At 38.4% G+C, this 144,179-nt stretch overlaps 1 protein-coding gene and 1 long non-coding RNA gene across 2 annotated transcripts; one reads left to right on the top strand and one right to left on the bottom strand.

The window, feature by feature from the left end:
- Window positions 1-41,924: 41,924 nt before the first annotated feature.
- LOC308619712 lies at window positions 41,925-61,074 on the bottom strand. Its single transcript, XR_014016221.1, has 4 exons — window positions 60,647-61,074; window positions 58,399-58,480; window positions 47,132-47,185; window positions 41,925-42,390 (listed from the first exon to the last, which is right to left on the bottom strand). It is a non-coding gene; the product is annotated as an uncharacterized lncRNA (long non-coding RNA).
- On the top strand, window positions 60,093-134,997 carry SESN3 (sestrin 3). The gene is made up of 10 exons (XM_081238786.1): window positions 60,093-60,362; window positions 107,747-107,812; window positions 110,835-111,032; window positions 112,487-112,669; window positions 114,677-114,913; window positions 115,640-115,814; window positions 121,457-121,575; window positions 122,404-122,594; window positions 124,732-124,876; window positions 126,978-134,997. The coding sequence occupies exons 1-10, from the start codon at window positions 60,285-60,287 to the stop codon at window positions 127,062-127,064; spliced, it is 1,479 nt and encodes a 492-aa protein (XP_081094912.1). The 5' UTR covers window positions 60,093-60,284; the 3' UTR covers window positions 127,065-134,997.
- Window positions 134,998-144,179: the final 9,182 nt, after the last annotated feature.

The raw sequence follows: 144,179 nt of genomic DNA, 5'->3' as shown, positions 1-144,179 counted from the left end.
CCAGATTTTTCTGACAAAAAAGCTATTCCTAATCATGATGTCATAATGCCTATCAATAGCACAGGACTGCCTCATTTTCTCAGAATTCTGTTTTAAAGAAGATAATTGTATCATTGCTTTTTCATGGTAACAAGTCCTGAGGGTTACAATGATAATGATAATAACTATAATTGTTGGTACTTTTAGGTATCAGGCCCAACCACTGAAACTTACATATAGTATCTCACTTAATGCTCACACAAACTTACATGTATGTAAATAATAATATATATTATTCCCACTTGACCAATGAGAGAAGGAAAGGTAAGACTTTTTAAGTAAGCATCTTGTCTCAGGTCACACAACAAGCAAATGGCAAACAGGAATTCCAACCTAAATCATCTGGTTCCGAAGTCCTAAAACTTCTCAGAGTCTGTTCCATTTTTTTCTATCTGTTTTCTTAGGAAAAAAGCCCCAGAAGAGCACAGTTGTTTAACGATTTTCTAGTTTGTCCGTGAGTGCCAGGAATCTCATTTCTAATGCATATAGAGATTCATGCATTGAATGTACTGTATAAGTAAATTTGGAGAGATAAATGCTTCATAAAATGAGAAACAAGCATTTACTGAACTTCTACTATATGTCAGGCACAATGCTGGGCTCTAGGAATACTAACATTCAAAGGAACCCTCAGTATACAGATAAGGAGGCTCTTAGACAAACACTCTCAATAAAATGTAGTGAGAACTGTGAGGGGCTATAGAGTGCATGCCCAGATGAGGGGCATTTAATGCAGTGGAGGCTCTGGGAGACTCTGGTGCCATACACTCATTGTTTGCAGATGCCCAAGTCTGCAAGGCTAAAACAATTTTAGAGGGTAACCGTGTTCTTAGCAGTTCATGAAACTGATAAACAAAGTAAAAGGTTTGCCATTGCCTCCTGAAAAATGGAACGACTCAGCCAGACCATCTCACAGCATCCCCCCGACTCCAACCTCCACCCGGCCCCCCAGCCCTGCCCACCCACCCCATCAGGACTCTCTTCCAAGGATGCTGAGTAGCCAGCAACCCTGTGACACCTCCCTTCTAGCCTTAGGTGACTTGACTAGGTGGACACCCTGACTAAAGATGGCCAGTAAGAGTGTCTCCCTCAAAACCTTGTACCACAATCAAATGCACCACTAGTAGTTCATTTCTTAATGTATTTTCTGCTTTCTGCTCTTTGGATCGTTCCTTATTCTCTGTGCCCTGCTCTCAAAAAGACCTTAATTTTTCTTTTTGAAATGACTGCTAATAATATAAAGTCATAGTACCTCTAGGTTTGTATTAAAAAAACAACAAAAAAACAAACTTTCCTGACTAAAAAAAAAAAAAAAAAAAAAAACCCTTGTACCACAAGACCTGGAAATGATTGTCTTTTCTCATCGCCAAATTTGAAAGATGAGTGGCTATATTCGGCTGGGCCATGAGAAAAACAAGTAAAATAGAAAAAATCAGTAAGGGAAAGAGAAGAGCGAAGCAGACAAATAATAAGAAGTAGAGACAAGACTTCACAGCCCCTGGGAGATGGAAAGAGAGCCGTTGAAACTTCCTAATTTCCTACAAGTTTCAGTGGGACTCACTTGTACTTCCCTTGAATGCTGACAATATCTCTGTTTTATTTTAATAAATCCTTTTATGTGTTTTAGCTGGAGTGAGTTTCTGTTTCTTCCTACCAAAAGATCCTTGACAAGAATACCTTCAAATCCTTCTCTGAGTCATAAACTTATCATTTTAATCCACCATTTCGCCTCAGCAATCAGACCCAGCCAGAGCTACTTATTATCCGTCAAATGCATTTAGCCTTTTGCTGCCTCCGTATGTTGCTTGATAGGTTCTCTCTGCTTGGAATGCTCATCACCTACAAGTTTAAGTGTCCATAACCCAGCCAGCCTTTGAACCCCAGCTGGAAACTTCCTCCATATGGCTTCTTGGAACCTTTCTGGTTACAAGTAATTTCTCACTCCTCCGTGGAGCCTTTTATGTAGGTTTCCTGGCTCTGACGCTTTCTTACTTACAATAGAGCTGTCGGTACACCCAGCTTATTTTTCCTAGTAGAGTGTAAGATCCTGGGGGCAGAGATTTTGTCTTGTTCTTTTCAAACATCATCAGTGTTTATTTAGCACACAGTAGACATTCAAATGCTATTTATAGAATTAGCGAATAAATGAATGATTTCAAATTACCAGAAAGCATAATTAACTGAAAAATGTCAATACTCAAATTTTAGAGGGAAAAAAAAAGACAAGTAGAGAACTTAGATCATATCAACTATATAGTCGAAATATAAATTACAATACTTCAGAGATTAGTACAAATTCAATCCGGTCTTGAACTTAATCTCTAACATTTTCTCCACTACCAAAAAATATCCATGCCTATGTGATTCCGTACTTCATCCATCTACAATACTCCACAGGGAGACCTGAGGTTAATATCTGAGCCTTGAGATGCTGTATATTTTTGGTGACTAAAAGAAAATCCTGTTAAAAAAATCATTGGAACTAAACAAAGAGTTAAATTTTACTTGACTAAAAAAAAAGAAAAAAAAAAAGGACAATCCTGTTATCCATTCACTATATAACACTGTATGTAATTATTTCTTATAACTATTTGCTTATTATCTCACTTCCACTTGAATATGAGCTGCATGAGGGAATGATTTTTATTTCACTCACCAATGTATCCCATATGCCTATAAGAGTGCTTGGCAAAGATGTGGCACACAATTCATAATTATTGAATGGAGACTTCCCTGGCAGTCCAGTGGTTAAGACACTGTGCTTCCACTGCAGGGGGCACGGATTCGATCCCTGGTCAGGGAACTAAGATCCTGCATGCAGCGCAGTGCGGCCCATAATAATAATAATCTCAAAAAGTTAAAAAAAATTGCTTAATGGATGATTGAATGATGAATGAATAAGACATATAAAAGCAGGTAAGATGTAGCCTCTGCCCTCAATCAGCATCCAGTTATCTTTAGTATAGAAGACATTTTGGGTACCCTGCCCAGATCCCCCTTACCAACCAGTGCCCCCATTCCTCAGATGTTGTGCCTGCAAACAGCTGGCAGCTGCCCCCTTCCCTTGAGAGCTGCACTTAGTATATGGGAACATCTCTCCCAGAAAGACCTGGGAGGTTGCACACTAACTCCAGAGGTAGCCTGTAACCAATGGCTGACTGATAAGGGGATCTAAAAATTATCCTCCCTTGCTTTAGTGTGGGAAAGTTCTGTGGTGTTTTCACCATCTAGAGTTCCCCATGAGATCAAGCTAAAGCTAGCCTTCAGCTAAATATACATCTTTATCTGGCTCTTCCTAGTCCTGCTTTTCTCACTTCTTCCCTTACAGGCTCACTGGAGAGCACTCCCTCAATAAATCATTGCCATAAAAATCCTTGTCTCAGGCTCTGCGTAAATTCTTGGGGATTATTTATTATCTATTATGTGCCAGGCACTATTTTTAAAATAATATATCTTTTTTTTTTTTTTTGCGATACGCAGGCCTCTCACTATTGTGGCCTCTCCCGTTGTGGAGCACAGGCTTCGGACGCGCAGGCTCAGCGGCCATGGCTCATGGGCCTAGCCGCTCCGCGGCATGTGGGATCTTCCCGGACCGGGGCACGAACCCGTGTCCCCTGCATCGGCAGGTGGACTCTCAACCACTGCGCCACCAGGGAAGCCCCCTAATATATCTATTTTGAAATCTAATTTAACTTAATCTTACTTTCACAACTAATTTTCAAGACAGTTATCATCCCTACATTACTGATATAGGCTAAACATTTGCTTAATATATTCTATGTGGTCCAAGTGGAACTTGAACCCTGATCTACCTAACTCCAGAATCTCTGTGCCTCATACTATACAACATAAGTGCAGGAAGTTATTCATATGTTTTGGGAACATTTTTTTGTTTTTTTAAATTAATTTATTATATTTATTTTTGCTGTGTTGGGTCTTCGTTTCTGTGCGAGGGCTTTCTCTAGTGTGGCAAGCGGGGGCCAATCTTCATCGCAGTGCGCGGGCCTCTCACTACTGCAGCCTCTCCCGCTGCAGAGCACAGGCTCCAGATGCGCAGGCTCAGCAGCCGTGGCTCACAGGCCTAGCCGCTCCGCGGCATGTGGGATCCTCCCAGACCAGGGCTCGAACCCGTGTCCCCTGCATTAGCAGGCAGACTCTCAACCACTGCGCCACCAGGGAAGCCCCTGGGAACATTTTTAATGACAAAAAGAGAACTACATGAGATTTTTGTAGCTGATCCCCAGTTAACCAGAATATGCAATTAATCACAACTTCCTGATCCTTAAAATTCAAAGTAATCAAATAGTCTCTCCTTTCCCTGACTGGCTATCCCTTCACATTCTGATGAGAGTCTGACTTAGGAGTTGATATGTTAAGGAGTCTTTCAGTACTTTTCACTGCAACAGATCTTTAAGTAAATTCTTGGCCCCATGGGAAAGTAGATATCTGTTGACCTATTCTGTTGATTGATGGAGACTTTCAGACATTGAGTGATGTCCACCAAGTCCTCATAACACATCTTCATCAGAACCAAGCATTTCAAATTCTTTACCCATGCCTCAGATTTTCAGATTGTTATCTTGCAAAAATCCACAGCTTTCACCATTACTGAGAGAGAAGAGTCCCTGATAAAAACCTGTTTTAACTCTAGTCTGATTCTACTGGTCAAGAATGGGGGGAAAATATGTATATGTGAAGAATAATCATCTTTCCAGGGCAGAGTTTACAGCCTCATAGACCAGATTAAATGGAATTGGGGAAAGATAATATGTAGAATTAAATTCTTCAAAGTATTTAAAATTAAGAGAAATAGATAATTCGAACATTTCTTTTCTACTGGAGATACTTGGACTGCTTTGCTTCCAGAGCCCATCTCTTGCAGAGGCGTATTATATTATTATAAAGGAGATTTGAACTTCTAAACGCTTAAAAAATTTTTTTTGCTGGTTTGAAAAAGAAGGGATAAATAATAGGTAGAAGTATTACAAGCCAAATGTGGGCTAGAATGATAAAACACAAACATAATACCCATAGAATGGGAAATTATATTGACACTGTGGCTCATGGATGTTTCTGATGCTTTCAGTGGAACTATTAAAAAGGGATATAAGTTAGATTAGGGAGTTCTGTATTCTTCTATCATGGGTATTTTTTGTTTCTATGAAAGCAGTGCTCTAGATCTTCAGACCCTATCTAGATTTGATTTGCACTTGGCAACAAAAGACTTTGTATCAAAGAAGAAAATCCAAAAAAGGGATTTCATATAGTTCTTCTAGTATAAAAAAAGGAGAATTGTAATGTAATCCCCAGTATAAAAAAAACCAAAATTTGTAACTTCATTCTACTAATGAGTATGCATTTTTACGTGTTTTTGAACAACTCCTTTCTCTAAAGCTGAATCTCTCCAAAGATTGGCAGACATACATTTTCATTGTAGTAATGAACACTTGGCTATCAACATCTCAAGGAATGATTATAACGTGAAACACAAAAATAGTGTCATCAAGTGGAGAGACCAGTGCCCTGGGCCTGGGAACCTGGATTCGAGTCCTATACAAACTAACTTTGTGATACTGGGCATTTACTCATTCTTTCTTGGTTTCATTTTCCTCAGTTGCATATTGAGAAGATTGAACTAGACAATCCCTAGGGTTTCTTCCAGCTCTACCTTTATGTGAATTTGCATTTATGAAATTAGTTTAAGTCCTTAGGAGAAAGATCTCAAAACCTCTATAATCATTTTCCCAAATTAAGTGAATTATATTTCTCAGAGCATTTCTTTCTAGGTTACGGTAAAATGATGAAACATAGCTCTCTCCCCAGAAACATATGTCATGTTGAGATCAGCTCCTTTGAAATATATAGGTATTATTATTGAAATCATGTTGAGGTAAGATTCGTGAACAAGGAAAATATGTTGGACATAGGTGAAAGGAAATTATACAAGAGCAAAGATCTGGGTAGTGACTCCAGACTAAAAAGTTTGGACAGACAACATAAATCTAGATAAGTCAGAAGTCAAGTCCAAACAAATCAGCCAATGCAACAAGAGTGGAGCAAATATGGTAGGCCAGAGCAGACAATGTTCAGAGTCTGGGATCAGAGAATGGATAGTAATAGCATTGAAGAACAGAAAACATCAAGGAGAGATCAGATTTTAAGGCATAGCTTATTTCCCCTCTATGCTATTTATATTTATAAGTAGCTGTGTCTATGGGTGCTCACTGTAGTCAGAATAATGTGAAAAGTTGTACTGATAAAGTAAGATACTGGTTCAAGTAGGATATTGACAAAAATTTGGGAAGATTGCTTTCCATCAGAAAGCATCAGAAGATTCAGATGATTTAAGGATACTAGAGAGGAGATGAGATAAGAAAGGAGAAAGCAATATGTCTTTCTTAGACACTTGTTTTGTCCTGGCTCTGTATGGAAGGAAAACAAGCTATTCCCTACTTCCCTTTTGCTCTCATACCAAGATGAACCAGTAGAGCTAGCACCAGGGGACATGATCTGGGTAATGAAGGCAGGGCCATAATCCCCACCCTCACAGAGGACTCCTCACAATAACTGGCATAACCTTCACCTCTTTCAGAACAACCCCTTGGGTTACACACAAGAGAACAATGTAGAAGGCCACTCTGTATAAGGACTCTCTCTCTTATCCATCTCTATCTGGCTGTGTGTGAAAATGCTCTGACTCATTCTTCATTCAAATAGAAAAATTTAAGAGAGCAGTTGTTATAGAAATACATGGCAACATAGAAGGTTCTGTAGACAGAATAAAAGTTCCTTTCCCAAGAGAGAAATCTTCTTCTGTACCAACTGACTAGTTGGAGAGGAATATTCTGATTTATATTTTCAATAAATCTTCTAGGAGCTCTATGGAGAGTGTACTTTCAGGGCCGTAAGAATGGAAGCAGAAAACACAGAAGGCTTTTTAGGAATCCAAGTGAGAGATGGTAGGGACTTAGAATTCCAGCATTTACCTGTTTCCATTTTCCTCACCTTCCATGCACGTGGAAGAATTATACTTCCTTTCCCCCTTGCAGTTGGGTGGTGCCCCATGACTAGCTCTGGCCAATGGATTGGTGTAGAAATGGTACGTATTGCTTCCAGACTGGAGCATTTGATTTCTGGATGAGACCTTCTTGTGTTCTTTTATCCCCTCAAACTGTGGCTAGTAAATTTCCAGATTGTGCAGACACTTAAGTGAGGGACCTGGAGTGAGGAGGAAGTGGAGCAGATCTCCCAGCTGATGTGCAGTGGACATGTAACTGAGTGAGAAGTAGATATTTATTGTTTAAACCACAGACATTTGGGGATTATTTGTTACCACAACATAACTTAGAATATCCTAAACAATATTGATACTAACAGTAGAAATGGTGAAAATTAAGTAGATTTGGGATTCAGTTCAGAGGTTTGATTGACAGGACTTTCTGACAGATTAGAGATAAATGGCAAAAGGAAGAAAAACTAAGGATGACCACAACAATACAATAGGCCCATAGCTGGCGTTGCTAATCAGTTATAGCTCTTGTTCATACTGAGCTCAATTCAGTTTCACAAGCCTTATTAACACAAGCTCTAGAAATGTACTAGAGTAAGAAGGAGAGATGAATGATATGACTGGTCTTACCTGGGAGAGTATGGTCTCTTGCACCTTCTACTTCTTATAGTCTTTGACTCTATTAGGGGCTTAAAGTCAGATGATTAGAATTTTTTATCATTGGGTTGGGATGAAGTGAACACAACCAAATTCATTTCAACCTCCCCCAACAATAAAACTGAGGACATTTCTACAACATTACTAACTTCAGAGAAAGTCAGGAAATAACTAAAGCATTAAAAGACATCTACCTCAATAAATATTTTATGAAAACCAAAAATCAGAAAAAAAGAACTGACTTCTTGAGTAATAACTATTGGTAGATTTAGGTGTTCAAAAAACTTATCCTAAAATACTTCACCCTAAAGCTATATGTGTATATATATATATATATATATATATATATATATATATATATATATATATATATATATGTATATATATATATTTTTTTTTGGGGGGGGGGACCGTACACGGGCCTCTCACTGTTGTGGCCTCTCCCGTTGCGGGGCACAGGCTCAGGACGTGCAGGCTCAGCGGCCATGGCTCACGGGCCCAGCCGCTCCGCAGCATGTGGGATCTTCCTGGACCAGGGCACGAACCCGTGTCCCCTGCATCAGCAAGTGGACTCTCAACCACTGCGCCACCAGAGAAGCCCCTAAAGCTATATTTGATTGAACTAGATTTAAAAGGGAATTGACACAAAAAACTGGTGAATGGAACATAAAAGAAGCAGACTCACAAATATAGAAAACAAACAAGTGGTTACCAGTGCAGGGGAGAGGCAATATAGGGGTGAGGGAGTGGGAGGTACAAACTACTGGGTGTAAAATAGGCTCAAGGATGGATTGTACAATGTGGGGAATATAGCTAATTTTTTGTAATAACTGTAAGTGGAAAGTAACCTTGTCAAGTTGTATAAAATTTTAAAATTAAAACTAAAAAATAAAAGGGAATTTCAAAAGTCCTTTGTTGAAAAACCTTGCCTTCATACAGGACTGTGGCGACACTGATTGTGTGGCTCTGGACAAGTCACTCTAATCTCTCTGAGGTTTAACTTAGTCATTTATAAATCAGGAGTAATCATGAATGTTGTTTTGAGAATTAAATTAAGTAATGTGTATAAAACTCATTGTCAACTACACAGTAGTAGTCTAATAGGTGGAATTATTATTATTTTTAAAGACTGAGCTACAGGGGTTCTCTTTCCCTTATTTTTGAGCCCACCTAAAACCTGATGAAGCTACGAAGGAAACATGAGAAGTTTAAATCACTATAAATTCGAATCATGACACTGTGGCATTTTCAATATATCACTGCCCTCTGACCCTGCATATCAACTCATGTGGGAGAAATTAAATCACTATTCACTGTTAGTTATTAGAACTAATGAAATCAGTAGAGCATGCTCTCACTAATTCAAGCATTTGCTAAGCAGTTTCTTTCTTTCTTTCTTTTTTTAAATTTATTTGTTTATTTGGCGGCATTGGGTCTTTGTTGCTGTGCACAGGCTTTCTCTAGTTGCGGCGAGCGGGGGCTACTCTTCGATGTGGTGCACGGGCTTCTCATTGCGGTGGCTTCTCTTGTTGCAGAGCATGGGCTCTAGGTGCACGGGCTTTAGTAGTTGTGGCTCACGGGCTCTAGAGCTCAGGCTCAGTAGTTGTGGCGCACAAGCTTAGCGGCTCCGCAGCATGTGGGGTCTTCCCGGCCCAGGGCTTGAACCCATGTCCCCTGCATTATCAGGCGGATTCTTAACCACTGCGCCACCAGGGAAGCCCTGTTAAGCAGTTTCTGGTAATAATCACATAGATTAATCTTAGCTTCATTCTCCCCACCCCCAACAAACCCTACTTCTAAGAGGCTGATAGAAGGAACATATCTGAACCTAGCTCCCAAATCACTCCAACACCAATTTCTCAATTCCCTAAATTTTAACAATGGAATTAAAGCATGACAGCTGAACACCAAAGATACAAGGGTATTGATAAAAGAAAGGGAGCCCACCAAAAAGAATCTCTGAGTGACCATTAAGTTTAATGCATGCACATAACAATAGCAATTTGGTCATAAGGTTTGAAGACACCCTGTATCTCTATTACAGTGCTGCCATGAAAAATAAAGCAAACTAGTCTTGGCAATAATTTAGAAATGTGATTAAATCCAATCATGGGTAGGTACAATTTTAAAGAGTTTCTCTAATTAGATTCTGAACAAATTCAACCACATCTTCACTTTTTTCCCTTTGGGATACCAATAACTTAGATAAGACGTGTAACGTCTATTCCCTAAGTCATTAGTTTTAGTTAACAGCTAATTGAGTCCTAGTTTTTGATATCAAATTTCCTCTTTGCATCTATCTCCAGGTCTACACAGCACAAAGCAATTAAAAACTGGAACAATTATACAGTAAATCTAGGGACGTTAACTAATAAGATACATCAGACTCTGGGTCTGTTTAGAGTGTTTCATTCAAAATTACCTGAAGGTCTGTTTGTAGTATGAATCCACATGATAGTTTCTGATTCTCCACTATGACCATAGTTTTAAGACATATTTATTGAACACTTATAATGGGCCAGATACTTGTGTTAGGCACTAGGAGTGCAAAAATGATTTAAACTTTCCTGACCTCAAGGTGCTTAGAGTCTAATAAGAAAGACACACAAACCACACTGACACAATGTCATAAATGCTTAGGAGATGCACAGGTGATGCTGAACTTTCAGCATACCTTGGCTTCCTCGAAGCGATGATACCTGAGCTGAATTTTAAAGATGCACAAGAGTTATTCACACAGATGAATTAAAGCAGGCACCTCGGGCACAGGAAACAGCCTGATCAAAAGAAATGTAGGTGAAAACAACTATACCCCAATTAAACTAAAAATAAAAGTAGGAGCCACCGATTTGGAGACGATGATTTGCAGTTCAGCTTGGGATGTGTTGTAGGAGAATGAAGTAAACCTAGCAGGCATCTTGAGAGAAAAAAAGCAAAGCTGAGAGGAGAGTTAGGGCTGGGAATGGAGATTTGGAAGTCATCAAATGGCGCAGGAGAGGAAGACAGGGAAACACACCAAGGGAAAACATCGTAAGGTGAGCTTGGGATCTTGAGGAGCACCCAGGCTTAAGGGGTGGAAAAAAAGGAAGAATTCATGAAAGGAAAGTAGAGAAATGATCAGAATGGTAGAAGAACCAGGAAAGAAACCCAGAACGTTGAAAGTTTCAAGGAGATGGCCAACAATGTCAAATAAACACCAAAATGCAACTAATACCAGCCTAAAGTAATATGCATTCCATTTAGCCATAGGAAGAACATTTACAACCTCTTAAGAAGCCATTTCAATGATGTTCGAGGAGTAGGAAGGGGAGCACGAGTTTAGATTGTGCTTCTTGACTAAGAAGAGGAGTGAGCTGAAGGAAAGTTAAAGAAATAAGAGGGCATTCTAAACTAAAAGGAAAGAAGTACTAGAAAGAAGAGATTGACTATGTAGAGAAGAGAGAAGATAGTGGAAGGGGTGAGGATGCTGTGGAAATGTGAAGGAGGAGGGAGGACGGCTTTGGATAGGCCAATGTTCTTAATATTTTTTACTGTGGCCCACGATAAGAAATACATCTCGCACAGTACACCCTCAAAGATATACACACAATCATAGATGTAAAGCAAAGTTTATGAGACAATATTTGCCCTTACTACATATTATGTACCCTGAAATTTTCTGTTCATTCTACTTTATTCCATTAAAAAGTGCTAGTCATACCCTGATAGGTGATTTCATGCCCTCCCGACACATCAGGGCCCACAGTTTTAAAGAACGCTCGAATGAATGACTCTTCAATCTCAAACTTCAATCTCTAAACTTTCCAAAGTTAGAAAAAAAATAAAGTAGGATAGAGATGAGGATAAATATATAGTCACACAGAGTAAGTTGAGGTATTTCAGTCCTCACGGTCTCACTTTTCTTTCCTTTTGTTTAGCTGAAGTATAGTTGATTTAAAATGTTGTGTTAGTTTCAGGTGTACAGCAAAGTGATTCAGTTACACATACATATATATCTTTTTTTTCAGATTCTTTTCCCTTATAGGCTATTACAAAATATTGAGTATAGTTCCCTGTGCTATACAGTAGGTCCTTGATGTCTATCTATTTTATATATAGCAGTCCACATCTGTTAATCCCAAATTCCAAATTTATCCCTCCACCCCTTTCCCCTTAGGTAAGCATAAGTTTGTTTTCTGTGTCTATGGGTCTATTTCTATTTTGTATATAAGTTCATTTTTACTTTTTTTAAGATTCCACATATAAGTGATATCATATGGCATTTGTCTTTCTCTGTCTGGCTTACTTCATTTAGTATGATCATCTCTAGGTCCATCCATGTTGCTGCAAATGGCTTATTTCATTCTTTTTAATGGCTGAGTAATATTTCATTGTATATATGTACCACATCTTCCTTATCCATTCATCTGTGGATAGACACTTACGTAGCATCCACGTCTTGGCTCTTGTAAACAGTGTTGCAATGAACACTGGGGTTCATGTATCTTTTCAAATTACGGATTTCTCCAGATACATGACCAGGAGTGGGATTGCAGGATCATATGGCAGCTCTATTTTTAGTTTTTTAGGGAACCTCCATTCTGTTGTCCTTAGTGGCTGTACCAGTTTACATTCCTACCAAGAGTGTAGGAGGGTTCCTCATTGTAGTTTTGATTTGCATTTCTTTAATAATTAGTGATGTTGAGCATCTTTTCCTGTTTCTTTTGGCCATCTATATGTCTTTTTTGGAGAAATGTCTGTTTAGATCTTCTGCCCATTTATTTTTTATTTTTTATTTTTTGCTTTATAAAAAATTTAATCAGTTATACATATACATATGTTCCCATATCCCCTCCCTTTTGCGTCTCCCTCTCACCCTCCCTATCCCACCCCTCCAGGCGGTCACAAAGCACCGAGCTAATCTCCCTGTGCTATGCGGCTGCTTCTCACTAGCTATCTACCTTATGTTTGGTAGTGTATATATCTCCATGCCACTCTTTCACTTTGTCACAGCTTACCCTTCCCCCTCCCCATATCCTCAAGTCCATTCTCTAGTAGGTCTGTGTCTTTATTCCTGTCTTACCCCTATGTTCTTCATGACATTTTTTTTCTTAAATTCCATATATATGTGTCAGCATACAGTATTTGTCTTTCTCTTTCTGACTTACTTCACTCTGTATGACAGACTCTAGGTCCATCCACCTCATTACAAATAGCTCAATTTCGTTTCTTTTTATGGCTGAGTAATATTCCATTGTATATATGTGCCACATCTTCTTTACCCATTCATCCGATGATGGACACTTAGGTTGTTTCCATCTCTGGGCTATTGTAAATAGGGCTGCTATGAACATTTTGGTACATGTCTCTTTTTGAATTATGGTTTTCTCAGGGTATATGCCCAGTAGTGGGATTGCTGGGTCATATGGTAGTTCTATTTGTAGTTTTTTAAGGAACCTCCATACCATTCTCCATAGTGGCTGTACCAATTCACATTCCCACCAGCAGTGCAAGAGTGTTCCCTTTTCTCCACACCCTCTCCAGCATTTATTGTTTCTAGATTTTTGGATGATGGCCATTCTGACTGGTGTGAGATGATATCTCACTGTAGTTTTGATTTGCATTTCTCTAATGAGTAAAGATGTTGAGCATCCTTTCATGTGTTTGTTGGCAGTCTGTATATCTTCTGTGGAGAAATGTCTGTTTAGGTCTTCTGCCCATTTTTGGAGTGGGTTGTTTGTTTTTTTGTTATTGAGCTGCATGAGCTGCTTATAAATTTTGGAGATTAATCCTTTGTCAGTTGCTTCATTTGCAAATATTTTCTCTCATTCTGAGGGTTGTCTTTTGGTCTTGTTTATGGTTTCCTTTGCTGTGCAAAAGCTTTGAAGTTTCATTAGGTCCCATGTGTTTATTTTTGTTTTTATTTCCATTTCTCTAGGAGGTGGGTCCAAAAGGATCTTGCTGTGATTTATGCCATAGAGTGTTCTGCCTCTGTTTTCCTCTAAGAGTTTGATAGTGTCTGGCCTTACATTTAGGTCTTTAATCCATTTTGAGCTTATTTTTGTGTATGGGGTTAGGGAGTGATCTAATCTCATACTTTTACATGTCCCTATCCAGTTTTCCCAGCACCACTTATTGAAGAGACTCTCCTTTCTCCACTGTACATTCCTGCCTCCTTTATCAAAGATAAGGTGACCATATGTCCGTGGGTTTACCTCTGGGCTTTCTATCCTGTTCCATTGATCTATATTTCTGTTTTTGTGCCAGTACCATACTGTCTTGATTACTGTAGCTTTGTAGTATAGTCTGAAGTCTGGGAGCCTGATTCCTCCAGCTCCATTTTTCGTTCTCAAGATTGCTTTGGCTATTCGGGGTCTTTTGTGTTTCCATACAAATTGTGAAATTTTTTGTTCTAGTTCTGTGAACAATGCCAGTGGTAGTTTGATAGGGATTGCATTGAATCTGTAGATTGCTTTGGGTAGTAGAGTCATTTTCACAATGTTGATTCTTCCAATCCAAGAACATGGTACATCTCTCCATCTATTTGTATCATCTTTAATTTCTTTCATCAGTGTCTTATAATTTTCTACATACAGGTCTTTTGTCTCCTTAGGTAGGTTTATTCCTAGATATTTTATTCTTTTTGTTGCAATGGTAAATGGGAGTGTTTCCTTGATTTCACTTTCAGATTTTTCATCATTAGTATATAGGAATGCCAGGGATTTCTGTGCATTAATTTTTTATCCTGCAACTTTACCAAATGCATTGATTAGCTCTAGTAGTTTTCTGGTAGCATCTTTAGGATTCTCTATGTAGAGTATCATGTCATCTGCAAACAGTGACAGCTTTACTTCTTCTTTTCCAATTTGGATTCCTTTTATTTCCTTTTCTTCTCTGATTGCTGTGGCTAAAACTTCCAAAACTAGGTTGAATAAGAGTGGTGAGAGTGGGCAACCTTGTCTTGTTCCTGATCTTAGTGGAAATGGTTTCAGTTTTTCACCATTGAGGACGATGCTGGCTGTGGGTTTGTCATATATGGCCTTTATTATGTTGAGGAAAGTTCCCTCTATGCCTACTTTCCACAGGGTTTTTATCATAAATGGGTGTTGAATTTTGTTGAAAGCTTTCTCTGCATCTATTGAGATGATCATATGGTTTTTCTCCTTCAATTTGTTAATATGGTGTATCACGTTGATTGATTTGCGTATATTGAAGAGTCCTTGCATTCCTGGAATAAACCCCACTTGATCATGGTGTATGATCCTTTTAATGTGCTGTTGGATTCTGTTTGCTAGTATTTTGTTGAGGATTTTTGCATCTATGTTCATCAGTGATATTGGCCTGTAGTTTTCTTTCTCTGTGACATCCTTGTCTGGTTTTGGTATCAAGGTGATGGTGGCCTCATAGAATGAGTTTGGGAGTGTTCCTCCCTCTGCTATATTTTGGAAGAGTTTGAGAAGGATAGGTGTTAGCTCTTCTCTAAATGCTTGATAGAATTCGCCTGTGAAGCCATCTGGTCCTGGGCTTTTGTTTGTTGGAATACTTTTTATCACAGTTTCAATTTCAGTGCTTGTGATTGGTCTGTTCATATTTTCTATTTCTTCCTGATTCAGTCTTGGCAGGTTGTGCATTTCTAAGAATTTGTCCATTTCTTCCAGGTTGTCCATTTTATTGGCATAGAGTTGCTTGTAGTAATCTCTCATGATCTTTTGTATTTCTGCAGTGTCAGTTGTTACTTCTCCTTTTTCATTTCTAATTCTATTGATTTGAGTCTTCTCCCTTTTTTTCTTGATGAGTCTTGCTAATGGTTTATCAATTTTGTTTATCTTCTCAAAGAACCAGCTTTTAGTTTTATTGATCTTTGCTATCGTTTCCTTCATTTCTTTTTCATTTATTTCTGATCTGAGTTTTATGATTTCTTTCCTTCTGCTAACTTTGGGATGTTTTTGTTCTTCTTTCTCTAATTGCTTTAGGTGCAAGGTTAGGTTGTTTATTCAAGATGTTTCCTGTTTCTTAAGGTGGGATTGTATTGCTATAAACTTCCCTCTTAGAACTGCTTTTGCTGCATCCCATAGGTTTTGGGTCGTCGTGTCTCCATTGTCATTTGTTTCTAGGTATTTTTTAATTTCCTCTTTGATTTCTTCAGTGATCACTTCGTTAAGTAGTGTATTGTTTAGCCTCCATGTGTTTGTATTTTTTACAGCTCATTTCCTGTAATTGATATCTAGTCTCATAGCATTGTGGTCGGAAAAGATACTTGATACAATTTCAATTTTCTTAAATTTACCAAGGCTTGATTTGTGACCCAAGATATGATCTATCCTGGAGAATGTTCCATGAGCACTTGAGAAAAATGTGTATTCTGTTGTTTTTGGATGGAATGTCCTATAACTATCAATTAAGTCCATCTTGTTTAATGTATCATTTAAAGCTTGTGTTTCCTTATTGATTTTCATTTTGGATGATCTGTCCATTGGTGAAAGTGGGGTGTTAAAGTCCCCTACTATGATTGTGTTACTGTCGATTTCTCCTTTTATGGCTGTTAGTATTTGCCTTATGTATTGAGGTGCTCCTATGTTGGGTGCATAAATATTTACAATTGTGATATCTTCTTCTTGGATCAATCCCTTGATCATTATGTAGTGTCCTTCTTTGTCTCTTCTAGTAGTCTTTATTTTAAAGCCTATTTTGTCTGATATAAGAATTGCTACTCCAGCTTTCTTTTGGTTTCCATTTGCATGGAATATCTTTTTCCATCCCCTTACTTTCAGTCTGTATGTGTCTCTAGGTCTGAAGTGGGTCTCTTGTAGACAGCATATATATGGGTCTTGTTTTTGTATCCATTCAGCCAATCTGTGTCTTTTGGTGGGAGCATTTAGTCCATTTACATTTAAGGTAATTATCGATATGTATGTTCCTATTCCCATTTCCTTAATTGTTTTGGGTTCGTTATTGTAGGTCTTTTCCTTCTGTTGTGTTTCTTGCCTAGAGAAGTTCCTTTAGCATTTGTTGTAAAGCTGGTTTGGTGGTGCTGAACTCTCTCAGCTTTTGCTTGTCTGTAAACGTTTTAATTTCTCCATCAAATCTGAATGAGATCCTTGCTGGGTAGAGTAATCTTGGTTGCAGGTTTTTCTCCTTCATCACTTTAATTATGTCCTGCCACTCCCTTCTGGCTTGTAGAGTTTCTGCTGAGAGATCAGCTGTTAACCTGATGGGGATTCCCTTGTGTGTTATTTGTTGTTTTTGCCTTGCTGCTTTTAATATGATTTCTTTGTGTTTAATTTTTGACAGTTTGATTAATATGTGTCTTGGCGTATTTCTCCTTGGATTTATTTTGTATGGGACTCACTGTGCCTCCTGGACTTGATTAACTATTTCCTTTCCCATATTAGGGAAGTTTTCAACTATAATCTCTTCAAATATTTTCTCAGTCCCTTTCTTTTTCTCTTCTTCTTCTGGAACCCCTATAATTCGAATGTTGGTGCATTTAATGTTGTCCCAGAGGTCTCTGAGACTGTCCTCTGTTCTTTTCATTCTTTTTTCTTTATTTGGCTCTGCATCAGTTATTTCCACTATTTTATCTTCCACCTCACTTATCCGTTCTTCTGCCTCAGTTATTCTGCTATTGATCCAATCTAGAGTATTTTTTATTTCATTTATTGTGTTTTTAATCGATGCTTGATTCATCTTTAGTTCTTCTAGGTCCTTGTTAACTGTTTCTTGCATTTTGTCTATTCTATTTCCAAGATTTCGGATCTGGGAAATAGAATCTTGGATCATCTTTACCATCATTATTCTGAATTCTTTTTCAGGTAGACTGCCTATTACCTCTTCATTTGTTAGGTCTGGTGGGTTTTTATCTTGCTCCTTCTCCTGCTGTGTGTTTTTCTGTCTTCTCATTTTGCTTATGTTACTGTGTTTGGGGGTCTCCTTTTTGCAGGCTGCAGGTTCGTAGTTCCTGTTGTTATTGGTGTCTGTCCCCAGTGGCTAAGGTTGGTTTAGTGGGTTGTGTAGGCTTCCTGGTGGAGGGGACTAGTGCCTGTGTTCTGGTGGATGAGGCTGGATCTTGTCTTTCTGGTGGGCAGGTCCACGTCTGGTAGTGTGTTTTGGGGTGTCTGCGGACTTTTTATGATTTTAGGCCACCTCTCTGCTAATGGGTGGCGTTGTGTTCCTGTCTTGCTAGTTGTTTGGCATAGGGTGTACAGCACTGTAGCTTGCTGGTCGTTGAGTGGAGCTGGGTGCTGGTGTTGAGATGAAGATCTCTGGAAGATTTTCGCCGTTTGATATTATGTAGAGCTGGGAGGTCTCTTGTGGACCCGTGTCCTGAAGTTGGCTCTCCCACCTCAGAGGCACAGCACTGACTCCTGGCTCCTCAATTTGGGATGATTTGTTGTCTATTCATGTATTCCACAGATGCAGGGTACATCAAGTTTATTGTGGAGCTTTAATCCGCTGCTTCTGAGGCTGCTGGGAGAGGTTTCCCTTGCTCTTCTTTGTTCTCACAGCTCCTGGGTCTCAGCTTTGGATTTGGCCCCGCCTCTGCGTGTAGGTCGCCGGAGGGCATCTGTTCTTTGCTCAGACAGGACAGGGTTAAAGGAGCAGCCTCTTCGGGGACTCTGGCTCACTCAGGCCGGGCGGGAGGGAGGGGCACGGATTGCGGGGCGAGCCTGCAGCGGCAGAGGCCGGCGTGACGTTGCACCAGCCCGAGGTGAGCCGTGCGTTCTCCCAGGGAAGCCGCCCCTGGATCCCGGGACCCCGGCAGTGGCGGGCTGCACAGGCTCTCGGAAGGGCGGTGTGGACAGTGACCTGCGCTCGCACACAGACTTCTTGGCGGCGGCAGCAGCAGTCCCAGCGTCCCACGCCCGTCACTGGCCTCCGCGCTTTCAGTCGCGACTCGCGCCCGTCTGTGGAGCCCCTTTAAGCAGCGCTCTTAATCCCCTCTCCTCGCGCACCAGGAAACCAAGAGGGAAGAAAAAGTGTCTTGCCTCTTCGGCAGCTCCAGAGTTTTCCCGGACTCCCTCCCGGCTAGCTATGGCACATTAGCCCCCTTCAGGCTGAGTTCTCGCCGCCAGCCCCAGTCCTTTCCCTGCGCTCTGACCGAAGCCCGAGCCTCAGCTTCCAGCGCCGCCCGCCGTGGCGGGCGAGCAGACAAGCCTCTCGGGCTGGTGAGTGCCGCTTGGCACCGATCCTCTGTGCGGGAATCTCTCCGCTTTGCCCTACCCAGGTATGTGGGGAGTTTCTTGCCTTTTGGGAGGTCTGGGGTCTTCTGCCAGCATTCAGTAGGTGTTCTGTAGGAGTTGTTCCACGTGTAGCTGTATTTCTGGTGTATCCATGGGGAGGAAGGTGATCTCCGCGTCTTACTCTTCCGCCATCTTACCCGGAAGTCTCTGCCCATTTTTTGATTGGGTTTTTTTTTTTTAAATATATATTGAGTTGTATGAGCTGTTTGTGTATTTTGAAAATTAATCCCTTGTTGGTCACATCATTTGCAAATATTTTTTCCCATCCTGTAGGTTGTCTTTTCATTTTGTTTATGGTTTCTTTTGCTGTGCAAAAGCTTTTAAGTTTAACTAGGTCCCATTTGTTTATTTATGTTTTTATTTCCATTATTCTAGGAGACACAGTCAAAATGGTATTGCTACAATTTATGTCAAAGAGATGGCCTCAGTTTTCTTAAAGTAAAAGTTGAGGTCATCAGTTGAGTCCAGGGAGAATGGAGCAGGGTGGAGGGCATAATGAGAATGATGAAGGTATAGAAAAGTCACTGTGGAAAATGAAACAGGATGCTGAGCAGAGAGAAGGAAAAGGCTGCCCAGTGGTTCTGAGGACCCACTTAAGCCAGAAAGCAAGCATTTGTTGTAACCCCAGCCTTGATGGTTCTATTGATCAGGTTCTCGGTTCCATCAGGTTTGTCAGTTGTATTTGCTACTCTTTCACCAGAGAATCTGGTAAATTCTCAACAAATGGTTACTGAGTGAATGTTACTCTACCTAGGTGAGCTAGTTCACTACCTGAGTTGAAAATGTCACATTGGTCGTTTCAATTCCTGTCTCTTGTGCAGAAAAGATACAAGGCACCCTCCTTAGATCCTCCTCCCTCCCACCACCCCCACTAAGGCTTCCCTTGGGAGCTTCTGCACTCGGAGAAGTGTTGAACTGTCCAGTTGACAGCACTGAGCATGGCACTTGGCACCCTGTAGGTGCAAGTTGCTTATTGATTGGCATCTAGCTTGTGATACGTTGTGGGAATGTGCTGTATAACCAACTTTGTGTTTATGCTGTTTGTCCAACAGGACAATTCTATGCAATGAAACTGTGAAACAGTTCTCTGTGTTTGCAGCAATCTAACTCCATTCATTCATTCAACAAATATTTATTGAACCCCGACTACATGCCAAGCACTAGGGCAAGCATAGGAATTGAGTGTGAACAAGAATGACAGGGTCCCTGTGCTTAAGGAGATAATATCCTCTCTGGGGGAGAAAGAGAGATGTTTTTGTTTTATTTGGTTTGGTTTTTGAGTGATGGGGGAGGGGGATGTGGACCGTACACATGTAGGAAGAGAAACAGCACGTGCAAGCTTAAGGCTGTGATGACGTGGCGCATGGTGCTGACATGTTCCAGGAACTGAGATGAAGCCAACATGACCACAGTCCAGTGATGGAGGGGACAGGCACAGACTGGGGTCTTGCAGTCATGTTAAAAATATCCGTCAATCTCCTAAGAACAAAGGAAAGTCATTTTGGATAGGGGAATGATGAACAGATTGCCATTCCTGGATGTACCTAGGCGTCTGAATACTTATCCAGTTGTTTATCCTAGTGAGGTATCTCTCAGCTGGCAGATTAGTCGCAGATCTGGTTTCTGTTTTGCTTTGTTTTGCTCTTGTAAGTTTTGCCAAGCAGGGTCTGCGTTTTGAGCCACTTCCCTTCCACCCTCACAATTTCACTTTAATTGTCTAGGTTAATCTTCTGCTTCTCCTCCTTCCAACTTTCAGGCCAAATGGTGACAGGAGTCTTTGGAAGAAACTTACATTATTAAGAGCCTGGGGTTTGCAGAGCAGATAGGACTGAGCACTCCGGAAGTTTTAGAGGGGAGCTTAAATTTCAGTATCAAAACAGAAGGCAGTACGGAAATTTCTCTTTGTCAGAGTGGAGGGGTTTGCCTCCACTCCAGTCCACGATGTTGACTTCATTCCAAAGGGGGAATCTGGGAACGGCTAACTCCATTTTGCCGTTTCAGTTCTCTTCTGGATTGCCTGTTGCCCTGGGAGCTTCGGAATTCACAGGAACAAATCCCTTCCCTTCCCTCAGCTCCAGTGGTGACTGCGGTTCTAGGCTGGGGTGCAGAGCTGACTCGGGGAAGTACACCAGGCTGGGTGTGGCAAGGGAAACTAAGCTCCCAGGGCATGCACAAGGTTTATGTCTGGTGCCTGCAAATCCCCAGGCAGAATAATTCATTCAAATGGCAACAGAGTCCTGCTCAAGGTGGGTGCCCAAGATTCAAGCACAGCTGTACCTCAGGGAGGCCTGGCAGTCTTGCTCCTGTGGCCACGGACATGGGGCTGATGCACTGTGTGTATTTTATTCAAAATAACTGCTCCTTGACAAGGAGACCATGACTCCAGTCTTAAGCAACCACCTTCATTAACTGTGAAGGATGGAAGCTATTGTCGCCTTAGGAGAAAAAGCAGGAGCTGTTAGTTTTGTAATTATCTCCACTCCATTTGCTGACCTTTGACTTCTGCCTTTTATGCATTCTGAAACTCACCCTCCCACCCTGCTAAATCAACCCCAATTCTGGGAAGTTTCACATTTTCCCCTCAGCTCTTTGGACCCATCAAAGAAAATTTTCTTTAATTTAAAACAATGTTCTGTGATTGCAATGAAATGCAATTAACTCAACAAACAGATCTGGCTTTGAGGCCGAGCTCTGTGTTTTACTATTTCAGCAATCTAACCCCATAGAACCTTAGTTTCTCAGCTATACAATAGTGGAGATAATAAAAGTCATGTCGATGGGTTGTTGGGGAGACTAAATTCAATGAGATGATGCAGTGATTGGCATATAGCATATGCTCAATAAAGCATACACTATGTCCCCCACTAATCCAGGCAGCAGTGAATTATCTGGGGATTGATTTTATAGAGAAATCTTGGACAAGAAGAAAACCTGAAGTTTGTCCACTGCAGCTCAGTTCTGTGCCTTTTTTTTTTTTTTTTTTTTTCTGCAGTATGCGGGCCTCTCACTATTGTGGCCTCTCCCGTTGCGGAGCACAGGCTCGGGACGCGCAGGCCCAGCGGCCATGGCTTACGGGCCCAGCCGCTCCGCGGCATGTGGGATCTTCCTGGACTGGGGCACGAACCCGTGTCCCCTGCATTGGCAGGCGGACTCTCAACCACTGCGCCACCAGGGAAGCCCCCAAGTTCTGTGTCTTCTTTGGTGGTGCAGAATTTAGACAGGATTTCCAGCAGCTCTAACTGCCTAGGTGAGGCGGTGTGGGTGGGGATGAACCACCTGCTAGACACAGCTCTGCGTTACACAGATGAGCTTCAGGACTGTGTGCCCTTCCAAACAAATGGATTCATGTAATGGAAGTACCAGTATTCTTTATGTAGAGTCCAAATGCAGAGACAGGGTAGTTCCAAGCCAATAAACTCAGGGTTCCAAAGTCTTAATTTCCTAGAATTTGGTGAAATCCTCCTATAAACTGCTGGTGGGTGAGTTTGGAAACAACAGGCTAATCAATCCCATGCTTCATCCCTGTCTGTAGCTAATTCCACAGCATGGAACCTTCTCACTGGGCCTTGGGGATGCTCGCTTTCATAGCCCTCCATTGAGGTGGCTCATAGTTTGTTTACTGAAACTTGGATGGGCTTCTGGGCTCTGTGCAAAGTGTTCCGGAAACAGCCCCTGTCCTTAAGTTCCTTTCCAGTCTTCTGTTTGTGAGTAAAATTGTACTTCTCTTTGGCCCCAAACGTACCTGGTTCTTTGCTACCTCCAGACCTTGGCTTGTGCTGTTTCACTTCCAGAATACCGTCTCTGTTCCCTCCTCTCCTCCCTGTTATCTCTGCTTGTCAACATTCTTCCTATTTGATTTAAGTTCAGTTCAAATACCACTCCCCCTTCCTCCTCTGAATTCTTAGTTTAAAGTCCTCATCTTATTCAAAGAATTACTTGGAGTATCATTTCTCCATGTATACATTTCTCTCCCCTAATTCAGTGTAATACACTAGGGAGAGAAATCATCATTACTAGTCTTGGTGTCTCCCATGACATTTATAGAACTTAACAGCGGACACTAAAGGTTGAGTGATTGAGTGAGTGAATTCATTCATTCCACAAATATTTACTGACAGCCCACTATGGACCAGGCACTGTTCTAGATGTAGAGGATACAGAGGTGATTAGATAGGCAAAGTCCCTGTTCTTGGGAGTTCACATTCTGTATGAATAAATTCCAAAATTGTTTAAAAGTAAAGGCAAGAGATGTTAAAAAAAATAACAAACAACAACAACCAAAAAACCTTGATGTTATCACAAGACAAGAAACTATTGCAAATATCTACTCTCTTTGTTATTCCTATCCTGATTTTCCCATCGACTAATATTTGATTTAAAGTACTACCTTCTATTGTTTAGTATTTGCTGGGAACTCTGCTAAGTGCTTCACAGAAAATATTTCATTTCATCGTCACAACAATGCTAAGAAACAAGAACTAGTAATCCATTTGAGGAAACCATAGCCCCTGAAGGCTAAATAGCCTACCCAAGCACAAGAGCGTAAGGGAATGAAAATGCTGAGATTAGAACCCCACTCTACCTGACTCCACACAGACTATCTCTCAACCACTGTGTTGTACCAACCTTCAAACCTTAGCAACAAGAGTCTCAATGTTATAAACCACATGACCTACAGTTTGCATTTGTTGGTCTTCTACTAAGCAAAGTTTCCCTGAAACCAGCCTTCGTTGCCAAAACTTTGCATGCCCCTTCTGATATACATTATCAACTGGAAACATTTTCTCCATAAATTTCAACCAGCTCAATTGCTACATTTAGAAAAACATGAGTCCAGTGGTTCCTTTCTCCAAAGATCATGTGTTGGGACAGCAGCCATTGTTAACCTGCGGTTCACCGTGTCACATGCAGCAACGGCTTAACCCCTTGGCAGGATTGCCACACCCGTCCACCTAACATGGCAAACTACTCACAATGTGTCCATTCTCCACACATTGTCAATGATTAATTTATAAATCACCTTCTAAAGCTCTCATGATTTCAACATAAGATGCCCCTATTGGGATTTGATACCATTCTATCCAATACCATCCCTGTGGGAAGCAGATCCAAACAGAATCAGTTGACCTTACAGGCAGATTCATGTAGTCCTTAAAATAAGGCGTTGCGGAGCCAGCCCCCAGTGGAGAACGACGGTCTTTCAAATTTATTATCTCCACTGACTATGTCTGGAACACACTCCTCATTCGATAAATGTCTGTTGAATAAATGAATGAGTAAATGATTTTTTGAATCATTCTGAAAATAATTTAAGGTAAGATGTATAGTGTGGCCAAAAGAACATTGAGCTTGCCGGTTTAAAAAAACAAAAAAGAGGGTTTAATTCCTGGCTCTGCTACTTAAGACCTGTGTTGTGTGTGGCATCATGCAAGTAAATGAACTGCTTTACAGTTGCTATAAAGTGAGGATAATATTATTCGGCCCCACTGTTGAGAAGAAGAAATGGAATAACATGGCAGAGCACCCAACAGAGTCTTGGTACACGGTAGGTCCTCACTGTTGTTTCTCTCCTTCAAAAAAGAAAATCCACTTGGCTGGGTTGCACTTTTCGGTAAAACATAAATGGAAAGAGTTAGATTAGATCTGGGGTGCACTCTTCTCTTGAAACTCCTTGTTAGGAGAAGGGGGTATGGGGTAGGGGTTCTATAATTTTAAAAAGTCATTGACAGGCCAGAGGCAAGTGCTGAGTTACTCTACTTGCTGGGAAGTCGGCAGTGGTACATTATCTCACAATGGCCAGGTTGCTGTGCTGCTTGAAATAGCTGCAGAATTCACAGGAAGACTGTAAGTTAGTTGAACTTCATAATGGAGGGAGTTTCAAGTAAGCAGAAGTTCCAATTATTCCACATCAGTGAATGTTACTCTCATCTTCCAGAGGTTTTCAGTCCAGTGATCTGATCTATCTCCAGATATCACCGAGTCCAAATAAGGGAGAATGAAGTGAGCAAGATCTCAAGAAAACACTCAAGAGTGCTTGAAACCCGATAATGTATCATCAGCTCATTTGACTTTTTCACCCATTTCCATAGGCTTTGCCATCAGGTAGCTTCAAGAAGGTAAAGCTCAGGGCGCAGGTTCCGGGTACAGAGCAGACTCTCAAGAAATGTTACTGCCTCTCCTCACTCTTCTCCTATAAGAGATCCTGATATCACAGCCACGGTATTTGGGCAAAAGCTAAAATTTGAACAGAGAAAGAGGAATAAGAGAGTGCAGGGCAGTAGCTTTAGCAGCTACCAAGCTAGTGGCTTTGAGCATGTTTTTCACCTGTGTAACTGAGTGACAACCACTTGCAAGTTAATTGTCTCTTTCTACCCTCTTATTGGTTCTTTGAGATAAGTATGGTTATCCTCCTGGTGACAGATAAGGACAACGGCTATTAGAAAGGTTAGAAAGTTCCCCAAGATCACACAGCTTGTGAGTATTAAAGCCTGATTAGAACCCAAGGTCCCTTTGACTGCAGATTATGGTTCTTATCTCCATACCTCCAGATCTTCAGCTCTAAAATGGCATCTTAATCTTTTCCAAGCTCTAAATATCTAGCAATTTATTATTTAATTCATTCAAAAATATTTGAGGTTCTACTATGCTAGGTAGAGTTGGGTGATATTGGGAAGAATAAAACATGAAATTTAAGATCTATGTGGACACACATAATAATAACACAAGATAGAAGTAGAGACAGTCCCCAAGGGGTTCTAGAAAAAGGGCCCAGGGACTTTAGAAGAGGAAGGAATTTGTTTTGCTGAGCAGGCCAAATGAGACTTCCTGGTGGAGAAAGAACCTGCTCTAGACCTCAAATGTCTACTCAATGTCCAGAGCAAGAGACTCTTCTACTTCCCAGGGACTGAAACTCCTGAGCTTTTTTCTGCTTCTCCATTAAAGTTGAGAGAACCCCTCTGTGAATTGAGAGCTTGATGGTATTTTGGACAATTTAAAAACAAGAGAACTCCGAGTGCCCATAATAAAGTACACTTCAAAATGCTTGCTTTAAAAGGTCATGACATTTAAGGTTCAGTTCACCTAAATTCTTCAATTCATCATCTTTGTCATTTATTCCATAAATCATGGACACATGGACATCCAAATAATACAGGAACCTTACCATAAAGCTTCTCCTCTTGGTTTGGGAGGGTACAGGGTTTGGATTTCAAATCCTTGACACTAAACAGAGCTCTGCTTGGGTAGAAGTCATGCTATGGCAACAGCAAACACAAGGACACTCAGTATTTGCCAGGTGTGGTTCTAAGTGCTTTACATATATTATTCTCATTTAATATACACAGTTACCCTATGAGGCAGATACTATTAATATTCCCATTTCGCAGATGAAACTCCAAGAGGTTAATTAATTTGCCAAATGTCATCCAGCTAGTAAGTGTCAGAGCCCAGGAATAAACTGAAAAAGCCCAATTCTGGAGAATATGCTCATCACCACTGTTCCACATGGCTTCCTTCTATGCTTACACAGATTGATTTACCTGGTTTAAAAGTAATAAAGGAAGAAAAACCAGCACTATTCTAATATTTGGGGAAAGCCAAAAGTGTTTTGTTGTTTGTTCATCTTTTTGTTTTGCTGTAAACTTTTGGTTCAATGCATAGTCATAGCTTAGTGGTCTCAATTTTGTAGGCTTAGATTTGAAAAATTATTGTTAAAATTTTTGTATTACTATTTTCCTAACTATAAATGTAAATCAAGGTCATTGGAGAAAAATGATTAAATACAGAAGAGACAAAAAATAAAACAAGTCACTTATGAAGTAACCCCTGTTTACACTTTGGAGTATTTTGTGGTCAATTATTTTTTCCTATGTAGAGCTTTAGCTTTGCCTTCTAGATATGCCTATTGAGGATCATGGTATACGCAGTTTAGTTTCTTGATCTTTGTCCATTTTGTACCTTGTTACTAAAAATTCTTCTGAAGCCTCATTTTGAGGGCAGAAAAATATTCCACCAATTGGATATTCTATGGCTTATTTAATCAAACCTCTACTTTAAGCATTCAGACTGCTTCCATTTTCCTAATTAAAATAAATGCTTCAGTAAGCATCTTTGTACATTTTAATAACTGATATTACTTTCTTAGGCTTTGTTAAGATTATATCAGATTTGCTTAACTAATTAATTCCACAAATGCTAAATATCTACAATGTGCCAGCTGCAGGGCTTGAGGATACTATGGTGTTACTGGGTCAAAGGGGAGGAATATGGTTAAGAATCTTGACATGTGGCTCAGTGCTTCATTTGAAAGGTTGTTCTAGTCATTTATGCTACATGAGCTGTTGAAGGGTTTGCATTTCACTGAATCCTATATGGATTAAGAAACATATTTTCCAGTTTGAAAGATGACAATTATTTTCATTGTTGCCTTTGTATTTCTTTGATTTTGAGTGAGGTTATACTTTTTGGTATATTTATTATTCATAAATGTTTAATTTTTAAATTCTTGTTCAGGCCTAGTCTAATTGAAGAAATTTCTCATTTCATATTTCTTTATAGCTTGAAAAAACGCAAAAATACTGCCTGAAAGCCTTAATGTTGCCTTTTAGTACCCATAAAATTCAAGGTCAGGCTTTTGATGCATCCAGCTCTCAGAAATCTGGGTTACTGGAGAATATCAAAAATGGGCCCACTGTATGAACTGAGGGCTTAGAATTACCTGGGCAGGGATAGTAAACAAATGTGGGCAGAGGTATAAAATCTGTTGGTCTCCTGGCTGAAGGAAGTTAACTGTATTAATAGTTGGAGATCTTCTTTCTACAAAATAGTTTTTAAATCCTAGTTTTGTCTCTAAGATTAATTGTTACTTAATATAATAGCATAAATTAGCATAGTCATGTCACTTAATGGAACATGTGCATTTCACTGAATCTTAGATGCATAAAGTATTTCAAAGTACTTTAAAAAGATTTTCACAATCTATTGTCAGAAATGATATCCATTTACCTTTGCCATATTCCATCATTTAGAATTAACTAGGTCCAGCTCACACTCAAGTGGTCACACAAGGGCATGAAAATCAGAAGGTGGAGATTGTTGAGGACTGTCTCTGAGGCTGCCACTCACACTCTTTATGCTTTACAGTTTTATTTTTTTCATAGCACTTATCATTAGCTAAAATTCTTTGCTTATGTTTTTATTGTCTATCTCCCTTCTCTAAACCGTAAGCTCCATAAGGGCAGGGGCTTTGCCTTGTTTGCCACATTACTCCCAGAACCTCATCTGTAACTGGCACATAGTAGGTTTTAAATAAACATTGTTTAGTTACTTAATTAATTTATTTATTAATCTGATAGACTACAACGGACTGGGAAAGCAGTATTTTAGTGGTCAAGGGCAAAGTCTGTTAAGTCAAACAGACCTGACTTAAATTCCTGTCTTTGCCACTCACTAACTGTGTAACCTTGGGCACATTGCCTCAATGTCCACGTCTGGAAAATGGGGATAACAATATGTACCTTGTTGAGTTATTGGAATTCACTTTAACCATATATAGAGATATGCAATATCAGATATATTCACTTTATATCATATTGTATATATGTATCTTATTGTATTTATTTTATTTTGTATATATACACATATATATTTTAATACTACATAGATTTTATACCATATATAATATATATTTTATATAGTATATATATTTTATATTTTTATATTTATTTTATATGTAGTATGTATGTATGTATATATATATATATATATATATATTTATATATATAAAGACTGAGAGAGAGAGATAACTTGTTACACAGTAAGTGTCCAGTACATGGTCATTATCACTACAATTATTACAATTCAAAAGATGATTCTCCTGACCTATGGGTAAACTCAGCCCAGCAGCTGATGCTTTGCACTGGGCTCCTCTGCTGTGAACAGCTGCCTGAAGAGGAGGGTGTGTGTCACTTCCTCACACCCACCCAGGGTCTTATTTGGCCAAACTTAGCCATAGAGAAGGAGAAGTTGAGGGCGGGCATCCCAAAGGAGAGATCCACGTTGTGTGGAGCTTGTTTCTAGTTACTCTCCAGCTTCTGGCCACTGCCCTCAGGTTGAGCTGCTGACCCTCACGGTGAGCTTGTGCCAACCCCTCCACACTCTTTCACTCTGGGACCCTAGTAACGGAGGGGGAGGCCCTGCCTTGCAGTTTCCCAGTGCCACCTGGGGTTTGGGAGCTAGCTGTGCCTGACCCCGAAGGAGGGCAGGGCTCTACAGGAAACCAACCCTCAGCACATGTCTTGCCCATCTGAACTAAAGCGCCAGGGTCACAATCTGATGAAACAAGAGAAGTCAATCAAATTGGGGTTAAAATTTTCCACTTACAGCAAATGATTCAGAGTTTCACACTAAACAACAACAATACATACACACATTTATAGTAATAATGTGTCCATGATGTCTTTGTCCACCTACTCCACAAACATTCATTTAGTACCATGTACCAAGTGGATTCACAGATGGGAGAAAGGATATTATAAAATCATGACAGAGTGCCACAGGAGCTTAGAGGGAACACCTAATTCAGATAGTTATAAGGGGAAAAAAAACATTGAAATGGGTTTGGAGGAATAAGAGATTCCTTCCTTCAACTCATACTTATCAAGCTCTTACTCTATGCTCTATGCTCAGGGAAGTGCAAGGTAATGGAGAAAAACAGTGAATAAGATACAGTTCCTGCCCTCAAATTGCTCATGGTGCTGTGGGGAATCAATCGGTAGGTGGGAAGTCTCCTGGGAGTAGATGGGTGCAGGACTTTTGGAAAGGGAAGTCCTTGGCTTGTTTGGGAGACAGTATGGTAGGTTGGCTAGAATACATGAAACGCAGGGTGAGGGGAACTTGGCGGGAGTTGGTGGGAGGCAGCCTGAAGGGAGAGGTTTGGTCTCGATGTGAAGAGCCTCATGCCAAGCTAAGGAGTTTCCACAGTATTCTGTAGGCAACGTCAGGCTGTAGAAGGTGTGTGCAGAGGAATGATGTTACTGGATCCGTGTCTACAAACACCCCTCAGGCACTTGTGTTATGTATAGGTTGGGGAGAACCATTTTCCAATTTTCCAAGCAGGAAATGACTGGGCCCTGACCTAAGACATGGGCAAGTGCAGAGAGAGAGAGATGGGGAGAGATTCAAGAACTAGATCAGAGGAAGAAAAACTATCACATATTGGGAAATAACTGCCTATTCTCAAAGGATGTTAGAGTCCTTTTGAATCACCTACTCCATCTCTGTTTCACGGATCAGAAAACATTCTTCCAGGAAGGTCAATAATTTGCCCAAGCATACAGATGCCAGCTTTATCCAGTCTGAAGTGACATCAGTAATTTTGGTTAATGCCATATGTATTAGCTTCTTAGGACTCCTGTACCTCAAACGGGGTGCCTTAAAACAACAAATTTATCACCTCACTTTTCTGGAGGCTAAAGTCTGACTGAAATCAAGGAGTCAGCAGGGCTGGCCGTGCTCCCTCTGAAGCCTGTAGGAGAATGTGGTTTCCTGGCAATCTTTAGTGTTTCTTGGCTTGTAGATGAAGCACTCCAATCCTCTGTCTTCGAACTGCGTTCTCCCTGTACATGTCTATCTTCACAGTATCATTATCTTGGTAGGACACCAGTTTTATTTGATAAGGGACGACTTCACTTAATTTAACTAATTACATCTGTAATGAACCTATGCCCAAATAAGGTTGCATTCTGAGGTACTGGGGGTTAGGACTTCAACATATCTTGGAAGGGGGACACAATTCAACCTATAGCACCATATCAAGTTGTCCTGACACAAAATGACACTCTCTTGGAATAAATTGGCTTCACCTTGCCTAAATACAGGAAAGGATCTGCTAAGGCCTATATACAGAGGTCCAATCAATCAATCAAAAACAGGCAGGTCTGGACTCTTGGTTAAAGTGCAGTTGCAATTTTACCCATTTCTAACTTCTCTGCTTGGATTTGAAATGATTGTAATAACGGAGGTAGGTCAGGAGATCTCAGATTTCTGTTTCATTGTATCCCTACTCAGTATCTCCATTCTGCTGTCCTAATATGGGCTGATCTTTCACAAATCCCTGAGCTTTGCCCACAAGCTATCAGTTTATCTCTCTGTAAAGTGGGATGAACGTATCTTCTCAATGCCTTCTCTCTGGTGCAATAAGCCTTGAGTGAACAGAGAATCTAAGACACTGTATCTTAGACAGCAAATGCATATTTCAAGAGAAAGGCCCTGTTGAAATAATAGAATGTTACCGTTTCTGTAATCTTCTTGACTGCTGACTAAAGAGGAACCAAGGAGTCTAAAAGAGCTAATTCGGTCTCGCCCAGGAAGTACACCCCCCACCCCAACTTCCTCCTGTCTTCTCCTCCGGGCACCACAGCTGCTCTGACCTCTAACCTGCCCTGGGGCTTTCACATCCTCTCAGACTCCCAGTCTGTCCCGGTCGCAGAACGCTTTTCTAAACTCTGGGCACAAGAAGCATGTCCCCTTCATGGATGTTTAGATGAAGAAGGGGATGAACAGGATGGGTTCAGCTACTTGACAGTTCCATCTTTCTTGTCAAGAGTGCCAGGGCTCTAGAGAAGTATCAGAAAGCCCACCGCATTCATCTCAAGGCTTCCAGAAAAGTGAAACTTAGATCACAATAAAGCCACCTTCCTTTGGAGTTTGGGGTCATTCAAACAGAGCCTGAGCTGAAATTTAATTTCGTCCTAGCAGTAAGGATTTGCTGAGCAAATTAATGCTAGAGTGTAAACAAGGCTTCCCAAGTATGCCTAAGAGCCTATAAAGGACGACCCGCTTTCAAGGCTTGGAAGCAATCCTTTTTCATGCTAATTACAAACCCTTCGGTATTTGTGAAAGCGGGTCCCTCTGGGATTTCTATTTGCCAACAAGTTGTTTATTTCCAGTGTAAAGGGGGCGGTGGGTCTATGAATTATTGAGTAGCTACAATGCGCCTGCCTGTGCTCAGTGAGAGACTGTTCCTCTGTATCTTCACAGCCATCCTTGAAGCTAAGCATTGCCCCAGTCTGCACCTGTGGAATGGAGATTTGACCCCAAGGGGCAGAGCTGGTAAGTAGTGGAACTGGGATTCAAACCTGGGTCAATCTGATCTCCAGAACCCGTATACTTTCCTCCAGCAGAACCACCCTTTGAACATGTTAGGTCTGCTTTTCTCTAAAATAAATTCCCAAAGTCAGTCTTCTCAATATTTCAAAATGGCTTGCCCCCTAATTAGCCTTAATTAGCTAGCTTTTCTCAACCCTGTCTTCATTTCAGTAATGAGGAAAAAAAGAGGCAGTCGTCCAAGAACCAAGCTGTCGAAGGAGAGAGAGGTTACGGCAGGTCTGGGCTTATAAAATCCTAGTCCGCGGTGCTTCCTGAGACCTATGACACTGAAGGAGACAAGGTGGAAAAGCACTCCCTTTTTGTTACATATATTTTGCTTTTGGAAAGATGTCTCCACCACTCGCAGGAGAGATGCCTCTGGCCTTAGCGCCGAGTTAGTGCAAATTGTCCTCCCGCAGTGCAGACTGGGTAGGTGAGGAGCCGGCCTGGGAAGTGTAAGAAAGAGACTGGGATGCTCCGTGAGTAGGTTTAAGCTTTTGAGCCCTTTTCCAAGTCTGCTGTCACTGTATACTAAGGTCAGAAAAACTAACAAAATGCCAGAAGATAACTGCATGTTCTCAGCAGTACCACAAAGCTCTACCCTCACCAGCGTGAGCCGACTTCTGCAAGTCACCTCATAACCTTCCCACTTATTTTTAAAGCATACACAAAACACATTTTAGTGCAATTAGAGAACTGGAGATTTTGACTCAGAAATGAAACAGCTGTTGACTTCCAGTCTGCCCGTCAGTAGAGAGGAGACTTGAAAAATCAGAAGCAAGTTCAAACTCTATAAGGTACAGTATTGAACTTCATATGTAGCTCATGGGCCCAGAGCTGCCCAGCAGCACATAATGCATGAAACGAAACAGGTTTCAAACAATTATAAGGCATGACATATAAATCAAGCCTTTAAAATATTTATTAATGCTGCATTTTTAATTGCCAAAAAGTACTCGACGGAGAGCATAGCTATGACTCTTATTACCCATAGGACTGGCTGTTTGGACGCGAATAATCTTAACTGCTTGCACGCGCATTGGTACCCTTTCAGCTGAGGAGCCATTGAGTCTCAGCTTCAAGAGCAGAGGAAGTGCAAAGAGCCTCTGCACTTCAGAGCTGAGCTTGCTTTGCTAGGAGACCGTTGAGCAGAATCCCAGCACGCTCTGATTTATTCTGCCTGCTGATTGGCGGTTCTCCTGGCCGCTGACGTCATCCTGTTGCTGGGTGGAAAACTTCTGCCGCACCGTCCTCGACACTGACTTCATTCAGATTGTCCTGAAGGGGACGGTGTACCCAGCAGTGAAATCAGATTACAGCTCAAATGGAATTAGAAGATCTTCTTTTTGTGTGATCGTTTCAGTTACCTTACGCCTCTTAAATGATAGCGTTTCCCCCTCCCCCATAATCTAGCAACCCGTTTTGTGTGGCAGTGTCTCCTCCAGGCCACCCAGCCCCCAGCACCCTCTAGAGCACCATTTTCCTTTGAGTGTAGATGGAAGGTGTTTTAAATATCTCCCAGTTGAGGCTGGCTTTCTGACTAGTTTACGTTTCCCTTTATCAACAGATTTGAAGTATGTCCTTACTTGCCATAATGACTGTGAAGTAGAGCTTTGGACTTTATAAGAAACCCTTTCTAGCTTTCATTTATTCTCCCAGTATTCTGTGAGGCACAGAAAACCAGGAGAAGTGAGGGCTCCCTTGTCTAATTGCCTTTTACAGATTGCAAAGCCCTTTTTATGTTCATCATCTATTTGTCCCTCACAGCAATCCCACGAGTGAGGTACTATTACCTCCCCGATTTTGTAGATAAGGAAACAAGCCTCCAAATATTAAATTCTTTGCCAGCCACATAGCTCATAAATGACAAGGTGGGGGACTCAAACTCAGGCTTTCTGACCTTCATTTCTGAGTTCTTCCCACTCGGACATAGCATCTTCTGGTTCTGGGAAATTAAGTGGTTTGCAAGAGCCAGTGCAGAGTAAAGAGCTAAACCAGTGCCAGGTCCCACCAATCCCCCCTCTCCATACAGGGCCTTTTCTTCTAAACCTCTTGCTAGATCTCAAGAGGTTTTCTTTAGAGATGTTCTTAGATACACATTTATTTTAGAAATTTTTAGGCTTTCACAAGCTTTTACTTATTAAGTGCAGCTTTGAGGGGGAAAAAAATAGAAGCCTAATAATTTAGATGCACATTTGCATACATTACATAATGCTTCTATAAGGGGTAAGAGTCTCTAGTTGCAGGCTTATTTTAACTTTTAATAGAATGACTTTGACAGAGCAGAAATAGCAGGCTTAGTACCCAGCTCAGGTGCTTAGATGTCAGAGACATTTTTGCCCTGGCAAGTGGGGCTCCTCCTCATCTCTGAGGAGACACTGGATTTCTCTTGTCGATCTCCAGCTGGGATGATTAACTGCTCTTTGCTTGGCTTTCATCTTGCCTGGCACAGATTTCTCTTTCATCGCATTCATTGCTTCAAACCCTTTCTCTCTTGAACTTTTCATATCCATTTGAAATAGTTCAGCTTCCCTAAGTTCCTTTTACATAAGCAGAGCAAAAAAAACATGGAGCCCCTCCATGGAACCCCTGGTTTGCTCAGGTGAAAACAATTCTCCCCCCACAATCCTTATTTTTCAGTGAGACAGAATCCTTCAACAAAGGCTGAAGAGACAAAAATGTTGGAGGAAGGAACGTGGGAGTGAGGGGCACAGATGACTCAGACACCAAAGTGTAGGTTTTTATTTTCTCTCTCAATCTCTGTGGCTGCAGCCCCCAAACACATAGCACTAGGTCTTATGTTTCACAATTGACATAGCTGAGTTCATGGACTTTACGTGCTTCTATCATTTTCCCAAGAATTGCCTTTTTCCCTCTGGGGACATTGTGGCACCATGTGTCCCCCTCCATCCGCCTGTCTCTCGCTTGCTGTGTGTGACTGATGCACACACGTCACTCTCGATTTCAGCAAAATGCTCTCTCTGAAACTGGCTTCGTTTCACACTGCTCAGATGTTCATGTTTTCACTGCCTGTGAAAGTACAAACTTATTGATTTTTATCTTTCTGGGTTATTTTAAGGTAACAAATAATTTTTCATATTGAAAAATAGGATCGGTCTCACGGACACTTCAGAGTGAACCTAGACAGTTCTGACATCCAGATCTCCCCTCTCTGTTCTGTGAACACAGTGCACCTTCGCTCCTGCTATCCTTTTGCATGAAATGCATGTCTTTAAAAATGCACAGTTAAGGGGGCTTCCCTGGTGGCGCAGTGGTTGAGAGTCCGCCTGCCGATGCAGGCGACACAGGTTCGTGCCCCGGTCTGGAAAGACCCCACATGCCGCTGAGCGGCTAGGTCTGTGAGCCATGGCCACTGAGCCTGCCATGCACAGGCTCCGCAACGGGAGAGGCCACAGCAGTGAGAGGCCCGCGTACCACAAAAAAAAAAAAAAAAAAAAGCCCAGTTAAGACAGTAAGTGTTTGGGAAAAAAATCCTTGGCCACATAGCTTGTTGATGGCAGTCAAAGCTAAAATGAGATTCCAACCTCACTTAATTATTCAACGAATATTTTCTTGCTGAAGTAATACATTAATGTAGGCTTAGAATTTTGTATAATATCCATCCAATTCCAGAGCTTTGGACATGAAAGTCCTCTCGTGGGATCCCAGGAGTTAGAGTCACCCCCCTTCTCCCATTCCTTCCATCCCCCTGCTCAGCCTGTCACTCTCCATTGGGAGGGTCATTTTGTCTAGAAAGTGATAGAGAGAATCAGCTTCATAAGTGTACATCATGTTCTAAGCTAGACAGTCTCAAAGGGCACTTCTAGCATAGCATTCTAAGTCTCTGGGCCCTTTGCAGAATTGTGTGTGCTGGCTTAAGAGTCTGGGTGCTGGAATCAGGCCTCATTCAAACCTCAGGTCTGCAACACACCAGGAGCCTGGGAAGAGGGACAGAAACCAATATAAATGTGTAGGCAATTTAATCTCCCCCATTTATGTCATTTTTTAATAAGTCAAGAATAGTCATATACATACCTCTTATAAATGAGGATTAAATAAGATAATGCCTGTGAAATCCATATTACAGAACTGGGATGTGGGGTGTAGAAAAGTCCCAATAAATGTTACCAAGAATTTTTTAAATTTTTTATACCATTTTTAAATGTTACACTCCATTTACAGTTATTAAAAAATATTGGCTATATTCCCCTGTAGTACAATACATCCTTGTAGCCTATCGTACACCCAGTAGTTTGTATTCAATACCTCCCTCTCCCAACCGGTAACCTCTGGTTTGTTCTCTGTATCTGTGAGTCTGCTTCTTTTTTGTTATATTCACTAGTTTGTTATATTTTTTAGATTCCATGTATAAGTGATATCATATAGTATTTGTCTTTCTCTGATTTATTTCACTTAGCATTATGCCCTCTAAGTCTATCCATGTTGCTGCAAATGTCAAAATTTCATTCTTTTTCATGGCTGAGTAACATTCGTGTGGGGTGTGTGTGTGTGTGTGTGTGTGTGTGTGTGTGTGTATACCACATCTTTATCCATTTATCTGTTGAGAGACACTAGGTTGCTTTCATATCTTGGCAATTGTAAATACTGCTGCTAGGAATACTGGGGTGCATGTAACTTTTCGAATTAGTGTTTTCGTTTTTTGTAGGGGATATATACCCAGGAGACGAAATGCTAGGTCATATGGTAGTTCTATTTGTAGTTTTTTTGAGAAACCTCCATACTGTTACCCACAGTGGCTTTACCAATTTACATTCCCACCAACAGGTTACCAAGTACTTTTGTCAAACTGACAGAATTTCAGATACAATAAGAAAAAATCAAGGTAGCAAGGTATTAATGAAAGCAAATTTCAAAAATGAGTTACCTGTAATATCCCATGGTTAAAAAAACACAAGTGTGGGAATTCCCTGGTGGTCTAATGGTTAGGACTTGGCACTCTCATTGCCAGGCCCTGGGTTCTATCCTTGGTTGGGGAACTAAGATCCCGCAAGCCATGCAATGAGGCCAAAAAATAAATAAAAGAAAATATGAAACATGCAGGGATAATATGAAAAACTATAAATTTGTCTAGATGATTAACATCAAAAAGAAGGATTTTTTTTTTTTTGCCTCACAGCATGTGGGATCCTAGTTCTCCAACCAGGGATGGAACCCGTGCCCCCTGCCTTGGAAGCACAGAGTCTTATCCACTGGACCGCCAGGGAAGTCCCTGATTGCTGTTATTAATGACCTTTGCCAAATTAAACCATGGCTGTTATTATATTTGGTATACCTGTTAACCAAAGTTCTGTTGGCAAAATCCAGCCAATATGTTGGGCACCATACAGTATTTTTTTCCTAGAAAGAGTCTTCCTATCTTGTAGCTAGAGATAAGTGTACTCTTTATAAGAATCCATAGCACCTGTGAATACCCACATCACAGTATGTGTGACATCGCATTTTAATTTTGTTACCTATCTGACTCTCAGTATGGGGCTGACATACCCTGCCCATGAAATTGGGGGATTAGTTATGTGCAGAAGGGGTTACACATCTCTTTTCTCCAGATTTCACTGCATCACTTGCAGAATCTCTAGGATAAACTGAAGACACTAAAAACTTTTATGAAATATCAGGAGATGTTCCAGAAAGCAAAGGGTATGATACTGTGGTGCCAACTCTGGGGAATGAATGTGAGGCCTTATTACTGACCCGTGTAGAGCTAAACTGGCTACAGACCTGGGAAAGATCTGGAGGGCTAAACTCTATATTTCAATCCTTGAAATGTATCAAATAGCCTGGCTGTTTCTGCAAATTCATAAAAAATTATGCAGGCTAAGTCACTGAATAAAGTGTGTATTGAGTGCCCACCATATGCAATACACTGTGCTTGCTGTTGGGAATATGGTGATGAGTAAAACAGCAGCCCCGTAATGATGGTCAGAGAAGTAACAAAATTAAAATGCAATGTTACAAATACTGTGACACAGGTATTCACAGGTGCTGTAGGTTCCCATAAATAGTGCACTTTAGCTACAAGATAGAGAGATTCTTCCCAGGAAAAAATATTATAAGGTGCCCAAGATGTATTGATTAATCAGTCAATAATCACCCAGAAGGGAAACTCTGTTACTACCGTGCTAAGAGGCTTAAGGTCCCTCTGACACCTGTCACCAATTTTTAATGTAGGGTCTTAAGTTTTCTTAAAAAGAGGACATATTCATCAGATTGGCATGTGACATAAAGTTGGGAGAGAGAGCTAGAAAACTGATGACCAAAGCAAGATTCAAAAAGATATCGCAGGTTGGGACGATGGCCTCAAACCAAGAAAAAATGTGAAATTTTGTATAAAAATATACATAAGAACAGAAAGAGGGAAAACTGGCTCAGAAGCAGCCTATGTGGGAAGACTTAGGGAATGGTTAACTGGAAGTTCTTCTTGGTCTGACTGTAAGCTTCTTTAACAAAGGAAAATGTCATTACTAAACTATGGTATCCTTGAGGGCAGGAATCACATCTTAAATATTGAATACCCCTCCCTTGCCTTGCATAGGACCTAATACAGAGTGTGAGCTCTGTAAAACTTTCTTAAATGGAGTCAAAACTAAAGAGCCCAAAGTAGTAGACTCCACGAACGAATGGGCTTTGGTCAGAACCATCAGGGAAGACTATCAGCTCTCCTCCTATGTACCACCTTCCTGATACTGCTCTGGGCTTTCTCCTCCTAGTTTCTTCTTGCAATAAAAATCAGAATCCTCTGCATGATTGACAAGTTGACCCCATCTCCCACCTGACCTCCAGCCCCACCTCACAGGACCTTCCTCTATCCTCACACGCTGCTCCAGCGCTTTTCATTCCTCCAAGGCCCCAATGGCCCTTCCAGCCTGGTCTCTGACGGGAGACTCCACCCCACCCCCTCATACGTATACACATGTGTTCCACTTGCTTCTCCTGGTTCACCCTGGCTTTTCACTGTAACCTATGCAGGGAAACCTCCCCTGAGCCCCCAGCCCTGGGCATGTCCAAGTTCCTGATATGTCCCCTTTTTAGCACTTATCACCATCATCATCCATTGCTGACCATGGAATTCTTGTTTCAGATCCGCCTCCCATGCAAAAGTGTGAACTCCATGAAGGTGCAGACCTCAGCTGTCTTGTGTCTTCACCACTGAATCTCAGGTACCAAGAGCAGTATTTCTCAAGTTTTAATGTGCCTATGAATGAATGAATGACCTGGGGGACCTTGTTAAGCTGCGGATTCTGATCCAGTAGGTCTGGGGTGGGGACCGAGAACCTGCTTTTCTTCCAAGTGATGCTGATGCTACGGGTCCTCTGAATCACTTTGAGTAGCCAAGTCTTACGGCACAGCTTGTTCCCGTGTCCTCACTGCCTTTAATCCATCCCCTTCTTTCCATCCTTACAGCTATTGCCTTAATGGAATCCTTTTGCATCTCTTATCCAGATGATCTTATCTCCCAGCTGTTCTTCCTGACTCAGTTTCCTAGAGGTCCAACCCCTGGGTCTTACACCTTCAAAGTGTCTTTCTAATATGTAAACCTGTCATGTTGTCCCTCTTCTTTCAAAACTTTAGATTCCCTGTCACCTTGTAGGAAAAAAGTCTAAGCTCCTCAGTATGGCATGCAAGGCTCTACCCTGCCTACTTTTCTGATCCTACCTCTTTTGTTCCCCAATCTCATATCCCACACTCCTGACCTATCAAAGCCTTTGCAGTTCCACGGACTCACTAGGCTGTTTCATTCCTCCCTACCTTTGCTCAGCTGCTGACTCTCCCAGAAATACCCTCCCCCAGCTCCATCTGCCTGTCAGAAGTCCACACTCATATTCTGAATTACCTCCCCTTGGTGGGAAGCATTTCCAAGGACTCCCCTCTCCAAGGAGAACTGGCAGCTCCCTCATTTTCTTACCAAGTCCAAGCTCATACTGCTCACCACATGACAGGTCAATAAATTGAGAGACAATTTGTTGGGGCAAGGAGTAGGGACTGTATTTGGAAAGCCAGCAGCCCGAGAAGATGGTGGACTAGTGTCCCAAAGAACCATCTTCCCTGAGTTAAATTCAGGCTTTCTTAATACTAAAAGAAGAGGGGGTAAAGTCCCGGTTCCAGGATGTGTTAATTTCTTCTTTCCTGTAGCCATTTACAGGTGGGCCTGGTCAGGAGGTTTCCTGTGGGCTAAACAAAGGTATTTTAGCTTAACGCTCATTATATAGGAGGCAGGGTTCTCAGAGATGAGCCATTATGTATACCTTAAGCTATAGGCAACACCCCTTTAGTGATTAACTTGTAGCAAAAGCAATAGAATACGAGGGTTAAAGTAATTTGTTCTTCCCTATTACAACTTGGGTTTCACTGTAGCTGTCTATGCTGGACTATCTTATTTACAGCTCAGCCTCCTCCTTCTGGGCAGTGAGTCCTCTGAGCACAAAACTGTCTCATCCATCCGTGTTACCCTTACACCTGGCACATGGGACACTTAAGGCATGTTTAACACGTATGAATGGATGTTATCATGCTTTGCTCCAGATGCCATATTTTAAAGGTGATGCTTTGACACGGTGGAGTCCTTCTAAGGAAGGAACACCAGTACTGGTGCAGAATCCCCATGACATGAGAAACGGTTCAAAGAACAGTCTAAACATAAATCCTGAAGAAAAGATGTGCCTGAACGTTGTAGGTGCTCAATATTTATTGAATGGATGAACAAATGAGTCATAATAGCTCTCTTCATATGGAGCTGTCAGGCGGAAGAGAGCACACACGCATCCTGAGTTACCTGTAGCTCCCAAAGCTCCAACATTATATCTAAGGCAGAGATTTCAGTCCATTAAAATAATGAATTTCCAGGCTTCCCTGGTGGCACAGTGGTTGAGAATCCGCCTGCCGATGCAGGGAACACGGGTTCGTGCCCCGGACTGGGAAGATCTCACATGCCGCGGAGTGACTAGACCTGTGAGCCATGGCCTCTGAGCCTGCGCGTCCGGAGCCTGTGCTCCGCAAAGAGAGAGGCCACAGCAGTGAGAGGCCCGCGTACAGCCAAAAAAAAATAAATAAATAAATAAAAATAAATAAATAAATTTCCTAACAAGACCAAGATGTACCAAACTGCACTTCCTCTAGGAGCCATCTAAATGATTTCTTTCTCTTACAAGGATCAAAACAAAGTAACACAACACATTCTCTGGACCAGTTAGAGTTATTTTTGTGGCAAATGACAGAAAAAAGTTAAGTTGTGGGTGATTTATTGCCTCTAATGATGTATGTCATCAGGACCCTCTCTCTCCCACCCTCTTTCCCTTTATCTCCCCACTCCCCACTTTCTCCTCTGTTGGCTTCAGTGTAGAGACTCCACACACAGCTCCAGCTCACTTCTCCCCAAAGCAAAGAAAGGACACGCTCCTCTGACAGGACCAGCTGGAACTGTGGCTGAACAAAGCCCAGTGGCCCCAGGAAAATGCTTCTCTGGTACACAGAGGATCACCTGCCAGTGTAGGACCCAGTGTACCTGGGGGAGGAGAATAAGATGGGACTGAGGGTGAAGGAGGGGGCAACTTCCTAGATAAACACTGGCTAAGAGTTACCTGAAGGAAAAATAAGAGCTGGAGGACAAAAACAGCACTTAGCCACCACGGCCTGAACACTTGTCCCTATTCCAGAACTTATAACTGCATTCAATATTACATTTGCCCATAATATAAATTCAGCTGACAAACACTGGTTATTAAAAATTCCTGAGCAATTCAACCCACATTTTACTAACCTAAAAAGATTTCACTATTCCTATGACACAGACTAGAAGACTTTTTCTGCATTGACTCTCTTTATTCATTTCTTCAAAAAAAATATTGTTACTGTATTGAGGATACAATGAGAAGGAAAACTGTCCTCATGAAGCCTATAATCTCGCAGAGAAGGCAGCCAAGTAACACAACAATCACAAAGCAGGTGACAAGTACTTTAAGAAAATAACTCGTATCCATATTGTTGTATTGAGATAGAAAACGATAAAGCGAAAGTTTCATCACACTCCTTTATGACCAAACGTCGTTTTCTTTGTTAACACGACTAGCTGCCTCTCTGAGTTAGGATGTCAACTGGCAGAAATGTTATTTTGGCTGAAGTAATCTCAATGTTTCCCTGGCATAGCAGCAGAAGAAAAGGGATCTTCTTGCTTGGAGCGCTCAGTTTCAAAGCTGGAAGAACTCATGGATGTAACATCACAGATATTGGAAATCTTCACCTTCAGAGCACAAAAAGCAACAGATCACTTCACGTGAGATCAGCAGCTCCTATCAGTGGCTGGGTCTATCAAGAATAAAAAAAGGAGGAAGTGAGGAGATTAGCAATGTCTTGATTCCCACACCATTTAATCCCTTGTGCCACCCATACTTCCCACTTAGTCATCAGTTTCACTTATTTTTCTCAGGTTGATGTTTTGAACTTCTATCATGATCCCACAAAGTATATGACCTCTCAGATGTCACCTTGGCTGTGGACATCCTTTTCTCTGTCCATAGTGACATGGCATACTACTCGTCTTTCAGAATCTGCAGTAGGTGAAAAGGTTTGGGTGATACCCTTTTCTCAGGCAGAGAATAACAACACTTTCTTTTACTTGCTGCTCCAGCCTTGATCATGTATTTCAGGTTATTTAGGTTTTGAGTGATGGCAGTGGTTGCTGAATTACAAAGCTCATCAGAATTCTGATCTCTGCTTCTCACCTTGTTTTTAAAAATTTTCCTGTCGCTTATTAAAATCTTAGTTGTTGTTGTTAAGTAGCAACTGTGTTAACACTGAGTTAAAGAGACATCTAAAATAACTGCTCTGGATTATTTTGCTATCCCTTCTGCAGGAGGCACAGATGTGGTGCACTCAGGTGATCGAAGAGGCAATGGGTTCCATTGTAATTGCTGTGGGCCCAGCTGGGCTGACATTTTAATTTCTGTCTCTTTTGCGGCTTCCATTATCCTGGGGGCCAAGGTAAGAACGTGTCTGGAATCACAATTTGTGGAAGGTTAGTGAAATTCTGGAACAGGGCCAGGACCATTCAGTGCTTGGGATGGATTTCTTGGAGTCTCTCCAAATGTATGGGTTGTCCATTAGTGCCACGTGGCCAGACCTGAGTTTTGAATAGAGAGTTAAGACAAAATTATGCTTACAGCAGCCTGGTTGTACAATGGAAAAAAACAGAACAGAGGTGAGTGGTCTGGAGAGGGTTGCTTCAGTGCTTTAGAAAGCTAGTTCCACAGAGAAATGCTCCCTGGGTGTATAAAGGGTTTAGGGTGCTTAGAAAGCCGTTCTTAAATAAATATAAAAGATGAATTACAGGGAAAATAATGGCTAAGACTGAAAAGGCTCTGGTTTGGGGAAAATGTTCTGCCTCCCAAAAAGAAGGTAGTCCTATGTAATGAATAAAAGCATGGCATTCTGGTTCAGCCTGGGTGGGTGTCCCAGCTTCACCAGTTATCAGCTGTAAGACTTTGAGAAAGTTAACTTCTCAGAAAAGCAGCAGTCTTGTGAAGTTACGGTTAAATGAGGTAAGACATATAAGTGTTTAGCATAATGCCTGACACATAGAAAGTGTTATTTCAAGCCTTATAAGGAGACAATCTAAAATGTTATAATCCAGTGGCTTATAAGGTTTTGGGGTCTCAAACTACCTTGGAAATTTGATGAAAACTATGGATCCTTGTTCGTCAGGGGAAAAAATGCACATATATAAAATTTTTATGCACGGTTTTAGGGAATTCAAATATACAAGGAAGTACAACCATACACTTCAGGTTAAGATTTTTTGTTCTAGGGCTACACTCATTCCCAAAAGAGAGAATAAAGACATCAGTTTTATTTATTTTTTATATTTTTTGATGATTTATAATTATAGTCTCAACTTTTTAGAATTGGAAGGAATTTTATCTAGTCTAAAGCCCCCTCGACCCCTGCTTTTTAGGAATAATAATATTAAGGTCCTAGGAAAACTTGGTGTTTCAGATAAACAGGGAACTCTTTATCAATTTCACATTTCTATAATTAAAAAGCTTAATTTTCTCTTTATCAGCTACCCTTCATGTTCAAGATGCTCCTTAAAATTTAGTATATTTCTACTCCATTTTTAGTCCTGTTCTCTGAAATACATTTACAGCCCTCAGAAGCTCATGTTCATTCAAAGCCCATGGTATTTACAACGATCTTTTTTTTCCCTTGTGTATATTAATTAGCATATTAAAATCGACTCTGCCATACCTGTTTGATATTGTGCTATTTGGTGGAGAAGAGCCTTGCTGAAATGCGGTACTAGAGTAACAATTCCATCGGGCGGGAATTCAAATTAACAAAGACTTATCAGGCACCTACAATGGGACAGGCTCCATTCTGTGCACCTGGGATACATGAATGAAAAGAACTCAGACAGAGATGTGTGTCCTCAGGGAGCTTACAGTCTACCACGAACATGGTCTTTGCTTTTGGAAGGATTTGGCTGGGGTTGAGATTCTGTTCATGGGCAGGACCAGAGCTAATCTGAAAGGTTATTATCTACATGAATGTCACCCACGCCTCCATCACTGTTCCTCAAGGATACTTGCCTTCATTTGTTTCAACAATAGCTGACTCAGTACGGGCAGCACAAAACACAGAATGGCCAAAGTGTGCCTGGGCAAAATCCCACTATACCTTCCCCCTGGCCAGAGAATGAACCACATCAAGCAGCAAATAGGCCATGCTTAGGTAAGTCATCTCTAGGCTTTCCACTGCAAAAATAGTTTAAGCTCTTCTCCCTTGCTTCCTGGATACTTTGGGTGACTTTTGAGGGGAATGTGAACAAGAGAGCAAAGGTACCAGGGTTGGCAGTTTGCTCTAGTGAGAAGGGAGCAGAAAGTAGGGCTGATGATATGGGAAAGAGTTAGGTGAAATAAAAGGGATGGGAGATTGGAACATGAAAAGTTGGAAGTAGGTCAGATAAGTGACACGCCAAAGGCAAGAGACATTAAAAGGCTCTGAAAAATCATGTGATCTTGTTGAATCTGCTTCTGGAGAAGCAGAGGTGACACAAAGTTGGTGTAGCTAACATGTCACTGGGGTCCATGGGCTCTGAGGAATTCACCTAATCTCACTCTGAAATAGGGTAGAATGACGTCAATGAAGCCCCGAAGATAAAGAGCAAATAGAACCAAGCTGAGGGGGGCGCAGAGCTGGCAGGTGGAGCTAGAGCCGCTCTTCACCCCCAGGTCGTTGTCCTGTCTCGGGGCTCAGATGGCTGGTCTTCACTCTGAAGATACTTTGGGCAGCTCCAGGGCTACAGAAATTAGGCCACAAACACACCCAAGCATCTGCCTTCCCTTTGCTTTTTTTTTTTTTTTTTTTTTTTTTTTTTTCTTTTTGCGGTATGTGGGCCTCTCACTGCTGTGGCCTCTCCCGTTGCGGAGCACAGGCTCCGGACGCGCAGGCCCAGCGGCCATGGCTCACGGGCCCAGCCGCTCCGCGGCATGTGGGATCCTCCCAGACCAGGGCACGAACCCGTATCCCCTGCATCGGCAGGCGGACTCTCAACCACTGCGCCACCAGGGAGGCCCCCCTTTGCTTTTTCCACCTAGAAAAATCTTACTGCTGCTTGTTACCCTCCACATCCAGAACCTTACCCTTGTCTGGCTAAATCTACTCCTTAGTTCCTTGAAAAAGGGGAGAAAATCTTCTTGATGTTCTCAGGAGGATCCAACTCAGACTTTGCTTCAGGCCCTTTGTACCTGAGATATCACTGCACAAGCAACTAAGAACTATAGTGAAAAAGCAAAAATTATGTTCATGACATCTGAGGAAGGCGAAATCAACCTAAATGAGTTACATCATTTGTTCAAGAGAACAAAATCATTGTCTTATGAGGTGGTAATGCGGTGATTTCTTTCTCGTACACTCAGAATCTGCAAGCCGCAATATTTTTGTCAGATGAATCGCTTATCTCTTCCCCCAGTGAATGCTATGATAGACAACAGTATAAATATCCTGTAGCCTGGGCCCTTGGTTTTGTAAACAGCCATGAAATAAATAAGGCATTTTGCCTGATGACCAAGGCAGACTCATAAATAGGTTTCTATAAACAGAGGGCAATTGTAAAAGGCAAAGAGGAAAGAATCCATGGTTTGGTCCATGCTTTATATATCCTGCCCATTACACCTCCCAGAAGACCCTCTCAGCCCAGACCTATATTTTAAAAAAAAAAAAAAAAACAGACCTATTTATAGTATGGTTAGGTTCTTCTAGAGTCATACAGAATACATGAGGTATATTATCTTTTGTGATTTTGTCCATCTCCCTAAAGGTAGTTACCTCCTGTAGAGTAAAACTGAGAATCATCAGCTATTGGCTAGTAGGCAAAGTTCTTGATGGCAAGAGCCAAGGCACTCTATCTTAGGACTCCAACTCTTAAATGGGGATAATACATCCTGTTCATTAACTGGCAAACTGCAGTTCTTCAGTTAAAAGCTTAAGGAATGGGATTTCCCTGGTGGTGCAGTGGTTAAGAATCCTCCTGCCAGTGCAGGTGACACGGGTTCGATCCCTGGACCAGGAAGATCCCACATGCCATGGAGCAACTAAACCCGTGCACCACAACTACTGAGCCCATGCACTGCAACTACTGAAGCCTGCGCACCTAGAGCCTGTGCTCCACAAGGGAAGCCACTGCAATGAGGAAGAAGCCCACACACCAGAACGAAGAATAGCCCCTGCTTGACACAACAGGAGAAAGCCCGTGTGCAGCAATAAAGACCCAACGCAGCCAAAAATAAAGAAATAATTTTAAAAGAAAACTTAAGGAATGATTATGACTCACTATCTCTAGCTTAGCAAAAAAGATTTTGTTGGGAATTCCCTGGCAGTCCAGTGGTTAGGACTCCACTGCGCTTCCAAAAGCAGGGGGCTCCAGTTCAATCCCTGGTCGAGGAACTATGAGGAACTAAGATCCTGGAAGCTGTGAGGCATGGCCAAAAAAAAAACAGAATTTGTTGAGAGCAGGACACATATATCCATGTGTGTGGACGCATACACTCACCTAATGCACGTGAGAGCCCAAGTCCCAGAGAAGATGGTCCTTCTTCATCTTCATCTAGAGAGAGGTTAGAATGGGGGTTACATTGTGCTCATTTAATTTCTCCAGACACTTAGGTTCTTCATTTTCTCACAGGCTTTCTGACACAGAATTCTCTATCTTGTAATGTGATTGAACAGACTAACTAAAAGAAGACCAAAATGTACTTTGCGAACACAAGTGCAATAAAGATGCTTTGATGATCAACCTTGCATGTTATCAAGTACTTGAGGCCCTTTTAAATCAAAACAAACAGTGGTAAATGGCATCAGGGAACCCAAAACATTAAAATTCAAGTAAATTTCAATTGCTACTAAACAAATATATTATTGTTGTATGAAAAAAATTTTAAATAATAATAGCTAACATTTATTGAGTGCTCATAATAGGAGGGACACTGTTCTATGCACTTTACATAAATTTTTTCATTTAATCCTCAAAAAACCCTACAAAGGGGCTTCCCTGGTGGCGCAGTGGTTGAGAGTCCGCCTGCCGATGCAGGGGACACAGGTTCGTGCCCTGGTCCGGGAAGATCCCACATGTGACAGAGCGGCTGGGCCCGTGAGCCATGGCCGCTGAGCCTGCGTGTCCGAAGCCTGTGCTCCGCAACGGGAGAGGCCACAGCAGTGAGAGGCCTGCGTGCCACAAAAAAAAAAAAAAAAACGAAACAGGGCTTCCCTGGTGGCGCAGTGGTTGAGAGTCCGCCTGCCGATGCAGGGGACACGGGTTTGTGCCCCAGTCCGGGAAGATCCCACATGCCGTGGAGCGGCTGGGCCCGTGAGCCATGGCCGCTGAGCCTGCGCGTCTGGAGAGGCCACAGCAGTGAGAGGCCCACGTACCGCAAAACAAAACAAAACAAAACAAAAACTACAACCTAAGTACTAAAAAATGAAATTTGAAGAGTTTTTGAACAGCGACTTGATTATACAATACCGAGATAGAAAAAATTTCACCCGTACAAAGTTCTTAGGTAATACATTTCAGGTCACAGCTTAAGTTCCACTTGTGTAATATATTTCCATTTGTTTCCATTCCTCAGCATTCCAATTCCCCATAGACATGTGACTCTCTAGGTGTTCATGTCTTCTTGAAGAAACAGAAAATGCAAAGTGACAAGCCTTGAGTATACAGAAATAACTGTAGAGTTATTGCATCAACAGCAAGTCCAACACGACCACAACCCTTCTAGTATGGCCCAGGGAGAAGCACCACTTCCTTTAATTTCCCATCCACAAAGTTTCCAAAGGTGTGGCAAAAACAATCCTTGCTGGTCAGGTGAAGTACCTCCTTTATTTTCCAAGGTCTTAGCAAATCCTAAGAACTATGTTACCTACAAGATAGAGAATGGGCTCCAGGGTGGCTGAGCTCAGAATAAGCCCAATATAAATGAGAGAGAGAGAGATAAGGAGAAGGGGAAAGGGAAGAAGAAGGAGGAGGAGGAGGAGGAGGAGGAAGGGGAAAGGGAGGGTGGAAGAGGGAGAAAGAGGGAAAGAGGTGAGGGGAGAGGGAAGGAAGGGAGGAAGGAGGGGAGAGAGAGAAAGAGAGAGACTTAGAAAGGGAAGAAAAAGCAGCGGCTCCTGCAGAGACAAGGCACGTGAGGCACAGGAATGGAAACCAAGAATATTCCAGATCTATTCTGGTTAGCTGAGTTGAGCTCCTCCAAGGCTAGTGATTGGCCCTAAGGAAACAGATCACTTGTTGAGGCATGTTCCTCACCTGGCAAGTTGAGTCAAAGTAAAGCATTTATACCTGTTCATATTTATATGCCTGGTCCCCTTTGTATTTCATAAAGACCACCACAGTGATCTTTAACCTGCAAACTGACACAAAGCTGCCCTCATTCACTTTATCTTTTTCTTGACTACTTAGTTCTTGGAAACATTCAAGGACATTTAACTTTGATTTCTGTTTTTACTTTTTAAAAAAATCTTTTTGGGTCAAAAACTCTAGAAAATCATTAAACTGGGCCAGCAGGCATGAGGTCTGAATGAAGGATAAAGAGTGGAAAGAGAGAAAGCCTTTTGTCTCTCAAAGTTTTCTTCACAGGCAGTTGCTCACGTAGACACATTAGAATCACTTTGACATTAAACTTGGAGAGAAGCAGTTCGGCTAATAGATTACTGATCTCCATTCTCCAACTGGGAACACAAAACGTTCTAAAAAGTTTGAGAGCAGACTTTCTTGATGAAACGTATGCTTAATGAAACATAAAAATTTTCTGTGTGCAAAAATCAAAATGCGGTTTTCTGGCTCAGCGCATTCCAGTTCTTTCTTTTGAATGTCTGACTTTTCACATCCATTTACTAATGAGAACTAAGAGTAATACTTCATATTTGTAAGTGCTTGACAGGTAAGGAAAGGAAGATGGTTTTAGTCTCTTTTGATTGAAAGAAACAGGCACACTCAAGTTACTTCACAAAATTAGTGGTGGAAGGAGATTCAGATAGGGGTAGGGGCGGTTATAGGGATACATAGCAGGGACCAGAACTGGAAACACCCAGGATCAAAGGCACCTCTAAATACCAGTGTCTTAGTGTCTTCGCCTTCTTTCTGTGCATTTTCTCTATGCTTCTTTCCCAACCAGCTTCCTCAACCTTTACTCTCTATCTGTTCTGCCCCTTCATAGTTTTAGCGTCCATATGGTTCATGGCATCCTCTCACAATCCGACTTAGCTGCCAGCTGGCCTGGTGCCTTAGTTTCCAATTGCTGAATTTCCCAGAAAGGCAACTGATCGGCCCAGATCATCATTTTAAGCTAGTCCATCCAGATGGCTGGCCAGGTCACAGAATGTCTGCCTTCCAGCAAGCATCTACCGCTTGGTCCACTCATCTGAGACAAGGGGCAAACACACAGTATAGAGCACCACTGTGTAGAATGAGGCCACAAGCAGAAAGATTTCCTTAGAGGAGAATCTGGATGGGACAGGTTGAGATAAATATCTCTTGTTCGCTGGCAGATTATGTGGAAACCAGTTCATTCATCTTCTTTCTTAGAGGAGCTAATCTCAACCAATATCACAATGGACCCGGACCATCCTTGATACAGCATGTAAGAGGAGAAATGGCAACTTCTTTCCTCCCCCCTCTCCCTCAACTTTATCTCCATTACATCCATTACTTTACCTTCATGATTAACCAAGTGCCTAGGAATCATCAGACTTATATATCAAAACATTTGGCATTTCAGCTTAGAGTGTCAACAAAAGTATTTTTCACATCCCAGGATCATTTAGTTTTATTTTAGAGTAACATGCCAGTGGGCAATAAAATATTAGAATAGGGAATAATGCGTATTTCTTTTCCTACTCCCATAGCATAGAGCTCAGTAGGAATCCAACTACTGGAGGTGCCCACACTATATTTGGTGGATGTTGGGAGATCTAAGTCAGTGGACCTCACAGTTTGGTAACCTATCACAGAGAATTAGTTCAAAGAATATTTACAATATTCTGAATGTACAATGCCAAGGCAGGATTGAATAATACTATAAACACCGGCATCAAGCAAATCCGGGTTCAAATCTCAAATGTCTTGGAATAACTGTGACTTTGACCAAACTTTTAATCCCTATAAATCATTTGAAAAATGGAGATAATAATAACCATTTCATAGGCATCTTATAAATATTAGGTAAGATAATGTATATAGGATATTGCAAAGTGACTGGTACATAGTAAGCATTCAGTAAGTGATAGTGGTTGCTTCTATCACTATATCTATTATGATTATAGTATCATTACCATGGATGTTGTGGGGATTAGAGAAAATAGGTTAGAGATATGAGGATTACCTTCAAATACTTTAGAGTCTTAAGAGAGATAAAATGGATGTACCTCTTAGAAATGGTGCCTACATTTAACTTGCACATGCACGGATGGAACTCATCACAGTGATGGCCTGAGTGAGAAGTGTCAAGTGTGAAATAATGATGTTAAATGATATTCTTTAATCTGGAAAAATAAGTTAAATAGGGATAGTGCCTCTTAGAAAAAGAAAGGAGGATTGCTTCCACCATAAAAGTTTGTCTACTGTACTGTAAGAAGTCAGGATTCATAGGAGTTTTATAACTGGAACAGGAACTATATTAAAAGGAGAATTGAAACAACTAGATGAGAGTTGCAGATGGAAAGGACCTACTGGATGGAATATGGGGGAGTTACTGTCAGAAACAGTGGACACCCCGCCACTTGGGTTTCCATTTTACTTCCTCAGGGAGGCCTGGACCAGGTTAGATTCCCCTGCTCTATGTTCCCTTCCTGTGTTTTCCCTACTATAATACTCATTACATATTGGCATTACTTGTTTGAAGTCCATCTTCTCTGCTAGATTATCTGTTCTGTAAGACCCTGACTCTCATGTTTATCACTTTATCTCCATGGCTAGCCAAGAGCCTGGCACATGGTAAGTACTCCACAGACATATGTTGAGGAAATTAATGTGTGACTGCAGGAATGAATTGAGTAATGAACATGGAATTAAAAGGTGATTTCATTATATACTCTTCTGTATTGTTCTCTAGTATTTATAAGGGTTAATCCTATCCTCCTGTTGACATTGTAAATTGCATGGAGACACAGCAAGAATTCTGCATCATGTGTCTCCATCATTACCACTAAGGCATCCAGTTACAGGCATAAATGCTCAAAGGAGCTTTCTGAGTTCTTTGCTAATAATTCTCTTACCCTCTATTCTCCATTTTCTATTTATCTTCTACACCAATGCAGAGATTATACCCCAGTCTCACTGTTAGATTATAAACTTATCTTTTGTTATTTTTTGTCGCCAGAACTTACTACTTGCTGAGGGTCCAATAAATAAATGAGCAAATTAAAGACTATCTGTACAGCATGTATTTCACAGCATACTCTTCCAAAGTTGCAGCCTTCCAGAATCTTACAAGATGCTATTGTGATTCCAAGCTTGCAGCTCATGTGGGAATGCCAACATTTTATCTTTGAAATTGCTGTGTTTGTTACATTTATATAATTGTTGAAAGTTGCTTCTTGCTAACAAGGCAAATTTTACCTTTGCATGAAAATCATTTTACAGTTTTAAGACAACTTGGGAACTTTATTTGGTAAAAATATGTGTACTTGCTTTCCAGTTAACAAACTCTAATACATCCAACCATTTCATCCAACAAGCTTTTTCAAGCACCTCCTCTTAGGTTCCAAGTACTTGAAATACTCAGATGAATAAGACTCATCCCTGAAGATGCTCCAAGTCTGTATGTAATTGTCACTTTCAGAAGGTCTGAAAGTTGAAGTATAGACTGTTTCCTTCCAAGGGTCCCTTCAATCCCACCTCAGTTCTACATGTTGATTTCCTGCAAATCCTTCACAATAGAATACTGTGTCATCTAAGATACCTGAGTCTAAAAATTATAACTCTTCTGTGCTCTTATTAATTGGATTGTACTCCCAAACTCCTTCACTCTCATGTGGATTTTTGTGTTATTCACCCACTTTCCTTTCTAATGCCCAGACAGCCAGCATATTTCACAATGATCTTTCCTTAAAATATATAAAATTATTTCTCTATGTACATCTGAAAGAAGGGTATTGAGAACTGGGGAGAGTGAATTTAGATTATCAAGGAGATGAACAGACTCACAGAAGAAATAAGGGAACAAAGGAAAACCAAGGCAACTTTGGGGATTTTTGAGACTAGAGCTGCTTTTACTTTCTCCCTGCTTACTTGCAGAAATTCTCCTACTTCTCCTATCCTACTAATCCTGCTTGCACTAGATTCTCATGGAAATCCTAAGACAAAAGAAAGTCACAGAATTTTAGAGCTTGGAAAGGTCTTTGCAATTCTCAGACACGGATTAACCACAAATTTAATAAAATTTAAACTTTAGTGTCCATCACTAGAACTGGCCCCTTCCAAGGCCCTTGGAGAGGCCAGAGCAATGTGTTCACGTGGTCATATTCTCAATTAAATTTCAAAAGCAAGCTATTTTAACCATTATTGGTAAAGACCACGGTCTCTTTTCACTCAAGTTACCTCTTTCAAACTCTCCTTCATGCTGGAAGAATTGGGAAGCCATGTGTATTTTTGTTATTCTGGCTAAGGGAAAGTTAAGATGCAGACACCTTTAGCTTGGGTTTGGTGGGTTATATAGAGAGAGCAAGATCAAAGTCATTTCAGTGTGTGGTTGTTGTTTTGAGTTGTCCCAACGTACGAATGGGTCCTAGGAATATTTCTATCACCCACTGGGCCAATTCACATGCATCAGATCACAAAGATATAGGCTGGAGGACATTTCATGATGCATAACTATCCTAGGGCACTAGACTAGAGAAAAAAATTGAATTACTTTTCTATTTTCTCCATAGAAGATAACATTTCAAAAATCATTGTCACATGAAGAGGAAATCAAAATATACAGCCCAAAATATGTAGGGAAAAAAGTAATACAGGGTTGTGTCAGGTAGTTAATTAATAGAGATTTGTTATTTATTTGGATTTTATGATGTTTATAGTATTTTCAACTTTTTAAAGTTTATTGATTCTATTGATGATTTTAAATAAGTATTTGCTTTCATAAATAATTTTGCATCCATAGTTTTATATTATTTTATTAAGGAAGGTCCCCACGTTATATAAGCTTCAATTTTCCTACAGTCTGGATTTGTCCCTGACCCTACTTAATCACCCTTCCACATTTAATAAATAAGAAAACTGAGACCCAAAATCACATCGTTTGCAGCACTACTGAACTAAACCCTGGATCCTCTGACTTTCTGCCCATTGCTATTTCTACTACCCTACATTATCTTTTGAGAAGTACCTTGAAAATCAAAGATCTTCACAGAAAAAAAAAAAAAAAGAAAGAAACAAAAAAGATCTCCTGACCACAGTATATAATAATAGTAAATATTTACATAGCATTTCTTATATGCTAGGCATTGTTTTACAGTGCTTTACATATAGCTCATTTAATCCTCAAAAAAACTCTATGACTAAGCTAATATTAATATCCTCTTTTCAGATGACAAAAATCGAGACATAGAAAAGTTAAGTAACTAGACCAAGGTCACACAGTATGTAGAGAACATAACATCCTTTGTATTGTGGCAGCTAGCAGCAAACATTTTCTGAGGGCTTGCAATGTTCTAGTCACTTTGCTGAACACTACAGTGCATTAATCTCATTCAATCTTCACAATCACTCTTTGAGGAGGTAGCATTATAACTCAGTCTTACAGATAAGGAAACTGAAGCCTAAAGACAGTAAGTAACTTGCCCAAGGTCATATATCTAGTAAGGGGCGAAGTCAGTGCTCAAATCCATATCTGACTCCAGAGCCCAGGCTCTTAGTCTCCGTGTGATAATGCCCATCAAAGAAAACACTTTCATGGTCCTTCTACTATTGCCACATTCCCCTTCCCTTTCTCCTAAAGCTACAATTAGAATGGGGATGCGGGCAGACTTAGATTAAGGAGTGGGGTGAAGAATGTAAAGGACATAATAGTCCCTTCTTAGACAACTGTCCTTCCCATTGTGTACACACCCCCCCACACACACACACACATGTCAGGGTACCTAGCTATCCATCATGATATTCCTTTTTTTAAATATATTTTTTTATTGAAGTATAGTTGATTTACATATCATGATAATCTTTACAATTGACCCCTTTCCTCAACGTTTGCTATAGCCAAGAGATGACAAGTTTCTTTTCAATTCATATTCTATAATAAAGTTAAGAGGGACAGTCAGCAGATCAGTAATTTAGGTATTTAGGTGCTGGAGAAAGTTTATAGAGGTGGCGAATCCTTACAAAGATCAAGAAGATAATGTAAATAAAGTGGCAAAATAGAGCCCAAAAGAGTGACAGAGATGTTGGTAAACTAGAAAGTGCATGTCCAAACCCAGATAGCAGGTACTTGGTTCCAGCAGATGGTTGCCATGTGGCAGTATGAGTCCAGTGTGATCAGATCTGACAAATTTTCAAGAGACGCCAGAAATCTAGATTTGGGGAGGGGGGCAAAGTCTCCTAAATTATAAATATTTAAAGTAATTCAATGTTTAAAAAGCACTGTGCTGGCTAACATCTTGCAGGCCAAACAAACAACAACAAACCTACATCTGAGGGCCTCACTCGCCTTTGCAGTCTGCTTTACATGGGGTTAAATGCAGGAAACTCTGAAATAGGAAGTTAGAAGAGAAAGCCCACAAAATGTTGGATGTTGGTGGAATATTTGTTCTTTGAAAAATGAGCTTTAGTAAGAATAATTTTCTCGGTGGAGGTGGGCGATAGAGGGGGTGGGATGGGAATGGGCACTCAAGCAGTGGCCTTTTTGGATCAGATCCTCTTAATTTCTCCTTTGGAGTAGTACTGGTCTTGGGCCCCGGGAATCTAATTAACAGCTCAAAGGGAGCAATCAATTTATAATTGTGTGAAGTACAAATTCCTTTGTGCACAAAACAAATTACAGTATTTGCAAATTTGTAAATAATGCAGTACTTTCCCTGAAATCCAAAGGCTCTGGGTGCCCCCAGGGAAAAGAAAAAGAAGTCTGAGGAGGCAAAAAGTTAGAAAATGACCTATTGTCTCAAGAAATGGAATTTTAAAAATATCTTTAGTAATTGATTTTTTTCAATCGAATCCTTATTTAGGAACTATAAAGGGGCCCGTTCTTAGGTCAGTAGAATGAGAATATCTAGAGAAGTAAACAGTTTCAAGTCCAAAGGTCACAGCACGTTACTAACAGGGTATCTTCTTTCAAAAGCGCCGAGCATAAAAATGTGCCTCAGCCCTCCCTCCCTACACCCTTGGTTTGTGGTAAGAAGTTTCATTTTATAAAAGAGATAGCAAGTCCCAGTTATGATCATTATGTACAATGTCAGAGAAGGAATTGGTGACAGATAAGGACACGAATCCAATCTCTGCTTTGCAACAATAGTTGTTTTGAGCCATTCAATTCACAAATATGTATTGGGATCCTTTTATAAGTTCCTGTAGCTGTTATTAGAGATTCAAAAGTGATGTTCTAGAAGAACTTATGGTGTACTGAGGAAAGTCAGAGTGAAAACTCCTTATTTTCTCCAAGATTTTTTAAGCATTTCTCTTAAAGTTGGTTGAGCTAGGAGTTGGGAGTGAATAAGTGAATGTAGTCCATCCCTGCCCTTAAGGGGTTCACCAGTCTAATGAGAACGTAGAATTTGAACCAATCATTTCAGTATTGAGCTTGATGCTAAGGAAGAGGTATAGGAAAGCACTCTGGATGCTTTGGCAAGTGCTTATTTCTACCGGGAGATCTTTCAAAGAGAAAGAGATGGAGGGCATTCGAAGTAGAGGTAAGTGGACTATTGACTGGCCTTCCGTAGGAGGACAACAGATCAGATTTGTGCTTTCAAATGATTCTCTCCCCTGTGCTCTTGTTCACTGTGAGTTGGTTGCAAATTGGTTAAACCTTTCCACAAAATATTTTAGCAAATTGCATCAAAAGCCTTAAAACATATTCATATCCTTTAGGTTAGAAATTCCATATCTAGGAATAAAAGATGCTGCCAGAAACTTATACATGAGGAAGCTTATCAGAGCATTATTTATAATCATGAGAAACTGGAAACAACCTACATGTTCCATAGTGGAGTAATGGTTAAATAGTTTACGGTACATCCAAGCCATGTGATTTTATGCACAACTAGGAAAAAAAAGTCACATTAAAAAAAAATAGTTCAAAACAAGCAAAAACTATTTTTAAATGATGTAAAATGTTTAATGAAGTGTCATTCTCATTTTGTAATTAAAAAATTAAGTAGTGCTCCACATTGGTTGTTAATTTTCACCCAGATCTTACTTTCCTAAAGTTCTTTCTTGTTTTAGATCAGCCAGACAACAAAAGGGGCGGAGTTTTTCCTTGCTCTGTACAAAGTTCAAAGAATGGGCTTTTGTTTCCTTCCCTCTTAACTAACAATGCGATCCAGGATTTGCAAGTCACTTATTCTCTAAGTTACAGTCTCCTTCTGGTATCCAGGCTAGCTGGGAAAGAAAGGGAGGTCAGGTGAGGAATGGAAGAGAAAGGAAGGGTCCAGAAGTTGAACATTACCGTGAGAGGGGAGAAGAAGGCTGATGGGACTGAGGGTGTGAGAACCAGAAGAAAGGGTGGTCATTGTGTATTGAGAATGAGTTACTGGGCTGGAGATTTCAGGGGTGGGACACAGACACATATATCGTGGTTCAATAGAAGAAATGTTACAGTGCAGTACATGGTTGACTGCCAAATAAATGACTGTATAGACAATGTTATAACAGTTTGGAGGATTTGGTGGAGAGGGCCATCATTTGGTCACATACATGTACATGACCATGGATCAATGAAGAGATTCCTCTAAAACCTCCTTTTAGCAATCTTTGTTAGAGGGTATAACTGTATAGGGCTGGCCTCTCTTGGCCTCCCTCTTGAGAGATTTAGTTATGGAAGAACTTAAAGGACTTCACTGTGAAAGAATTTTAGTTATTAAATAGAAGGAAAGGATATAAAAAGTATATGATAGAAAATAATTTGAAGTTAAAATACTGTTTGAGAAAACTCAGTCTCTGCACAAAAATTCACTTCATCCTTCAATTTCTCCTTTCCTTTAAAATGTATTCACATAAAATCTGCTTTACAAGCCGGGAATATAACTCAAGATATTTACCACTAAATGGGGACACCTATGTGTTTCAGTTCTTAGGACAACTGAGACTTCCTTTCTCCCTGGATTTCTTGGTTCTCTGCGTTGAAGTATACATAGTAATTTCTCCCTTTGCTGAATCTTCTTGTTTTACAGTTTCTTCTAACTGCATGTTATACACCTTTCCCATGCCATTGCTATTCTAGGCTCTATAAATCTGCACAGCACCAAGAGAACTTAAGCTATCCCTAGTTAAATGGATCAACACATTTACCCAACCACATAACTTAGACCCTTTGGGGGGTTTCCAGTCTATTTTAATCTATTTAAACCTGACACTGGCAGATTTCCATTTCCTTTGTTCCTTGTGTAGACTTGGTTTATGCCTGTTGGTCTCTAAAAGGGACAGAGGAGGCAGCTGTCGAAAAATGAGGAGATTGGCAGTTTTAACCACACAATTTGGTCTAATAGCTTTGATATGCTAAACTTGCTAGCTCCTCCAAGTGTACCTTTCTGATTTTGCATCACAACACTACACTGAATCCCTAAGGAAACCAGGGTAGTTTTTTAAAAAGAAAGGGAAGAAAATAAAGAAATGCAAACCAGTGAAACCGTTCTTTTAAACCATCTCCACAGATTCATTCTGCCAACTGCAGGCCTTCACAAATCCTCGTACACCAGAGACCTTTAAAAAAAGAGAAGCAGAGAATACCGATCGTGTTCTCAACAGCAAAAACAGGTGATGTCATAACGCACAGTCCTATGTGGTCCCGGCCAAGGCCGGGTGGGGAGCTGGGGCGCCAGTGCGCACGGAGCTGCGCGCCAGTGGGCAGAGCAAGTTATCTCCGGGGTCCGGAGGACACCGGTGAGGACCGGGCACCAATCAGGTTCTCGCTCGGAGCCTGCCTTTGTTCTCACTGGGGCGCAGGTTTCGGGGCGTCTCGCGTTGGGAACCAGCATTCGACTAGCATGCGCGCTGCTAGCTCCTCGGGAGACCTGGCTCCCCCACTCTCCTGTCCCCCACCCCCTGCCAGCCTGAGCTTTCCCCAATTGCATCTGCCTTCTCTCCCCAGAGCGTGAACGCCAAAATCCTAAATCCATTTTTAGCTTCGGAAGAGGCAGGTCCAGCCCAACAGTTTTAAATGGCAATTTGTTCTCTGAACCTTCGCTCCCAGGCAGAGCTCCATGCTCTGCGTTTATCTAACCAGCTGCCTCAGAAGGACTTTTGGGTGGAAGACAACCCTGTCTCTTTGGCCTTTCCGTGTTGGACAAATAAAGGAATTTTCGTTGCTGAGAGACTGCGAGAAGGGGCTTTAGCTTTAGATGGAGGAGGAAACCACTCACCCACAGGTTTTGTGTCTTTTCTTCCCTCTAACTTGATTAATGGTGCAAATATACTTAAAAACATCTATCCCCTACCCGCTGCCGAAGCCTCAGGTAACTGGTCTTTTGCAAAACAGGGCTCACGATAAATGATGCATAAAGTTCTTTGAGATCCTTGGATGCAAAGTGCTACGTGATTGCAGTCTTCTTTACAGCTAAGCTAAGATTTTGGTTAAGAGAAAGCCCAACCACTGCCCTGACGGTAAGAACGTTTCAGCTCCCCCCACCCCCACCCCCACCCCACCCTCTTTCTCAAGAAATCAGGAAATATTTAGCTCAGTCTTAGACCCACTAGCGAGCTCTAGCTCCCAGTTATTTATCTCATTCCCTCACCATTTCTGCAGAGATCTAGACCAGGGGCTGTGCCTTGTCTTAGGGGAGGGGCTGGGCTTCACGGGGTTATTTGCATATGACACACCCTCTTCCTCCTACTGGTGGAGCAGCACACTGTATTCCCTCCCACCCCACTACCTAACTAACCCGCCATCTCCCTTCAGTTCGGAGCCTCGGAGACAAACTTAACTTGCCCAGAGATTCAAGGCGTCTTCGGCCTCTCTGATTGGCCGATGCAGCTCCCAGCCGGGCTCTAGTTGCTCATTGGCTGTGGGCTAGCGCCCGGGGGGGGTGGCTGGAGCGGTCCGATTGGCGGGAGGGGGCGGTGCCCGAGCGTGGAGGTGGTGAAGGTGGTGGGGAGGCGGGGGCGGGGCCGCACTGAGGCGCTGCTGCTGCGGCGGCGGCGGCGGCGGCGGCGGCGGCGGCGGCGGCGGCAGCGGCGGCGGCAGCGGTGGCGGCTGCTCGTCCTAGCCTGGCGGGGGCGGGGGTCTGGAGGATGGGGGCGGGTGGAACAACGGGCCGGTGAGGAGCAGCCGCCACCGTCTCCGCCGTCGCTTCGACAGCCGCCGCGGTGATCGCTTCGGGCAGCCGTTCGCTTTCGGGGCGTCGCCTCCCATCCCGACATCCCGCCCGGAGGACGCTGAGGCTGAAGCGCGGCCGGCGGCTGGGGGACGGTCCGGCCCCTCAGCTGCGCGGGCGGCCGCAGTGACAGCCCGGCCCCAGCCCGCCGCCCGCCCTCGCCCTCGCCCTCGCCCTCGGTGCCCGCAGCCACGATGAACCGGGGCAGCAGCAGCCCGTCGTCCGCCGCCAACTACCTGCTCTGTACCAACTGCCGGAAAGTACTGCGGAAGGTACGGGCTCGGCCTGGGGTCCGGCCCGAAAAGGGCGCTTCCTGCCGGCCGCGGCTCGGGCTGCTCGGCCCCGGGGCGCACTCTTGGAGCAAGGCTCGAAGGGATCCCGGGGCACCTTCCCTACGCCGAGACCCATAAAGGGGGCATGGGTTGAGAGTGGAGGGTTTAGCCTGCTGCTGCTTTTGATCTCTGCCGGGACAGACGCTAGTCCCTAGGGGTTGGGGATTTGGGGGCGCGGGGGTGGCGGGGGGGCCTGTGGTCTGTTCCTCCGTTCACCTCCTTACCTTGCCACCCCCGGCCTGCTCCCAGGGCGGAGGGAGGGACGGACCTGTTCGATCCTCCTCCCAGTGCTCTTGATGGAGGTCGGTGTGAAATCAGAACTGCCTGGTCTGGTCCAGAGGAACCTGGCTCCCTCTCTGCTGTGCCTAACTCTTGCGGGTGTTGTTTTTGTTTATTCGGTTGCTTCTGCCTTCCTTGCACGCTTTCCCCTAACACTCCCTTTTTACATTCTTTGGATGGTCGTCTTGTGGCTGCAGTTCGATCCTGAAAGGAACTGGTAAAGCAGCTTGAACTTTATGCCCATGGGAAATGCTATTCGACGTTACAGTTTCTCAAGCTGGGGTTGGGGGAGGTGGAGACTGAGGTGGACGTGAGTTATCCCTTTTTAGCACTTACTCATCCCCAGCCCCCCCGGTGTTGCTCCAGAAAAATCAGACGCACAATCAGCTTATTGCTTCCCAGAGTGACAGAAAGTTTACTCCAGTATTGTTTAGCTTACTTGGCTTAGTCGCTCCGTTAAGGGGGGTGGGGTGAGGGGGCTGTGAAAAGATGTCGTTTTAGACCGAGAAAAGCTTTTAATCAGACTTTAACATCCGCCACTGGGTAATATTATAATCAGTTTATTTTTCTCGAGACTCTATTTTTACATTTCATTAAGTGGAAACAGTAGTTGAGGTGCTTCTGTTTGTCCAGTACAAATGAATTAAAATTGCTGAGCTGTGCAAATGCGTCGGGACTGAAAGACTAAGATGAATACGGCACCGTTTTTAGTCAATTTCTCTAAATACAGTTCAATTGGGATTGTTCTTTATATATTAAAAAAAGAAAGAAAGAAAGAAAGCATGTAAGTAAGCAAGCCCAAATATTTGCGCTCTTTGTCCAAAAACTGTTTTTCTTCCTCTGTGGGTCAGGCCAAGTGCCAATCAAAGTTGTTTTTCAAGCCTCTTTTCCCTGCAGTAGGGCTGCTGCTTCCCCCCCGCCCCCCCCCCCATTTTATTTGAGAGCACGAAGAAAGCAAAGGGGTTGCATATTTGAAGTTAATCAAACAGTGAAATATGCCTTAAATTGTGTTTATCGGATATGTTTTTCTTGAAACAGATTTTTATTAAATGTGCATGTTGAGTATGTGCAGTTATTTTTTTCCATAAACTCTGGGATCAAATTACAGTTGATACTTGCTCAGCTCATTGTAGGGCAGCTCGTGAGAAATGTAATGGATCAGAAGCGCAGAGGAGCTTAGTTGAATGTTAACTCTTTCACTTCTGGGCCAGATGGCATCTGAACTTAGCCTTTTAAAAAATGATGATGATGATTTTCCAACTTTAAAAGTGATGTTATGTCTTTAACATGAAAAAAAGTGTTGTTGAGACATGTTTGATTAAACTAAAGCCTGGTTTAAAAAAAACAGCTAATTTTTTTTTAACTGAATAAGGGAAAAACGAGCTGTATTGACTTGGATTTTTTTTAATGGCTCTGGCAATTTGGTGGACTAATTAAATTTTTGGAGGTAGTATTAAGTTTCAAAATCTATTTTTCTTTTGAGAGAACCATGGCTGTGGATCCATGACCCTTTGCTAGCTTTCAAGACATCTTTATATCTTTCTCTTAGCTTTTAAGAAACTATTTCTATCTACCTAGAAGGAACATCCTCATTTCTAGCTATTATTAAAAGACAGAGGTAGTATATGGAAAATGGATATTCACCATTTTCATATCTTATAATTGCTGTGCACATCTCTGCTAATTCCCAGTTTTTAGTAACTCCAAGGTATTTAATATTGATTCATGCAGTAGCATGAAATAACTTTAGATGGAAATGGGATTGTTTGAGCCAGTTATGGCATGACTTGGCAAACATTTGTAGCTTTTTAAGAGTGCCTTAAGTGCTCTTAAAAGATATCAAGTGTTTAGCATTTTAAGTTCTTCATCATTCTAAAAATAGCATGTAAGAGTTTTCTAATAAATGGTTTTCTTTTTGATAGAAAGTATATAACTCTAAGCAAAATTCATCTATAACGCTCAAAATGGGATTCTCTGGATTTATCTTGTGTTTTCCACTTAATAAAGTGTTCAGTAATAACCATGTGAGTCGCAGCATTTTGAATTTTAGTTCAGTGCAGTTCATGATGGAAGAATGAAAATCATGCACATCCAGTGTGAATTACTCTTTGCTGTTATAATCCTCATTAATGATGGGGGAAGTGTTACCTTTATTTATGTGGCATGACACCTTTTTCTCTAAGTGGCTTAATTTATGCAATGTATTGAATTTGGGGGGAACTTCAAAAAGAACTGGATTCACCTTCAAAGAAAATAATTTGGTTCAACCCAACATCTGAAAATTTAATTGTATATTGTATGAGAGTTACATTTATTCTTAGAAGTACCTTCATAATTTTGATTCAGCGTCTTCCAAAAAAAAGAGACTTCTTCACGTATTAAATATACCTAATTTGGTAACCTTAGGTCAGTAAAAAGAACGGAGAGGTAAACCACATAGGGAAAGAAATGAACAAACAAAACTCTCCTCAAATCTATAACTCTTACTTATTCTAACTTGCTCTGTTATCAAAAATAGTTCAATAAAGGTTTTAATAAAAGAGGAAATGTTTCTATTTACTTTGGAAAAGTTAATGAGTTGTGAAGTGTAATACATTTTACTTGAAGAAATTCCACTGACAACTAGATAAATTTCAAAGTGGAGTGCCAAACTGCATTAAGAAAGGTAGGTAACTCTCAGTCCACTCGTCTTCCAATAAATAAAAGGGTGCATATTACAATATATTTTGAGTATTGAGCAGTTAGTGCTACAGAAGTGAATAAAACTCTGCACTTTGTTTGAGGATTTACCATTTTATAATTCTTAATACGTTTAGGTAGTTCCAGTGATTTATCTTTGTTGGATATTGCACTTTTTCACCTTTGCTTATATGATCGCTTATTTTGACAACTTTTTGATGAGTGAAGAGACTGGGAAAATAAAATGGAAAATATTACTTTAAGCCATATGAACCTCATTTTTATAGTCAAACTTGTCAGTTAATAGCAGTTTTATATGGTTCAACCAGAAGAATGGTATTGCTTTGACTGTGGATGAGTAGCTGTATTTTTCTTTGGTTAATCAAGTTTCTTATGTACATATTTTTGATTGTCAAAATTAGTTTTTTTATTTAGTTTTTTCTGAAAATGAACTAGACAGAGACCAAGCAGTGAATTTATGACAGCAAGCCATTAGGCAGTGGTTTTCAGACTGCTTTTTACGGAGCCCTAAGATGCTTCAGTGTTCAAAAGTACTTGAGTTGGATTAAATTTTAAGTACTTTTAAAAATTATAATTTAAAAATACAACCACCCGAAAATCTTTTGTTACAAGCTTATTCTTGTGCAGGCCTTGAATTAAAATTTATTCTGCTCCCTTTGTACATATATTTGAACATTTTTGTTAATAAGACATTGATCAGAAAGATTGTCATTGATTATGAAGGCACTGGCCTTTAAAAAAACTTCCTTCCTGTGCATATCTACTCATGTTCAGTTTTCACTTGTGAGAAAAACTTATCAGTAATTGTTCATTTATAACTAAAACACTTATAAAAATGCTTTTGTGTATTTATGTGTTTCATAGTTCAGATTCAATGTAAGGTTTCATTTGTAAAGGGATTCTACTGCTTCTATAACCTCCCCACCACCAAATAAATAAACTGCTAAAATATAACTGCAAATGTAGTGATACTGGGAGTCACAAGATATGCTCATCATTAGGTCTTTGATAGGTCTTTGAATTTTGGGCAAGTTAGTTAACTTCTTGCAGCCTAGTTTTCTCTGTAAAATGTACATCATTTCTACTTGCCTTGCAGGTTGCTGCATAGCTAGAGAGAGGTAATATGTGTTAAAGTACTTTATAAGCCATAAAGTACAACTACAAATATAAGAAAGACAAGTCTATGTATTTTCCCTATTCCTAGAATAGGTCTTTTGTATGTTGTGGCAATATATTTCAATACATACAGAGTAATTTGGTTAGTCTTCACTTTTCTGTCTTGTCTAATTATTGCCTGTAAGTGAGAGATAAAGATATTATGCTTTTAATTAGAGTGATCAACATACTGATTTTTATTTGCATATTCTACCCCTCCCCCTCCTTAAATAGTAACCCAATGCATTGATTTTGACGTTTCAAATAATTCAATAAAATAAAATGGCCTTTTGGACACCTCAGCAGATGAGGGATATTGGTATTAAGTTTGAAAAGACTAAGAGTTAAGGATGATTGTGCTTAATAGAAGTTGGGGCAAATCTAGGGTAAAGCAAAGAATGTTTAATTATTTTAATTTAGGAGAAGAGCTTGGAAGTAAAAACATGTCTCAATCTTTTTCTCCTGATCTCTTCATCCTCTTTTTCCCCTTTGAAGGGACTGGGTTATAACTTATGTTTGGGTAGACCTTCACAATTTTTACAGTGCTTTCACATTATCAGTTGATTCTCATAAACTGAGAAAATTTTAAAGGCATGGACTCTGTCATACAACTCGTATGAAGTCCATTTAATTCTTAATACCGCCTCTGTAATAAGCTAAAAACTACATTCAGATTGTCCCCTGTAGTATTGAGGCCATCAGGGAATATCCATCCACCCCACCCCCCAGCTTCAGCATCTGTGGAATGCCTATAGGTACCTAAAACTCTCCAGGTAATATTAGTTGGAAATGTGACTTTTAGCCACTCTTTGACACATTATTGCAGATCAACTGGTGGGGAAGGAGAAGAGTTAGCTTGGCTATTTTTATTATCTCTTTAACAGTAGTTTGGTTAATTCTTTAACAAGGTAAAGCACAGTTCTCAAATATGATCTTCAGACCCTGGGAGTATCCAAGACCATTTCAGCGGGCCTGGGAGGTCAAAACCATTTTCATGATCATACAAGACTTTATTTCTTTTTTCACTGTGCAAAAGCAGTGGAGGTAAAACTGTGCTGGCCCCTTAGTGTAACTCAAGGTAGTGGCAACAAACAATATTCACTGTTAAATTTTGTTAAATCCTGACCCTTGAGTGATGAGAAGTATACTATGTGATCCTACTGCATAGTAATCTGGTGGTCTCTAGGGAAAGAATCTGTGCAGTTGTTTTAGTTGCAGGCTAAACTAGCCACTTTTAAAATGAACCCCATTTTTACTTAAAAGAACACCTGTTAGGCAAACTTTGGTTTGGCAAACTTGGGTATTTGATAACAATTTTCTTAAGATTGAGTAATGTGACCCTGAAAATTTAAGGAAAAACACTGACAGTATTTATTGCCAGTGATAAAATTCAAGCTTTCAAGGAATAATTCGAATTTTGGAAAATGTATATCTGTCACCATTAGCCTGAAAGCTTCCCAGTTCTTAAAGGTTCTCCTTTTGAGAGCAAGCGTGATTAATGGGTGTGATTTTTTTTATAGTATATTATATTACAAAATGTGTCAACGTTTGGAAGATCTGCATGACTCAATGAGCCAGTATCTTTTAAATGACCAATGCATGAAGACATTGCTACTCAGAGCCTTTCTTGCCTTTTCAGCTCAGAACCAACCAATCAGAGCACGATGGACATAATCTTTGCCATCTGACCATTCTTTTTACCACTGCCAATGAATATTGTCAGTTGTTTTCCTTGAATTTTCAGAATCACTTGACTCATTTTTGAGAAACTGTTTATCAAAATCATGCATGGGTGAAAAATCCATTCAAAATACAACATAAACAAATGAATTTTAATATAATATAGAAAGTTAAGTTTCCTGATTGGGCTTCAGATTCCACATTGTGACTCACCTTTCAGAAGCTCTACTTGTCAAGTTTTAGTGTAGTATCAAAGCAGAATATTCACAATTATCTCTTGCATTGTCCAACTAAATATCTGTGTGAGGCCAGATTTTCCTTCCATACCTTCAATCAAAACCTATCACAACAAATTGAATACAGAAGCGGATATGAAATCCAGCTGTCTTACATTAAACAGACATTGAAGAGATTTACAAAAATGTAAATCTCTTCTGTTTCTTTTGTTTTGAAAAATAAAATTATTTTTTATAAAAAAACATGTGCCATGATAACATGTAGTGGATTTGTTATTATTTTAAGTGAATTAATAGACATTCAAAAATTTCTGTTTTAACTTCTACACTAAATCCAATAGTAAATATTGACAGTTATACCGCACACATAAACAGAAGCTCTTTGGGGACCTCAAGAGGAGGTCCTCTTTGGAGTTCCAAGACCAAAACATTTGAGAACTGCTGAGCCAGAGATCCTGACAGCAGTGTATGTTGCATATACATGTAATTCTCTAGAGTGTCTATGGGGGAAATAAAAGACTAATATCACTGGCAGAAAATGTAGATAAACCCAACCCAGTCATCTCTGTTCTATGTGGGGATCACTTGCAGATGCTGCCTAGCACCTTTCAGTGACATCTTAGAAGCTTATCTAGCACCACAATACAGATGGTCCTTGATTGAGGACTTACAATTTTTTGACTTTATGGTGGTGCAAAGGTGATAGGCTTTCAGTAGAAACTGTATCTTTGAATTTTGATCTTTTCCTGGGCCAGTGATATGCTTTATGATGCTCTCTTGTGATGCTGGGCAGCAGTAGCAAGTGGAGCTCCTGGTCTGCCATGTGATCATGAAGGTAAACAGCCAATTCACTTACAACCATTCCAGACACATACAACCATTCTGTTTTTCACCTTCAGTACAGTATACAATAAATTCCATGATGTATTCAACACTTTATTATAAAGTAGGCTTTGTGTTAGCTGATTTTGCCCAACTGTAGGCTAATGTAATTGTTCTGAGCACATTTAAGGTAGGCTAGGTGTATTAAATGCATTTTTGACCTAGGATATTTTTGACTTAATGATGGATTTATTGGGATGTAACCCAATAAGTGGAGTAAGAGCTGTAGTAAGACTTAGACTAGCTAGAGATATCTTTCTGTAAGTTTTGTGAGCATCCCTTTACCGGGGATGGACAAAAACAAAGCTCTTTGGCTCTAAAGGAATGCTCTCCTTAGTACTTACTATGCAACAACTAAAGAATGGTCAGATCCAAAGATTATGTCCATTGTGCTCTAATTGGTTGGTTCTTGACTGAAAAGGAAAGAAAGGCCCTGAGTAGCAAGGTTAGCCTTTTTTTTCTTGAAAGCTGAGAAGTGTGGGAGAAGCAACAGAAGAAGGGACAAGAATCAGAAGAAAGAGGAGTATCAATGTAGACTACTGATAACTAGATTGTTTCAATAAAGAACAAGAAAACCACTACTGTGGACAGGAGATAGGACAGCTCTGAATGTGGAAGTCCCTAAATATTGCAGCCCTCTAAGGTATAGGGCATTTTCCACTTTGTGTGTGTGTGTGTGTGTGTGTGTGTGTGTGTGGTTGGGAGAGGGGGTGTTACCCTGTACACAAAGCTATGGCAGCCAACAACTACCTGTAATTCAGTGTGGTGTTGAAGGCATGGGCATAAGGATCTATCTGACTACATCTGCTGAGACCTACGAATGACTACCAGTAGCTGACCTGTCCATTAGACATCACTGTGGTAGGAGTGGGGATAGAGGGAGGAGGTGGAATTCACAATACACAGTACATACGTTGCCAAGCCAAAACATTTAGTCATGTATTGTGTTAACAGTTATGTTAAATGTATGAGTAGATGTATAAACTATTTGAAAATATCTATCCTATACCATCTAAGCCTACAGTTAACATGTCGAATTTCTGTTGTTCAAAATTTTTCTTAACACCTTTGACACCTCTAAAAAGTCTTTCCTAATCTTCAAATGTTTTTTTTCTTCTGTTTTCTGGACTGCCATGCTAGTCAAGTATACTGCATTTATTGCACTTTGCATGTTGAATTATAATTAAAATTTATATATATCTTTCCCCTACTAGGTCGCCTCTTATTGGATCAGGTTAATGGAAAGTTTATTTTTAGCAAATATTGGCAGTACATTTATATTGAATACAGTATAATCTAGCTGAGAAAATGACAACTCTTTTCTCACTTTCCAAGATTTGTCTGTTCTTTATAGCCATATTTTGTCCTCTTTATTGATAAGATTTATCTGAACACTTTGAGAAGTTTAATAACAAAAATTATTTTTTCATCTTTGTGACCATGAGAGTGTTTCGATTAAATATCCTACCACTTTTTGGAGGGAGTTCTGATAGGCAGCAAGAATGTTAGTTCACTAAAAGGATCAGGACACTGGCCTTAGCAGTTGGTCTCTCTCAGAAATGTAAAATGGCCATTTCTTTGATAGGGACACATGCTTCATCTCCTGGAATCTGCTAGAGTTCTCTAAGGGAAGGCTACTTTAAAGGAGTAACCTTTTTTTTTTTTTTTTAATTTTTTATTTTATTTATTTTTGCTGTGTTGGGTCTTCGTTTCTGCGCGAGGGCTCCCTCTAGTTGTGGCAAGCGGGGGCCACTCTTCATCGCGGTGCGCGGGCCTCTCACCATCGTGGCCTCTCTTGTTGCGGAGCACAGGCTCCAGACGCGCAGGCTCAGCAGTTGTGGCCCACGGGCCCAGCTGCTCCGCGGCATGTGGGATCCCCCCAGACCAGGGCTCGAACCTGTGTCCCCTGCACCAGCAGGCAGACTCTCAACCACTGCGCCACCAGGGAAGCCCTAAAGGAGTAACCTTTAAACCTCAATTTCTCTGCAGGTCTCCTCCTGAGGTTTGTTTCACCAGAGAATTCTGGCTAAGCCTTTCCCTCTTCTACCTCCCCCAAGTCTTTTACTTTGGAATATTCCCAAGCCAGCTGTGATCTCCTTGGCCACCAAGGAGATCAGCCTTGGTAACTGTTAACCAGAGAATTCTCCATAGGCCTGGACTACCTCTTAGCTAGCCTTTACTTTTTAGATCCTCCCAGAAGTTGTTTATTGGTCTATGGGCCAGAATACTGCCCCGCCAAGGGACACATGAATATTATGGGTTATTCAGTGGTGGGTTGCATTTTGCTGCTCAGAGCTAATAAGGAATGACAGCCATTTTACCTATGTTTCACAAAGAATGTATTGAACATAGCATATGCGTAAGTATGACCAAGTGTAAAACTGGCTGACTAGGGCCATGTTATTTCTTGTACCAGAGATTTTTTAAAGTATAGATTTGAGTAAGACTTACTTTCTCTACTAATTAATAGCTACTTGTACCGCAGGTATATGTTCTCATTTCTAGATACATATTTTATTTTTACATCTTCCTATATTGCAAGGATGTAACTAGGCAGTTGAAGAAATGAAATCTCTCTTTCTTTTTTTTTAGATATATGCAGAATTAGAAAGGTCAAATTTACCTCACAGGTAACTAAAACTGGATTTTGTGGAAGATTATGGTAATTATCTGAGACTGTAACTCTTAGTTTTGAAATGCCTTTTATAATGTCAATAACAATAGTAGCTTCTATTGAATACCACCTATGTGCCATGGACTGTGCTAAGTATTCAGGCCCTACATGTGTATTATTATATTTAATCATCACAACAAACCTATAAAGAATTATTATTCACACTTTATGGATGAAGAAACTAGAGCTCAGAGAGCCTTGTTACTTGCTTAAAATCATAGTACCAATAAGTGGCAGACTCAGGATTTAAAACCAGTCTAACTCCAAAGCCTGGCTCTTTTTTTTTTTTTTTTTTTGGGTACGCGGGCCTCTTACTGTTATGGCTTCTCCCATTGTGGAGCACAGGCTCCGGACGTGCAGGCTCAGCGGCCATGGCTTACGGGCCCAGCAGCTCCGCGGCATGTGGGATCTTCCCGGACTGGGGCACGAACCCGTGTCCTCTGCATCGGCAGGCAGGCTCTCAACCACTGCGCCACCAGGGAAGGCCACAAAGCGTGGCTCTTTATATAGCTATAAACACTGCATTCCCTTGTATTCCACATGTTTTCTTTATGTACAAGATTCAGAAAACGTAAAATTAATGAAACAATAGGACCTGATTACTTGAGATTAATAGGAGTGATTTCAAGTTCAGATATTTTCTACTACTTTAATTTTACATGAAAAATGTATTTTTTTCTCTTTATAAGATTAAATCAATGAGAATCAAATTGAAGCTCTCATTGAACAGTTTTGACCTATCTAGTTCATTGTTTTCTCTATGTAAATCTATTGTTAATTTTGTGACCATTCTTATCCCAGGATATATTTTTCCTAATTTCCCAGCAAACTTTGACCGACTCCTTTTGCCAACCAGTCATACATTAGTTCAATAACATTGATTCATTCAATACTGCTACAATGTCTGTGACCAATGACACTGTCTAGAAACATTTTACGTATTGTGTCTCATAAAGAGGACCTCTAGGAAACATTCTCACTTTTTGGTAAATTTTTTTTTGCAGTAACGAAGAGTTAATTTATGAAGATACAAAGTAGCATGAATGATTATTTCCACTATTCATTTTATTAAGTTAATTAATTAATTAATTTTTATTTTTGGCTGCGTCGGTTCTTCGTCACTGTGTGCGGGCGTTCTCTAGTTGCGGTGAGTGGGGGCTACTCTTCGTTGAGGTGTGCGGCTTCTCAGCGGCAGCTTCTCTTGTTGCGGAGCATGAGCTCTAGGCATGTGGGCTTCAGTAGTTGTGGCACGCGGGCTCAGTAGTTGTGGCTCACGGGCTCTAGAGCGCAGGCTCAGTAGTTGTGGCACATGGGCTTAGTTGCTCCACGGCATGTGGGATCTTTCTGGACCAGGGATCGAACCCGTGTCCCCTGCATTGGCAGTCAGATTCTTAACCACTGTGCCGCCAGGGAAGTCCCTCCACTATTCATTTTGGCTTCCTGTGTTAAGGCAACAATGATGATGAAAGAAAATGAAGAAACCCTGGGACTTCATCCTTCCACTGGCCTTCCCCTACCAACGCCCCTATAATACTGTGTCTACAGAAGAGTTTTTTGTCTTACAAAGGGAGAGAGATTTGTGGGAAGACGTGGTTTTGCTCTTTGTTAATTGGAACTCTTGAAAGTTTTCTATAGAAACACAGTTAAGATATCTAGTTAGGTTCTGCAGTGCTATTAATGTAACTAGTATTTTCAATAGCCATTTACTGATTAGGCTGGAAACCTAACTACTAGGTATAACATTGTTTCCAGGGGAAGATACATTGTGAAATCGTAAGTAACTGCTTCACTGGAGCTATCTTTCCTAACTTGTATGCTTAACACTAAGAAGGGTAATGATTTTGACAAAAAATATTTTTTAATATGTTCACTCTGAGGATATGTTTGGTTATTGGTTGTTGTGTCTAATAAGAAGACTTCAGTCTCATCCAATATTCAAGTAGGAGTTGATGGAAGGGATAAAAATTGTATGATAATCAGGATGTTGACATAACCAAGGGCCAGTATCAAGCTGGCCTATCTTTTTCACTTTGTGCTCAGTAAGACTCTAGTCCAGAATGGTGCATTTTAAGCTGTTTCTACTACCCATTGTTGTCTTTAAGGTAATATAAATGAAAAAAAAATAATCAATTTTAACTCCCCAGCAAGTTTCCTTTTTATTTGAAATTAAGAATTTAACATGTGTATCTTAATTCTTTTGGTATAAATTAATAAAGAAAACAAATTAGCCCAGCAAATTTGCTCCCCTCAAAAAGAATTAAAACAAAACAAAAGTCACCTAAGCTAAAGGTACCTTAGCACTAAACCCCAAGTAATGCTCAAATTCTTTTATCAAAGCTTTTTTGTATAATATATTACTTGAAATTAATGAATTCTCAGATGGAGTGTGGAATCCTATTTGTGTTATAGTTTTATTTTTTTAAGTATGACATATAGTTAATAATCTTGTGAGATATCAATTGTTTTATATTGTACAACTATTAAAATGACTACAAGGTCTAGGTTCTAATATTCTTTACACAAAGTACATTGATTATTGAGCACCCAAGATTAACATGAACTTATAAGTATTCTTTTGACTATGCAAGAGACCTATTTAATATTTAGTGCCCTTAAAAATGAGGGGAAATATATATTTTGGTAAATAGGGTTGTAGAATTTTCCTTTTTTGGTAAAAATATATGGATTGCCATTTAACGCTCATTCTGTGTCTCAATGCTATCACCCTTTAATGGCTTTCATATTCTTAAGCAGGCAAGAAATGTAAAGGCTGTAAGCATTTATAAACCACTCACATACTTTGTGAATATCTTTCATTCATTTATTCATTCAACAGACATGAAGTGCCCCTGCCTGTTAGACGCAGAAAGAACACCAAGTGAGGACATCAGGGTTCTTGCCTAAGCAATGTGATGAGTTGCAACACACACCTGGATCTCACAAAGAGATCTTCGAGATTATGCCCCTTCCTTGGCAGATAGTATAGATCATGTGTGGCAACTGTTTCTATAAAGGGGTAGATAGTAGGTATTTTAGGCTTGCTGGCTCAAAGTAAGGGCTAAGTAGCTGTCTCTGTGACAGCTTCTCACTTCTGCCTCTGTATTGTGAAACCAGCCATAGACAATTCATTAAAGAATGGATTCAACTTTATTCCAATACAACTTTATTTAGGGGTCCTGAAATTGCAATTTTGTATAATTTTCACGTCATGAACATTCTTTTGATTTTTTTTTCAGTCATTTAAAAATATAAAACCCATTCTTAGCTCCCAAGCAGCAGAAAAAGAGGTGGCAGTCCAGATTTAGCCGGCAGCCAGAAGTTTGCTGATCTCTTGGTATAGAAACAGTGCAAGGCATTTTGCATCAGAGATCTCGGTTAGGTGACCTTTCTGATAGACCTATTAAAAAGTTTTTTCTATGTAATTCTATCTACTTTCATTAATCAAAAGCCAACTATGTAATAAACATGACCATTTGTAAAAACATCTAACTGGAATGACCTGCCTATTTAGTACCTGGATAGATAGCATGTAATTTGGATGGATCCAAAGTAAAACTTTAAAAATCTGTAGATACTGAATATACTTGAAAGCACATTTGTCAGGTCATTTAGCACCTATAAACAGAGTGTTTTTTATCTCTTGAAATTGTCACACCTTGTTTGAGTTCAGTGGAAGTGCCATTAGTATTACAGAGGCTAACATTTTAATTAAAGTTACATTTCGAGAGTTTTCCAAAATCTAATATGAGTTGTTTGGATTGATATGTCACAGTGCACAACTAATCACTTAAGAATCTGTTTTTGTACTGGCCAGAGTCCCCGTGTTAGTATCACAGAGCTCTGTTACTCATATTATCTTTGAGGTCTCGCATGAAGAGAATATACAGTAGTTCCAAGACATTCCTTATGACTACAGATTGGCAGTGCAACAAGCATTGTAGTTTTTTGGGTTTTTTTTTTTTTTTTTTTTTTGCGGTACGCGGGCCTCTCACTGCTGTGGCCTCTCCCGTTGCGGAGCACAGGCTCCGGACGCGCAGGCTCAGCGGCCATGGCTCACGGGCCCAGCCGCTTCGCGGCATGTGGGATCTTCCCGGACCGGGGCATGAGCCCGTGTCTCCTGCATCGGCAGGCGGACCCTCAACCACTGCGCCACCAGGGAAGCCCTGTAGTTTTTATAGTAAATAATTTTAAAGAGTTGAACTCTGTCTTATTCCATTAAAGTCCTAACTCCTTATCTACCTTCCTCAACCAACATTCACATAGAGGCACTCAAGAACATTAAATGAAATGAACACATGCTCCAGAACTGACAAGAGTAGTACCTGAATGCAGAGATACGTGAATGTTGGTGTTGGAGGGTGTGTGTGAGGGGAGGATAATTCCATGGAAACAAACCCCTTTCTGGTGAGTAGAAGTGATGGCTATCAATAATTTAAACCTGGAAAATCATTAGCTATTCAAAATACTTTTTATGGAAATGAACTTTAAAAATTTCACACTGAGCATTTAATCAGTGAATATAATATGGCACCATTTATCCAAGTCCCACATTTGTAAAAGCATCAGTATATGATATTTTCCATGCTTGAGATCTAATGATACCCAGAACAATGACGCAGCTAGTGCAATGTGCAAGATTCAAACCTAGTCAGTCACTCAGAATTTTCATTGAAATGAAAAACGGTAACTATGCATTTTAATAATGTGTCCTCCAAACTAGATCTGGTAGGGAGTTCTACTGACCAACTCTTGTTATGATTGCATATGGTTATGATTATATATGGGAGAATTAAATGTACATAACCCATGTGTTGATACGGATGATCATTCTTGTTCTTCTGTCTTGTAAAGTAATCACAAATCTGAGGCACTTGGTTTAAAAAAAACAAATTTCCATAATGTCTAAGCAGCAAATATTAATGGAACCCATTTTACTTTTAATTGACGTTAAACTTCTCAAGGTAAGTACATGACATCTATGTGTTTTTCTATTGCTTCCTTTACTAATGATCTGGATCAAAGCTGTTGCAGAGGACATATTTGTCACATGGCAAATGGAAAGATTTTATAATTAACGAATACCTGGATGATAAGTTCATTTAACTTCAGATATTTTAAAGAAACAATTTCTTACTGAGTAGGAAACTAACTCAGGTTCCCGCCATCAGTGTGCTATAGGGTGTTGCATCTTTTAGAGTGCCAGTAAAATTTGAACCTGTGTGGCAGTGTGCATTTAGTAATTTTAGCATTTAACAAACCACTGTGTTTCATGAAAGGCACTCTGATGTCATGAAAATGAAGTAATTTGTGCTCTAGAACTCCTAACTTATCAATCACTTTTTTAATGACAGGTATGCATTTCATGACCATAAAAAAGGAGAGGTGTGCATTGTTACTAAAAAAGCCCATTTCCTTTTATTCTATCTTTATAGTCATTTTAATGCATTTTAGTGTTTATGGGTAATTAACTATCTGACAGAGCACTTGAAAACTAAAACATAATGTGCTGTCAGTTTTGGATCAATCAATCCAAGATCAAGGATTTCTAAAAATGAAGATGTAAGTCAGTGGAAAAGCTAGATGGGACTCGTAGAAACTCGATACATATACATTTTCTGGAGCACATGTAATTGTCATAATTGATTTACAGTTATTTCTAAGAAAAATTTACATTCAAGTACTAGTTCCTCTGCACAATTTAATAGTAAAGACTTGTTTTTCAAGGATTCACAGGGGACACAAGCCATTTATTGCTGGTCAGGGGTTTATTTTCCTGAATGTCATTGTAACGTCACAGCAGTTATCCAACCACTAGATAGCAATTTTTTAAGAATTAACATAGTCTTGATTGAATTAATAGCCTTTCCAAATTGCTATGATTTACTGTTTACCCCGAGGGACTGAAGCTATTGTTTTCTTTAAAATGGTTCATTTTGGGAAAGATTGAAGTAATTTATTAACAAGGAATAACAATTCTCTAATCTAAGGAGTTTGTTTAAGGTCTAGGACAATGGTTCTTGAAGTGTGGTCCTGGAGCGAGCAGCATCAGCATCACCTGGGACTTCTTCGTTAGAAGTGCAAATTCCTGTACTCCATCCCAGACCCGCTGAATTAGAAATTCTGGAGGTGGGACCCATCAATCTGTATTTGAATAAGCCCCTCAGGCGATACAGATGCACTCTATGGATTGAAAATTACTAGTCTAGGATTCTTATCTAAATACTTCTACAAATCAAAATTTATACATCCATTTTATGTTCAGTATGTGTTATCAATTATTTGAGAAATATGGTAAAGGAGGAAATTGTTTCCAATTAAATTGATTCTAAAGCTCTACTCTTTAGAGATAATAATGGCAAGTACCAGCTCTAGAATCAGGAAGATTTCTTTTGCCTGTTTTAAAAATACAGATTTGAGACTTTCAAGTACAATTTGCTCTTACCTTGAGAAAAATATGTTATTATATTGTTGCTAGATTCTGAACTTCAGCTTAAGGGAAAAAAAGAGATGGGTTTTGGAAACTTGTTTATGACTGAAATCAAGTGAAAATATCTCCTGGAATTGCTTGTCTACATAAAAATAGGTGTTTTAGCACTAACACTGGTAGACTCTGATGGGTTTTATCATCTTAGGTGACTTTTATTGCAAGGAAGATTGATGTTTTAAGTTTTCATGGAAAATAAATTATCTTAGACATTTTTTTCTTAAATAGAAGGAGAAATGAATATATGTGTCTTAAAGACAGATTTAGAATTGCCACATTGTCTTTTTAAAATTATTTTGAGTCTCTTAGATAAGATTAAATATGTATATAAATTATGAGTGTTCTTTTTTACCTGTAAACTGGTAGCTTACTCTTCAGTTACAAATGGGATGTCAGGAAGCCTGGAAATTAAAATAAAACAAACTTAAGGAATGTATATTACACATGGGCCCTAGATAAAAGGATAGAAGATTGCTCTTTGAAAAGGAAAGATAGTTCCAGTTAGTTGCAGTTCATCTAGGATAGCGAATATAAGTACTTTTATTTTGTTGCATCTAATTTTGAGGTAATGGGAGTTTTCTTCGTATTGTCTCTACCTTAGTACTGAAATTTAACCTGTGTTGCTCTTACTCAGGAAAAATAATGGACTGTATTAAATTGCCCCCTCCTAGCCCACTCCCAAATTTCCCTTATGTGTTGGCTGCCCAAGAAGCATTTTTAGTGACTTAATTCTAAACCATGGAGATCGATGCTTTTTTATTGACCACTTTTTTATCCTTCTTCTGTGAGGAAAGGACTAATGTAGTACCTTAAATAGAACTGTCTCCATGGCAATGGGCAGTCAGCTTTTGACTTTGAGACTTATAAAAAAGGAAAATTTAAAAGGCATTTTCATGGTCTAAAATAGCAGTACAGCAAAACTAAGGTATGAGACTATTTCCTGTCAGTTATTGCATGACTGATTACGCTAGCATAACATCTTTTTTTACATAGCACTTTTTGTCTGAGTATTTCAAAATGCTATACAACAATTCCTTCCCTTAGTTAATGAGTGATAATTGTTATCTTCAGATTAATAGAAAATTTGAGGAGCTCAGATGTAAGATTAGAATTGGGTCCCTGAGAAAAAAGGGTTCCCTAGGTCTGGCTGTAATTTTATTCTCATAAGGAATAAAAATAGTGACTAAATTATGGGCCATTCTTGATTGTATTTAAACAGAATTATCTCTGAAACACTGGAAACAATGACAAGATTAAAAATAAAAGCTTAACAATTTCTGCCATCTTTGTCTAACTGGTTCCTACAATTGGGGATCTGTGCATTACTTCTCCTGTTAAAAGACTTCCCTGGCAACCACCTCCCTTGTTGCCTCTTGCATCCACACCCACTTAAGAGGTAAAGCCCTGTAGTTCCCACTGTTGGGCCACCTAGCCTTCCGTAAATGTCAGGAGTGTGCTGTATATTAGAGGCTAAAGAGTAAGACCACATTATCCTTTGTAATCTTCCTTTGTCCTTTTCTGTATTCATTTCCTCCTTGACAAAGCCTTATCTTAGAATGGGGGTAATTTCCAGTTGAATCATCTCTCAACTTAAAAGTATCATCAGTAGGGGCTTCCCTGGTGGCACAGTGGTTGAGAGTCCGCCTGCCGATGCAGAGGTCGCGGGTTCGTGCCCCGGTCCGGGAAGATCCCACATGCCGCGGCGCGGAGCGGCTAGGCCCGTGAGCCATGGCCGCTGAGCCTGCGCGTCCGGAGCCTGTGCTCCGCAACGGGAGAGGCCACAACAGTGAGAGGCCCACGTACGGAAAAAAATATATATATATCATCAGTAAATACTTAATACTCTGATGTTACCGTTAACAAGGGAATTGATTAAACAAATTATGTGACATAAATACAGTGGAGCACTAAACAACTCTCAGGATGTAGATCTATGTGTTGATGTGAACTGATGTCCATAATAGGTTATTGGGTGGAATAAAAACCTTTTTTAAGGATATTAGGTTTTTCCTTTTTTTAAAAAAATAAAAAGATAATACAGAAGGAGAGACTCCAAAATAAATAGTATTTGTTTCTGGGTAGTGAGGTTACTGGAAATTATTTTTACCATCTGTTTCTCTTCATTGCCTTTTGTTTGTTTTAACAATAAATATGTCTTTTATAAAAATGTTAAGAGCTATTAGCATTTTGAAATAATAGAGTAGAGCAAATTAAGTGAAGGATAGTGCTGAGAGCAAATCCAAGTGAGATGGTAAATTGAAGATGCCTTGAGATGAAAACAAAAGTTCATGCATTTAATAGATATCCATCGAAGCTACAGATAAACTGCCAAGGGAATAATAACGTGTGTGTAGGTGGCTAATGAGAACTCAGATATGTAGACACAGATGTATACAATCTGAAAATGAATGAAGGTACCCTAGCTGTTTCTATACCATATTCCTTTATGTTATCATAGCAATTATTCCAGGATTTCCCTTTAGGAACCTTATGTACTTACTAATATTTAATCAGAAAACTAGTTTTTTCTCTTTAATCTAGAATTCAAAAGATAGCTGCAATTGTATTCTTTTGCTTTTATACTGTATGGTAGATGAGACTTATTGTATTTTCAGAAGTGTATCAAATCTGTAATTTGAACATTATATATTAATCTAGGGGTGTTTTCAATTAAGACCTGAAGATAGGAAAAGATGCTTAATTTGTGAAATAATTTAATTTATAGTCACTTAATTGGTATTTATGTTCTAGGGTTTTTGAAGAATACAAAGGAATACAGAATATAACCTAGATTTTAGAGAGCTTACTGTGTGGTTGGAAAGGAAGATCTTTTCTAAATTATTATGAAGGGAGATAAAAATGGAAAACATATACCCTTTTGGCTTTTTATAGATAATCATAGATTATTATTTATCTGTAACAATTATGAAGGCATGAATAAAGCTTCAATCACCCAATATGCTAGTGTATCGACAAAAAGGTTAATCAAGTATTAAATATCAAATACTTGTTCTTATTTTTAAGGCAGAGTGATGTGATCTTGATGACTTTCTGCATTTTTAAGGATTTTTTTAAATCTAAATTTTAATTCTTGAAAATGATCATCACATTATAGAGTATCTATAACCAATTATTTTGTAAATGAGTGTTTCTCACTAAAGTAGCTTTATTTTCTAATTTTGTTTTCCATTTTTAATTGTCTGGGTCATTTGTTGAGCAAAATATTGAATTAAGGGACTACTGTGAGTCAATTAATAGTTTTCTAAATCCAGTCTACTCTATAAATCTTTTCTTTGACTTGTTAGATAATGTTTAAACACTTTGACTAGTTACACTGAACTTTATGAACTTGGTGTTGCATAATTCTAATAATAACAAACACATGTAGTAGATAATATGGCACTGTTTTAAGAGCTTGACAGGTATTAGCTCATATAATGTTTTTACTGTCTGTTTCAATAGCCTTTTATTCACCCCATTAGTGAGGAAGGGATTCCTAGCTTTGGGTCATGGGGATCACCAAAGAAACAACACTCAACACTGGACAGGTGAGATCAACAGTTTATTAGTTACATATACCACAGCCCAGGGAAAGAAAACACCACATGACACATAGGCCATAGGGAGGTTGCACTCAGGAGTGAGCAATCAGGGGCCATGGGAGGGAGGTTTTGTAGTATCAAGAAAGTGAGGTACCTCCTGGTTCCTGTGGGAATCTGTGATTGTCTTGCTTGAGTAATTCCATGGCTGGTGGGGAACTGAAACCTGCCATTCAGAGATCAGCAGGAATTGCACCTGGTCCATTTGATAAGAAGGGTTATTTCGTCAAGGGACCTTATCTGCGTGAGCAGAGTGGGGAGAGGAACTTGCGTTTGAGCCATTTGAGGTCTTCCTGATTTCATCAGATGTCTAGGCAGCACATAATATTGAGCCTTAATTTTAGGCTTTACACTATACGACCCTATGAGGTAGGTACAATTATTAACCCCATTTCGTAGATGAGGAGATCAGGTACACAAGCTAACTTGCTTAAAACTATGATGACCACACCTCCAACTGTTGTCTTATAGGTTTACTTTCCTTCAACCTAGATAGAAATTCTCAATATCCAGAAATAAAAGGGAGGCATATAGAAATTCAATGTTTTACACCCATTTCTATCTCATAAATAGAAGTGAACTGCTTTTGTGTTTGTTTGTTTACTAGTTGTCAGGAGTTTTCATGCATGTGCCCTGATGATTTTATTTCATTTCCCTTTATAAATCTATAAACTCTGATATAAGTGAATATGTTTGCATTTCTTGATTGAGAGTTGTTGGATATAGTCATAATCAAGAGAGGTAATAGATTTGGTTTTTGTATTCTAAGAGCCTTTAAAAGCAGAAGAAATATTAAGATAATTTGGATTTTATTCTGTCTAGCATGGGAGGGAATGGTCTACTGATCTAGTGTTTCTATGAGTAACTTAGCTATATTTCTTATAAATATAAAAAAAAAACTTTTGGGTGATAGAAATTTTGCTGGTTTACTTGATTCCAACTTTGGAATTTGCAAATGTGATTTGTCATTATATTTTTAAAAACATACTTTAACTATACAACAGAAAGTAATTGATGGTTATCTGTGATATATATCCTGTTTTATCACTCTAATGATATCAGAATATCTCATTTTTCTTGATAAAATTGGGTATCTTTTTCTGTGGATTTGGTCTTCAAGTAATGCAAATTAAATTATAAACTGCCTGAGTTAACCCTGGTTTTGTTTTTACTTTTGTTTTCTATTATGGCTAAATCTTTGACATAAGGAAGATAAGTATTTATTTATAGAGTATTACTTATCATGAACTATATGACAATTAAAAGCAGAATTTCCACACTTGAGTTTTTCTCATTGCCTTCACCTTACCTGTGAACTTTGTCAAATTAACTTTTTTTTTTTTTAAATAAAAACAATTTCACATCTATTTATTAAGTAGTCTTGAGTCGTCTGGTCCATAGGGATAATAAACTTTTTTAGTATTCCTTTCTGTCTTAATGAGAGCTGTGCTTCTCTGATGTAGTGTCACAGTGCAACATGCTGTTAATTCTGCTGTAACACTTATGCAGATTTGTTCCAATTGATGTATTAGGGAATAATTTGAGCATGATGGTCAATTTTGCATTTGCTTATGGGCAATTTCATCCAAGAGAAATACTAGGTGAATTCAGAAAACCACACCCAGTTGACCTGAACTGCCTAGGAATACCCTAAACATGCATGTTGCTCAACCATTCACCCTCCACCTCAGTTCACCAGTGTGTTGTTTTTTGTTTTTTTTTTTTCCTGGTACGCGGGCCTCTCACTGTTGCGGCCTCTCCGGTTGCGGAGCACAGGCTCTGGACGCGCAGGCTCAGCGGCCATGGCTCACGGGCCCAGCCGCTCCACGGCATGTGGGATCTTCCCGGACCGGGGCACGACCCCGTGTCCCCTGCATTGGTAGGCGGACTCTCAACCACAGTGCCACCAGGGAAGCCCAACCAGTGTGTTTTGAGCTCCGTCCATCCACATCTGGTGTCACAACTTTCCATCCAATTTCAGATCATCTTCCTTCCACTGCTTCATAACTCGTAAGCTGTAGGCCCTCCAGCACACACTTCCATAAACAATCTTCAGATCTCTTTCAAGGTAATGTGCCATATTTACTGTAATGCTTATATATTTTTTAGCAATTTAATGTGTGTGAAACTTTGATACTATTTTTTATTAGGTTCCTTTTTTAAAGTGTAAAACTGATGCATTTTTTTTTAGTATTGTGCCCTTAACTCACTTTCCCCATAAGCCTGTGGTTTTATTGCATGATTTTGCACAGTGCAGTGAATTTTTAGGGGCACATATGTTATGTTATAGCAGAATGACTGTAACTGAAAAGGTTATCCTCTTTTTTTTCCCCCAAATTACCCTTGGCTTTTAGTTAATTCATTGTAATACTGTGATTAGCTTAGTAAATTTACTAATTATAAATGTGATAAATCAGGCATAGAAACTCAGTAGATTTTTTAAAATAATTAGATCATTAGAGATCACAGATATCTTTAAAATATGTCACCTGTGAGGACCCCAGAGGGAACTGTCATGTACTCATCACCTAAATTCATGGTTAAAAGCATAATTTATTATTGTAACATTATTAAAATTTATATTTGTGGGAAATTATGGGGAAAAGGAAATTACAAAGTTGTAAAAAATCATGATCTCTAGTAAATTTATATTTATGCATCTACATTTGTATGCTTAGAAAAACATTGGAAGGATAGAAATCACCATGTTAACAGTGGTAGTTTTTGTATGAAGAAATTATGAAGAATTTTTGTTTGTTCTCTGTGTTTTTCTTTATTTTCCATCATGAGTAAGAGTTAAGCTTTATAATGAGAAAAAAAGAAAAACTACAGGGGGGGAAGAGCACACAAGTTGTGAGGTGCAGTATAGTACTAACAATAATGTAATTTATTTTTCAATGAAGCTCTTAGGAAAACATAATCCAGAATGGAGGGAAATTAGTAAATCTTGCCAGAAATTCTGTCTAAAATTTGAATATAGGGCTATTTTTCATTTTGTGCCCACTATATTCTTGACACAGTACTAGATTTTTTTTCTTCATACCTTATCTCATTTAATCCTTATAACATATCTTATGAAGTTGAGATACCATCCCCACTTGATGAGAGAATAAATTGAGCCTTGAAGAGATTAAATATTTACCTGCTGCCTTGGATGCTGCACTATTATCAATATAATGCATTACTTTTTCTCTGAGGAAATGTGTGTTTTTGCAACACTTGTTTATTTTTTATTTGTAATAAGAAAAACACTATCATATTGTTCTCTAAATTAGAAAAAAGCACTTATTTGGGGGGAAAATGTTGTTAACTTTTGTAGAGAAGGACCCCATTGCCTTAAAATCTTGTAGAACATTGCCACTCAAGGCTTATGAATCTGTATTTCATGTTTTGCTGCTAAAGGAATAAATGTTACTTCAAGGCTTATCCATGAAATTAAACTGGGCCCTCTGTTCCATATAGCATTCTTATTTGATATTTTCATGTTTTTCTCTGAGAAATCAAATAATAACATTAACAAAATACAAAAGAAATCATTGACTATCGGAAATACAGATGTCCCTTGGTACCTTACAATTATTTTAAAAGTATTTGCCAACTAAATTCTGATGATTCAATAATCACACGTCTATTCAAACTGTTATTTAAAATAATTGTATTCACATGGGTAAGAGTGTCAACTTCCTTAAGTTCACTTCTGCTCTTGAGTATAACATAAAATCACCATTTGATTCATTTTTAAATCCTCTAAAAACTATCATTGGACCAGTTTTATTGATTTGGAAATGTACTTTCTCATGTGAACTTAATCCTTAGGTCTTATAACCACTTATATAATTGTGCTGAGAAAACTCAAGAGTTGTTCCCACTGTAATACACTCCTCTTAGAGAAAAGATAGTTTGGAGCACAACTAGGGAAAAAAATTCTTTGCTTTAGAAAGTAAAATTAAGCTTTGAAGGGCAAACAATAAAACTCATGGGGAAGATCTGCAGCTTCAGCTTTTCCATTTGTATGCTTCTTTTTGGACCCACTGCCATACTTGGAGGAAGCAAAAGCATCTTCTTCTCCATGTGGAGAAGCAGCAAGACACCCATTAGACAGCCAGCACCAGCTGCTAGCAATTGAGTGAGGCATCTTGACCTATCAGACAATCTGTACAGCACGTACAGATAATTATATACATGTTTGGCATAGCAATGATCATGTGGCTCTTATAGAGGAGAAAAATCTTGTATCTTTTGGAGACTGCATTCTAGGGAAGAAACAGCTGTATCTGAAGACCTCTAAGATTATATAAACTCCCTAAAAATATGTTAGGGAAAATTAGAACTCACAAATATAGACAGGCCTAGTAATCCTTAATGCTGAAGCTAAAAATCTGTAATACATTTTTAAATAGAAATATCTGAGAACAACAAGTCCGTACATCATTTTGTGATGACTTTGAAAAATCATTTACGATATTTATAAAAGATTATAAAGATTATTAATCCTATAAAGATTACTTACAATGCTTTCATCATTTACATAAAACAGCTTATCATAATTCCTTGATTTATTTGGGGGGAAAAAGAAACAAGAGAAAGAAGAAAACCTTTAAGCAACATGGATCCTGACAAGAAATAGATTTTTTTATTTTTAACTTTTTTGGAGTATGGTATGTTTTCTTAACTGGATTATTGAAAAGAATCTTAGATATACTTAAAATTAAAGTCATTCTGTTTTAAATATGTATACATTATATAATATATATTTATAATATAGGTTATCCTCTAATCTTGGCTTTATAACATTTTACCAAAAACTCTTTTTTAGTTTATTAATAGACTATAAGTAAAATGGTTATTTTTAAAATAACATTTATTTTAAACTAGTTAAAACAATGAGAAAGTAATTCTAAAACAAATTGGTTATTTTGCTTCTGAAAACTTTCTACCAGCATTTAGAGCCCCTCACAACATTGTGTATTACCAGAGAATGTTAATGCAAAAAGGCTCTTAGAGATCATCTTTCTCATTTTTTATTTTTCAAATGAGAAAAGTGATGCCCCAGAAACTGACCAAAGTCTCTCAGTGCTTGAGAAGGGAAAAGAACTCAGGTTTTTCGTACCCTTTTCATTATATTACCTTTCCTATACCATTCAGTTACATATCATTCTGTTTATTATTGTTTGAGGTATATATGTCTGATTTCACTAGCTAGGTTGTAAGCTCCTTTTAGGTAGCTTTTATATTGATACTTTGTATATTCTTAAGAGAGCTATTACATTAGCTGTTTAACAATGAAGAATTCAGTGCATAACTGGATGGTTATGGATGGTTGTTTGATTTGAATATGTGTTTTTAACTTAGAATGCTTAGTGCAGTGTTCTGGTTCCCATTAGATGTCCTTTTAATGCTTAAAAATTAGTAATGCTTAAATCACATGAATGATCGTTATTTATTTGGAGTTAACCAGAAGACAATTCAGTATGCTAACACTGAAGCCTTAAGTACAGGCCATCCTTAGTTAAAATAAGTTGTCAGTTAAAATAGAATAAGAAAGAACAGAACATTGCATGGATAACATCTGTATGTAAGCTAACCTGGAAAGTGGGAGGAACTGTCAAGAGAATGACAAATTAAAGAGTCTTCTTGATTATTAGAAAATAATTATTTTCACAGATCTCAATTGTAACATAATTGCAGCATGTTCCTTCAATCAAAACTACACTATGAGAATTGTTTTGCCAAAACAAATTCAAAAGCTTTGGATGTTGTGAAACAGCGGTCCCCAACCTTTTTGGCACCAGGGACAGATTTCATGGAAGACAATTTTTCTGCAGGGGAGGGGGGATGGTTCAGGTGGTAATGTGAGCGATGGGGAGCGGCAGATGAAGCTTCGCGTGCTCTGCGGCCACTCACCTCCTGCTGTGCAGCTGGTGGTGGGGGACCCCTGTTGTAAAATAATTCTATTCATTTATAATAGGGGTGTGTGTGTGTGTGTGGTGTGTTTTTTAGAACTACCATGAGTCCAGGATGCCAAGAAATGATTTTTAAAGTGGTTGCTGTCCAAAAATTGTTACTTAGTATCATTAAATGTGTAATAGGCTCAGTAATACATAGGAAAATTGTGATCAATCAACATTTATTAAGCACCTGATTTGAATTAGTTATTCAAGTTAATTAAGATGGAACACTTCTTTCATAATCAAATTGGTGAGAGAGAAGATAAAGACATGTGTAAAAGTATGACCCAGAAAGGTGACAGTTCACTGGATTTGAATGATTCAATATAGTGTATGTAGGAATTCAGTTGGGTCTTATGAGATGAGTGAGCAACATTGTAATAAATATGAAGAGGGGACATGGCATTCCACATGGAGGTTCAGCGATGAAGGAACAGAAATATGCAAAGGAATATTAGGAGTCAGCAAATCAGTGTAGCCGAAGTGAAGTGTTCAATTCGGGAACACTTGGAAAACAAACACTGGAAAGCTAGGTAAGGGCCAGAACGTTGAAAACCTTACCTTCTTTGTTTCTACTGTACTTCCCCCAATCCCCATCCCCCACCCCCCACTGGGGATAAAGTAATAGCCTAAAATCAGTAGTGGTGATGGAAACAGAAAGCATAATAGAGTCACTGAAAGAAAGTTTATGAGCAGGCGGTATTAGAACCTGGTATGAAGTTATTAAATGTTATGGTGTTATGCATGATAGGAAATTTGGGTCTTTTAAGTGCAGATTAAAATGATAAAGCACTTGACTCTTGCCAGCAATTTCATCTCCCTGAACCCCATATCCTTCCATATACCTGCCTTATAAACGTATATCTCTGGATTATTAGAATCAACCTCAATCCAAGCTGCCTCATTCTCCTGATTTCTTTTATACCACTTGGTGTCACCATTATTCATCCATCCATTCATCCAATTCCGAATTCTGCGAGGCATCCTAGATGTCTCACTATCCTCATAGCCAATCAGTCAGTCAATTCCATTTATTCTACCTCCTAAAAAGCTCTCAACATAATTCCTTTTCTTAATCCATACTGCTTAGTTAAGCCAAGTCATCTCTTTCCTAGAACTTATAGTAGCCTTATAATGGGCTTTATTTCCTCCAACTTCCCCACCCCAGTCCATTTTTCAACTGATGTCAGATATGCTTTCTCAAAAGACAATATCCTTTTAATATTGTCTGTCATTTATATGAAGTCAAAACTCTTGGCATTCATGATATGGCTCTTGCTTATGTCTCAAGTCTTATTCCCTGAGAAATATTCAGAGATCATATAGAAACAACATATGGTTCTCCAAATGTGTCATGGCTTTGTATTTTCTTTTTTTTTTTAACATCTTTATTGGAGTATAATTGTCTTTGTATTTTCTATTACTTTTCTCTGGGATGTTGTACCCTCATGGACCTAGCCATCCTTTTCTAGGTAGTCTAACAAATCTTTATTTCTTCGTAAAGAATTATCCCATCTGGAGGGCAATTTTGATCCATCCTCTTGCAGAATTAGGCTTTCCTATCTTGGTCATCTCCATTAAAGCTCCTAACAGGTATTGTAACTGTGCATCCAAATTTATTCACGTCGTGTTTCCTTGAGGTCAGCACCTATGGTTTATTTATCTTTATACCTCCAGTTCTTAGCCCAAGACCTTCCAGATAACAATCTTTAAAAACATTTTTTAAATGTTGAATGAATTAATAGTTCTTCTTTATAAAAGTTACAGTGCTTAATCTTAGTAAGGTTTATATATACATAACACATTTTTCCTCTTTAACTTGTAAAGTACCAAAACTTTATTGTAATAATTGCCATTTATTAAATGCCTCTTTCATGTCAGGGACTTTGCTAGGCACCTTTAAAAAACTATCACGAAAAATGTCACTCTACACAAAAGCAGAAAGAACAGTGTAATGAGCCTCCAAAACCTATCACCAAATTCAATATTGGCAAGATTTTGCTACTCTTACTTTATCAATCCTGTGTTGTTGTTATTGTTGCTGAAGTAATTTAAATTAAATCTCAAAACTCATTTCCTTTTACCCCTACGTATGTTAGTATGCATTTCTAAAATACACAGACACATTCTTGTATAGCTACAATGCCAGTATCACAGTTAACAAAATTAGCAATAATTGCTTGATGTCATTTAATACCTCATCTTATTCAAGTTCCTGACAATTGTTTAATGTCGTTTTTGAGGTAACTCTTTCTGAATTAGGTTCACCATTACATTTGGTTGTTAGGTCTTTTAAGTCTCTCTTAGGAGCAGTTCCTCCTTTTATTTTTGTTTTTGTTTTTCATGGCTTTAACTTGTTGTTTTCAGCTGTCCTCTAGAATATTTTGTAACCTGGATATTTTTCTATGCTTCCTCATGTTGTCATTTCACTTGCTCCTCTAACCTTCTATTTCCTATGAATTTGAAGTTGAGGCTGAAGGCTTGATTAAATTCAGGTTCAAATTATTTTTGTATACAGACATTTTCCTCATCCTATTTTATGGCTGTATTGATAGGTTAGATTCCTGCAAGTGGGATTGTTGGGTCAAAGGGTAGATGAATATGTAGTTTTTCTAGACATTGTCAAATTCCTATCGGTGGAGGGGGGGTTGTTTGATTTTGCATTCCCACAGTTTTTGGGAATGCCTGTTCATCTATAGTCTAGTCAATAAATATGTTGCCTAACTTGGATTTTTGTCAATCTGGTGTGTGAAATATAATATTTGCTTTTCTTTTTATGAGTTACTTCTTCTGTTAATTGCCCATTCTTTGTTCACTTTTTGATCTGGTTGTTGGTTTTTCCCTCATGATTTTCAGGAGCTCCTTATATAGTTGATATATTAGCCATTGTCTGTGTTAAATTGCAAATATTTGTCTTCTGATTTTGTTTATTGTATTTTTGTACCATACAAAAGGTTTTTTTTTTAAGTGTGTGTGTGTGTGTGTGTGTGTGTAGTTAGCAATTTTTTATTGTTTCTGGATTTTGAGTCATAATTAGCAAAGTTCCATTGGTTTGTCTATTTATGTGCTAACACAACTCCTTTAATTATAAAAGTACTATGTTTTACTATATGGTAGAGCTTGCACCCCTTCTACATTGCTCTTCTGTTATAGGGTTTTCTTGATCATTCATGCTTAACTGTTTTACAATTAAGTTTATTTTACAAATAAGGAAATGAACACTTCCACAGAGGTTCTATGACTATGTAGTAATGAGAAAAGTAAAAAATAATAATTGTTCTTAATGGTTTCTTAACACTTTGTCTTCACGTGAAGGTTACTTTTAGCAATCCTTTTGCAACTGAAACCGTTTATAAGGATACATAATTAAAAGGAGGAGAGACGAGAGTGTATTGGAAACATTTATTTCAATCAGTGGTTCTCAAAATGTGGCAGTGGACCTCTGGCTTTCAGCACAAATCAAAGCAGTGGCAGTACACTGAAATAATAATCATTATTTAACTCACCAGCCTGTATTCACACACACAGAAAAAAGTCAGTTTCACTGAAGAATATCCTTGATGAAATAGTAAAACTTATGCATTTTATTAAATCCTGACCATTGAATACTTATCATTTTAATAGTCCCTGTTTCAAAATGGAGAATAAAAACAAAGCTCTTCTCCATGCCAATGTATGGTGGCTGTCTTGAGGAAAAGCAGCCATGGGACTGAGTTGTGAGCCAAACTAGTCAGTTTTTTGGACATCATTTTTATATGAAAAAATGACCGACTCATAGCTATGGTTATTCAAACTTGTGTATTTAGTAGATATTTTTATTAAAATGAACAAAGCGAATCCATCACTCCCGGGAAAACAACTGATAGGATTTATCGCCAATGATAAAATTTGAACACTGAGGAGAAAAGAATTTTGGAAAACAGGCATCTCGACCACGAGCTTGACCACTTCTCAAAACTTAAAGATTTTTCTGATATGAACAGTGCTGACATTAACACATTTTATTTTAAATAACATATTCAGTGTGTCAACTTTGGAAAACCTGTCAAATGCAGTGATCCACTATTTTCTAAATGACCAATGGTTAATAATACAAAATCATGCATGGGTAAACAATCCCTTGAAAGTATAAGATAAACCAATGGATTTTTTTTTAATTTTATTTTTTATACAGCAGGTTCTTATTAGTTATCTGTTTTATGCATATTAGTGTATATATGTTAATCCCAATCTCCCAATTCATCCCACCACCACCACCACGCCCCTGCCACTTTACCCCCTTGATGTCCATACGTTTGTTCTCTACATCTGTGTGTCTATTTCTGCCCTGCAAACCGGTTCATCTGTACCATTTTACTAGGTTCCACATATATGTGTTAATATACGATATTTGTTTTTCTCCTTCTGACTTAACTTCACTCTGTATGACAGTCTCTAGATCCATCCACGTCTCTACAAAGGACCCGATTGCGTTCCTTTTTATGGCTGAGTAATATTCCATTGTATATATGTACCACATCTTCTTTATCCATTCATCTGCTGATGGGCACTTAGGTTGCTTCCATGACCTGGCTATTGTAAATAGTGCTGCAATGAACATTGGGGTGCATGTGTCTTTTTGAATTATGGTTTTCTCTGGATATATGCCCAGTAGTGGGATTGCTGGGTCATATGGTAATTCTATTTTTAGTTTTTTAAGGAACCTCTATAGTCTTCTCCATAGTGGCTGAATCAATTTACATTCCCACCAACAGTGCAAGAGGGTTCCCTTTTCCCCACACCCTCTCCAGCATTTGTTGTTTGTAGATTTTCTGATGATGCCCATTCTAACTGGTGTGAGGTGATACCTCATTGTAGTTTTTATTTGCATTTCTCTAATCATTAGTGCTGTTGAGCAGCTTTTCATGTGCTTCTTGGCCATCTGTATTTCGTCTTTGGAGAAATGTCTATTTAAGTCTTCTGCCCATTTTTGGATTTTTTTTTTTTAAATATTGAGCTGCATGAGCTGTTTATGTATTTTGGAGATTAATCCTTTGTCCGTTCATTCATTTGCAAATATTTTCTCCCATTCTGAGGGTTGTTGTTTCGTCTTGATTGTAGTTTCCTTTGCTTTTCAAAAGCTTTTAAGTTTCATTAAGTCCCATTTGTTTATTTTTGTTTTTATTTCCATTACTCTAGGAGGTGGGTCAAAAAAGATCTTGCTGTGATTTATGTCAAAGAGTGTTCTGCCTATGTTTTCCTCTAAGAGTTTCATACTGTCCAGTATTACACTAAGGTCTCTAATCCATTTTGAGTTTATTTTTGTGTATGGTGTTAGGGCGTATTCTAATTTCATTCTTTTACGTTTAGCTGTCCAGTTTTCCCTGCAGCACTTATTGAAAAGACTGTCTTTTCTCCATTGTATATCCTTGCCTCCTTTGTCATAGATTAGTTGACCGTAGGTTTGTGGGTTTATCTCTGGGCTTTCTATCTTGTTCCATTGATCTATATTTCTGTTTTTGTGCCAGTACCATATTGTCTTGATTACTGTAGCTTTGTAGGATAGTCTGAAGTCAGCGAGTCTGATTCTTCCAGCTCCGTTTTCTTCCCTCAAGCCTTTGGCTATTCGGGGTCTTTTGTGTCTCCATACAAATTTTAAGATTTTTGTTCTAGTTCTGCAAAAATTGCCATTGGTAATTTATAGGGATTGCATTGAATCTGTAGATTGCTTTGGGTAGTATAGTCATTTTCACAATATTGATTCTTCCAATCCAAGAACATGGTATATCTCTCCATCTGTTTGTGTCATCTTTGATTTCTTTCATCAGTGTCTTATAGTTTTCTGAGTACAGGTCTTTTACCTCTTTAAGTAAGTTTATTCCTAGGTATTTTATTCTTTTTGTTGCAATGGTGAATGAGATTGTTTCCTTAATTTCTCTTTCTGATCTTTCATTGTTGGTGTATAGGAATGCCAGAGCTTTCTGTGCATTAATTTTGTAACATGCTACTTTACCAAATTTATTGATTATCTCTAGGAGCTTTCTGGTGGCATCTTTAGGATTCTCTATGTATAGTATGTCATCTGCAAACAGTGACAGTTTTACTTCTTCTTTTCCAATTTGTATTTTTTTTTCTTCTGTGATTGCTGAGGCTAAGACTTCCAAAACTATATTGAATAATAGTGGTGAGAATGGACATCCTTGCCTTATTCCTGATCTTAGAGGAAATGCTTTCAGTTCTTCACCATTGAGAACAATGTTGGCTGTGGGTTTGTCATATATGGCCTTTATTATGTTGAGGTAGGGTCCCTCTATGCCCACTTTCTGGAGAGTTTTTATCATAAATTGGTGTTGAGTTTTGTCAAAAGCTTTTTCTGCATCTATTGAGGTGATCATATGGTTTTTATTCTTCAGTTTGTTAATATGGTGTATCACATTGATTGATTTGCATATATTGAAGAATCCTTGCATCCCTGCGATAAATCCCACTTGATCATGGTGTATGATCCTTTTAATGTGTTGTTGGATTCTGTTTGCTAGTATTTTGTTGAGGATTTTTGCATCTATATTCATCAGTGATAATGATCTGTAATTTTCTTTTTTTGTAGTATCTTTGTCTGGTTTTGGTATCAGGGTGATGGTGGCCTCATGGAATGAGTTTGGGAGTGTTCCTTCCTCCACAATTTTTTGGAAGAGTTTCAGAAGGATGGGTGTTAGCTCTTCTCTAAATGTTTGATAGAATTCACCTGTGAAGCCATCTGGTCCTGGACTTTTGTTTGTTGGAAGATTTTTAATCACAGTTTCAATTTCATTACTTGTAATTGGTCTGTTCTTATTTTCTATTTCTTCCTGGTTCAGTCTTGGAAGGTTATACCTTTCTAAAAATTTGTCCATTTCTTCCAGGTTGTCCATTTTATTGGCATAGAGTTGCTTGTAGTAGTCTCTTATGATGCTTTGTATTTCTGCAGTGTCCATTGTAACTTCTTTTTCATTTTGAATTTTATTGATTTGAGTCCTCTCCCTCTTTTTCTTGATGTGTCTGGCTAAAGTTTTATCAATTTTGTTTATCTTTTCAAAGAAGCAGCTTTTAGTTTTATTGATCTTTGCTATTGGATCATCATGTTTTCGTTGTCATTTATCTATAGGTATTTTTTTATTTCCTCTTTGATTTCTTCAGTGATCTCTTAGTTATTTAGTAACGTGTTGTTTAGCCTCCATGTGTTTGTGTTTTTTACTTTTTTTCCCCTGAAATTTATTCCTAATCTCGTAGCATTGTGGTCGGAAAAGATGCTTGAAATGATTTCAATTTTGTTAAATTTACCAAGGCTTGGTTTGTGACCCAAGGTGTGATCTATCCTGGAGAATGTTCCATGCACACTTGAGAAGAAAGTGTAATCTGCTGTTTTTGGATGGAATGTCCTATAAATATCAATTAAATCTATCTGCTCTATTGTGTCATTTAAAGCTTGTGTTTCCTTATTAATTTTCTGTCTGGATGATCTGTACATTGGTGTAAGTGAGGTGTTAAAATCCCCCACTATTATTGTGTTACTGTTGATTTCCTTTTTTAGCTGTTAGCAGTTGCCTTATGTATTGAGGTACTCCTATGTTGGATGCATATCTATTCATAATTGTTATAGCTGTTTTATAGCTGTTAGCAGTTGCTTTATGTATTGAGGTACTCCTCTGTTGGATGCATATCTATTTATAATTGTTATATATTCTTCTTGGATTGATCCCTTGATCATTATTTAGTGTCCTTCCTTGTCTCTTGTAACATTCTGTATTTTACAGTCTATTTTATCTGATATGAGTATTGCCACTCCAGCTTTCTTTTGATTTCCATATTCATGGAATATCTTTTTCCATCCCCTCACTTTCAGTCTGTATGTGTCCCTAGGTCTGAAGTGGGTCTCTTGTAGACAGCATATATATGGGTCTTGCTTTTGCATCCATTCAGCGAGCCTGTGTCTTTTGGTTGGAGCATTTAATCCATTCACGTTTAAGGTAATTATCAATATGTATGTTCCTATTACCATTTTCTTAATTGTTATGGGTTTGTTTTTGTAGGTCCTTTTCTTCTCTTGTGTTTCCCACTTAGAGAAGTTCCTTTAACATTTGTTATAGAGCTGGTTTGGTGGTGCTGAATTCTTTTAGCTTTTGCTTGTCTGTAAAGCTTTTGATTTCTCCATTGAATCTGAATGAGATCCTTGCTGAGTAGAGTAATCTTGGTTGTAGGTTCTTGCCTTTCATCATTTTAAATATATTGTGCCACTCCCTTCTGGCTTGTAGAGTTTCTGCTGAGAAATCAGCTGTTAACTTTATGGGAGTTCCCTTGTATGTTATTTTTCATTTTTCCCTTGTTGCTTTCAATAACTTTTCTTTGTCTTTAATTTTTGTCAATTTGATTACTATGTGTCTCGACATGTTTCTTCTAGGGTTTATCCTGCCTGGGACTCTGCGCTTCCTGGACTTGGGTGGCGATTTCCTTTCCAATGTTAGGGAAGTTTTCGACTATAATCTCTTCAGATATTTTCTCGGGTCCTTTCTCTCTCTCTTCTCCTTCTGGGACCCCTATAATGCAAATGTTGTTGTGTTTAATATTGTCCCAGAGGTCTCTTAGGCTGTCTTCATTTCTTTTCATCTTTTTTCTTTATTCTGTTCCATGGCAGTGAATTCCACTATTCTGTCTTCCAGGTCATTTATTCATTCTTCTGCCTCAGTTATTCTGCTATTGATTCCTTCTAGTGTATTTTTCATTTTAGTTATTGTGTTGTTCATCTCCATTTGTTTGTTCTTTAATTCTTCTAGGTCTTTGTTAATCATTTCTTGCATCTTCTTAATCTTTGCCTCCATTCTTTTTCCGAGGTCCTAGATCATCTTCACTATCCTTATTCTGAATTCTTTTCCTGGAATGTTTCCTATCTCCACTTCTTTTAGTTGTTTTTCTCAGGTTTTATCTTGTTCCTTCATCTGGTACCAAACCCTCTGCCTTTTCATTTTATCTATCTTTCTGTGAATGTGGTTTTCCTTCCACAGGCTGCAGAATTGTAGTTCTTGCTTCTGCTGTCTGCCCTCTGGTGGATGAGGTTATCTAAGAGGCTTGTGCAAGCTTCCTGATGGGAGGGACAGGTGGTGGGTAGAGCTGGGTGTTGCTCTGGTGGGCAGAGCTCAGTAAAACTTTAATCCGCTTGTCTGTTGATGGGTGGAGCTGGGTTCCCTCCCTGTTGGTTGTTTGGCCTGACGCAACTCAGCACTGGAGCCTACCTAGCTCTTTGGTGGAGCTAATGGCAGACTCTAGGAGGGCTCACGCCAAGGAGCACTTACCAGATCTTCTGCTGCCAGTGACCTTGTCCCCACAGTGAGCCACAGCCACCCCCCCGTCTCCACAGGAGACCCTCCAACACTAACAGGTAGGTCTGGTTCAGTCTCCTATGGGGTCACTGCACCTTCCCTCAGGTCCTGATGTGCACACTACTTTGGTGTGCCCTCCAAGAGTGGAGTCTCTGTTTCCTCCAGTCCTGTCAAAGTCCTGCAGTCAAATCCCACTAGGCTTCAAAGCCGGATTCTCTAGGAATTCCTCCCTCCATTGCCAGACCCCCCCAGGTTGGGAAGCCTCATGTGGAGCTCAGAACCTTCACTCCAGTGGGTGGACTTCTGTGGTATAAGTGTTCACCAGTTTGTGAGTCACCCACCCAGCAGTTATGGGATTTGATTTTATTGTGATTGAACCCCTCCTACCATCTCATTGCTGCTTCTCCTTTGTTTTTGGATGTGGGGTATCTTTTTTTTGAGTTCCAGTGCCTTCCTCTTGATTGTTCAGCAGCTAGTTGTGATTACGGTGCTCTCGCAAGAGGCAGTGAGTACACGTCCTCCTACTCCACCATCTTGAACCAATCTCAAACCAATGGATTTTTATGTAACAGAGTAAGAAGTTTATTGATGTGGTTTCAGATTCTACATTCCAACAAACTTAAAAGCTACTACTTGTCAAGTCTTAATGTAGTGTCTGTGAGGCTGGATTTTCTTCATGTTGTACAACAAACAGATTGGATACAGAAGTGGATGTAAGAATCCCGTTTTCTTTAATTAAGCCAGATATTTGCACAAATGTATAATGATGCTACTCTTCTTAGTAAATTTGTTTTGTTTTGTTTTGGAAACTGTAGTTTCAAAAAAATTCATTTGTGTTAAAATGTAATGGGTTTATTCTATTTTTATTTTTATATGAATTAATATTTAAATTTTTTCTTTGATTTAATTTCTAATATAATAATTATTGCTAGATATCACTCACATTAACAAAAGCTTTTGGGGTCAATAATTTTTAGCAATATAAAGAGGTTCTGATATCAAAAAGTTTGTGAGCCATCTACTTACATGAGCATAACAACTGGTTTTAATTCTGATTATAACAGGTTTTAAGTTTACCTGTATAAAGCACAGTTTTGTAGTCCTCTGTTAATAGATTTAGGGATTAACAAAATAGAGATGAAGAGATGAAGTTCATGAGACAAATCCTATTTTCTATTATAGGCAAAAATTAAAACGCAATTGTTCCTTTCAAACTTCTATTCTTTTCAATTGTATTGAAACTGAAGTTTAATATAATTCGATGCAAAACTGAACATACTTTAATTTGCTCAGTTGTGTTCCTGGCAGGCTGTGTGAAAGGTACTTTCTCAGTTTAAATGAGAGCATGAGTTCTTGTTATTTTTAACAACTCAGTGTATAAAGAAGTACTGGTTTTTCAAATGGCTAAATGCTTGTTTTGAAAATCTCTAGAAATCAATTGTATTTAATGTTTTTTTCCCTTATTCCTCTAAGCTGAGCAAGTGACCTGTATTTTGTTAATCATTGTGTTTTGAAAAACCTGGAAACTGTCCTGTCATTCTGTTTCATTAGAGTAACTTAGAGCCCTTTTGATTTTGTTACAACATGGGTGGTAGATACTAAATACAGATGTTTGACTTAAAACTCTACTTTTCCTTCATATACCAGGTAACTACATTCACAGCATATTTTTTGTTTCTCCAAAAGACTGGTAGCTATCAGCCATATACTGAGTAATATTAGAATGTTCTGTAACCATAATTGTCTCTAATAGGAGTCTTAATTTCAAAAACTCCCAATTTTTATTTCTTTTAATCTAATTGGAACATAATTTAATAGGTAAAGCTTTCTAAAATTAAAAGCAAGTTTTACTATTACACATTACAGAACATTAAAAATTGTTTGAGGGAATTCCCTGGTGGTGCAGTGGTTAGGACTCTGCACTTCCACTGCCAGGGGCCTGGGTTCAATCCCTGGTCTTGGTGAACTAAGATCCCACAAGCCTGCGGCACAGCCAAAAATAACTAAATGAATAAAAATTGTTTGTATGGAAGTAAAGCACTTCTTAATACTTTTGTGGGACCTGGGGAGTGATCTTATAATTAGTGGTAGAAAAGTGTTTTGTCTATATGTTAATAAGGAAGGATTGAGTTAGGTAGCTTTTATGAAGTTGCATTATCTCAGGTACAAGGCATAGTTCTCTTCTCATTTTCTTGGCCTTAGCCCAAAATTTTACAGCATGTTCAACGAGTATATTTTGTCATTCTGCATCTCTAAAGAAAGTGCTTAACACTTAAAAGCTTTTATAGGAGCCTTTGTTGCTCAAGATCAGTGTCACGGCAGGCAATATTATTACTGGTTTTTAAGAAAGTAGTACAAATTATAGGAAGTTGCAGGTCTTGCTTGTTTTAACAACATAAAAAGATAAACAAATGGAGAAAAGTGAATATTTGTCACATAGGGGGCCCAGAGGGTACAAGGAAGGTAGTAGATTGATGTCCAGGACTGTGGTTATTAGTTTAACTTATTGGTATTTCTCAATAAGAGTACAGAGAACTGCCTCGAGTCCACAGGATGCTCTTCCCTGCTGAAGGAAGAGAAAAGGGATGCAAGAGCCTGTACCAGACTCCTGTCTCCTCAGTTTAACTCAACAAATGTATGAGCGTTTACTATTTTCATGTTGCTGTACTGTAATGCTATAGATACCATGTTAGAAATTGATCTTGCTCTTTAAAGAGCTTACTTATGGTCTGAAGGGAGTGATAAGATAATGATATATGTTAATAGCTATAAGAGAGAAACAAAATATAATTGTGAATCTTAAGAAGAATAGATTTAAATTACTAGAAGAGCTTGAGAGTTGGTGGGAGTGGAGGAAGACCAAAAGAGTTGGTATTTGAGCTGGGTCTTAGAGGAAGAATGGGTAGAATTTCAATAGAGATAAAAAGGGAGGGCAGAGCCTCAGAAAATGCTGGTTCAAATCTGTCTAACTTCCACAGGACACAGAGAAGGTCTGCCATATTAGAAATACCAATTTTTAATTTACAAGTAAACCTAACTTAATTGATTTATGCTACTCTGTGGTATTACATGGAAAGTGGAAAATGAGGTGCATTCCTTGCTACTTGCCTCTGGATGGCACTGGACTTGAGCATGATTTTAGGTTTACTTTCAGTTTAAAGGATTAGCTAATGGTGTAGTTTAAAGGCTATCCTAAGCCCATATTTGTTCTTCTTTGTAGGTTTGTGTCACTCTGTGTTTGTAGAGGGTACTTGTGGTCCTTTGTTTTTAGAAGTTTGCTATTTCATAGACAGGGTGTAAATATGAAAACTTGCCTGCACTTTGAACAGGGTCACCCATGTGTTCTAATGAGTAAAATTTAAGGGATTTTGTTACTAGCCAAGGGGAAGCTCATTTAGAAACTCAAAGTTTAGAAACTTTGCTCTATGGATATTTATTTTTAATTCTTTTAGTGCTAGGATGAGGTCCACTTATCTTTGCATACTTAATTGCATCTACTACAACAATTACTGCTGATTTCTACTAGTAATAGTAGTACTCATGGCTACTGTTTCCAGAGTACTCAGTAGGTGAGTTTGTTTATCTTTAAGTCCACAGGTTAGAAAAACAAAATTTATCTAACTGTTCCTACCAAATGGCACACCAAGCTTTTTTGTTTTTTTAGTGAGAGTTGCTTAATTCATTTCCTGTAACTCAGTTTTTGAAAAGAGATGCTGTTATTCAAATGGCCGTTATGTAAAACTTTCAGAAATGGACCTGAAGTTTACCTGACACCATACACCATACTAAAGTTTAAATACTCCAAGATGAACAAGGTACTGTCCCAACCCAGTAGCACCAGACAGCTTAGTAGGGGAATGAGGAGGTAGGGAAATTGATAAATGCAGTACTTTTAGTGGAAATGTTTTGAGATTTCAAGTTAAAAATCTTACTCAGTATGTGTTGAAGAAGGCTGAAATTCATGTTATTAGTGACAAGATCTTTGCAGTGTTCCTCAAGTGACTATACCCAGAGGTGGAGCTGTTGCAGGAAGGGCTTGGTAGCCTTGGTTTTAATAGCTTGGTTAGAAGGGGAACTGAAATCTCAGGATCTTGGAGACAGGATTCCCCACTTACGATGGGGAATTTCAAGTGCTCTTAAGAGTGTCTGCAAATTTCTGCCACACCCTACATGTGGGGCTGGGCTCCTGGTGCTCTTGGGGTCCCTATACCACTCTATCTCCAAGGAATAGAAGAGATGTTGTGTGATTTGTAAGATTCTTGCCCTTGATGCTATTGCTGTTTTCTGCTTACCAATCTTTTCTCACTAAATGACCTTAGATCTCAGTTAGTTATTATAATACATATCTTTATTGTATTGAAGGTCAATACATACTTTAACCTAGAGTAGGAGAAGTCACAATTTTATTAAATAGTCTTTTAGGCCATTTTGGGATGGTGGGAAGTAATATATATTCCAGGTAATGACAGACATTTAAATTTGAGTTTACTATAAAATTAAAAATCTATTACAATTAATCTAATTTAAAACCCATCCTTTTCTCATTTAGGGATAGACAGTTTTTAGAATATCTCTGTGTTCTTTTCCATTTGCCCTTTCCTTCTGAAATATGTAATGTCATCAATTTCTATAAACCCAGTCATTATTCCTGAGATTGTCTGCTAAGGAATAAAAAGATGACATCAGCATTATTTCATAGCATAGAGCCACCTACCCATCTCTGCCCTTTCTGCAGTGGTTTCTGCCAAAATGGAACATCTAAAAAGAAAAGAAGGAGAGTCAACAACTGTAATTTACTGTTTGTATTGATAATTGCAGTTAACTTTCTTATAGTCACAATTAAAATTTTTATTTGGGGCATGTGTTTTATACTTAAGATATTTTGTCATTACAGTATGTTAAAAAATGTTGAAGCTATTAAACTATCTTCTAAGGATACCTTTAAAAATCTTCAAAAATTGAGGGATTAGTATGTTAAGTGGAGTCAAATTTCTGTTTTGCCAGAATTTTTTATATGTTGAACACATTTTTTAACCTCTTAGTGTCTGTATGTAAAGTTAATTATACACATTACTCTCAATATTATTGTCTCCCATAGATATAAATTCATAAGCAGCTTTTACATTTTAATGGATAGAATTTGTATGTTTTCTGCTTTTTCATTTTTAATGAAATAAACTAAAGAAGAGAAATGTAAAAATTAAATTGAATAATTTATTTTAAAGATATTTAGTAGCTTAAAATGCAGCAATTAATTCTCCTTAGCAGTTGGCTTTTTAGGGGCAAGTAATTTGCTGATTACCTCTAAAGTCTCATAATTTTAAGAATTCCTAACGTCCACGTAATTTTCTAGTGGGATTAATTTATATAAAGTGATCTAGTAAATTGCCTAGCAGTTAAGTGTCAAAATAAGCAATTTTCTAAATATAATTCATCTTTATCCTTTTAGTGTTTTGTTTTCCAGCACATAATTACTTAATAGGCATAATTTCACCTGATGAATTTCAAGCATAACTTCTTTCAGCTATAATAGCACATCTGAAAAAAGAAACTTTCCTTATGTAGCATTCTTGAGATCACAACCCTTGTAAAATAATCTCTTAGGACACATGGAACTGATACATAAAAAGTATCAGTTCTTATTTTATAACTAGTTTTTTTCTTGATTAAAATTGTAGGATTTTATGGAAAAAAAAATTTAAGCAAATACTGTGACTGCTGTCTAAGATATTTGAAGACAAATCACAATTAAATTTACTATTGTTTAAAATTTCTTAAATATTTTATACCCCCTTTTATTTTTAACATGAGTCAACATTTTAGAGAATTTCCTTTCTTCTTTTTAAGTTAGTGATTTGAAAGTTGCCATCAAATTAAGACTCTGAAGAATGGCATCTGCCAACTTTTCTGCCATTGTCGTTAATTTGTTGGTTTTATTGGTTTTCCAGTCTTACTATCCAAATAATTTTTATATTTCTATGAAATTACCTTAATACTTGTTTATTCTGCTTATGTTCATTCCTGAATTTTTAACGATTTTTTATCTTTGCATTATCAGAGTAGCTGAAATCAAGACTAATCAATGCTATGGAGCAGTGCTATACCATAGAACTTTTGGCAATGATAGAAAAGTCCAGCTTGGTACCCACTAGCTACATGTAGCTCTTATACACTTTAAATGTGGCTGGTGCAATCAAGACACTTAGTTTTTAACTTCTATTTAATGTTAATCAACTTAAATTTAAAGAGCCACATGTGACTAGTGGATACTGTAATGGAAAGTACAGTTTTTAAAAAATCCAGGACTTGTTTTTTCATTTTATTTTTTCACAGAAATGAAACAAGGTTTATGATTTCAAGGTCATTGTGTAAGATTCACTAGTATGATCAAAGTCACATATTCCCCAGGATAAGATATTAGCTTTATACTTAAGAGAGGAAAACATGGCAATATTATACCTCAAAATTACTGTAGCTATGGGTTACTTTCACTTCTAATATAGAACAACCCTGGAATTCTTCTATTAAGAGTAGCATCTGTTGAGAAAGTATATTACAGCTGTTCCAGTTTGGGGTGTTTTATTGTGCTTTAGGGAAAATTGACAGAAGAAAAATAAAAAATGAGATATTATTTTGTCTTGTACTTTGCGAGTTTTTTTACATTTTTATGTGTTATCTCCTCAAAAGCAAGGGCCTGGAATGGACATGATTCTCAGCTGTGAGGGGAAAATATTTCTCAGCATGAGAGACACTCTTATGGTTGAGATGGAGCTGGGGAAAGGGTAACTGAAAGATTTTGTTGGGAAAAGGCAATTATAGGATTTAGCGGCTGTTTGAATGCAGATTCCTAGGATGAAGAGTCAAAGATAACTCTGTAAATTGGAGCCAGAGTTACTGGTGTTGTGTGGTGATTTATAACTTATAGAGGAGAGTGAGGAACAACCTGTTTAGGGTAGGAGATTAGTTTGAAACATGTTGATTTTAAGGTTCCAAAATGCCCCAACAGTTCAAAATGCCCCAAAGCCAGATGGAAGGGCAGAGCAGAGCTAGCTCCGAGCTCAATAGCAAAGATGCAGCAGTCAGTCGCAGGGCTTGCTTGTTTTTTACATCACATGCCCTTCTCTCTCCTTAATCTGCTCCACCCTCCTCCCCCCAATATAGTGAAGCTCAACAGTTCAGTAGAGTTTTGTTTGTATCAAGAAGATGGAAGCTATGGACGAGAACACTCACTTGAGAGAATGAATGTCAATGAAGGAAATGCAAGGAATGTCTAGGAAGAGTGTAGAAGTGTTCAAAGAAGTCAGTGTATTGGATGGTTCAGTGCTAGGAAAGCTGAGCTAGGGGAGAGTTGCCTAGCAAGAAGCAGATGCAAATTGTCCATGGAGGTGAGAAGACTGATGATTGCAGGGGTAGCATCTCAGCTGGGATCTGAAGAGTGTGGGCAGCTGTTGTTCAGTGGGTGTAAAGTTTCAGTTATGTCAGATGACAAAGTCCTGGACATCTGTTTTCAGTACTGTACTGTGCACTTAACTTGTTAGGAGGGTAGAGTTCATGTTATGTGTTTTTTTACCATAATTTTTTAAAAGGGGAAAAAAAAAGTCCTTGATATTTTTTTGCAGACTGTAATATGTGCAGACATTGAGACAAAGATTTTCAGAACTGGCTGATTTTTTTTTTTTTTCTTTTCCTGAATTGTTTCTGTCTGGATTCACTCTCAATTCGGTTGAGAGGATTTCTGCAATTACATTAAGATGCTTGGTTATGGGATTCAGTAGGTGTGACCATCAGACCAACAACTCTGCAGAGCAGTCATTTAACATTTCAAAAAGGCATTAAAATGCCTGAAGATGTGATTAAAAGAAAATCAGATGTAGTCTCGAGCGGCATTTCTGTGATGGTGGAACCTTCTCTGATGGAGTTGCCTGCACCGGCCTGTACAGTAGGAGCAAGAGCCACATGTGGCTGCTGGGCACTTGAAATGTGACCAGCATGATTAAGCAACTGGATTTTGAACTTTATTTAATTTTAATTAATTTAAATGTAGTCACATGTGGCTGATGGCTGCCACATATAAGGCAACACAGGTCTGGAGACTTCAGAAAAGTGAATCAGGACATGAATAAAGTAGGAACCCAGTCCTTGGGAATTTTAGATTTGAAATAAAAGCTGAGGAAAGGTATTACAAGATATTACAGGGGACCAGAACTCCAGCTTATGGTTGTAAAGGGAATCTTTTGGATATGGTGCTATCCTATTTCTTTTGTGTTTTATTTTATCAACTTTATTTATTTTTTTTTAAATATATTTTACCACAATTTTTTTAAGACTTTATTTATTTTTTAATATGTGGTCTTATTTATTTATTTATTTATTTATTTTTGGCTGTGTTGGGTCTTCGTTTCTGTGCGAGGGCTTTCTCTAGTTGCGGCAGGTGGGGGCCACTCTTCATCACGGTGCGCGGGCCTCTCACTATCGCGGCCTCTCTTGTTGTGGAGCACAGGCTCCAGACGCGCAGGCTCAGTAGTTGTGGCTCACGGGCCTAGTTGCTCCGCGGCATGCGGGATCCTCCCAGACCAGGGCTCGAACCCATGTCCCCTGCATTGGCAGACAGATTCTCAACCACCGCGCCACCAGGGAAGCCCATATTTTATCAACTTTAAAAACATACAGAAATAGAAAGTAGGTGGGGAATAAACTTTCAGGAAAATGAGTTTTAAGTAGAATTTACAAGCTGCCTTGATTGTAAAAAAAATTTTTTTCACCTTCATATAAATATGCAAAACAGTCAACCGAGACAATAGTAGAGTCCTCACCAGAAAATATGCTTCTTTTACAGAAGCTGGAAGTAAGCTGATCCTTTCAATAGTGACGCCACTTAAAAAATATAACCGAAGAAGGATACATTATGGTATAACTTTAAAATGTTAGTTTTCCCTTCTCTTCAGTGTATAAGTAGCTCTCTTAGGTGAGGCCACGTCATCTCTCCCCTGGGCTATTGCCCTAGCTTCCCAGCTAGGGTTTTTTTTTTTTTTTTTTTTTTTTGCGGTATGCGGGCCTCTCACTGCTGTGGCCTCTCCCGTTGCGGAGCACAGGCTCCGGATGCGCAGGCTCAGCGGCCATGGCTCACGGGCCCAGCCGCTCCGCGGCATATGGGATCCTCCCGGACCGGGGCACGAACCCGTATCCCCTGCATCGGCAGGCGGACTCTCAACCACTGCGCCACCAGGGAGGCCCTTGTTTTTTGTTTTAGGGTGGTTTTTGGTTTTTTGTTTTGTTTTGTCTGTTTGTTTTGTTTTTGTTTTTGTTTTTTGTCTCTGGCCCAGGGACCACATCACTCCCAGAATTGTATTATTAAAAACACAGATCTGATCACAACTCTGCTTAAGGAATTTTACCTCAAATATGTATACAATTAAAAGTTTCAAACACATTTTTGAAGGCTGTTTTTCACTTTTGAAGTTAGTGGGTTAAGTGAACATTTTCTCAGCTGATGAAAATAGAATTGGTAGAACATTTCCATTAGCATATTAGTAGTATGCAACAAGAACTTTAAAGATTTATAACCTAAACCCTAGTAAATCCACATCTGGGAATCTTTCTAAAGAAACCATCTTAATACCACAAAATGTGCCCCCAAGTCTCTTTATACAAAGATATTCATCATAGCATTATTTATAATAGTGAAAACTCTACATAACTTTATTGGAAAATGACTAAGTAAATGATAATTAATAAAATGATGTCTTCCCATATCACTTTGTATATGTATCTGCTATGGACTATATCATATGATAAAGTTAATGCATTTTTGCCAATCTGCTCCTTTTTTGTGTCCCCACTGTGCCTAGCACATTGTGAATGCTCAGTGAATATTTGCTGAATAAATGAACAAATGAATGTTGACACAAATGAAATCGTGTCAGTTGCTTCTTATCAATTGGTTAAAATTAATAGATGTTATATTCTTTTAAGGGCAGTAGTGTGCAGTTCCATTTGTGATGAAACTATATTTCAGATTTAATTATCTGCTATTACAGAAAATATTTTTGTAGACAAAATAACTATTTCAGACATTTAAAGGTAAATTCAGTTGATAAATATATCAAGTAATGATTTTTATAAATAAATCATATTAGTAATAAATCATTCTCTTTCTCCAAAGTCCCTGTGTACACTTTTAGTTTATTTTTCTCTCCCTGTATTTTCTCTGAATTTTATGTATTTTTATGCACATAAATAAAAGCCTCCACTTATCTCCCTATTGATATTTTTCCCCTCAAACCTGTGATTTGTCCTCACAATCAGTTCCTCTGACTGCTTTGTTTATTTGAAATGATCAGCTGTCAAGGAAATTGCTTTTCACATACTAGCGCATTAAGCTATACTATATAGAGAGTATTGGAAATTTTATTTTCTATAATTTACTAAGGCTAGCAAAGGGAAGAAATCTGTTATTTTCTTTTAAATTATTTTTCCAGGTAAATCTAGATGATAGTTGATGCAGACAAGAAATACCAATATTAGAAATTCTAAATTATTCCTTTTTACATGGAATCCTCTAATGTACTTCACCAGTAGATAGAGATCTATTTGTCATCACTTCACAAATATAACCTAGATGCCTACTTCTTTCTGAAACATTAGCAGTTTGAGATGATCATTGTTTAATATATTTATTTCAGTAGAACCCTGAAATTGTTGAAGACTGTGTGCCAAGCTCCCAAGGTCAAGGACCATATCTGTTTTGCTCACCCTATGTCTTCAGTCTATCACGGTATCTGATTAGGTTCTCAAAGAATTGTTGAATGTCTGACTGCTTCCTAATGAAGTAAGGGATTTAAATAACTGTTTTGTGTTTGGTAGGCTCTTGGATTGTAAGGAACAAAAAAAATTCAGGTTACCTTGTGGAGAAAAAAAGAGGGAGGGGGAAGCGAGAGAAAGAAGAGATGATTAGGCTCTTCTCTTGTGAATCTGTAGAAACTCTAGTGGTTTTCCCATAGAGGCTGGTATCTGTTGATGCCACTCTGCTGCTGCTTCATTGTTTTCTCTTTGCCTCTGCTTCTGAGAGCTATTTTGTGTCTCTTCTCTGTCAGATTACATTACTTTCCTATAACTCTAGTACTCTAGAATCTTACTGGTCCAGCCAATTACCCTCAGCTCTGTCTGGGTAGAACTTTTTTCATCAAGGCACTCGTGGGCTGCAGATCAGCTTCTGTGTTGATTGGTCTAGTTGGCTGTGGCCAGGACACAAGGTCATGTGAAATAGTTATTGCCATCCTCAGGAATCACCTAGAGCTGCTTCCTCATTTTAGCAGTTTCCTGAGGAGGGCTTGGTGGCAAGCTTAATATTAACACTCCCTTCCAGCAGACATCTGTTCCCATGTTCTTCAGTTTCCCAGTCTTTATAATATTTATAAACCATGGCATAGTCCTTATTTTTATGTAATGACTTTGGAGGGTTTCTATTTCAGAACCTTAGGCTATCACTTTTATTACAGAAAATTAAGTGGCCATTCCTCCTATCTCTTCTGCTGGTTAAAAAGTATTTCAAAGCCTGAGAGTTCTTTATCATGCCTACCGAGAAGGAAGTTAGTCCCTGATTGGATTTTCCTGACTTACAGATAATTGTACTTGAATGGGGACACCAAAGCAATTTAACAAAAAAATTAAAAACTTAAAAAAATAAACACTCAGATATACCACTGGCAATCTAGCAGTTGTTAATACTAAATAGTATACCAGTGGAACAATAAGGGTTGCTATAGTCTCCATTTCTTAGATTAAATTAACCTCTGCTTCTCCAAGGTTTACCATTTTCTTACTTAAAGCTTCAAAACTTTATATTAAATATGCTTATTCCTATTTTACTCAGAAAGAAGAACACAAGTCAGATCATTGCTTTGGGTAATTGTATGTAATCCTCTTAGAATTTAACCTTTCCTTTCGCTTTCAAACTTAGGTCTAACAGTGTACTAGTATACTATTAGATATGATTTTATTATGGAGGTTGATGGTTTTCAGTCACGTCAAATATGGGCTAAAATATCTATGGTGCTGTAGAGTGTTACTGAGGGAAATGACATTTGGGGAGCCCCCTGTGTACCCAGCACTGTGGTAGGAGCTTGTCTGTTCCATTATCTTGTCATGCAATGGCCATATGGGGTTTTTGTTGTTGTTGTTTGTGTTTTGCGGGGTGGGGGTGGGGGTGGGGAACCAAAACCTAACACTTACTCTGATTTTACATAATTCTATTTATTTATTCCATTTATTTTAGTACCTTAGCAGTCAATCTGCACCAATTTAACTTTACATAGAAAGTCATCATTAATACATAAAACTTTTCTTTTAAAAACAGGATAAAAGAATCAGAGTATCTCAACCCTTGACAAGAGGACCAAGTGCCTTTATTCCAGAGAAGGAAGTAAGTTGATGTCTTAATATACATAAAATGTGATTTAAAAAATAGCTTAATTATGTCAAAGAATATCTCCATTTTTTAAACATGGAAGTAAACCTGTGTTTTGCTCTTATTTCTTATTTATATGTCAGAAAACCACAGAGGTATTTTCTTTTCAACTTCACTTAAAAGACTGTGCGTGTAATAATCTGCCTTCTTATTTTGGAGTTAGGTAGTACTGCAAAGTTAGAATAATATAAATTTTACCATATTTGATTTCAAATATAACCTTTCTGAACAAAGCTGCTAACGATAATAAAACAATATTATTTTGAAGGTTTAAGATTTAAAATGGCTAGTGTTTCATGGTGATTAGAGGTTACATAAATGTTAAGAAAAGACATTTTGAAATGAAAAAGTGAGTGTCCCAACTAAACCTGTTGAAGAAAACATGATATTGTATCGCTAGTAGTTAATCTTTTCATTTGGTTCTAAGTCTCTGGTGGGACAGAATGTCACAGAATCTCCACTCCAAGCTGCACCTTTGGTGAGGGGGGGAAGTTAAGATGGTAAATGTTGAAAGAAAGGATGTAAAATGATACAAAGGAGATTATAATCAATACAAGATTTGTGTACCTTTTTTTTTTTTTTTTTTTTTTTTTTGCGGTACGCGGGCCTCTCACTGTTGTGGCCTCTCCCGTTGTGGAGCACAGGCTCCGGACGCGCAGGCTCAGCAGCCATGACTCATGGGCCCAGCCGCTCCACGGCATGTGGGATCTTCCCGGTCCGGGGCACGAACCCATGTCCCCTGAATCGGCAGGCGGACTCTCAACCACTGAGCCACCAGGGAAGCCCTGTGTACCTATTTAATGGATATATATCTCTATGAAAGATCACAGCAATGTTTAGGACCTGTAGATTCCTAGATGCCTCTAAGTTATACTTGGGCTAATAAAAGTTTAAGGACCACTAAATGAGTTTTTCTATGCTTCAAGGAGTTAGTAATTCATATTAACTATGGTTATATATACTGATTTACTATTGGCTGCAAAGATATCATTTATCTTAAAGCACCTGGGCCTCCCTGGTGGCGCAGTGGTTGAGAGTCCGCCTGCCGATGCAGGGGATACGGGTTCGTGCCCCGGTCTGGGAGGATCCCATATGCCGCGGAGCGGCTGGGCCCGTGAGCCATGGCCGCTGGGCCTGCGCATCCGGAGCCTGTGCTCCGCAACGGGAGAGGCCACAACAGTGAGAGGCCCGCATACCGCAAAAAGAAAAAAAAAAAGCACCAGCATTATTCCTTTATTGTTCAGAAATTAGTCAACACATATTTATAGAGTACCTATTATGTTTCTGGCAACGCTTAAAAGAAGGGATGAGTAGAATTTGAGTAATAATACATGCCAGGTCATTGCCACAGTCAGCAATTCCATCATGTTCATTTGCCTTTTTAGTGACCTTACCATTTACATGAAACTCCAAAGTTAACAGTAATGTTTCAGGAGCTCAGTGACTGTGGCTGATCTAGGTGGTGACCATTCATTAGAGAAACTGCCGTGCTTGTCCTATTTCCCTCATAGAGCACAGGGTTGCTCTTAGCAGAGTGATTGCCTCATATATATATAAAGACTTCCTGAAACACAGCCATTTACACAGTATGTATTTGAAGACAATCTGGTTTGCAGAAGCAGCTGCTGTTTTCAGGCATCATATGAATCTATTAACGTATTTTAGGCATCAGTTAAACAGAAGAATCTGCTGCTGGAAAACAAAACAAAAACAACAAATATTCTGTCCCTAATTATATGTAGTTTATCTTGATCCTGTCATATTTTTAACTATCATCTTGGTTCCCTGTAGTTGACAAAATGGGAGGAAACGGGCAAATGGAAATATATTTGGTTTTATAATGAGCCAAAGTGGAATTGCCTCTTTTTTACACCATTGTAATTAACATTTCCTCACAATTTACACTTTTCAAACATTACATTTCCTTTGGGATTAAATTTTCCTCAGTCAGTAGTGTCTTTGTATAATTTGTACTTATTTTCAGAAGAGACTGTGAAGCCAGCCCTGAAAAGTAAACAGAATTTCTTAAGAGCAGTGTGAGTCTTTGGAAAGACCATGAGTCTGGACTTTAGGAGATTAGATTTTAGACGAGGCTCTGCTATTAAATAGCTGTATGAGTTGAATTTAATCTTGAGTCTGTTTCCTTATCTGAAATAAGGGACACATTCTTCTTAGGTCTAGAACTCTAATTCTAAAATACCAATAAATAATGAACCAATCTGAGAAATACACATCTGATGTGTATTAATTCCCACAGAGCAGGGTCCTTCTAAGAGGTGCTAATAAGCTCTTAACACCTTCGGAGCCAATTCTTGGTATGATGCCCGAGCTGTCATTGTTTATAAAGCTATATGTAAATAATCTATTTTTGAGAAAGCTCTTTTGATTCTCTCCAATGAAGCATGTTCATTGTAATAATTTACCTTGTTTTTAGTAATTAATATGATAGGCTCAAAATAGGAATTCTAGTGTCCTTATTAATTTTTCAATTAACACTTTCCTACAAATTATCATATTTTTCTTTGTCCCTAAAAAGACTGCAGAAAGTTTTTTTTATGTTGAATAATGAAAAAAAGCAAAGGATCAGTCTGAAAATACTTGTCTTAAGATATAGTGATTAAGTATCTTCATAGGCTATTGAGATAAAATTGTAAATATATGTAATCAGATGCCAGTGCTTTTGCCTCCCTAGTTTTGCCTTATGTGCCTGGCAAAGCAGATGGGAGCTTCTTTTCTCCAATTTCATAGCTGTGTGTATAATGTTTGATAATTTGACATTTGTTGTTTAATAAATTGTCCCAGAGCCAAAAATGCATGGGCTTTCTTTTTCATTTCTGTTTCTAATATGAGCAACTACATAATTTCAGTGTCTGTTAATATAAAAAGAACATTCATTTGCTTCAGTCATGGCATAATGTATGTAAACCAAGGGTGTGTTTACAAAAATCATGATATTGTTTTGTTTCTTGATTGGAAGGTTGTCCAAGCAAACACAGTGGATGAACGTACTAACTTTCTTGTGGAAGAATACTCTACATCCGGTCGCCTGGACAACATCACCCAGGTCATGAGTCTGCACACGCAGTACCTGGAGTCCTTCCTGAGGAGCCAGTTCTACATGCTGCGCATGGACGGCCCCCTTCCTCTACCGCACCGGCACTACATCGCCATCATGGTGGGCTGTGTTCACGTGACATCATCCTCACTTGGTCCCTCTCCCTCCTAGGTTTATATGTGTGTGCTCAGCTAAGTATAATTAGGTAGAAATAAGAACTGAAAAAGCCTGTGGACTTTTGGATTCCAAGTCCATTGGATACATTTTGAATGCTTTAAGCCACTTAATGTACTGAATGTTTCTCATTTAATTATTAGTAAAGTTATTTTCCATGTTTAATCTCTTATGATTAAAGATGCTTGTAGGGTCCAAAGTAATATCTCTAGTAGCCCACAAGTTTTGTTTTGGCTCCTGATAGCTTTCTTTTATTATTAATATAAAACAGGTTGTTTGTGCCATTTTAGTCATTCTTTACAAGGTGAACATCACTAATTTGGCCAAATAAGAGGAAAGTATCAGCCAGCACCAAAGGAGGCTCTGGATAAGAGAAGAATTCTTAAGTGAACTCTAATACTTCTAAGTTTAGTACTTGGTACAAACTAGTTAGCTAGTTAATGTTTGGGGGGGAATTATAAATTGGGGTGATAGGCAGCAGGTGTAATAAGGGTAGAAGCAATGCTACAGTTGGACTATTGCTGGAGGAAAGAAGACGATAAGATGCAAGTGCTATATATTTGGAGAGGTTAGTGGAATGGCTGGGCTGGCAGAGTGAGCAGAGCCAGCCAAGAGTTAGTTTTTATCCAGTTTAACTTGTTTATGCTCTCACTGAAGTTTTAAACAACAAAAAAAGGCTGCATCCTGTGTTTTATTAAATGATGAACTTGACAAAGATTACTCAGCTTAAGGTTTTGATGACAGTAAGGCCGAAAGCCAACTTAGAATGGTCATCAGTGAAGAGAGAAATAAGATGTAGAAAATAGAATAAGACAATACTGTTTAACTGAGAAGCAGCCTTGAGGAAATGAGAGGTGAAAAGTCTGTTTTGCATGGATTTACCAACTTATCAAGGCTGATTCCGGCTTACATATGAAAGAAAGGGTCAGTGAGCTTCAGTTTCACCTCGATAGGAGGATGGGCACAGATAAGGCTGATTCACAGTTACCTCAAAGGGAGTACGAGAAATACTCAAATTGGCATACATTCTGAATTGCTACAATACAAGTTAATGAGATTTTATTGCTTTTTAAGTAGAATACAGTTGCTATCATTTACCATAATGAAATGAACATGTATTTCCTTAACATAAATAGAAAATGGGTTCTAGGTTGACCTGTACCACTTCTGGATGGGAAGTAATTGGCTTCTTGTGACATTAGCTTATATAAAGTATCAGCTTTATGTATTGATTCAAGAATCTATGACAGCATTGTGATGAAAGTTTTAGGAAGAGGATTTTGTAAGAAAAGAATTATTAGCTATAAAAATTAACTTTATCTCAGTGATTGGCTTAGTAATAGTAGAATAAGACCATACCATGACTATTTTATCCACTAACTTTTTTCTTTGTGTTTTAGGCTGCAGCTAGACATCAGTGTTCTTACTTAATAAACATGCATGTGGATGAATTTTTAAAGACAGGAGGTATTGCTGAGTGGTTGAATGGTTTGGAATATGTACCACAAAGACTGAAAAATCTTAATGAAATAAACAAGCTGTTAGCACACCGACCCTGGCTGATCACAAAAGAGCACATTCAGGTACTGAGTGTTTCTTTTGGGGAAAAAAAAAATAGTTTACTAACGATTCTCACTAAGAGTTAATTTTAGTTAAGTATTTTACTTAAGACTTAATTTTAAATGCTTGCATATTAGGAACTTGAAAAATAAAAAATAGTGTATTAATATGTGTAGAAAAGATAAATTTAGAATGTCAGTGGGTTTAATTTAAATGTAAATGAATATTTCTCTTCAAGTAGTCAGTAATTAGCTTATACTAGTGCTTTAGCGAGTAGCTATAAGAAAAGTTGATTCCTATTTTCAAGCAGTAGATAGAAGAAAGAACATGCACTAGCAGGATAAGATACCTGGGTTCTAGTCTCTTAACTCTGTTACCCACAAGCTTGTGACCTTTAGTAAGTTTACTTCTCTGGGCCTTGGTAGTTCACCCTTCTATAAAATGAGGGACCTAGATTAAATGAGTTCTAAACTCTTTTCTAGATCTAACATTTCATAATTTTAAGATTTTGAAAAAGTGGTTTTGCAAATAAAAATGATTTGCCCACTGGTGTATGTATGCTTACATGCCTCTAGAAACTAGAACTTAGATAAGAAAGAGAACTGTGATTGACTGGAGCACTTGCCCTTCAAAAGGAGTGTCTGTGAAAGGCCTCCAGGGTGAGGTTGTTGTATAATATGCCTAGCACTGTGCTTGGCACTTGGTCACTATTCAATAAGTAGGAGTCATCATCTAAATCATTATCAGTAGAAGCCTTAGGTATTTAAAATCCCTGCTTCTAATACACAGAAATGTCCTTGGTTTTGTTTTGTTTTGTTTTTTCCTCGTTTTGTTAGTCATTTACCCAGTTAAACCAAACTTAGCTTTTGTCAATATGCATACTCTCAGACTTTTATTATCTATTAGGGATTGTTTATAAAAATATGATCAAAGTTATAGCAATTTGAACATGTAAGGGAATGAAGATGTAGTCCTGGGCTACAATATAACCCCTGCTTAATAATTAATAGAAGACAGTGGAGCCCCATGAATATTGCACTTTTCAAAAAGTTTGAAAAGCAGAGAAAAATGTGTGTATACTCGGATTATATAATACTACTTATAAAAATAAAAGAAGATATGTAAAAGTTACATTGGAGTGGTAGAATATGATTGATTTTCCCTTTTTTTCCCCTGAGCTTTTGGTAATATATTAAATTTGTGTGTAGTTAAATAATGGAGAGTAAGGCAAAAGCAGTTTTTTTGGTTTGGGGTTTTAGCTGTGAAGTGAAACAAATGAAAGTTTTACATCTGTGGTGGGGTGGGGGGATGAAGGCACAGCAGGACATATCCCACGCATCCACACGTACTGAGAAAGAGACAGACAGACAGATAGACAGAGATGGATGGGAGAGGATCCCTGACGGATTAACAGCTGGAATTGGTATTGGAGGGATTACTGCTTTTAATGGCTTCATTTATGATTACATCATTCATCTGGAGGAGCCAGTAAAATAGCATATAAAAAAGTGCTTTGATATTCTTTATGTCCTTTCAAATGTGAGCTAGTATTCTACAGTTTCTCTCATCTGCAATAGGTTCTTCCTCCGTCAGAGAAGATATCTAAAAGATAACTAAAAGTTAGCTTACTAAATAAATTTTTATGTGATTTTTAAGGTAGAGTCTCTACCTTAAAACCTTAAAATGAATGATTTTGCTAGAGAATCTTTAAAGTCCCTTCCCTACTTAAAGTAGCTTCAGTGTTCTTGGATTCTCTAAAATACCTTATTAAAACAGCATAATATGTAAAAGTGCTTTGGAAGCAGAAGTTCCATTGTATATATAAGAAATTTCAGAGAAGCCACGACGTACTTCTGCTGTTAGGTTTGATAGGTTTAACGTAACATTGTTTGAGCAAAGCTGTATCTTTAATATATGAAACATTTGTAAAGGGAATTCTAAATTCTAATTCTAAATTAAAAGCAATTCTAAAATTGCTTTGTAGCATTCTATGATTTTCACTTTTACTCTGATTTGCTTTCTCATTTCAGAAACTTGTCAAAACTGGAGAAAATAATTGGTCTCTGCCCGAACTGGTACATGCTGTGGTCCTACTGGCACATTATCATGCTTTGGCAAGCTTTGTTTTTGGTAGTGGCATCAATCCAGAAAGAGATCCAGAAATCTCCAATGGATTCAGGCTAATATCAGTCAACAATTTCTGTGTGTGTGATCTCGCTAATGACAACAACATAGAGAATGCATCTCTAACAGGCAGCAACTTTGGGGTTAGTTTTCTTAACTGTTTACTTTACTACTATGCCTTTTAACTTGCTACGTTAAAAATATCTAGAGAGGGCTTCCCTGGTGGCGCAGTGGTTGAGAGTCCGCCTGCCGATGCAGGGGACATGGGTTCGTGCCCTGGTTTGGGAAGATCCCACATGCCGCGGAGCGGCTGGGCCCGTGAGCCATGCCGCTGAGCCTGCGCGTCCGGAGCCTGAGCTCTGCAGTGGAAGAGGCCACAGCAGTGAGAGGTCCGCGTACCGCAAAAAAAAAAAAACTAGAGAATTTATCTGATTAAACAGGATATTATGTACTTGAAATATTTCGTATAATTTTTATTACTGTAAAAATTTAACCTGTACCTGAAGTTCTGAATTATCTTAAGGAAGCTTTTAAAGCAAATAGATTACAAATCATATTACAAATCATAAGGCTGCCTCAATTTTCAAAATAAGTGATAATGTAATTTAATATATACCAAATTCTAGAATTCTAGATTAAACAAATCCATTCATATAAACTTTCTGTATTTATAGCTGAAGCAAAAACACTACACTTCTGAAAATGTTTGATTTTGTACATGATTTTCTTTGGAGTTACTGGAAAACCCACTTAGGAACTTAATAACTCTGCTAGTGCCACTATGCATGAGGTGACACTGGGAGATGGAGACATTGACTGGAAGAACTTTTAATATTAATAACACCCAATATTATCTTCTCTGGCTCCAGATCGTCGATTCTCTAAGTGAGCTAGAGGCCTTAATGGAAAGAATGAAAAGGCTTCAAGAAGAAAGGGAAGATGAAGAGGCATCTCAGGAAGAAATGACCACTCGCTTTGAGAAGGAGAAGAAAGAAAGTCTTTTTGTGGTCTCTGGAGATACTTTTCATTCATTTCCTCATTCAGGTGCTTTTTTATTTCACTGTCTTTGCCTTTTAGTTGTTCTTAGAACCCTGACAGACCACCTTCAGTATTTTCCATATGGATATGTCCAAACGATTTTACTACCACGTTCCTTTCATTTAGTTCTCCTCTACCTGACCCTGATACCATTGCTTCCCCTCCTATGTTGGTGTATCTTTGAATATATTTCAGATTCAGTTGAGAGGTACTTCAGTTTTGTAGTTCATATTCTATCCTGGATAAAATGTTTTTCAGAGCAGACCAGTTGCTTATAAGGTTAGATAGGAATATTTAATCCATCCTACTTTTGTAATTTTTTTTAATGATAAGTAAAATTCTGTTTTGACAGATGTAATTTGTAAGAAATATCTCTGCCTTTTTTGTGGGTGGGGAGTTATGTGGGAGGATTGTTCTCACACTGCCACTTTTTTCCAGATTAGTTCTAAAATTACACTGCATTTGCATTTCTTTGGAGAAACCTTTGGAATTTTATAAAAATATATTATTTAGGTCATTTTCTTAGATTGAATTTGGAAGAATTCATTCTGTATTAAAAGCTAGGCTTCTTTGCTCTAGTCCTAAGAACACATTTTTTCCTTAATACTCTGAGAGACTTTGAAATAGGAGGGAAACTTTCCAATTATGACTAAAAAAGATATTGAACACCACATAGTAAACGTTATTAAAATAGCATAGACTCAATAGACTTTGAAAGCTTAAACCCTTCAAAGTCATCAATCTACATAACATTTATTTTTAGAGTTCCCTTGGTTTAAAAGAGGGCTTCAAAATGACTAGTCATAAAGCTAGTCAGTCTCATAAATCCTGAGGGTAATTGATTTGGCCATGACTTGTTTGTTAAATATAGCGTTGACCAATAGCTCTCAGAAGTCTTACCAGGAAGAACAAGAACCCCTTTTATCATTTCGCTGATGATTTTTTTTATGAAAGATTTTATCTACCAAATTAGGTATATTTAGTAATAATTTCTCAGAGCTTCTAACCAGCAGGAAATGCCAAATATAAAGAAGCTTATTGTTTTGGTTATTGATTATTTGGTTATTCATACTACAAACATTTATTGTACCCTATGCAATCTCAGCAGGGTGGTAGGTACTAAGGTTTCCAGGCTAAATAAGGCATGATTCCTGCCCTCTGGGCGGCTCTCATTGCTAGTGGGAGAGAAAGAAATAGTTACAATACATGGCAGAATGTGAAGGGTATATGGACCCAGTCGTGGTGGGGGAGGAGTGTGGACAGAAGGGGTCCTGGAGGAGGACTTCCTCCAGCTGCTTGGCTCGAAGCTAAACCTTAGAGACTTGAGTGCAAGGGAGTCTGACAGTGGCTGGGGGATGAGGATTTGGTGGTGAACAGCATACCTGGCCGAGCCAACGCACGGTGGTAAGGAAACAGGATGGTGGGTGCAGAAGCAAGTCATTCTGCATTAGGATGTAACTCACGAGGTAGGTAATGTGAGGAGGAAGCTGCTTAGGTAGGTAGAGGCCTTATCATGATGACCTTTCTAACCTTAAAGAGCACGTAACCTGCCCTATTTTGGACATGTTGAGTTGCGATGTCTCTAAAGCTTCCAGTCTGGAGACATCTAGTACAGCGCTTCTCAAACTTTAATGTGCACTTGAGTCACTGAGGAATCTTGTTGAAATGCAGATGTGTATTTGGTCCATCTGGGCCAGGACCTGAGAAGCCTCATTTCTGTCACGTCTCCAAGTGATGCCCGTGCTGCTGGTCAGCAAACCACACTTGGAGCAGCAACTGTTGAGCAGGAGAGGGTTTTAAGCTCAAGATAAAGTTTTGGAAGTTATCAGCCTATATTTGGGAGTTAAAGTCTAAAGCGTTGTTTATAAAAATCATCCAGGGAAAACAAATGGGACAAAGGAAAGTAATGAGCCTTCTAGGTAAACCAATATTTTAAAATGTAATTGTATTAAGGTTAGTAATATCTATTCACTTTTAGACATTAATTTTTGTGTGTATGTATGAAAAATTTTAATATACATCTCTTTATAACTGAAAGAGTAAGTAGACAAAAATCCAGAGAGCATTTAAACTCATTTAGCACACTTTAGCTAATTGATATATATAAAACACTATATCCCAAACTGCAACATATACCATTTTTTCAAGTGCACATAGAAAATTTCCCAATGTCAACCATATACTGTTAATAAAACCAATTTCAACAAATTTTGAGATTAAAATTTCATGGAGCATAACTTTTGACTATAATGGAAGTAAGCTAGAAATCAGTAACAAAAATAACTGGAAACTTCTCAAGTGTTTAGAAATTAAGCAGTATACTTCTAAATAGCACAGAGTGAAAGAAAAAGTTACAATGGTTAGAAAATACTTGGAGCTGAATAGCGGTGAAACATGGCATAGACATTAATTTTTTAAAGCTTGTCTAAGACCATTAGAGCTTAAAGGACATATAAATGTTTTATTTCTTTTAGGTTTTTTTTTTTTAGTATTGAAAATATATTTTAGAATCCCAGTCTTTACCTTCTTGGACCCTTGAGCAAGGACTTCTAGCTTCTATAGTGAATTTTGACTATCAAGTGTTAGACCCTAGCCAAAAATTATGTTCTGATTTTAACAGAAAAGGCTGCATCATTTATAAATTATTCAAGGAAATAAATTGTTTCATTATTAACTCTTCACCATTCCCAGTACTAAATTTGCTGGTCACACAAAGATAACAGAAAAATGACTCAGTATGTGGCTAATTGAGTTATTTTTATAGACTTACTATGTTTTAAAATGGGAATAGAAATTTATTTTTCTCTATAACAAGTTTCTTGGTTTGATCAGTGTGATAAAAGCATTTTAGATTCCATGCAGAGATTCTAAGAATAGTTTTTCAAACCTCTTGGAGAAAATAAATGTTTAAAGTGTTCTACAAGGGGTGAATTCTGTAGCTTGATAACAGAGTTAACTAGCTTTTATTGTTTGTTTTTTTTCCAAGTTAGAATGGTGTTCCATTACTGTAACATAGTATTTTCTGTAGTATATTAGTAGCCACCTCTTAGGAGCAGAAGAATGCAGATAATATGTATGATAATATTTTGAGTCCAGAGTTTGAAATATTTGTTTAGATAGAATTAAGATTAGAGTTTTAGATTTGTCTATCAGACACATTTTTTTTTAACTTAACTTCTTAAGGTAAATTTAGGAAAAAAATATTTGTAGTGTGAGAGAACTTTGTACATTTCCTTCTATGGACAAAATTGTCTAGAAAACAGATCTTGACTGACTCCTAATTTGAAAATGAATAGATGGATATTATTTGTAGGATAAATTCTATCACATTTGGTTTTACTCTTTATTGTTTATTTTAAAATGTTTAAAGTTCCTGTGACAACTTAGAAACATATATGAGCAAAACAAAAGCTAAGAGCAAAGTCAAAGGAGCCAGCTGTGTAATAGTCAACTCCAGGATCGGTGTCTGCCAAATTAGACCACCTGGTTGTACAGTGTGGGGGAAAGATCATTTCAAGAGAGGAACTATTTTATAGAACTTATTTATCAGTGCTATAAAATAAGTTTATTTTATAGAACTGATAAGTAAAATAAGTTTATAGAACTTATTTATCAGAGACTTACTCACTGGTCTTGGTTTAACCCACAAGACTCCTAGTTTTCATAGCAGCCTCAGTGATTGCTACTACATTTTACATTTTTGGCTTCATTTATATTTATTATGTGATGGACTGAATTAAAGAAAGCATAACCTCGTCCATACATGTTAAGAGATAATGAATTGAAAACACCATTTTTTAAGTGTTTCTATTTCTCTGAACAGAGGCTGGAGCACAAGGAGACAGGGCAGTGGTTGTGGGGTTGGGTGGGAAGAAGCCTGAGCTTTCTCTTCGGAGAAGTGCAAGTCACCTAAAAGCTTCAGATCAGTTTAAGTAGTTTAATGTTTACAAGTTTCCCACATCATCTTAAACTAACCCACACTGTATTCATTACTGACACTCAGTACTGATAATGGTATTAGTAACTTACAGTTAGTTTTATTTCTTAAGTATATATTTCTTAAGTATATATTTATTTTCATATTATTTCTTAAGCATATATTTCTTTTCATATTAATGAAACAATGAAAAATAGATATTAAGTACATATCATAGGATCTGGTATATTGTAAGTACTCAACAAATGCTAGTTTCTTCTCTTTATGTGTAATAAGTTATGTAAGATTTTAATAAGCTGTTTCCTAGGTTGGGTAGCCTGGGCACTTGAGCTTTCCCGCCTATATTAAGCACCCTAATTAGTCCATGCCAAGGGAACTAAGGAAGGGTCAAAACTCATGAGAAAAGAATAATTGCTAGGATTTTCATGAATAGCAGAGATTAAAGATAATTCAGGTACTACTAGTCTATTAGGTCTTTCAGATTAATTACTGTAATTGCACTTGTATTTTAAGCTTCTCAAGACTGTCCACTTGAGAATTATAATTTTTATTATGTCACAAAATTGTTTCATTAACTACTTATTTAATATTTATGTATTTATTAAATGTTAAATTTATTTAATATTAATTGAAACACTTATTAGGAAAATACTGTTCTTTATGTGGAAGAAACTAGTGTTTTATTTTGAAAAATATGTGTTCATTTTCTAGAGTAGAAGGCAGTAAATAAAGGTTGTTCATTCCCTTTTAGTGGTTGAAATCAGAAAAAAAGTAATTATAAAGACAGACTAACCTAGGGGAAAAAAAAGTAAGTTAAAAAAGAATTATCTTTAAACCAAATTAACATGCATTGGGCATTTACAATTTTTCAGTGGTAAATTTTTAATATTATCAAGTATTCAGAAGTCAACTATCTTAAAATATTATTATAGTCTTCTGTCTTTCTGAATGCCATTTTGATAATATTCTAATCACAGTCTCAGAAGCACATTGTTTACTTCATATGTTGTATACCTTGTTGTTTTCATGTACACAGAAAAGCGCATGTATCTTAGGTGTAAAACTTAATGAACTTTACACACAAACTGATCCTTCCTGTTTAACTGGCACCCAAATCAACTAAGGGAATAATAGTGGTACCCAAAAGTCTACTTTCCTCCCTATTGTGAGCCCTTACCAGTTCTCCCTGGATGCCTCTTTGTAAGCTAAAAATGAACTCTATTGAACTAATTTTCACTGTGAATACATCCAGATGAAACACCATATAATTTTAATAAAATTCATCTTAACATTAAACTGAATTTTAAGTGGTCTTTCACCTTCATCCCTTCTCTTTCCCCACATCCTACTTCATCCCCTGGAGAGATCAAAAAACTTTTTAAGCTTTATATTCAAAGGCCTGTGCTATCTTCCTTTTCTAAATAAGTAAAACACATGTATTGATCCTTGACTACTACTATTTAGATATTTAGTCAAATTTTTGCCTGGGTAACTCAGCTGAATATTACGAGTGCCAATATTTTTGGTAATGAAATTGTATTCAAAACTTCAGCTAAAGATATTTTATGTGAATTTAAGCCATGTAGTCAATATTGTCACTTTGGAAAGCCATGGAAAAGCTAAGCGAAAAAGTGGAGGAAAATGAAGCTGATTCATTTGTTCTAACTCCGTATGGTTTCCTTAACACTAGGTTGTTCATTATTGTCCTTAGATTTTGAGGATGACATGATTATAACATCTGATGTCTCCCGATATATCGAAGACCCTGGTTTTGGGTATGAAGACTTTGCCAGACGAGGAGAGGAGCATTTGCCAACGTTCCGAGCTCAGGTATGAGATGCCTTTAATTCAGAGAAACTGGAGAAGAGATACTGTCATTTTAATTGTAAAATGTTGAAATGTAAATAGATTAACTTCTAAATAAATTAATAGAGCATTTCGATAGAATCTGTAAATATCTTTATTTAACCTAGTTTTCGGCCTTATCTAATTTGATGTCCCAGTTGATGGATTATTATTTCAACATCAACCCCCTTAGAAGGCAAAAGGAAACTGCTTTATTCAGTTATTTGCATTATTACATGATAGTTGTATAATGTCCTTTTTTGGAGAGGGCAGGGAGGAAATCGAGTGATATGTTCACATTTGTAGTAAAAAAGGCATTTTGTAATAAGATCATATACATCAGTAGTTACGGGCTTAAGGGCCACCCCCTCCCCAGCCTTAGAAAAGAGCCATAGTAGTGACGTAGTTCATAAAAAGAGTATGAGTGTGAATAAAGTCAGACTCCTCCGTGCTTGCTTCATATGATCTGCTAACCATCCGTGTCACTGAGTAGGTTTAGTCACATAGGAATATTCCAAGGTCTTCTGGGGTCCTTCCAAATGACGGCATAGTTTGCATAGTACTTGACGACAGGAGGTAACCAGAGTTCATCACCAGTGTGCCAAACCCTGGACCCACCGAGGAAACAGCACAGCACTCCCATCTACAAACTGATGTGAAGCATTCTTGGTAAAGCTACAAACTTGGAATTAGTGAAAGAATTACGGACTTTGAAATATCTCCACTTACTTGCTTCAGTTGTTATACTTAAAAACATAGACTTTAAATGGAGAGTGACCATTTTGTAATTGGAGATACATTTTATTTTTTTAGGACTATACCTGGGAAAATCATGGGTTCTCCCTGGTGAACAGACTTTATTCTGACATTGGACATCTTCTTGATGAGAAGTTCCGCATGGTCTACAATCTCACCTATAACACTATGGCCACCCATGAGGATGTTGACACAACCATGCTGCGCAGAGCTTTATTTAACTACGTTCACTGTATGTTCGGAATCAGGTATGGTCATCACGGAGACAGTTTTATATGTTTCTAAGTGAAAATTCTGGCATGTGTCTTACTTCTATCCCATTGAGGAGTATATGCTTCTGGGGAGAAAATATTACATGTGGACTTCTGATTTTTAAAAATTAATTCTGTCTTATAGAAAAGCATTCTTCTTTGTTTAACTGTTACGAATCTTAAAATGCATATATAACTATAGTAGTTAGAATCTACTAGTTAGGGAAAAGAATATCAGTAATCATTGGGGATAGGAGAGAATCACTCAATTTGAGAAACCTTACTGGATGAACTGGACATTTAAAAATGTATATATTATGTCCCTTTAGATAGCAATAAGAAGTGCTGGTTGGTTGGTTGGTTAGTTTTTGGAGGAATGGTAATTAAGGTATAAATAAAACTAGGGTAGAGTCCTCCCTCATAAAGCTCACATAAGCTCACATAAGAACACTGAAATGAAACTGTAAGTCAATATAAATTAGTGGTCTCTAAATTTAGAAAATTAGAATTGAGAGGACAGGGAGTCAATGAGTGAATGAGACTGAATGGTCTAATCAGGAAAGCTCTTTTGGAGGACATTCTTTTTGAGCTGGGTTTTGAAGACTTTTATGGAGAGGGATTTGTAGAAAGAGAAAATCCCCTTCAGTCAACTGAATGAATACATTCAGTTGACTAAAGAAAATCCTCATTCAGTCAACTGGATGAATACATTCAGTTGATCGTTTCTGATATAGTATCAGAAAGCCTTTATGGAATGGAATTAAAATTCAATTTGTTAAGCAACAAATGGTGGTTTCTATAACTTTTTTAAAAATCCCAAATTTCCTGAAAAATCAACTAATAATGAAATAGTCCACCTAAAGGACACTATTACAATGGTAAATAATAAATCTGCTATTTGCCCATTTGCCATTCTAGAAAGAATCGTCACACTTTAAAGCAGGTATTATACCAACCTAATTAAGCAAAATAAACACTAATAGATTTTAATTCACTTGCAATAAATATTTATTATATTCAAGACAATAAATAACAAATATTATGGTGATTATTTTTCTCAGTTGGATGCTACTAAATAAAGTTTATATAAAATCCTGGAGGCTTTTTTTTTTAAACTAAGCATTATGTTTGGGTTAAAAAGTAACAGAAAATATAGAAGAGAAATCCCACAAGCTCCCACTACTGCATTTACCCTTGTATCTGCCTCTGTGCCTGTTTGCTCTTTCTTCTCTCATATTATGGATGAACTGTCTATACTCCTGTGCTCTTGGGCATAGAATCCCATCTCCTCTCATCTTCAAAAGATCCCTGTTCTAGCAATTCTCCCTTCTCCCTCCTGCATAATCAACTTTACTCTCTTAATCAGATCTTTCCCATCAGTATATAAACATGCTATTATTTCTCTCATCATCTCAAAAAAGAAATTCTTTCTTCATCCTTCTTTTCCCTCTGGCTATTGCCTCATGTTTCTGCTCCCATACACAGCAAATCTCTTTGAAAAAGCTTTGTATGTCTACTGTCACCATTTTCTCATCTCCCATTCTCTTGTGAACCGACTGCAGTATCAGGCTTTTACTCCTGTTATGTCAACAAAGCTGCTCTTACTGAGGTTGTCCGTGACCTCTGCATAGCTCCTTGCCATGGTCAGTTCTCAGTAGCATCTTCTTTGACTAGTCAGTAACATTGGACGCAATTGATTATCCTCTCTTCCTTGAAATGGGAAGCCCTAGACTCCTGCCTTAGGGCTCAAATGTCAGCATCTCAGAGAAGCCTTCCTGCCCACCCTATCTAAAATCACAATTTTCCTCCCAGCCTCCAGTTGCATTTTATCTCCATACCAGTTATCACTATCTGATACATTGTATGGTTTTCTTTTTCATTTCGTTCTTTTTTCTCCAGCAGAATTTAAATTCCACGGGTCCAGTGATTTTTGTCTATTTTGTTCATTTGTGTATCACCAGTGCCTAGGGGAGTAGCATGGCACATAATAGACACTCAGTAACTATTTGTTAGGTGAATTAACGAATGAGCTTTTGGTATTTAATTACTAGATAATTATTGTGTCTTGGTATAATTTTAGAAATCAGAAATTTTGATTCTGTCATTCTAAAGCTTGTTGTCATATCGCTTATAGGTATGATGACTATGATTATGGAGAAGTTAATCAGTTACTTGAACGAAGCCTGAAGGTTTACATTAAGACAGTGACCTGCTATCCTGAGAGGACTACCAAGCGCATGTATGATAGCTACTGGCGTCAGTTCAAACATTCAGAAAAGGTGTGTTTCATGACTAAACCTTTTACCGTAGACAAATATTCAATATAAGAAGTAATGATTATGAAAAAATTATACATGAAAATATTAATAAATTAGCTCCATCAAAGAAATGGAAGTGGCATCATCTGACCATCTGTTTTTCTTTCAGTGATTTTAAATTAGGGTTTATTGAGTATTAACGAAATTTTGGTTCTGTGTTTTGTCCAGTGTGCTGTATAAAGTAAAAGTTTAGCACTGGCCTTTGAAAGATTGGATCTGAATATTGATATTTTAAAAGTACATTTGGGAAACTGTCCACCATCCTACTAGTAAAAATCAAACCTTCAGAGATGCTGTGTGAGCTATAATTTTATATTATTGTATGCCCAGAAGGCATATCCATTTAGAGATTCTTTCACTCTAGCCATTACAGTTAAACTCTTAGAACAAGGGTTTCTCATTCCAATTTGGTAATTTGGTATTTTGACAATATAATGGATTTGGATCTTTGAGTCAAATACGTTATTATATGAGGATATTTCTTTGGATTGAAATATATAGGAATCCTTATTTAAGACCAATAAATGTTAAGGATCTTTACTAGTACAGTAAAGATATACTATATACAATATACTAGTACATACTAGTCCAGTATAAGTATGGCTATAAATCCTAGGTCTTTGACCTTAAAGGCCACGAATCTTCCATTTATATCACAGTTTCTAAGCTTGAGAGTAAGAAAACCTTTTCAGGGTCCTAATATTCACTCAGTAACCATATGACTTTGATAAAGAATGTTATGACCTCAATCCCTAGCGGACTTTCTTGAAGCCTTAGAGCCAGTCACACATCATATAAATACCCATTTGCCTCCAGCATCTCTCCGAGATGGATCGCTATGCTCTGCTTACATGTTTGCATTAGATTTTCTCCCTTTACTAGGTGGTATCTAGAAATTCTCCTTACTCATCAAGAGAATAGATCCAACAATACATCTAACCTATAGAAAGATATCAAAATAATCTAAATATATCACAACATATTTCTTTGTAAAAATTTTGAAAATATGCGGGTATATAATTTAACCTATCGGATGAGCTGTATCCCCCCCAAAAAAGTTAGGTGCTTGTTCACAGCTGTATCTGAAAGACTCTAGGCAAGCTATGCATATCTGAGTACCAGACACTAATTCCAAACTGCTTTAAGCTTCACATTTTCGCTTTAATATCTCCCAAGTACAGTCATACCTCAAAGATATTATGGGTTTGGTTCCAGACCACTGCACTAAAGTGAATGTCACAATAAAGGGAGTCACATGAATTTTTGATATCCCAGTGCATATAAAAGTTATGTTTACACTATATTGTAGTCTATTAAGTGTATAATAGCATTATGTCTTAAAAAACAGTGTACATACCTTAATTTTAAAAAATACTTTATCACTAAAAAGTGCTAACCATCATTTGAACCTTCAGTGAGTCGTAATCTTTTTGCTGCTGGAGGGTTTGAAATGTTGTGAGGATTCGCAAATGTGACACAGAGACACAAAGTGAGCAAACGCTGTTGGAAAAATGATGCCGATAGACTTGCTTGACTCAGGGTTGCCATAAACCTTCAGTTTGTAAAAAACACAGTACCTGTAAAGTGCCATAAAGCAAAAAGCACGATAAAACGAGGTATGCCTGTAAATAGTAAGAAATGTTTTTAAAAGCTTTCCTAGGAATAAGCATAGGCTATAAGAAACGTGAGGCTGAGTTTTAGCCATATAAAATTTTACAACTGGAAGAAAGTATAATTTGTAGGAAAATTGTGATTTGTAAAAATTAGTTTTATTTTATAGCCCAAAAGATTGACTGTCTTTACATAACATCGATCCTAACAAAATTATTGGACTTTTAAAGACTTTAGGGGTCATTTTTACTGCTCACTTTTTTTTATAAACACAGTGTTCTTATGAGTATTACATCATGTACACGCATAAATATGCCCAGGCATGTGTGTTTGTATATGTGTCTATAATACCCATGAAAAACATTTGTGAATGTCTGATATATGAAAAAAAAATTAAAGTTTTTTCAGTTGTTTATAATGGTCGCTAAATTGGTAACGCTTTCATTTCTAGGTTCACGTAAATTTACTTCTAATGGAAGCACGGATGCAAGCTGAGCTTCTCTATGCTCTTCGTGCCATAACTCGGCATTTGACCTGAAGCATCATCCAGGGAAAATGTCATATATGTGTAAAGACCTTTTCACATAGGATATACATCAGAAGCTGTTTGTGATGTAGCATCAAACATTATTCAATTCTCTAGTGTCAAAGTTTTAGCCGTTTTTTTGGGGGCGGCTGTAATGTGCAATGATGTATTTTCTTTTTCTTGATGCTTAACATGACTAACAATTGCAAAAATAATACTGAGGAGCACTACTTGGCATTGTTTATAGTTGGGTTTTTGGATACTGATCATAAATCATGAACCTGGTTTGTTAATGCTTAACTTCAGTGCTTTGGGGTTTGTGTGTATGTGTATTTTTGTTCTTTCCTTTTTTTTTTTTTTAAATATGGAAAAGCGCTTACAATCTGCTCAAGCAATTGTTTTTCAGATATCGGAATTCAGCAATGAATGACCTCCTCTGGCCATTCTAGAATTTTAATGTTGTGTCCTAAATCTGGTGGAGGAGAAGCATGCGCTGTTGAACTAAGCTGCTCACAGGACACTCATCTGTGTCCCCAGGAGATTATTTGTCAGGCACTGTTTATTTTTTTTGTTTGTTTATTTGTTTGTTTGTTTTTTACTGCTATTGGCGATAACATGAAATGTGATACAGCCATTGTCCATAATTTAATGTGAAATTGATCATGATGAATTCTATAGCATGCTACTGAAATGCCAAATTCAGCTAGTTTCTTTCTCTTCTGGAACAGAAGTTTCCGTTTTCCATATCAGATGTATATATTAAAAGTGGAATTATGCACAATCCTTTCTATCACTGACAGTAATCCTCAGTCATCAGAAATAATCAGTGCTTGCAGGGCTACTTACAGTTCATTTAGTTGGCACATATAAACATGTACCCACATAAGACTGACCAAAAATTTTCTTTGCACATTTTTCTTTTCTCATAGTGTTTTCTATATTGCAGTAAGCAGAGGAAGGTTAATATACCTATATTTTTTCCTTGTTAGGCTTTTAGAACTTATTTTCCATGGTTTTTCTTATGATTGATAGGTTAAACAGTTTATTATTCAAAGGTAAAAATTGTGTTTCTATGCATTAATGTGATTGAACGACAACAACAAAAGAGTGCAATATGTTTAAAAAAATACACAACAGACTTTCCCCCTATTATGTCACTGCAGAAGTGTCCTTTTAACACAGAGCCATAAAGAAATTTGGTTCAGATTTCTTTATCGCCCAAGGCTTTTGCCTTCCTGGGGTTGAACAATGTTCCTTTCATAATGCCAAAGCATCCCCTTCCCCAGAAAAATCTCTTTGGACAACTGGTTAAAAAAAGATCTCAAGTCTTAAGGGAAGAAAAAGCATCCCAAAAGTCACATTTTTGCATTGGTTTATGTTGCTTGATTAGATTATCTTCACAGAGCACAACATTATGTGTTTATAGCTTTAATTTATATTATGTTAATGAACCAGTGAAGTGCCTAAAGAGATGCTTACAGCTATCCAGTAGGACACAACTGCACTGCTTAAACACTTTTTGGTTAACTAAGGGTGACTTGAATTTTACACAAACATGCTAATTGTTTTAAAACAGATCCATTTTTTCATAGTGAATAAGATAGTTAAAATTTTCCGTTAGAGTTCCCACAAAGATTTCATTTTAGACTTACTTGTTATCTAGGACTTACTTTTTTTCTCTCATGAAAGAATTGTGGACTAGTGTTCTGTTCAATCATTTTCCCCACCATTTATCATCCTTTTCTGGTACAATCCATTAGGTTGCTTTCTTTTAGGCTTTGTTCTAGATAAGAAAATAGAAAGATGACTGTAAACCTATGAATATGAGATAGTTCTGCATTTTTAGATTCCAGGATTTTGTTTGAAATCTTCCACGTGAGGAAAATTGCTAATTTTTTTTAAGACAGGGTGATTTATTTAAAGAGATTATTCAAAGAACTCGTATCAGATCTAGTCTGTTTTGTTTATTGCATATACTATATGTTGATTTTATGCCATATCACATTATATAGATATGTGTTAAGTACGAAGAAAGTCTTTAGGGGAATGGCAAAATATGAATGACAACATGCATGTCCATTTGACTTCCCTAATTTTAGAACTTTCAAGTTGAGGATATCCTTTACTCTTGACTTTTTTTTTTATAACTAGAATTCTTTCATTTAATATCCCTATGTTTTTGTGCAGGTGACCTGTATTACAGGATAAAAAATGATTTTTATATATTGAAAAGGAGGAGAAATTCTCACAGAACACCATATGAGCTTTAGACCAAAAGGGGAAACAAGGTTTAAGTAACTAAAATGGCCACTTAGTTTTTGTTTTTTGTGTTCCCCCCAACCCCCGGAAATGTAGGTAGTTGGAGTTGGGTTATGGAAATATTAGTGCCTTTACTAGATCTCTTTCCTAGCAAGGTTTCTTATTAGCTCAGCATCGATCTGTCTCATCACTAATCAGGAAAATCAGTTGACTTGGAACTATAAACAAAGACAAAAAAATATATTTATGAACCTCACTGAATCAGCCTAGAAAAGTTGACTTTGAAGGTGCCAAAGCACCTGCCAAAATGCAGCACGCACAGCCTTCCAGGTTGTGAAATCCATTGTACAGCGAGTTTGCTGTGAACTTCAGCTAATGCAAACTTGAAATTCTGATGCGGTTTTCCAGGGTGGTATTTTTTCAGAGTATTGAATTTACTATGTAGTAATTTATAGTATAGCTTTTTATATTAAAATGTGATATTTTTAAAAGAGATATCTGGTTCAATTGGTGTATTGATGTGACTATACGATCTGCTAACCCACCCCTTGGGCTCTCACTGTGCCAAACTGAGATGTGCAGGTGTGTGTGAGAAGAGCACACGTGAATGGGAAGTCTCTAACTCCGTTGCTTATTATTTTCAAAATAGTCTAATAATCCACTGATGTATATGCTTGGTGGATAGCCGTTTACTTTTGAATTTCAAATTTTCCGATTTCCAGTTATAACTCTCAATTTCTCAGATCACCTTAGGAAAATCCAACTACTCTCCTCTCTGAAAGTAAATCTTGAACCCAATCCCTTGACTGCAGGAGTGGCCAGGCAGGTGCCTCCTTGGAACCTTCTGATGAGGCTTCCTCAGATGGACTCATGATAATTAGAGGAAAACAGGCTTTTGAGACGGGACAACTTATTATTTCTTCACCTTTTGGAGCTAAGGATACTATCTCAGTCTCAGGAAGAATCTTTGTCCCATTTGGGGTACTTTTGAAATAAAGAATGGCTAGTGTGGAATCTGGGGCATGGCCTTGGCCTGTAATTATGACTTTAAACTCAAATAATAGTGACAGAGCAACACAGGACTGTCTTAGAACAGAAAACTCGATGTCAGCTTTATAGCAAAATCATATTTGAACCAGAGCCCCTATTTTAATTGTATTATAAAGTCCCTTAAATTGGGATTGACCTATATACACTAACTAGTATGTATAAAATAGATAACTAATGAGAACCTGCTGTATAGCACAGGGAATTCTACTTCATTTCGCTGTACAGTAGAAACTAACACAACATTGTAAAACAAACATACCCCAATACAAAATAAATAAATAAACAAATTGAATCCCTTAAAGATTTTAAATGCTTCTAACAACTAGTTAACATTATTCCTGAGCAACTTTTTTCCCCACCTTATAGAGTTTTTAAATCCAAAATCTTAGATCTTTATGCCACAGCAAAATGAAATTATCAACGAACAATTAAAGATCTGTACTTAAAAATAGTTCACCACTTTCATGCAGAGCGCATGCATATATGATGGTAAGATTCTTTTAAACACTAAGGACAATTTGTCAGGGAAAAAAAATTTCAGTGCATATTATAAAAATGATTTGCACTGTGCTAGTAAAATGAGGTTTTTGTTTTGTTTTATGTTGTGTTTTAAAGACAATTCTAAATCATTCCTCTGGAAAGCAAGACCTTAAACTCTTCTCTTTATCTAAGGGGACTTTTTCTTCTTTTATGCAAATAGACAGTCTTGCATGAAGTGAAAATTATGCAACAATAATGTTATATAAATAGTAGAGGAAATTTGCTAACAGTATAATTCAACAGTAAACTGAAAGGTATATGGCTCCTCTATTCAGATCGAGTTTTAAGTTATGTAATTTTATAGTCAGAACTTATTCTAGGTGGCCATAATCATAAACTATGTTTCCCGATTATATCCCTCTGGAGACTGAGAATCAAATAATCTTTCCTTAAAACAGTACTGTAATATGAATGTATTCATCTCAGTCAACAGAACTTCAGTGCCCCCTGTATGTGGAGCTTACTTCCATGCTAATTTGGCTTCGTTAGTAGTATCCGCTCAGGTGAGACCTAGAACAAAAATATCTGGGGTGAAATGGATCATAGAGGTAGACGTACCTGTCAAGGCAGAACCCTGTGAGGAAGGAAGAGTCTTTCAAAGAACACATGGACCATAATTCTAAGAGCGTGGCTGCTGTCAGCATCACACACCTAATCTAAAGGAGCACTTGCTATTGTGGGAGCTTCTGCCTACATTCAGCCCGTCCTTTCCTGCCTGCTTTCTCTTCCTCCAAGTGCCTCGACCTCTACCACGCTCGCTCTCTTCCCCTCCCCTCAGCCCATCTTGGTCTGAGCACCTTTTCACAATCCAAACGAAACATCACCAGCCACCTGCTGATCGTCACCAGCATTTACTTTTCCCAGTTACTTCTTCTCCATCCATGAGGAATACGACTTGTCCCAACTCCCTCGAAATCCCCCTACCATCTAGCTATATTTTGGCTAACCTTTGCCCTGGACACCTTACCAGATCTAATGCAGCACCACGTGTAATCTCGTCCATCCCAGACTGTTGTACCCTTTCCCAGCTGCCAAAATATCTTGCTCTCCTCTACCTCATCCCCAAAGAGCCTATAAACTCAGAGTATCCAACCTTTTCATGGATTCACTCTCCGTTGTTCAGTAATACTACTTCCATATTTTAAATAAATCATAGAAGATTTTTGCCTTCTATCAAAGTAGGAATCTTTATATTTATACATGATACAGAAATTGAACTATTTCTACCATGCAGAATTTAGCATTTAGCAGGATTTTAAAGTGATTGAATTGCCATCTTAACCTGGATCTATATTTGGTTAGTCCAAGTTATTTGAATGTAAAGTGGAAATTCTCCAGCAATCCAGATTGATCTGTAACCTATCAATGGAACAGGAAGTTTCTGGCATACAAATGGGTGGTGTTTCAGACATTTGTTTTATTGGTGTCATTTGGGCCTCGAAACACATTTCCGATAGAAGGACATATGATAAAGGATGTTTAGGTGGTCCCATTGGATCACAGAAGAACATTTGATTTATAATATAGATAAAATACCATAAAATTGGCTACATAATGGTTTGATCAAGCTTCCCTAGGTTAGACTAAGCTTCTAACCCCTATTCCTACCCTATTCTCATGCGGGAAAATGAGCTACAGGATGAAAAGGGAATGCACTGCCTTCGTAGTCCTTACAACCATGGCTGCACTTCTGGTATATCCAGACAGTATCATTAAGGAACAGGAAACGCACAGAAGAGGAAGTAGCAGCAGTTCTTCCTCTCTGGCCAGTGCCTGCTCAGTGTGGTCCAAAGATGAACACTCAGGCTTCTAACGTGTGGCGTGTTTATCTATAGACGGTTGTCTGACCTGAAGACAAACCCCCCTTGTTTGAAAGTACAGATTATTATGATCTACAGTGGTATTTGGATGACCTTCCATGCCCGTTCATGAACAACCCAACCTGATAACAGAGTCTAGTCAATTCCTTTAAGGGCCCAGAAATGAATAGATGCCTAGTTAAGAAATGAGACTTGAATGATGGAGACTGAAAGGATGGTTTTTATTAAATCATATGTCATGAAGTGTTCATTCTAGCTTTAATTATGACTGCACCACCATGAAGTCCAGAGCTGAAAAAAGAAGGAATATGGGGGCGGTGGGTGGGGGGATGCATATCTGATTCTTTTCAATGCTTGTGGAAATCTTTGAAATAATAAAATGCATACTATAAAATAGCCATTAGAACAAACACCCCATCTTACAGCTCATAGGACAGCATCAAATGTTAGTAAGTCTAAATATGATAAATGTAATTTTTGGTATATAAATTTGCTAAAACAGTCTATTTTCTTGCACCCCTCAGTTTAACCTCTTAAAAATGAATGTATAATTTTAACAGAAAGAATATCAAAAGGAGAGACACTCTCTAGTCTTTATTGTTAAAATATTGTTTATGAATGCTGATTAGCTTAAGTATATGCAATATGACACTTACTGAATGAAACTGATTATACATCTCTTTCTTGAGTTAGTCTTTACAGATTGTCAACTGACTCCCAAATCTGATAAGGAAGGATCAAAAGGTAGGATAAAGGAAATGTATCAGTTGGGTAGCCAAGAAATTTCCTTCGTAAGGTTGAGACTGTTTTCTCCTTTCTGAATTTCACTGGTTCGCTAAAATAAAGGGTAAACGTTAAATGGTACCCTTGTTCCTCAAGGAAAGAAAGTCATCCCAACTCTATATCTACTGCAGATAATTTCCTTTACATCCATATATCTTCTCTGGAAAGAAAATGCAATTTTCCCCTTCCTCTTTCTCCTCACATTTACTCTTTTCAATCTGATAAGATAGACACAGAAAGCAAACCACAAGCCAGTTTGGCATCTTCTCCATGCTAATAGAATACTCACAGCCACATGCACAGTTGGAGCAAGGTTACAAAGAACCCTGTCAGGTCAACTTGGAACATGGCCTTGCTACTTGGATTAGCTCCTTCAAACCTGAAAATAACTTTCCTGGTCATGGAAGAACTGGATGTATCCTTTAGCTTATGAAATAGGATTTGAACTTGAAATCTCTTTTTTTTTAACCTGATTTTGCAGATCAGCTACATCATGAATGTATATATTAAGACTTGTAGCTGAATTGCACATGAAATCAGATTGCCAACTTCTTATCTTTCAATTTTAGACATCATTTTATCCTTAAGTTGTGAGTGATATATGTAGCATGCTGTGAAACGTCTGTTATAGTTCTTTAATTCATCAGTATTAATACAGAATTATCTTTTGCGTTCCTTGGTACTTTTTATTCCATGTAATCAGAAGCTGTGATGTTTTGCCTTTGTAGTCCTGTGCTTTGTTACTGTAATTTTTTTTACGAAGCACGTGACTTTGGACTAACGTGAGGCGGATGACGTGATCTTTAAGACTGCTATATATCTATCAGTCTCTTACTATATAAGGTTTTCAATTAGAATAAGCTTTTATCAAATAGATCATTGATGCAATTTAGGATTCACACAATTTTCAGTGTCAAATGGCAGTCTTACATTTATAGTTTCAATTCTGAAAATAGCAAACTTGCTAAACAGCCACTTTAAACTTGTTCAGGCAAATCAGACCCTGCTGTAGATATAGTCTAAGTTAGTTAACCATATAAGGCTTTTCAACTATTATGCCCTCCACATAAGTCAGCAGTTAAGAAGATTATAGAACCCATGAAAGCTTTTTGTATGTACAACTAGGTTTTATTTTTCTTGTGTTGCTGATTCTACAGTTCTGACTAAAGCTGACCTGAATGGATCAGTTTTTGTGTAATATTCTAGTGCTTTAATGCCTCTTTTTTTTTCTTTTTTTTTTTTTGGAGGGATGGGTAATATTATTTGAACAGATGCAGAAGGAACTGTTGGTGAGTCAAGGCAAACACATTTGAAATAAAGGAACTGTGTATTAACATGTTAACAATTCATAACTGCACTTTTTATGACATTTTGAAAATCTATTTATAGGTACAGAACAATGGGTTTTGTTAAACTGTATCACATTTATACTTGCAGAAATTTATTTCATTGTTATTAGTAGGAATTTTATTGGTTCAATAAAATTGGCAAAACTGAACACTGTTTGCTTTTATATATATATATTTAAATTAATATTGGAGTAGCATTCTTGCCTAGGTTTGTTTCTGCTTAAATTATTGGACATGCATTCTGAAAGACATCAGCATTGTAAGAGTCATTTTTTTCCCCTTATTTCTTCCTGACCCACAGTCTTCTTACAGTCACTTGATACTGCATTAATGGAATATTGCAATAGTGTAAGTTGTGCAAAACGTACAGTTATTGTTACCTTTGAAAATGTCCATTGTGATCTCAGCAATAGGCAAATTAGTTTCACTATTATCTCTTATTAACCAAAAATAGTAAGGTAGAATGTGGAAAGCGGCATTGAACCTGGTGTCAGAGCTTGAATTCAAAGCTCGTTTTTCACATTCTACTAGCTTTGTGACCTTAAGGAATTTGATCTCTAGGAACGTTGATTTCTGTCCCACGATCTGAGGGGGATAATGCCTTCTTGAGATGGTTATTTGAGATTAGGTGAAATGTAATAATGTATTTGAAATATGCAGTATAGTGATGACTCTGAGCGAATAAATGAGGAAGCCCAGAGAATACTCCTGTTGCTAATTGAAATAAAGAGTTAGGAAGGAGAATTTGGGGGGAGGGGGGTTTATACATGTGTAATGTGAGGTGATAGTAAGACTCCCAAGTAGAAATGTAAAATAGTCTTTGGGAAAGTTATAGAGGATGTGCAAAGGCTTTTGTGCAAGGTATTCCAAGGAGAGCCCTTTTTACTTCTCTTAGCTCGCTGATTACATAAAAGTTCATAGCAAAGGCAAGAACTCTCCCTTTGGTCCATGTGTCCAGCTGTACTGGGAGATCAGCAAAAACCAGCTTCTTGCTGATTAGAGTCTGTCTTTTTCAATAATATGCAACCTCTGGGGGAGATAAAGGACACGACACATCAGACCAAACTCAGCCAACAGCTAAGTTTCCACTTCTCCCCCAGTTCAAAATCCAGCTTTTTGACCCTAGATCCCTAGGAACTGATTAATAACTTTGAGCCATTTTTAAAAGTAAAATGAAGCTCTTTGTTTACGTGTGTATTTGATCTTTTCACATATATGATCTCATTTAATCCTCATAATAACTTTGTAAAGAAATGATAACATTTTACAGAAGAGGAAACTGAGTCTTGAGAGCTTTGCCCAAGAGTTGGCACCTAGAATCAGCACAGTGGGAATTTGAACTCTGTCTTTCTGATGCCACTTTTATACTAAACTTCACTATCTTAATTCAGCCTAAGTTTCTTAGGTTAATGATATAAATGACTATGCTCTCAACATGACATTTTAACTGAAAAATAAAAGGATAGTCCATGCTCCAAACAAGAGGTTAGATAACTTACCTCTCTGGCTAACTTGCAACTTTTTTTTAATTTTAAACAATAGATTTTTTTCCTCCAGTCCTGAATGGGCCTTACCATTTAAAAGATGCTCCCCGAAGGAAAGATTCACAGACCAATATATAAAAGCAGGACTTGTCAATTTAAAGCCCAAAAGTTTCTCCAACGAGAACAATAAGCCTGATCCTAAAGAAGACTCAGGAAAGCTTACAACCATGTTACTTTTTTTATTTTTAGGACCATTCTGTATGGTGGAAGTTACCAATGCAAAGTCATAGTTTCTAATGTATGTAATTTTCTTCTCCCATAATCTCACGTACTGGACATGTTTCAAAACACAGGTGGGCCCAAATCTTTCCATAGAACTCTTTTTTTTATATATAAATTTACTTAATTAATGTATTTATTTTGGCTGCGCTGGGTCTTCGTTGCTATACACGGGCTTTCTCTAGCTGCAGCGAGCAGGGGCTACACTTTGTTGCAGAGCATGCGCTCTAGGCACGCAGGCTTCAGTAGTTGTGGCTCACGGGCTCTAGAGCCCAGGCTCAGTAGTTGTAGGGCACGGGCTTTGTTGCTCCACAGAATGTGGGATCTTCCCGGACCAGGGATCGAACCCGTGTTCCCTGTGCTGGCAGGCAGATTCTTAACCACTGCACCACCAGGGAAGTCCCTCTTTTCTTTTTCTTTTTTTTTTTTTTTTAATTCATCCATAGAACTCTTTAAAAGGAATTTGAGACAAGAATTCTTAATACTCCCTCTTACACTGGCCTGCTTCTAAAATAAACATAAACGGACCCTTCATCTTCACATCAAGAGGAAACTCAGGAAGAGTCTCCTGGTTACAGTACTTTCACCGCCCACTGACTGTCTCCTTTATGTGCTGAGGCAGCAGTTCCAGCCACTTCACACACACCAGCTGCTTCACACACCAACCACTTTACCGTGGCCCATCACTAACTCCCTCCTGCCCTGTGCTGTGGCCACCAGCTCCGCGCAGGCTGGGGCCAGGTTTTCCCAGAGACAGTGGGAAAGCACCTCTTAGGTCTGGCTTCCTGTCCCGGGGCTGCTCTGCGTGCTTGTGGCGGGGTGCCAGATGGACCTGCCTCGACACATCATGCACAACCATAAGTGCAGGGAGTTAACAGTTAACCCCTGAGCAGTGACTAACTAGAGACAAGGGATGAGTGTTTCCTTCTTTCCATCTCCCAGGTTGCAGTTCGGAGACTCAGAGGGCCTGGTGGAATCGAATACCAGTCTACTCTTTCCTCCTTTTCCCATTTCACTACCCCTGTCCTCCACTCCGGCCACTTGATCTCAAAGAAACCTTGGTCTTGGGCCTTGCTTCCTGGAAGTCCACGCCAAGAAAAGGCAGTGCAGTGCAGTGCTGGGGTTTATCGAGCTGGTCCTAGAATAAATTCAAATCTCAACTCCACCATGGTGAACTATCTGGACTTGAACTACCTGATCTTGTGGTTCCTCCGTTTCCTCATCTGTAAATACAGATAACAGTAATAACAAAGAAGACATAGCCCTTGTCGTTAAGAAGGGGGAAGTGTGGGTAAGAAAAGGGTAAAATAGGCAACATCAGACAGCATAGGAAAGAAGATAATAGCTTGTAATGTGGGGTCATAAAAATAGCCATCATTTATCAAGTTATCATGTGTCCTATCTAAATATTAGGAACTTTAAATACATTATTTTATTATAACCCCCCTGCAAGTAGGTATTATCCCCGTTTTAGAGGGTTAAAAAGAACCTTCCTTCCGAGGTAATGAGCATTAAGCTAAAATACCTTTGTTTAGCTCACAGGAAACATCCTGACCAGGTCCACCTGTGAATGACTGCAGGAAGGAAGAAATTAACACATCTCATCCGGAGGCTGATGGGAGCCAGGACGTGTTTGACTTTACTCCCTCCTCTTTTAGTATAAAAGGAGTCTGCATTCTAACTCAGGCAAGATGGTTCTTTGGGCCACGAGTCCACCGTCTTCTCGGTCTGCTGGCTTTCTGAATAAAGTTGTTATTCCTTGCCTCAACAACTCGTCTCTCGATTATTGGCCTGTCGTGTGGTGAGCAGTATGAGCTTAGACTCAGTAACCAGATGCCAAATAAAGAGGAGAGTCGTGCATTTTTGTCTGCTGTTAACAGTGATGGCTTTTAAAACAGTGAATATTGGAACAGGCACTTCTAGCATTGCTACGATTTGCAGAGACTGAGGAACTACATGTTTAGGCAAGGAGGTCGGAGGGAGCAAAAGCCTGCTGCAACATGCAGTGCATGTGTGCGGGACTTACATTAGAAGATGAATTTGGAAATTGTAATTTGGTCAGATGTGCAGGGTCTGAAAGGTCGGGCTAAAGGACTTGTATTTATTCATTTGGAAAAGGAGATGAAAGCCATTTTCAATGGGTCTTTAGCACAGGGATGGATGTGTCCCACTTTAAAACAATAGCATCTCCTTGGCAACCAGAGCCCAACTAGAATTTCAGGGCAGCATGGAAACAGGATCTGCAAGGTAACTGCAATGCCTTCTTTGGGACGTTTTCTGAATATCTTTTTTTTTTTTTTTTTACTTTTTTCCTGTGACTTTTTTTTTTTGCTTTTTAACAAATTTAATCAGTTATACATATACATATGTTCCCATATCCCCTCCCTTTTGCGTCTCCCTCCCACCCTCCCTATCCCACTCCTCCAGGCGGTCACAAAGCACCGAGCTGATCTCCCTGTGCTATGCGGCTGCTTACCGTTAGCTATCTACCTTACGTTTGGTAGTGTATATATGTCCATGCCGCTCTTTCACTTTGTCACAGCTTACCCTTCCCCCTCCCCATATCCTCAAGTCCATTCTCAAGTAGGTCTGTGTCTTTATTCCTGTCTTACCCCTATGTTCTTCATGATATTTTTTTTCTTAAATTCCATATATATGTGTCAGCATACAGTATTTGTCTTTCTCTTTCTGACTTACTTCACTCTGTATGACAGACTCTAGGTCCATCCACCTCATTACAAATAGCTCAATTTCGTTTCTTTTTATGGCTGAGTAATATTCCATTGTATATATGTGCCACATCTTCTTTACCCATTCATCCGATGATGGACACTTAGGTTGTTTCCATCTCCGGGCTATTGTAAATAGGGCTGCTATGAACATTTTGGTACATGTCTCTTTTTGAATTATGGTTTTCTCAGGGTATATGCCCAGTAGTGGGATTGCTGGGTCATATGGTAGTTCTATTTGTAGTTTTTTAAGGAACCTCCATACTGTTCTCCATAGTGGCTGTAACAATTCACATTCCCACCAGCAGTGCAAGAGTGTTCCCTTTTCTCCACACCCTCTCCAGCATTTATTGTTTCTAGATTTTTGGATGATGGCCATTCTGACTGGTGTGAGATGATATCTCACTGTAGTTTTGATTTGCATTTCTCTAATGAGTAAAGGTGTTGAGCATCCTTTCATGTGTTTGTTGGCAGTCTTTATATCTTCTGTGGAGAAATGTCTGTTTAGGTCTTCTGCCCATTTTTGGAGTGGGTTGTTTGTTTTTTTGTTATTGAGCTGCATGAGCTGCTTATAAATTTTGGAGATTAATCCTTTGTCAGTTGCTTCATTTGCAAATATTTTCTCCCATTCTGAGGGTTGTCTTTTGGTCTTGTTTATGGTTTCCTTTGCTGTGCAAAAGCTTTTAAGTTTCATTAGGTCCCATGTGTTTATTTTTGTCTTTATTTCCATTTCTCTAGGAGGTGGGTCCAAAAGGATCTTGCTGTGGTTTATGTCATAGAGTGTTCTGCCTCTGTTTTCCTCTAAGAGTTTGATAGTGTCTGGCCTTACATTTAGGTCTTTAATCCACTTTGAGCTTATTTTTGTGTATGGTGTTAGGGAGTGATCTAATCTCATACTTTTACATGTCCCTATCCAGTTTTCCCAGCACCACTTATTGAAGAGACTGTCCTTTCTCCACTGTACATTCCTGCCTCCTTTATCAAAGATAAGGTGACCATATGTCCGTGGGTTTACCTCTGGGCTTTCTATCCTGTTCCATTGATCTTTCTGTTTTTGTGCCAGTACCATACTGTCTTGATTACTGTAGCTTTGTAGTATAGTCTGAAGTCAGGGAGCCTGATTCCTCCAGCTCCATTTTCCGTTCTCAAGATTGCTTTGGCTATTCGGGGTCTTTTGTGTTTCCATACAAATTGTGAAATTTTTTGCTCTAGTTCTGTGAAAAATGCCAGTGGTAGTTTGATAGGGATTGCATTGAATCTGTAGATTGCTTTGGGTAGTAGAGTCATTTTCACAATGTTGATTCTTCCAATCCAAGAACATGGTACATCTCTCCATCTACTTCTATCATCTTTAATTTCTTTCATCACTGTCTTATAATTTTCTGCATACAGGTCTTTTGTCTCCTTAGGTAGGTTTATTCCTAGATATTTTATTCTTTTTGTTGCAGTGGTAAATGGGAGTGTTTCCTTGATTTCACTGTCAGATTTTTCATCATTAGTATATAGGAATGCCAGAGATTTCTGTGCATTAATTTTGTATCCTGCAACTTTACCAAATTCATTGATTAGCTCTAGTAGTTTTCTGGTAGCATCTTTAGGATTCTCTATGTAGAGTATCATGTCATCTGCAAACAGTGACAGCTTTACTTCTTTTCCGATTTGGATTCCTTTTATTTCCTTTTCTTCTCTGATTGCTGTGGCTAAAACTTCCAAAACTATGTTGAATAAGAGTGGTGAGAGTGGGCAACCTTGTCTTGTTCCTGATCTTAGTGGAAATGGTTTCAGTTTTTCACCACTGAGGACGATGCTGGCTGTGGGTTTGTCATATATGGCCTTTATTATGTTGAGGAAAGTTCCCTCTATGCCTACTTTCAACAGGGTTTTTATCATAAATGGGTGTTGAATTTTGTCGAAAGCTTTCTCTGCATCTATTGAGATGATCAAATGGTTTTTCTCCTTCAATTTGTTAATATGGTGTATCATGTTGATTGATTTGCATATATTGAAGAATCCTTGCATTCCTGGAATAAACCCCACTTGATCATGGTGTATGATCCTTTTAATGTGCTGTTGGATTCTGTTTGCTAGTATTTTGTTGAGGATTTTTGCATCTATGTTCATCAGTGATATTGGCCTGTAGTTTTCTTTCTTTGTGACATCCTTGCCTGGTTTTGGTATCAAGGTGATGGTGGCCTCGTAGAATGAGTTTGGGAGTGTTCCTCCCTCTGCTATATTGGAAGAGTTTGAGAAGGATAGGTGTTAGCTCTTCTCTAAATGCTTGATAGAATTCGCCTGTGAAGCCATCTGGTCCTGGGCTTTTGTTTGTTGGAAGATTTTTAATCACAGTTTCAATTTCAGTGCTTGTGATTGGTCTGTTCATAATTTCTATTTCTTCCTGAGTCAGTCTTGTCAGGTTGTGCATTTCTAAGAATTTGTCCATTTCTTCCAGGTTGTCCATTTTATTGGCATAGAGTTGCTTGTAGTAATCTCTCATGATCTTTTGTATTTCTGCAGTGTCAGTTGTTACTTCTCCTTTTTCATTTCTAATTCTATTGAGTCTTCTCCCTTTTTTTCTTGATGAGTCTGGCTAATAGTTTAACAATTTTGTTTATCTTCTCAAAGAACCAGCTTTTAGTTTTATTGATCTTTGCTATCGTTTCCTTCATTTCTTTTTCATTTATTTCTGATCTGATCTTTATGATTTCTTTCCTTCTGCTAACTTTGGGATGTTTTTGTTCTTCTTTCTCTAATTGCTTTAGGTGCAAGGTTAGGTTGTTTATTCGAGATGTTTCCTGTTTCTTAAGGTGGGATTGTATTGCTATAAACTTGGCTCTTAGAACTGCTTTTGCTGCATCCCATAGGTTTTGGGTCGTCGTGTCTCCATTGTCATTTGTTTCTAGGTATTTTTTATTTCCTCTTTGATTTCTTCAGTGATCACTTCGTTATTAAGTAGTGTATTGTTTAGCCTCCATGTGTTTGTATTTTTTACAGCTCTTTTCCTGTAATTGATATCTAGTCTCATAGCATTGTGGTCAGAAAAGATACTTGATACATAATTTCAATTTTCTTTAATTTACCAAGGCTTGATTTGTGACCCAAGATAGGATCTATCCTGGAGAATGTTCCATGAGCACTTGAGAAAAATGTGTATTCTGTTGTTTTTGGATGGAATGTCCTATAACTATCAATTAAGTCCATCTTGTTTAATGTATCATTTAAAGCTTGTGTTTCCTTATTGATTTTCATTTTGGATGATCTGTCCATTGGTGAAAGTGGGGTGTTAAAGTCCCCTACTATGATTGTGTTACTGTCGATTTCTCCTTTTATGGCTGTTAGTATTTGCCTTATGTATTGAGGTGCTCCTATGTTGGGTGCATAAATATTTACAATTGTTATATCTTCTTCTTGGATTGATCCCTTGATCATTATGTAGTGTCCTTCTTTGTCTCTTCTAATAGTCTTTATTTTAAAGTCTATTTTGTCTGATATGAGAATTGCTACTCCAGCTTTCTTTTGGTTTCCATTTGCATGGAATATCTTTTTCCATCCCCTTACTTTCAGTCTGTATGTGTCTCTAGGTCTGAAGTGGGTCTCTTGTAGACAGCATATATATGGGTCTTGTTTTTGTATCCATTCGGCCAATCTGTGTCTTTTGGTGGGAGCATTTAGTCCATTTACATTTAAGGTAATTATCGATATGTATGTTCCTATACCCATTTTCTTAACTGTTTTGGGTTCGTTATTGTAGGTCTTTTCCTTCTGTTGTGTTTCTTGCCTAGAGAAGTTCCTTTAGCATTTGTTGTAAAGCTGGTTTGGTGGTGCTGAACTCTCTCAGCTTTTGCTTGTCTGTAAAGGTTTTAATCTCTCCATCAAATCTGAATGAGATCCTTGCTGGGTAGAGTAATCTTGGTTGCAGGTTTTTCTCCTTAATCACTTTAATTATGTCCTGCCACTCCCTTCTGGCTTGTAGAGTTTCTGCTGAGAGATCAGCTGTTATCCTGATGGGGATTCCCTTGTGTGTTATTTGTTGTTTTTGCCTTGCTGCTTTTAATATGATTTCTTTGTGTTTAATTTTTGACAGTTTGATTAATATGTGTCTTGGCGTATTTCTCCTTGGATTTATTCTGTATGGGACTCTCTGTGCCTCCTGGACTTGATTAACTATTTCCTTTCCCATATTAGGGAAGTTTTCAACTATAATCTCTTCAAATATTTTCTCAGTCCCTTTCTTTTTCTCTTCTTCTTCTGGAACCCCTATAATTCAAATGTTGGTGCATTTAATGTTCTCCCAGAGGTCTCTGAGACTGTCCTCTGTTCTTTTCATTCTTTTTTCTTTATTTTGCTCTGCAGCAGTTATTTCCACTATTTTATCTTGCACCTCACTTATCCGTTCTTCTGCCTCAGTTATTCTGCTATTGATCCCATCTAGAGTATTTTTTTATTTCATTTATTGCGTTTTTAATCGATGCTTGATTCATCTTTAGTTCTTCTAGGTCCTTGTTAACTGTTTCTTGCATTTTGTCTATTCTATTTCCAAGATTTTGGATCTTGGAAATAGAATCTTGGATCATCTTTACCATCATTATTCTGAATTCTTTTTCAGGTAGACTGCCTATTACCTCTTCATTTGTTAGGTCTGGTGGGTTTTTATCTTGCTCCTTCTCCTGCTGTGTGTTTTTCTGTCTTCTCATTTTGCTTATGTTACTGTGTTTGGGGTCTCCTTTTTGCAGGCTGCAGGTTCGTAGTTCCCGTTGTTTTTGGTGTCTGTCCCCAGTGGCTAAGGTTGGTTTAGTGGGTTGTGTAGGCTTCCTGGTGGAGGGGACTAGTGCCTGTG

This window comes from Mesoplodon bidens (genome assembly GCF_964165515.1).
Source record: "Mesoplodon bidens genome assembly, chromosome: 7".
Lineage (NCBI taxonomy): Eukaryota > Metazoa > Chordata > Mammalia > Artiodactyla > Ziphiidae > Mesoplodon > Mesoplodon bidens.
The sequence above is the reverse complement of the archived record's forward strand: the minus strand, read 5'-3'. Positions and strand labels throughout refer to the sequence as shown.

Bases quoted from the DNA above. Each gene is read 5' to 3' on its own strand.
- SESN3 (XM_081238786.1), top strand. From the start codon at position 60,285: ATGAACCGGGGCAGCAGCAGCCCGTCGTCCGCCGCCAACTACCTGCTC. The intron at 107,813-110,834 runs GTAAGTTGATGT...CTTGATTGGAAG, and splicing joins CCTTTATTCCAGAGAAGGAA to GTTGTCCAAGCAAACACAGT. The intron at 112,670-114,676 runs GTACTGAGTGTT...TTCTCATTTCAG, and splicing joins TCACAAAAGAGCACATTCAG to AAACTTGTCAAAACTGGAGA.